Source organism: Magallana gigas, chromosome 1 (assembly GCF_963853765.1).
Source record: "Magallana gigas chromosome 1, xbMagGiga1.1, whole genome shotgun sequence".
NCBI lineage: Eukaryota > Metazoa > Mollusca > Bivalvia > Ostreida > Ostreidae > Magallana > Magallana gigas.
Window position 1 is genome coordinate 75,350,534 of NC_088853.1, and position 144,179 is coordinate 75,494,712.

The 144,179-nt window shown below is 34.3% G+C and overlaps 3 protein-coding genes and 3 long non-coding RNA genes across 17 annotated transcripts in view; 4 read left to right on the forward strand and 2 right to left on the reverse strand.

Annotated features, from left to right (window-relative positions):
- The window catches only part of LOC105329907 (holotricin-3), a 1,927-nt gene extending 453 nt beyond the window's left edge, over positions 1–1,474 (reverse strand). The window contains exons 1-2 of the mRNA XM_066075788.1: positions 1,452–1,474; positions 461–892 (exon numbers count right to left, since the gene is read on the reverse strand). Coding sequence (XP_065931860.1) covers positions 472–876 — 405 coding nt within the window. The 5' untranslated portion in view covers positions 877–892; positions 1,452–1,474 and the 3' untranslated portion in view covers positions 461–471. The remainder of the gene's footprint in view (positions 1–460; positions 893–1,451) is intronic.
- A 10,352-nt stretch (positions 1,475–11,826) lies between these two features.
- LOC105330929 (unconventional myosin-Va) lies at positions 11,827–81,360 on the forward strand. Of its 10 annotated transcripts, XM_066075733.1 has the most exons (47): positions 11,827–12,153; positions 20,115–20,156; positions 22,355–22,465; positions 24,661–24,772; positions 25,587–25,788; positions 26,237–26,393; positions 26,752–26,882; positions 27,456–27,550; positions 28,301–28,408; positions 28,856–28,962; positions 29,524–29,655; positions 30,032–30,165; positions 31,016–31,097; positions 32,346–32,486; positions 33,666–33,875; positions 34,246–34,383; positions 35,115–35,144; positions 37,064–37,161; positions 37,532–37,618; positions 39,083–39,194; positions 39,719–39,751; positions 42,845–43,056; positions 44,174–44,288; positions 44,594–44,785; positions 44,949–45,038; positions 46,336–46,560; positions 47,032–47,125; positions 47,495–47,760; positions 48,523–48,606; positions 49,456–49,617; positions 53,763–53,939; positions 54,839–54,965; positions 56,442–56,477; positions 58,757–58,946; positions 69,814–69,934; positions 70,818–70,835; positions 73,490–73,567; positions 74,360–74,453; positions 74,952–75,104; positions 75,730–75,881; positions 76,429–76,518; positions 76,790–76,940; positions 77,180–77,313; positions 77,923–77,994; positions 78,115–78,200; positions 78,834–79,005; positions 79,273–81,360. In XM_066075733.1, the coding sequence occupies exons 1-47, from the start codon at positions 12,127–12,129 to the stop codon at positions 79,516–79,518; spliced, it is 5,826 nt and encodes a 1,941-aa protein (XP_065931805.1). In that variant the 5' UTR covers positions 11,827–12,126; the 3' UTR covers positions 79,519–81,360. The 10 variants fall into 10 exon arrangements, with proteins under 10 accessions (XP_065931805.1, XP_065931806.1, XP_065931823.1 ...); XM_066075734.1 differs by lacking the exon at positions 70,818–70,835; XM_066075751.1 differs by lacking the exon at positions 56,442–56,477.
- Positions 15,433–18,404, reverse strand: LOC136272867 (uncharacterized). The gene is made up of 2 exons (XR_010710910.1): positions 17,158–18,404; positions 15,433–15,642 (listed from the first exon to the last, which is right to left on the reverse strand). It is a non-coding gene; the product is annotated as an uncharacterized lncRNA (long non-coding RNA).
- Positions 81,361–86,893: 5,533 nt separating the features above from the next.
- On the forward strand, positions 86,894–103,621 carry LOC105330930 (atos homolog protein A). Of its 3 annotated transcripts, none has more exons than XM_066075799.1 (13): positions 86,894–87,238; positions 89,504–89,697; positions 91,050–91,246; positions 93,264–93,320; positions 93,556–93,633; positions 94,522–96,919; positions 97,229–97,354; positions 98,486–98,559; positions 98,821–98,944; positions 99,728–99,886; positions 101,335–101,403; positions 101,996–102,162; positions 102,761–103,621. In XM_066075799.1, exons 1-13 carry the CDS (start codon positions 87,223–87,225, stop codon positions 102,915–102,917), a joined length of 3,816 nt encoding a protein of 1,271 aa, XP_065931871.1. In that variant the 5' UTR covers positions 86,894–87,222; the 3' UTR covers positions 102,918–103,621. The 3 variants fall into 3 exon arrangements, with proteins under 3 accessions (XP_065931871.1, XP_065931880.1, XP_065931866.1); XM_066075808.1 differs by lacking the exon at positions 93,264–93,320 and adding an exon at positions 93,388–93,444; XM_066075794.1 differs by lacking the exon at positions 93,264–93,320 and having other exon boundaries at positions 93,499–93,633.
- A 10,378-nt stretch (positions 103,622–113,999) lies between these two features.
- Positions 114,000–123,702, forward strand: LOC105348501 (uncharacterized). Its single transcript, XR_010712436.1, has 6 exons — positions 114,000–114,125; positions 116,712–116,823; positions 118,485–118,596; positions 120,196–120,307; positions 121,897–122,008; positions 123,590–123,702. It is a non-coding gene; the product is annotated as an uncharacterized lncRNA (long non-coding RNA).
- A 4,506-nt stretch (positions 123,703–128,208) lies between these two features.
- Positions 128,209–132,474, forward strand: LOC136274143 (uncharacterized). The gene is made up of 2 exons (XR_010712439.1): positions 128,209–128,383; positions 131,755–132,474. It is a non-coding gene; the product is annotated as an uncharacterized lncRNA (long non-coding RNA).
- The last annotated feature ends 11,705 nt before the right edge of the window (positions 132,475–144,179 follow it).

A 144,179-nucleotide genomic window follows, 5' to 3' on the forward strand; every position in this document is an offset into this window, starting at 1 on the left:
TTACAGGAACTACAAAGATCACGTTTTGCACGTGTGCACATACTAAACAAGTCCATAAACTACATGTATGCACGCACTTCAAATGTTATGTATCGCTTCAGGTTTCAAAACACATCCCAAAATAGAAAGTCTACGGGGATTTCGCATTGCATCAGCCATATATAAGCCCGGATGATAATAATGAAAAATTTGCGCGAGGTGTCACGAGTACTTCCGAATGGAGAAAATATGTAAACATTTCCCATTATAAATCTGCGTAAGAAAATTGTTTTCGTTCCTGTGAACTTTTATGAGTGAAAAAGGATAATTTGTCATTGAAGATATCTTGGATATTTTCCATTCGACTGATCTTTCACAGGTATGTGAATTTTTTTTTTATAACAAATCATTAAAAGCTGATGGAACCAAGCAATAACTTTGGACAGACCATAAGTGTTTATAACGTGGACTGTTCGCTCACCTTAAAACGTCTTAGTAATAGTTCTTCTTGTATCTGTATCCACCGCCGCCCATTGAAGGGTAACCTCCATAACCTCCTCCCCCGTACATTCCGCCCCCGTACATTCCACCCCCGTACATTCCGCCGCCCCCGTACATTCCGCCGCCCCCATACATTCCGCCGCCGTACATTGAGGGGTACCCCCCGTACATTCCACCCCCGGACATTCCACCCCCGTACATTCCGCCCCCGTACATCCCTCCGCCGTAAGGCATGGGGTATCCTCCGCCTATTGCACCGTATCTGTATCCACCAATGGCACCCATAGGTCCTCGCATGTACCCAGCCTGGATTCCTCCGCCCATGTAACCTGGGTATGTGCAGGATACGCAAGCAAGCACCAAAGTGACGGCGAGTAGAGAAAGTAGGGTCCTCATTGCGTTTTCTTTTTGTCTGAAATGATATAACATGTTAATGGTTATTATTTATCCTGTCATTTTGAAGCGTTTGCAATTAATGAACATCTAACGATGCGCAATTGCATAAAAGGTGTTTTCCCGACCTTCTGAAATGAATACAATCATTCGGAATTTTCACGAAAGAAAAGAAATCCATACATTTACAAATGTCAGTAGTATCTTAATCCTTAGAAGATTTTGATAATATCTAAATATTGTTAAAATTTTTGTAACACCCTTTCAATAAATTAAAAAAAAAACGTGGCTTTTGTGTCCGGCTCTTCTTTTACACAGCATGATAGATTTCCGTTTATAGTTTTGAACTCATTGATGATAATTTAAAATGACATGTAATTTGAATCAAATTATATGCAAGTATGGTATGACGGCTTCAGTACAAATATAATCTCATATTTAACAATTAAAATACTTGGTGAGAAATAACTTGCCTGAAATGGGGGGGGGGGGGGGTACTACCGCACTTGTTTAGTTGATTGTGCCAGCTAGGACCAGCATTGTAATATCCATAATACAGTTTGAATGAGTACACATACATTTTAGTGACTGCTAGATTATGTCGTTTTGGTACATTTCAATTTTTTCCAATGTTTTCTAAAAACAAAATCAAACACTATGGGGTATACATGCATGCTCGAGAGAGAGAGAGAGAGAGAGAGAGAGAGAGAGAGAGAGAGAGAGAGAGAGAGAGAGAGAGAGATTTACAAATAGTTTTTACTAAAATTAAACGCTGCTTTTACAAAGTTTGAGAAACGCATGTTTTTTTAAGATCGAAGAATTGTTGGCTTATGTTTTGGGGGAAAAAAGTCAGAACATTTTGATTATCGTACTAATTGATTGTTTTAATTAATTGACTGTTTAATTAATGAGACTTACCAGATCTCCGCAGTCCAATCTTGCTGTGACGAAGACCGGACGCCGCTTACTTTATATATACTCTCCATGTTGCATGGGGGAATTTTTCCTAATTAATGCTGTGTTCTAATTAATCACCCGCGGCAATTAACACGAGAGTGTCCGTCGAATTGACCGGTAGAGCATGTAGTCCGCGAGGACCAGACTACACGAGGCCAGACTCAGGTAATTGTCTGTTTCCGGCTTCGTCCATCTCTCCATTGCTATCTCTAAATTATGTTTAGCACAAACTCCTTTCGTCTTTAAGGAATGAGTCTTTTCTGGTTTTCGAGCTGTCAAACGTAAAATTGATGAATTGTTCATTAAATCAAGATGAAAGGAAATTAAAATAGTATATTTTTCTTTCTTTTTTACTATAATGGAACTTGGCATAGAAATAGTAATCAATGTTAAGAATCTAACAAGGACTATATTTTTGGCGTAATATTGGCGTAGGAAAGTATCCCATGTTTCGCTATCCAGAATTGCTGTAGATTAATGAGTCTGTTTTAGCATTTTTAAAACAATAACATTAATGCTGGATTTTTTTAAATTAATGTGAACTAATGATATGATACTGATACTAGCGTTTCAGAATTGGTTTTAACATAAGATTTGCCTACCAAAGTACATTTTTATAAGCTTTTTAAAGCGCCCATTCTAAACATTGATTTGTGTGGAATAAAATCACCAAAATCAGTTTTTCTCTCGTATTAAATTATCAAATGGTCAATATATTAGATTTTCTGTCAATTTATATCTTTGTATACAGTCTTTATAATACGTAAAAATAAGAAATATTTTAATATTTGAAGCATAAAAAATTATCTTAATATCTTCAAAATGTAAGAAAAATAGAGGAAATGCGGGCTGAGCAATATCAATTTTAGTTTCAATATTTATTCCCATTGAGTAGTATAAGCTGATAGACATTCTATCATTTCATCGAAGAATAGAAACCTCATATCTTAAACAGATGTCAACATAACTGAAAAGAACTACTAGTACATTTATTTTTATCATCCCATAAGATGAGCAAAAAGATAGTGACCTTGACCTGACTTTTATTCGGAAACAAGATGGTCGAATTTCTGGTAGAAACATTTGGTAATATCATCTGTTTAACTGTTTCAACCTTTTATTAATTTCTTATTATAAGAAGTGTGTTTAATTACACGTGACTTTATGCTTGAGGTTTGTCTATTTATCTTTAAATGCATGAATGCCATTTTTATAGCATACTTGATTTGACTTTCCTCTCTCTCTCTCTCTCTCTCTCTCTCTCTCTCTCTCTCTCTCTCTCATTTAAGCCGAGATAAGGTCTTGAATTCAAACTATCTTCCCTAAACTTTAAATATGCTACATTCATTCATCGCTTCACGTATAAACAGCGATCATGTGTGGATCACATTATATTGGTCTGGCCTTTTCTGTCTTTACGGAGATGAATTATCCGGAAAGTCTGTAAATAAAGCCAGGAACTCTCGGCTACATGTGTTGTTAACATGTAAAAAATAACCCTCGTGGTGGAATCTCCTAGACAACACGCCTTGAATAAATTGCTCATCAGAGTGCGGAAGTCTTTTAGAAATGGAGGTAGATTTGGTCTATATTTGTATGGCGATATGGAGTCACCTTGGGCATTTCTGTTTCTTGGAAGTTTAAAGTATCTCTATACAATGCAGGAATAACTTATAAAACTGCAAAGTAGTCATTATTAGCAAGTTATGTGAAAAAATGAAAATACAGGAAATGTCATACATTTAAAGCTGCTTAGTCCGATTTTATATCAAATTTTTTGCACGCTTTTAAACGATTGTTATGCTTAGTATATGTATAATAATAGACATTGCAGTAGTTTTTTCTTGTCAATTAAGCCAAATTTCAATGAAGTAAAATACGTACAAAATTTGCTAACAAACAAACGACATAAAAGGGTACCGCGTTATTTCGCCCCATGTTAAATTTCGCCCCCTGACGACGAGACGGGTATCATGGTTGTATTACGACTTTGACATCGTATTAAATAAAGGTCGAAATAATCAGACAAATTACAAATAAACAATTGTTCGTTTTGTTCGCTAATATTTTTGAAGTTTGCTTTCTTTACAATCGATGCATAACATGCGGTTTGAATACTAGTAACCCCAATCATTCGGGGAAAGAAACCAAACGGTTTCCTTTTCTAAAAATTCCCGTGATGCACTTTGGTTTGTTTTTTCGTTTGCCCAAAAAAGAAATTATTTTTATTTACTTTGAATATTTCTAACTTTGAAAGGAGACTGATTCTGCTGGTGTAAATAGGAGAAAGTCCATAACTTTTTAAGATAAATGGTTTGTATGGAAAAAATTGTCATACTGTAATAACAAAAAAATCGGACCAAGCAGCTTTAAGGAATGAATTTAATTTCTACCTATGTTATACGATATAACATAACTTGGGGCAGTTTACGCTTTATAAACCGCGAAGCGGTTCATAAAAAAGCGTAAACTGCTCCAATTTATGTTATACTCGGCCCATTAATTAGTCAAAGTATGTTAATTTGTTCAAAATTTAAACGTAACGTCAAGCGCGTCTTATTGTGACGTAGGCAAGTTATGTTATACGATATATATGAATTTGTTTAGCCAATCAAATGAGGCGTTACAATCAGAATTAAATTATTAATGAATAGAGGAAGGAAATTATTCTGCTGAAATGAATGTTCAATATTTGATCACATCTAATTTCGTATAATCGACGAAACAGGACAGAAATAGTTTTTTTATCGGGAAAGAAAGGAACTTTCAGGGACTGTAAATGTTCTTTTACAACTTTTATAAAATATAGACCAAATGGCTACATTTTCAACCCCCTTAGTTAAAGGCAATCCAAATCAGGCGTGAAGACATTTTACCGCAGGCAAATAATATGGCCTGTGTAACGGATAGATAACCCGTGGTTCCGACGATGAAGTCTTCTGATCAGTATATTCATTTAATTAAGTGATGAAGCTCTAAGAAAAATTATTTAAAGCTAAAACATTATTTCGAGGTTCATTTCAGTGAAATTTTACAATAAACAGCTATATTTATATCCAAAATGACGTACTAAATTGTATTGCGCAAGGTCACAATACCCGCATAACACAACGTTGCATTATTGCTTAAAACAATCCGGGTCACATACGGGATTGTCTTAAAAGCTTCATAATATAAATAAATTGTATGAGATAAAAAGAACATTTATAATTGTGTATTGTATGTTGCAATATAAAGGATATCTATATATAGTGTGTGATATTGTTCGTATCGTAGAGTTCGATATCAATAGTGCTTGGATTCATACAATTTTTAGAATTGTTTCGATTACTAATACATACTAGTATTTGAAATCTATCTTTAAATATTACACAACATGATTCATATGGGGTTTCTCGAAATTCTTGTCGGAAAAGTCTAAAAATTAATATTTTTTAAAAATGTGTAATTCAAATACAAACTAGAAACTAATTGCCATGCAAGATAAATTGATTTTAAAATAAATGATAATCGATAAAATCAACTCCCATCAGTACTTCAGTACTTTGATTATACTTAGTGTGGATAGGGAGTGAGCGCCTCAATGCACCGGATGTTGACGTCAGAGAGGTATTACAAGCCAGCAGAAAAAAGGTACGGATTGGCTAATTGCTGAAATAATGTACATTTTAAAGTAAAGTTATGAATTTTTAAATTCAATGATAAAATGAAGAAAAATGCAGATACTATAAAGAGATGAGAGGGGATAATATAGGACAGGGGTGTCATTATAGAGACTTGGATTCATTTGCTGCGAATCGCTGTGAGTTGCAGTGGGACCCTGTACATTTTCTAGTAATTTTTTGTTAGTACTAGGGATGAACTTCAAATGTGACCAAGGATATGTCTGTTAGTAAAATAGCAACCCAGCCAGAGGTGTTTAGGGTAACATTGAGTTCTATGAATTGGTACTTTTAACAGTTATCATGATGGCAATTTTTAGACTATATATATTTATCTTCTCAAGAAGGAGAGCTTTATGTAAAGTGATGGTAAATTATTGTAGATTCCTTATTTTACGGGAGTACTTTATTCCGCGATTCAACGGTTTTCCATCAAATCGCGAGAACATAAAATCGCGAATGTTGAAATTTATCATAGTTCCATGTAGTTTACATGTGTTTGAAAATTAAAAGCGATATTTTAAAATTCACGAGACGGGCTTCTCGCGATTTTACGCGGATATTAATTCCTCGCATTAAATTGGGAATTTACAGTATTCAAATTCAAATCTAAATATCTGGATTTTTTCTTTAATAGTCCATGGATCTAAATATGTAATGCAGATCTGAAGGGCTGTTTGTTTACATTCCACACGAGTTATCTTTCTTGTGCTCGTGAAAAAAAGATCTATTGAATTCCCATTTTGATATATACATAGCTATTTTTAGACATCGAGTCATAACATTGTGGTGTAATTATTTGTTAGATAATGTTTATCTGTAGGAGATATCTGTATAGTAGATTTCTGTAGGAGATATCTGTAGGAGACTAAGCGATATTTTTAAGAGATATCTGTACGAAATATCTGTAGGAGATGTCTGCAGGAGACTATGCGACATCTGTAGGAGATATCTGTATCTTGGAGATATCTGTAGGAGACATCTGAAGGAGATATCGATCTGTATGAGACTAAGCAATATTTAGAGGAGAATATGCGAAATATAGGACTCATGGGAATATTTCTTGTTTGTTGTTCATTGTCTTGCATTACTTTAGAACATAAATATAATTGTACATGCAGCATACTTTAAAACGTCGTTAAAACTATAACAGCAACGGTCCTTGCTAATTAAAGACGATACATTATGTTGTAGATACGTGCAAAACGCAAAGTATAACGGTTACTAGTATTTCAAAAATCATCACGCTATTTTTACGTTTGTTCATAAATATATATAGCACAATACCGTAAATATATCTGTTAGGTTTGTTTTTGTGCTTTTAATTTAATTTAAATCCACTCAGTATGCGGTGTGGTCTGAATAATGATTTCCTATCTTTAAAAAAAGATTTTTTAACTATGCTGTAAATAAGTTAATGTCGATGTGTTGTTAAAAAAAGGGGGGGGGGGTGGCAGACCCTTAAAATTAATAGCAAAGTATTTCTATAAAACTTTACCAAATCATATAGCCAGTTTGAAGCATTACGCTAATATCGGGGGGGGGGGGGGGGCAGAAATAGTTAAACAAAGAACTCTATATGATATTAGTCAAATTTGGCCCCTATAATTTGCCATTTTTTAAGTGTTTCAGGAAAATGAATTTGTTGTTATTAAAAAAGTTGACATAAAACATGTTTTTTCACCTATTTGTTTTTTTTATTTATATGCAGTGACAAGCAGTATATGACGTCAGAATTGACGCTATTTTTCCAATTTAATCAAAATCTGTAAAAAAAAAAAAAAAAAAAAAAAAAAATACATTTTTCTTTCCTTTTTTAGAATGGGAAATATAGAGCGACTCTTTGAACAAGAACAAACTTATTTTCACTTGTAAGTACAGGAATGATACAACTTTGGTGAAAATACTTTGTTTGTTCAAGCAATCGCTCAATGTTTTATTAAAGAAAAACTGCTTCAAAACAAGTCATTTTTTGCTAAAAATGCGAAAATGGCGGGAAAATGTAAATTTATGATGTCATATTTAAAAATTGTGGGCACTTAAATCAATCAAAACGAAAAAAATTCGAATGTATACTGTGGTTTCATTGATACTCGAGGGTATCAATTTTCGTGGAAAAAGTGAAAATCACAGTTTAAAGGATACGTAAATTCGTGGCCAATGACCGCATCAATTCAAAATGTTAATAGAAAATGCATTTCAACGAACACTTAATTTCGTGGATCAACTGAATAACAAAATCCACGAAAATTGGTATTCAACGAATACTGATGAGACCACAGTATCTGTACAAATAAACACAAAGAATTACAGCTAGTAAAGTGACTATGTTCATTTAAAGGGGGGGGGGCATTTTAGGCTCAAACCATATACATGTATAGTCTTATTTATTTGTGTGCATAAGTATAATAAGAGTTTATTTTAAAATAATGTAAAAAATTTAAAAAAAAAAAACTTATAAAAATTATACACGATGAAAATGACGCGTTATAAATTTTTTTACCCTTTTCAGACGATGTTATAACGTTACGTCATATATTTGTGACGTTATTTCTCTGTTTTGTCAAAAATGTCATAAGCACCCTTTTTTCATGGACGCAATCATATGTCACCTGTGTATATGCAGTGTGTTTTTGTTCGTTTTGTTTGTTTGTTTGTTTGTTTGTTTGTTTGTTTGTTTTAAGGGGTGGGGGTTGGGGGGTTGGGGGTGCTTGAATGATTTCATTCATGAAACTATAAATGATATATACTTTAACTGTTGTTTTTATTTTTACAAAAGTTATATAAATGTACATGTATTACTAAAAGTTTTAAAAAGCTTCTAAAAGACTTATAAAATCTTTCACTATGATTTGATTAGTATCCCGAATTACTCCTCTCCGCAACCACCTGTGACAGGGATATATCGGTCATGTTATGGGAAACGCCATTTTGGGGAGTCCTTTATAGTATGAACATGATCCAACTTCATATTTGGATTAAAATTGACAATGTTTACGGATTGTTTTTAAACTGATGTTAAAGTAGTAGCTTTATTAAATGAGTTAAATATAGCCAATTACGAACATTTTGGCTATTTTAGACTGTGTTTTTCCACTGCTCACCATTTGGAAATAAAAAAAACACTGCTTGATTAGGGAAAAAGGGGCCAAATATTGTCCCTGAAAAGGTACTGCTTAATCCCGGCATGAGATTACGAGAATTTTATATTTGAACTATATATGATATGAGTTAAATTTGGCCCCCATAATTCGCCATTTTTTAAAGTGTTTCGGGAACAATAAAATGTTATGTTAATTTTTAGAAGAAGAGTTGATTAAAGCTATACACGCTATAATTTACGTCAATTTTGAATGACAGTGAAAACGCATGTGTTTGTCTATTTATAAAAGTTATCCTTAATCTGTAAATTACAAGGGTGAATTCCATCTCGTTACAAAGATATAGATTTTTAATTGTTTATTTTCCTGCCAGGAAAATATACCTTTTCATGAATATTGATAAAGGAAGAGCAAACCGACCTCATTGCGCATGTCCGCGGAGAACTAGGTAGTCGTTATTGTTTGCCTAATTAAATATCCAACTTGATTTTTAATATGCTGAACAGTTGTTAATTTGAAATACATACATGTATATTGAGTAAAATACGTTTGTCATTCACGATACCCTTACTTCTGCATTAACACTTATAGTATCTATAAATAGCACATAGGGGAAAAACACAGGTCTACGTCATTTTTTAAAGGCAGTATTTATATCTACTCACAGGCTTGTAATTTTTTCTTTTATTTGTACCCGTATATCGGACAAATTTATGCTTTACTGAAAATATCCTTTCCTTTGTGAAACTATCACAATTATGAAGATGTTGACCCTTCACAAGTTTTGGTATGATAGGCTAAATTTAGCTGTCGATATCACGTGATAGATTGATATTCACGAGGAGGCATTACTTTCCTGGCAGGAAAATAAATATTTTTTATTGTTTAATATTTGATATATTTGTTACGTGATCGAATTAAGCATTATAATTAACAGCATAAAGGTAACTTTTATCAGTAATTAAACACATACATTTTCCACTTTATTCAAAATTGACGCAAATTATAGCGTGTATAGCTTTAAGAATATATTTTTTACCTATTTATTAGATTGTTTGCACTCCATTGCAGTATATGACGTCAGAAGTGACGCTATTTCTATAACTCAGTAAAAATCAGTCAAAAATTGACATTTTTCTTATCTTTTAACGAATGTGATATATAGAGCGCATGCTTGAACAAGGACAATTTTTTTGTCAGTTATCAGTCTTAGCTAGTTTTTCTGAAAGAAAAACTGCTTAAAAACAAGCTGTTTTATGCTAAGCATGCAAAACTGGCGGGAAAAGGTAGTTTTTATGATATCATATTTATAAATTGTGGGCACTTGAATAATAATAAACATGATGTTAAAACATCACATATATATCTGTACAAAGAAAACAAAGAATTACAGTAAAATGATGATGTTCATTTTAGGGGGCCATTTTAGGCCCATATCATATATATTCCTTAAATGTAAATAATTTTAACTGTAAACAACTTTTGAGATTCCGCAAATTTATTCGAATATATATATATGTGCGTGTCGTTTCTACAAATACTTGATATAAATCAGAATTACTCAACTGCAATTACACATGTCGTAATATAGCATTTCATTCATAAGCACGTAATTTTAGGTAAGTACAAAATTATCAGTTAATCAAAATATATCCATATTAAACAATGATTAAATAGATGCAAACATTAAGATATAACTCTTTCTCTATACTTAAAGGGGCATGGTCACGATTTTGGTGAAATATTATTTTCCGGTTTTTATTATTTACAATTCTTTAAGAATGCATTTCTAATGATCAAGTGAAAATTGGGTGCCCGTCGTTGAGTTTTAAGCGAGATACAGGGCTCACAATTCTCCATCATGTAAACAAGGCTTGTGCCCTGTATTTGTTAACATAGGTTCAATTAATATACCAGTAAAAAATTCTTTTCAAGATGATTTGTCAAAATTCTTATTCATTTTAAGCATAAATAAACAGTTCCTACCGATTAACGCATTCATTTTAGATCTAAAACTGGAATTTTCACTTCAACATTAAAAATTCAAAATGTAAACAAAAGCTTTGTTTACATAGCGAGGAATTGTAAGCTCTGTAACGCGCTTATAACCCAACAAATGACACTCAAATTTGGGTTGCCTTTTAAAAATGCCTCACTAAAGCATTATTAACATTAAAACCAGAAAAAAATAATTTTTGACCAAAATCGTGACCATGCCCCTTTAATTCATGCAAGTATTATGTACCATACAACTGAAGTTATCAAATTGATATGGACATAGTTTATACAGTATTTTTCAAATAAAATAGGTGAGTACAAATGATGATATATACATACCCTAAGTAAGGGTGGGACAGAGCGTACAGTTACTCCTTATAAGTAGCAATACAATGTAGGTAGGTTACATGCATATACCTGTTAATAAATAATATCATATTGTACTTACACAATAAATATTTTAAAAATCCAAAATAAAATCGATATCCACGTGCATTTTCTCATACAGTGTATACTATCTAAATAATCAGCTATATAAAGTGTACGTAAGGTTTCTATTATATAACCCTTTTTATGTTATTCTAGAGATCTGACAAACTAGCTGACCAAACAGGTTTATATGTTCTTTGATACAATTTGAAATAACTATTTCTTCTAAATTCGTTCATTAATATTTCATATATAAAGGTATATATCTAATTAATCTAACAATTAATCATGTTATATATACATGTACATATAGACATAAAATTAAATTTTTATTCTAACTTACATTCAGATGATGTGTCCCGGTGGAGGGCAATTTTCAAATGGTTGTATTAAATAAAACAAAAATCTAAATTTGTTTCGCGTGAAAATATCGAAATAATATTCATTTGAAAGCATCGATTGACTAATGGAATATTGTTTTTAAAAAATACTATAAAGAGAGCGACACATACATACATAGTCTAGTGGGTAGGTCACCCGATTCACACCCGACAGGTCCGCGGTTCGACACACCGTCACGGCACTGACTTTTATTTAAATATTTAATTGATACAAACATATTTTTAAAACACATATATAACATAATCACGATTAGATAATTTTGTTTCAATTTCAGGCCACATGCGATTGTGTCTGCAATAAAACTTACTCCAGAGTGTAATTTAATTGTTATGCTACGGGTGAGGATAAAATTTATTTCAGAAACAACAGACACCGGTCTTTAATTTGATCGGGCTCGGAGTTGAGGTCATGCGTCACACGACAACACGACGAAAATACCTGAGATCATTCCGATAGGTGACAGTCCGTCAGCGGAATGTTTGAAGTGCACCTGGAAAACCGTTAAGCGTGTAAGTGACAAGATCAGAGATAAAACTCGGAGTTCTAGGGTGGGCGGACAGAGAATACTATCGGAGAGAAAACTTGAGGTCAGAGAAAAGAATTCAACGATGCAGAGGTCCGTCTTGTAGCCATGAGACTCGATCCCGGCATAAATTGTTGACAACACGAGTGGATGAAAAAAGTGAGGGGCGCCATTTAGCAGGATGACGTCTGCGGAACTTTATGTTCAGGTAAAGTTGACTCTTTGTAACAATCCCTGGACACATCATATGATAGGGACCCCCTTATACCATGGTCAGAAATCGCTGGACTCCGAGGCCTCCGAGGGAAGTTTTTTTTGGTCGTTTTTACGGTAATTGATTCTGTGTTGTGTCACCTGTGTCATGCATAACACACCTGAGGCAGGTGTTAACGGTTTAACGAGAGGCGGATCCGGAATTCTATGGCAGGCCAGGTGGACTCTAGCAGAGTAATTTAGAAACTCTGGGGCACTCTTTACATGTTGTGCCCTGTATTTGGCCATATTTGATGTTGGTGCATTCGTGTATATACAAACACATTGTTTGTATTACTTCTTTGTGGACTTCTGTTGTAAACACTTAGAAGTTTGTGTGTAAGAATTTTCTGCTACATGTCTGACTGAGTGCCCTGTGTCCTGTGTTAATATGTAAACGGTGTGACCGTTGGACCGAGCGCAGATATAACACAGTGCAGTTTGATTTTTGTATAATAAAATCTATTTAAATCGCACCAAGTAGGATCCGCCAGCATGGTTGCCTACTCAAATCATTCGTCAAAGTTAAACTAAACGTCGCGTGCTCAGTCTACATTATGACGTCATGTTTCAGACGTAAAACGTACACGTTTTGTCTTCGGAAATAGCCGAAGAGAGTTACGTTATTCCGAACTTTTTAAAATTTCTTCTTTCATTGTTTATCAATTTATTTCATGTAAATGTCCCGATAAAAAAATTAAATACTCTATTCAGTATCTAAAAGATCAGTTCCTTGATGTTAGTGTTTTTATTTTCCATCTGATAATTTGATAAGACAAACATAGAACTAGTCGTGTTTCTTGGTTGAAGCTCTATTGAAACTTATCTGGTGTCCTCTTTTATTTCTTTTCATTCAAATTGCCTTCTTTTGAAACACTTGAACATTTTAATCGAGTTTAGGGGCAATAAACATCGATAAGTACCAGTCAATCAATGTTCGAACTAACTTTTTGAAAACAAAATGGCTGCCAATATGGCGGCGCCCACGGCTGGAAGAATTTTTTTTTGGCCTTAGTACCCCTGATTCAACTTTCATTTTTCACTGATTTTCTTATATATACGTGTTACCATTAATCCTCGCTTCGCGAGGTGGGCTTCGCCCGCCTCTCGCTGCGCTCGGTATAAGTACTGTAGTGGTATAAGAATCGTACGCACTTAATTTTGGCTCTGTATGTATTAGCATTCATTGAGTGAATTTGAGTCCAAATGAGCGAGTCCTAAGTGCCCCTCTCCCACCAGGCCCGATCCCCCATTACCCTCAAAGCCTCATACCTCGGGCATAACTCGAGTAACGAGTTACTTGGAGTAACGAGTTACTTGTCTTTTCTTTATCAACATTCTCACCAAGGTTACAAATTACTGGCATCAGTAATTTCATTTTATAAATAAACAAATGTAACCCCTACCCCAATTTGAAAGCTTGTCTTTTCCACAAATTGATTGTACAAGCATTGTTGGACATCGCAAAGTAGACCTGAAGAAAAATTTACTGTTCTCTCTTTACAAGAAGTATTACAATTTTTACACTGATATCACACTTCCTATACACATTTGAACAAATGTCATTCATATGATTCTTAGCAAGATCAGCAATACCCCCCCCCCCCCTACCCCCCCTACCCCCCATCCCCCAAATAAATAAATGTCACTGGTCCGATTGGATCTGATGAATTGATTTGCACTCAGTAAAGCCTACAGCTTTCACATGTAGTTCAGTGTGTTTGATTTATAAGCATTATGAATTAAACTGATCTGTAAGCTCCATGAAATTTAAGACTGCTTGTTATATGAAATCGTGCTATAATGATATGTTAAGGAAGGAAATTACTTTCACTATGGGATAAATTTATCCAGGGACAGTTTTAGGCAACCAAAAGATGCGAGAAAGAAATAAGAAATCTCCTCTAAAACATTTCCTTGTTTTATGGTATAAATATATTCATTGCTTTTTAATACCTTTTCACAAAAAAAACCCCTGAATGAATCTCATTTGTGAAACTAGACCTTGTTTACTTATAAAAGGCTATATCAGCAGAGCTATGGATCATTGTTTAGCTTAATAAACATGTAACTGGATAGATAAGTGGTATTTATTTGAATTATTTCACTTCCAGACAAAGCAAACAACAGAATCATAATCTTTTCTACGTTTATAAAAAACTGTGGAAGGGAGACAATGAGATTTTTATTTCACTTCCTGTAGATTACATATTTTGTATCACCCATCAATACTGTAAATTCTTTATTACTTAATTCTGCAATCCCACTGTTTTTTGTATCAACTCCCGAGAATATAAAATTGCAACGCAGAACTTTTATCATTATTTCTTATTGTTCTCAACTCCAAGAAAAATAACGGCAAGATTTTTAAATCCACAAAGGATGCTTGTCGCGATTTTACACCGATATTAATTCCTTGCGTTAAATTAGGAATCTACAGTAAATTTTGGATGGTTGGGGAGGGGGAAGGGGGAAGGGGGCGTGTTACTGAAAATGAAAACATCAGGAGGAGGGGGGGGGGTTTAATTGATGATTTCTTCTTGACCTTTTGTCAGATTATACTTAATTTACATGTCCAGTAGCAATGAGAAGAGGGGGGGGGGGGGGGGGTTGGTAGGTTGGGGTGGTGGGGGGTAAATAAAGACGAGCCATAATAATATTCTCCTCTAGAAGGTTGTATTTCTATTCTCTCTAAAAGTTTCTGTGTATGAGCTGTCAGCTGTCAAAGATTTTTAAAATACCCCCCCCCCCCCCAAAAAAAAAAAAGGAAGAAAAAATAATTTTAAGCAAGCTGTAAAAGTCTTGATTTCTTTGTTTTTATATGGACTGTTTTTTTATATACATTTTTAAAAAAATCTTCTAAATGGAATCTACATGATTATCATGTATCTCTAAAACATTTCAAGTCTCTGTTTTTTTTTTATATTATACTATTAAGATCAATGCAGCATTTGTATAACTACTAAGATATAGCGGACATTTTAATTTTGTGGAGTTTTAATGTACTGGGGTTTATAGAATTTGATAAATCTGAGGTTATAAGGATGTCACACCAGGACCTCGCTGTGTGTACAGGGAATCAGCTGATAGATGAAGTATTGCGCAATCACAGTGTCAAAAGTCTCGGGGTTATGTCACCAGGATTTTAACTTCAGTTAAATGTCTAGTGGACGGTCACACTTTGTTGGAGATAGATTCAGAGATGTTCACACCTGATTGGAGTCAGTGTTGTCGGTTTCTTTTTTTTTTACAATGTTAGATTTAAAACACAGAGTACGACTTGTTGTTGATCAGATTTAAAACACAGAGTAAGACTTGTTGTTGTTCAGACTCTAGGAGAACATTCTGTTTTCTTGGTCTGTGCATGTTTTTTTTGTTGAAAACATTTCTGAGTTGAACAGGACAGCAATTTCCTTTTTACAGCGAATTTTTTATCTTCTTCTCGCTGTTACAAATAAACTATAAAATATTTCCTGTGTATGAAAGTTAACAAACATTTGAGGATAAGTCGAATAGATAATTTACATTTGTCATGCTGTTAATGAATCAATATATAAAAACTAGACATTTTGAATCAAATAATTGATTATGAAATAGAACAATCTTAGCAAGAGCTTGGACTTTGGGTACTTGGGTCAAACAGAAATGTGACATAGTTTCATTGTAGGCCACTCAGCCATGGCTCTTTGAAATCAACAATTTGTCTGGCTTTTGAGCTAAGACTACCCAATCAGTGTTCATTACGCTTGAAATCAGCATCAATTTAAACTTGTTTGGACGCAAGAAATAGATAATTACGTCGTAATGAAAGTCCAAGGCCTTGTTAAAATGGTTCTCTCTGAAAATTTTCCTATTGAAACCCCTACACAAGATTATAAGCATGATTCAAATTAAAGAAAGTCGGATTCTCACTTTATACATGAATATTTACTCAGGCCTGTTGGTAACTGTTTGAAGAATTTTACCTTCTATCACCTGTCATGTAGAAACAAAGGTGAATGCTTTCTATTAATTACTCTCAGTCTTTTGATTTTTATACATGAGACAATGCAACATAAACCTATCATTGTGCAACAATCTAAAAAAACATATTACCCCTAATAAGTGCCCCAGCCAATATGAGAGCCACCTCCAGCTTTTTATAGTTGTTCGAAAAATAAGGGCCCCCTTTAGTTATTGTATAATAAAGTTTTAGTCTTTCATTAAAGATTGCTGTCTCAAGTTCCATCTCAAGTCCTGGTATATCTAACCATCGGATTATCATTATTTTCCGTAACGCAATTACAAAAGATAGTGAAAATGAAATAATGAAAGTTGCAGTGAAAATGAAATAATGACAGTTGCAGTGAAAATGAAATAATGAAAGTTGCAGAGAAAATGAAATAATGAAAGTTGCAGTGAAAATGAAATAATGAAAGTTGTAGTGAAAATGAAATAATGAAAGTTGCAATTGGGTATTTTGTTTGAAGCGTTATTGTCAAAAGATAAACAGATATACTATGAATGACATAATAAATAATGAATATTACCTGAAGGTGAAATTTATATACCAGTTGTGTATTTATCCAATTTTTAATTTATTTTCCCTTGGAAAAAAATCAATAAATATGACTTAAACATTTCATGAAGTAAAACATATCACTGGAAAGATTTTAATACAAATACCAGAATTTTTTTAATGGCCAGTGCATTTATTAGGGGTAATATGGTAAGCCCATAATAAATACAACCTTACATAAAAGTACATAAAGCTACCATGGTGCAACTTAAGCCTACTATCAAAGTGAAACAATATTCATAGTCTTTTCAGAGCAACAATATGCCTAGGGGTAATAAGGTGCCCATAAATAGAATCAATCTTAGTACTTAAATCTATATAAGCCTAGCAAAGTGAAACAATTGTCTTTATAGAGCAACATACACCTAGTACTATACAACAGTCATTGTTAAATCAGCTTACCTAGTTGTAGGATAATTTGACAATCTCGCCAACAGCTCACCACGACACACATCATGTCACTACGACACACATCATGTCACCACGACACACATCATGTCACTACGACACACATCATGTCACCACGACACACATCATGTCACTACGACACACATCATGTCACCACGACACACATCATGTCACTACGACACACATCATGTCACCACGACACACATCATGTCACCACGAGACACAGCAACTCTGGTCAACCCGCAACAACTTAAAACACCTCAACTCATTACATCTCACAGTGGCTCACAACAGCTCATCACAAGATAAAACAAAAAAATATATCTCACAGAGGCTTTCAACAGCTCACCACGACACACATCATGTCACTACAAGACACAGGAACTCTGGTCAACCCGCAACAACTTGAATCACATCAACTCTTTACATCTCACAGTGGCTCAAAACAGCTCATCACAAAATAAAACAAAAAATTATATCTCACAGAGGCTTTCAACAGCTCATCACGACACACATCATGTCACTACAAGGCACAACAACTCAAAAGAGTAATGAATCTTACACCAACTCACAAACAAATCATGACAACTCATAACATCTCACAATATCTCAGAATCAAAATCTCACTTGATCTCACAACTTCTAAAAGAATCTCCCAACATTTCGAAACAATTCACAACAACCCACAATATCTCAAAATAATTCACAACTCAAATCATCTAACTATGACACATAACATCTCAAAACAGTTTAAGATACCCTTACAACAACTTACAGCATATAAAATCATCTCACTATGACACATGACATCTCAAAACAATTTACAGTATCTCACAACAACTAACAGCATATAAAATCATCTCACAGCTTCCAACAAATTATCACAACATTTCAAAACAACTCACAACATCTCAAATGGTATGCAACATCTCACAAACATCTCAAAATACTCAAAACATTTCACAGCCTCTCGCATCATTACAACACTACAGCACTCCTGACCTGTTTGTTGATCCTTCCAATCCCCCTACATTGGTACTGACTGTGTACTGAATGTATGGCCCGCTGTGACATCAGTCAGTCAGCTGGGGATGGGAGACTGTGTAGCTGACATTTGAGTCATTACTTAATTTGTCCATTTACCAGTGTTGATTTAACACAGTGTGTTGTGATGCTGTGTGGGGTTAGGCCAATACAACTGTTGTATATGTTGTTGATGACTGTAACTCCTTAGAGATGACTAACTCCTTAGAGATGACTAACTCCTTAGAGATGACTGTAACTCCTGAGAGGTGAATGTTACTCCTTAGAGATGACTGTAACTCCTTAGAGGTGACTGTTACTCCTTAGAGATGACTGTAACTCCTTAGCGATGACTGTAATTCCTTAGCGATGACTGTAACTCCTTAGAGATGACCGTAACTCCTTAGAGATGACCGTAACTCCTTAGAGATGACTGTAACTCCATAGAGATGACTGTAACTCCATAGAGATGACTGTAACTCCATAGAGATGACTGTAACTCCTTAGAGATGACTGTAACTCCTTAGAGATGACTGTAACTCCTTAGAGATGACTTCAACTCCTCAAAGATGACTGTAACTCCATAGAGATGACTGTAACTCCTTATCGATGACTGTTTCTCATCACTGGTAAATAGGCAAATTAAGTAATGACTCAAATGTCAGCTACACAGTCTAAACTTTATGGGATTCCGAAGTAAATGTTTGGGCAAGTTTAACCCCCCTCCTTTAATTCTCTAATTCTAATATGTTGAATGTAAAAGGCAAGATAAAGATTGTGGCATAACCTGGAGTCGAATCCAGTACCCCTGTTTGTCTTGTTAGGTGATTTACCGCTTGGTCAGGTGGTATACCTCTTGGTCAATTTGTACCAGAGGCCAAAAAGTGAGCCCTGACTGAACTACACTGTAACTGGTTGTATCTCCAGTATCTCAGTAATAATTTAGTTTCTTTAGAAAAACAACCCACTCTCATCATCTTGAAAACAACAATTTTAAGAAGAGTTGAATGGGTCACTGAGGTTCCATAGAGTATACTGCTGTTATTTACAGAGAGAGTTATTTAGTACTTAGTTATGGGACACCATTTTAAAACTAGGTTGATGAAGAACAAAAATTGAACCTACTCTGGCCTTTTTCTCTGTATGAATCAATTGTAACACATTACCAGAGGATAATTACATCAAACCATTTATTTGTGTAATCATCAAATCTGTACAACTTGAACCAGCATTCTGTCATTATGAATAAATGTTTTGATGGTTAGCCTCAATACTACTGTAGGTCCCCAGTCAAATAGGGGAGGGATCTAGAGCCTTACTATGAAAAATCTAAGGATTAATCCAATGAGATGATAATCCAATCAAAGGATAATCCAGGGAGATAATCCACTTGGATGTTTATCCGTTCTGAAGTTAAAAAGTGTAGTTTTTTTTTTTGAATGGAAAAGTAACTGCTTGCTGTGACTAACATATTTACAGGCGATTTCATTGTCCGACTTTTCTATATGTATTAATAGATACAATTTGTGTGTATAAGTTTTTCTGTGAATGGAAAAGTTACGATGCACAGTGTCTGACATTTACAGGCAATTTCATTTTGAGACTTTTTTGTAGGTATTATTGGTAGATACGATTTGTGTGTATAAGTTTTTCTGTGAATGGAAAAGTTACGATTCGCGGTGTCTGACATTTACAGGCGATTTTATTTTGAGACTGTTCTGTAGGTATTAGATATGATTTGCTGGTATTAATCAGTTTTTCTGTGAATGGAAAAGTTACGATGCACAGTGTCTGACATTTACAGGCGATTTCATTTTGAAACTTTTCTGTAGGTATTAGATATGATTTGCTGGTATTAATCAGTTTTTCTGTGAATGGAAAAGTTACGATTCGCGGTGTCTGACATTTACAGGCGATTTCATTTTCAGACTTTTCTAAAGGATTCGGAGATCAGCCAAGTTTACGTCAAGGTCTGTATGTGTAATGGTGTGGGTGTTTGGTGATGGTTATTGCCTAATTAACAGCTAATTAATGTCTAATTAGCATCAGTTCTACTGATTAACCCAATGCAGTGGACTCATCAGCATCACCAAATATATGTAGAAACCAAGTTTCTTAGATTTCAGATTCTGTTTAATATGCTGTGTGTAGTGATGGAGACTTAGTTAATGCTTAATTAACAGCTAATTAATAACTAATTAACATCTATTTTGAACTCTTCTTAACACAATACTGTGGAATCATGAATGAGGCGACCATGTTTTTAAGATTAAGAATTTCTTCATGTATTTTTGCGGACTTTCATTTGTGACAGCAATTGTATGAATGTTAAAGTCATTATTCTCAAGTTTTTGAGAATGCATTTATTTTGAGTGAATTGACAAGGGTATCCTAGATATCTACCACCACAGGCCACCGCAATTCCCATGATTCCACAGTGTGTTGTAGTTTAGAGCTGTGAACTCGCAGCATAATATAACTAGTGTTTAAACAATGTTACTTAGCTTGGCTTCTTAGATTTTCTTAAGGTGGTTTGGGACACCTCCATGTTGTGATGTATTGTTTATCGAAATAAACAATGAAATGAAGTATAATTATATAAGCATTTTCTTTCCCAGGGTTTTACAATTTCTACCTCTGCAAATATTTTTAAAGGTATTTTTTGGCTAAATATTGTTTGTAAAATTTGAAATTTTTTAAAAGTCTGTTAATTATAATGTACTTTAATCCACATTAATATCAGCAGATGTCCCATACCACCATAAAAAGTTATTATTAGTCTTTAATGGTTTGGTGCTTGATGTGTTATCTATAATTCAAAACAAAGAACTAGGTACAGTTTCAGTCATATTTTGCCCTGTTTTAGAGTGATTTTTTAAAATATCACAAAAAATGAAAATGCAACATTTATTTACACAGAAATACCCATAAACTAAGAATCTATAAATAGTTACCTGATTATATTTTTACAAGGGTAATTGGGACGTCAAAAGCAGTGCATTTTCCAGTAATTTTCATAAAACTGAGCAGAAGATACCAATTGTTGAGTGGTTATTTTTTTTTAGGAAACTATGTCCGCAGCTGTCCATGTTTGAAGTCATAGTTATTTTTTAAAACAAGATAAAAGTGTATAACTTGGTACCTTATATACACATGTATTCAAAATGATATATTTGCATTTTCATGAGATTTAAACAGGTTTTGAATATTAGGGCAAATATTGGAATAAACTGTCCCTTCTTCTTTCACTAGTTACCAACTTTTACAGTGTTTTTGGAAATTGTCATCATAATTTTTAATGCATATATATAGATTGAGGCACTTTATTACATGTATTGAGACACTTTCGTACATGTATTGCGACACTTTCGTACATGTATTGAGGCACTTTATCATTTAATATTTATTCGTTTGATGAGATATTGGCGCTTCTGATTGGTCAAAAAATTTCTTTGATACCTGCATCAATAAAATTTTGCCGGATCTACTTTTCTTAACTGTTCTGATCTAACACTATTTATAGAACGGGAATTTCCAAGATAAACACTGTCAACAAAATGTAAAATTGTGTCTGCTTTATTGTCAGCAAACAAAATACAACTTTATAAACATAAAACACTTGAAAGTTTAACCTTAACAAATAAACAAAACACAGTATTTGATTCACGAAATAGAAAATTAAGCGTCTTCTCACGATTTCGTCTGTTTGAGATCAATCAACATTACTGCGATGCTGGCTGTTCCTTTTCCAGAATAATTATAACGAACATATAGGCCTATACACTTTCAAGGTAACACTGCTGTTCAAATTTTGTAACGATGATTTTTAAATTTACTTTCGTACATGATCGGTCATCAGAATAATCATCGTAAAGCAAAGTTGTGAGTATTGCATCGCGCATCAACTCCTTCGGCGCATTCCAAACCGCAGATATATTATTTAAGTACATCACTGACTATCTAGTTATCACAACGTTTACTACGCGCGTTGATGAAGTTTTCCGGTCAATTTTTTCTTTGATACGTCGATCAATAGAAAAATTATTATCTTCATTTCTTAAATTACATGTATTGAGGCACTTTATTACATGTATTGAGGCACTTTATTACATGTATTGAGGTTGTTAATTTACTCACTTAATTAAAGTTATTTATATTTTTTTGGCAGGGTGCCAGAATATGGGTACCTGATGAAGAGAAAGTATGGGTCGGAGCAGAGCTACTGGAGAACTACACAGGGCAGAAAACTATCAGGATACAGATAGAGGATAGTGCAGAGGTGAGAATGAGAGAGAGAGAGAGAGAGAGAGAGAGAGAGAGAGAGAGAGAGAGAGAGAGAGAGAGAGAGAGAGAGAGAGAGAGAGAGAGAGAGAGGGTTCAGAGCAGAGCTACTGGAGAACTACACAGGGCAGAAAACCATCCGGATACAGATAGAGGATAGTGCAGAGGTGAGAATGAGAGAGAGAGAGAGAGAGAGAGAGAGAGAGAGAGAGAGAGAGAGAGAGAGAGAGAGAGAGAGAGAGAGAGTGAGTGCTACTGGAGAACTACACAGGGCAGAAAACTATCCAGATACAGATAGAGGATTGTTCAGAGAGAGAGAGAGAGACAGAGAGAGGGTCGGAGCAGAGCTACTGGAGAACTACACAGGGCAGAAAACCATTCGGATACAGATAGAGGATAGTTCAGAGAGAGAGAGAGAAAGAGAGAGAGAGAGAGAGAGAGAGAGCGCTACTGGAGAACTACACAGGGCAGAAAACTATCCGAATACAGATAAAGGATAGTTCAGAGGTGAGAGAGAGAGAGAGAGAGAGAGAGAGAGAGAGAGAGAGAGAGAGAGAGAGAGAGAGAGACCACACACAGACAAAGGAAACAGTGTAGATAGAGCAAGGGATAATGGAATAAAGACAATAATAAGCAAAGAGATATAAGAAAAAAGATATAGGGACATCAAGGATAGAGAGACAATTGTTTCCCCCAGAATTCTTCTGCTGCTGTGTCCATGTTGTCAGTTCTGTGATGTTATCATACACACACATTACAGAGGGATACACGGTGCCTGTATCAGCTGTAGATTTATCTGACCCCTGACATTGACAGGTAAACTGTTACCTGTAAGTACACCTATAGCTACCTGTACACCTGATATACCTGTCACACAGAACAAAGCATGACCGGCTGTTTGTCATGATTTGCAAACATCTTATTAGACCGTCTTGACAAGGGGAGATATGAATGGTTTAAACCACCGAATAATGAATGTCTTATTTTTGTATGAAAGGTATTGGATTTTGTGCATACTTGTTAAAATGTTATTGGAGTTCATATTTTCATTATCTAATTATTGGTTAACAAGAGGTTCTCTCTCTCTCTCTCTCTCTCTCTCTCTGTACTGCTGTCAGATGTGGTTATGGAGTGGTCATTAGTGTGTGACATTAACGACTCGTTAACAATCATTGTTAATTACCTCCTTGTTGTAAGGGCTTCCTGAGCAGTGGTCAGCGACCACAATAAGATAATGATAGAAAGATATTTTGTTTGACAGATGTACATAGAATAATAATTGCAGGATAAAAAACCCCCAGCAAATTTCCTTACCTGTTCATGATAGAGAGATTTCCTTATCTGTTCACACAATATTCATAAACTAAGATAAAAATGAATTTTCTACATTTATTGAAAAGTAGGATGAGAAAAAAATGAACAATGGTACCGACTGTAAATATCATAGAATGCTATAACAATCGATTGATTTTCGATTATAATCGATGATTGGAACATCACTATCATCAGCCAACCCTTCTTAACAAGTGCCTTGTATACAATCACTGCATTACATAAATAGAGTTTTAAAATAAAAAAAAGTCTCAGAAGGCCACATAAAATTAATATTTAGATTCTCATCCTGATTTGCAAAAAATATAGGGTGGTTGGGCAGATTTTATTTATTATTTTTAATTTTAAAGCCACTATTTTCACTGTTCATATTCTAGAAATAAAAACAGCTGTATTCTTTTAAACTGTTAATGCTAATATGAGTAAACAAACCCACTAGTAGTATTTTAATTTCATTTTACTTGGACTTAACAGTTAATGCATGAAGACATTTGTATCGTAATGATAACAAACATGACTGGAATAAAACGGTAATCCACATTTTTGCAGGCAGCCATTAAAATGTTTTGATTTTTTTGTAAACCGAGCCCGATTTCTTTTTTTCCAAAAAAAAAATTTCCACACAATTTTTTTTTTCAAAATAAGATAAAATGCACTGGGATGGGCCATTTTCAGAGGGGCGGGTGGGAATGAAAAGTAAAAATTAATATGTGTCCTAATGTTATCCAAAAAAGGAAATGAGAATAAAAATTGATTTCAAAATTGGAGGCTAAATACTTTTCTGTACCAAAAGCATATATTGAGCTAAGGTGGATAAATACCTAGTAAATCTATTAATGTGTTACTTTTCAATTTTAACAGGAGAGAGATTATGCAATCAAAGATAAAAAACGTCTTCCACACTTAAGGAATCCTGAGATTTTGATTGGAGAAAATGATTTGACATCGCTAAGCTACCTAAATGAACCAGAAGGTATGTAACAAAAAGATTTATAAACTGTTTTTAATTGACTATTGGATATTTTTTTGCCTTGATTAAATTGGCTTTAACAGAACATTGTTTAATAAATGTACCCAGTATATGTTCTGATAATTTTGGTTTCTCAAAAGCTTTGAAGTGAACCAGTATTTCAAATTTTGTGTAAAAAAATTTATGGTATTGCTAAAAACCCCTGAATAGCGGTAGAAACTGATTTAATTGAAACAAGCTGGGTTGGAATTTTGGTGTGTGATGCCATGATGAATCGTGGCAGCCTTAAAGAGGCATGAAGACACTTTAGTGCTACATCTACAATGATGAGTGTTACTGCTGTACGATCTACCACGATTTTCAATACTTTGATTCTCTTTTATTTTCCAGTGCTTTGAATCCTATCAGTACTTCGACTTTTGATATCTTTTAGTGCTGTACGATCTACCAGGATTTTCAATACTTTGATTCTCTTTTATTTTCCATTGCTTTAAATCCTATCAGTACTTTGATTTTTGATATCTTTTAGTGCTGTACGATCTACCAGGATTTTCAATACTTTGATTCTCTTTTATTTTCCATTGCTTTAAATCCTATCAGTACTTTGATTTTTGATATCTTTTAGTGCTGTACGATCTACCAGGATTTTCAATACTTTGATTCTCTTTTATTTTCCATTGCTTTAAATCCTATCAGTACTTTGATTTTTGATATCTTTTAGTGCTGTACGATCTACCAGGATTTTCAATACTTTGATTCTCTTTTATTTTCCATTGCTTTAAATCCTATCAGTACTTTGATTTTTGATATCTTTTAGTGCTGTATAACCTACAAGTCCGGTTTCTGGAGAGGAACTGTATCTACACGTACTGTGGGATCGTTCTGGTGGCCATTAATCCGTACCAACAGCTGCCCATCTACGGCAATGAACTCATACAGATGTACAGCGGACAGGACATGGGGACCATGGACCCACATATCTTCGCCGTGGCAGAGGAGGCGTTCAAACTCATGTCCAGGTGTGTATTCCATACCGCTAGGCATACAAACTCCTCTCTAATGGTGTAATCATACAAGCTCCGGTATAAAAGTGCGGCACAAGATGCGACACTATTTTCAATCGACTTGCATAGGTAAGTCGATTGGAGTCAAATGTTGAGGTGGTCACACAATACAATTTTACAATTAATTTTCAATTTATAAAACCTATTCAATATTTTTGTTGTAAGGGAAACGTCATTGTGGTGTTACAATTCCTGCCAAAGAGTTGATTAAAAAACAGACAAACTTCAGATTTTTAATCAACTTCAGACTTTGCTTTGGACTTTTGACTTAAGTGGTCACACGGTACAATTTTAGTTGAAAGCGAATCGGATGAGAAAATCTGAGTAAGCACAGAAATCTACACTAGAACTCGGGGACAGTTTTACAAATGGCTTAAACATTTATTCTGGTTCTCTTCTTCAGGTTTGACAAGAACCAGTCCATCATTGTGTCTGGTGAGTCAGGGGCGGGGAAGACTGTCTCAGCCAAGTACGCCATGAGATATTTTGCAATGGTGGGCGGATCTCAGGCTGAGACTCAGGTGGAGCAGAAAGTTCTGGCATCCAACCCGATTATGGAGGTGAGTGCGAGCCTTTATCTCAACTCTGTTTCAACTCAACCCCATCATTTAGGTGAGTGCGAGCCCATTATCTCAACTCTATCTCAACTTAAACCCCATTGAGGTGAGTACAAGCCATTTATCCCAATTCTATCTCAAGTCAACCCCATCATGGAGGTGAGTAGCACCCATTCTGTCTATTTTAACATGATGACAATATCAATGTTGGCTGTATGTAATGATGAACTTTAACCTTAAAGTTTGTAGTCATTGGTAATGTAATGATGAACTTTGACTTTTGTAGGCCATTGGTAATGTAATGATGAACTTTTACCTTTGTAGTCATAGGTAATGTAATGATGAACTTTGACCTTTGTAGGCCATTGGTAATGCCAAAACTACCAGAAATGACAACAGCAGTCGCTTTGGGAAGTACATTGAAATTTCCTTCAGTAAAAACAACGCGATTATCGGGGCTCATATGAGGACCTACCTGCTGGAAAAATCCAGGTAAAAATTCATCAATCTTTAGCAAAAGCAGGAAAGAAACAGAAATTCAGTAAAAGAAATTCAGGTAAAAGTTCAAAATGTGAACAGAGTTACAGACCTTTACTTGATGAAAATAATCCAGATAAATGTTTGGGATCTTCAGCACATGGAAGGGAAGATGTAGCTATAGTGAAGAAAAATAATTCCAGTATTCATATTAAGAAATTATAAAAGATTCTAGGCAAAGGAATAAGACTTAAATCACACAAGATCAATCATGAACACAGGGGTGATGTGTAAGAGACTAGAGTTCTTAAAATTCATAAACAGTTATCCCTTGTTCAAGGGAGGTGTCATTGAAAAACATGACAAGGAATTTCACAAATTTCTGTACTTGCGATACTTTGATTTTACAGAGTAGTATTCACAGTGGACATGTTCAGTACTTTGATTTTACAGGGTGTTCACAATGATCATGTTCAGTACATTTAGTTCTTTGATTGTACAGGGTGGTGTTCACTGTAAACATGTTCAGTACTTTGATTTTACAGAGTAGTCTTCACAGTAAAAATGTTCAGTACTTTGATTTTACAGGGTGGTGTTCCAAGCTGCAGAGGAGAGGAACTACCACATTTTCTATCAGTTGTGTGCCTCCAGGGACCGCCCTGAGTTCAAGAAGTTCTGTCTCAGTAAGTAAAATGCAGTAAAACTACCTCCTGTCATTGAAGAGTTTCTGTAGAGTTCCTGAAACGTTCTACTTTCCCATTTTTCCATGCATTCAACATGCGCTCACAGTGCGGACTTCATGCGTTTACATGCGCTCTCCACTATGCTCCATTCAGACTCACCATTCACAAAGCGTTCACTGTGCGCTCATGGTGTGTTCACAAAGCATTCGCCTTCCACTCACCATTCATTTAGTGTTCACTTGTCGTTCAGTCACATAATATAATATTTAGGCTGATAACAATACATACATGAAGTTTATGTGTTATTTTTTCCTGATTACTGACAAAACATAATGTAAGGATAACTTTTGAGGCACTCGGAATAAATAGTTCATCTTGCATTCACATATTGTTCATTATGTGTTCACTGTTCACTTCCGTTTGCACTTCGTTTGCGCTCTGTACTCACTCACAGTTCACCGGTCGTAAGCGCTCACCAAATTCCATTTAGCGTGCGCTCACTGTTCGCTCAGAGTGTGCTCTGAGTGCACTCATCGTTCAAGTGGGAACGTAAAAAGTTTTAAGTACAAGACACTAAATCAAACTCCTTTAAGAGCTCTTTCTTCAATAAGTAAAGAACTCTTTATCTCACTGCTTAAATTGATGAGTTTTTGTTTTGATGAGGACATGAAACTTAGTCCAATCTTAAAACGACCATTCCGCCCTGCTAACAGCAGTCAGTACTCTCAGTACTTTGATGTTTACTTCCAGTGTCACCAGACGATTTCTACTACACGAGTCACGGCATGGCACCAGAGATTGACGGTGTGGACGATGCGGAGGACATGTTGTCAGCAAGAGATGCACTCACCATGCTAGGTAAGGGTACCAGTCCAGAAAAAGTTCAGGGTACCAGTCCAGAAAAAGGACCAGGGTACCAGTCCAGAAAAAGGACAGGGTACCAGTCTAGAAAAAGGACAGGGTACCAGTCCAGAAATGGACCAGCATCCAGACTGCCTCTGCGACAATTGAAGTCTACTCTCATTTTGTGGTTTATATTTATTGTATTTACTGTAAATATATTATATATTATATTTAGCATGGATGATAATAGATGGAAACTGATATTTCAATAAGTTTTCTTAACATTTCTCAATTGGCCTAGTATATATATAAATGTATAGATGACATTTAGTAATTTACTTGATTTAGGGAAAATCAGAATGTTAAATATGATAGATAGAATACATTATACATAGCCAAATGTTACATGGTTACAGTATGCTGTATACTTATCAATCATTATTTTTTCTCTATGTAATTCAGGCATCACAGAAAAAGACCAGATGATGATCTTCCAGATTCAGTCGGCTGTCCTCCATTTTGGGAACGTGAAAATCCGGGAGGCGGATGGCGAATCGTCCGAAATTAAGGTCAGTCAATCTTAATATTGTCCGAAATTAAGTTCAATAAATGTTAATATTGTCCGAAATTAAGGTCAATAAATGTTAATATTGTCCGAAATTAAGGTCAGTCAATCTTAATATTGTCCGAAATTAAGGTCAATAAATGTTAATATTGACTGAGTTAAGGTGAGTCAATCTTAGTATTGTCCAAAAACAGGGCAGTAAATATAAAAAGTAAGCGAAATCAAGGTCATTCAATGTTAATGGAAATTCTTGAAAATTTTCTTACACTCTACCAATCATGAGCAGACATTTTGTACTTTCATCATCATAATTTGTTGATAATCCAAATACTTTCGGATTAAGTTCTTGCATCTATCTGTAATAGCAAAACTTTGAACAAAATTTGATGTGTGACAAAGTTTTCATAAGTAAGACCATTCACAAAGATATATCAATACCTTTAAACAGTACTGTATTTTGCCAATTCCAAAATTTGTATCAGTGAATGTTTATAGTTACTTAAGATATGTGATATAATACATTCTCTCTATTGAATTATGTATTTATTTTGTTTTTTGTCTACAGAAGGATGATAAACACTTAAGCATTATGTGTAAGCTGCTGGGAATAGAAGAATCTCAAATGAGGATGTGGTTATGTCACAAAAAGATTGTCACTGTAGGAGAAGTGCTTACAAAACCTCTCACCTTAACTCAGGTAAATCTCATTCTATCTCAGTGTATCTGAGGTAAATCAGCATATATCACAGGAAAATCTCACTGTATCTCAGGCAAAAAATCTCGATCTCAGGTAAATATCATTGTTACTCAGGTAAATCTCAGTCAATCTGAGGTAAACCTCAATGTATCTCAGGTAAATCTCAATATATCTGAGGTAAATTTCAGTGCATTTCAGATAAATCTTATTGTTTCTGAGGTAAATTTTTGTGGGTATATAGCCTAACATATCTAGTTAAATGAAGCTTTATTTTTATTTAAAATTAAATTTCAGTATTGAAGTTTGTATCAAAGCTTTGTTTGCTATCGGCAGAATTTTCTTGTTATCAAATAATGATTTTTTTTTCCTTGTTTAGGCTTCGTTTGCTCAGGACGCTTTAGCCAAACACATCTACGCACAGACCTTTAACTGGATTGTGGAGAAAATCAACCGAGCTCTACACAGCAATACCAAGTCCACAAAGTTTATAGGTGTCCTGGATATCTACGGGTGAGTGCTAAAGTTACCCCTGTACGAGTCCACCAAGTTTATCCGTGTCCTGGATATCTACGAGTGAGTGCTAAAGTTACCCCTGTACGAGTCCACCAAGTTTATCCGTGTCCTGGATATCTACGAGTGAGTGCTAAAGTTACCCCTATACAAGTCCACCAAGTTTATCCGTGTCCTGGATATCTACGGGTGAGTGCTAAAGTTACCCCTGTACAAGTCCACCAAGTTTATCCTATCCTGGATATCTACAAGTGAGTGCTAAAGTTACCCCTGTACAAGTCCACCAAGTTTATCGGTGTTTTGGATATCTACGGGTGAATGCTAAAGTTACCTTAAGTTTATACAAGATATCTACGGGTGAGTTCTTCCATAACCTTACAAGATATCTATGGGGAAGTGCTAATGTTACCTTTGTACACGTCAGGATATCTTCAGGTGAGTGTTGAAGTAACCTTTGTACAGGATATCTACGGGCGATTGCTAAAGTTAGATCCATACAGAAGTGCATACAATCATTGGAAACCTCCATTTTATTAGTGTGGGTCAACTCAGTCAAAATCTCACCCAGTGTGGGTCAACTCAGTCAAAACCTCACCCAGTGTGGGTCAACACAGTCAAAATCTCGATCAGTCCTGGATTGAAGCCGCAGAACTCTGCAATGTTTGCGATTCAGACTTATCCTTGTTCAAACATACAACTAGTTTTAATGAACTTCAGTTTCACCAGTACTGTATAATATGTCAGTCTTAAATATCATAGTGTGCACTTACTGTAGTTTTATCAATGTTTTATATAATGGTGTATACTAACTATACATTTGTGAATGTAATTTTTATATGTTTTTTTCCAGGTTTGAAACTTTTGAAGTGAACAGCTTTGAACAGTTCTGTATTAACTATGCAAACGAGAAGCTGCAGCAGATTTTCAATATGGTAAGTATATATAAGTCTATTGATGTAGATAAAACACAAACAATATGGTAGGTATATATAAGTCTGTTAATGTAGATAAAGCACAAACAATATGGTAAGTATATATAAGTCTATTGATGTAGATAAAACACAAACAATATGGTAAGTATATATAAGTCTATTGATGTAGATAAAACACAAACAATATGGTAAGTATATATAAGTCTATTGATGTAGATAAAGCACAAACAATATGGCAAGGTTTGCTCAATATAAGTCTATTGATGTAGATAAAACACAAACAATATGGTAAGTATATATAAGTCTATTGATGTAGATAAAACACAAACAATATGGTAGGTATATATAAGTCTATTGATGTAGATAAAACACAAACAATATGGCAAGGTTTGCTCAATATAAGTCTATTGATGTAGATAAAACACAAACAATATGATAAGATTTGCTCAATATAAGTCTATTGATGTAGAGAAAACACAAACAATATGGCAAGGTTTGCTCAATATAAGTCTGTTAATGTAGATAAAACACAAACAATATGGTAGGTATATATAAGTCTGTTAATGTAAATAAAGCACAAACAAGTGTGTATTAAGGTGGTACACACAGGAAGAAATGGGTTTCACATCTTTTAAGGAGGCTGGATGGTCCACAAATTATAGATCTACCTTAATTTTAGAATAATTTGTTGTTTATTTCTTCAAAGCAAATACGACATATACAGATATTCAATGCAAATTTATCTTTTGATATAGGAAAACATCTTATTGCTACTCATCTCAATCAGTTTCAAGCTTGTTTTATTTTATGTAATGTTCCAGTGTAATGTGTGAACTATTTAAGGAATAAGGAATCATTCTTTGAGTATTAAATGAGGTGATAATTGTGGTCGGGGCGTGATCAAATCCAATAAAGCCTAAAGGCTTTTATGATAGATTTGATCATGCCCCAACCGAAATTATCACCTCATAATATTCAAAGAATGATTCCTTATTACTTATCTTTATATAACTTTAAGCCATAGTATGATTAAATATTTAAATATAAATATTAAGCAAACCCCGCTTGTGCCTCAATTATACGTCATTTGAAGTTATGGGTTACATAGTAGAAATTTGATACTTAGTGTTATCACAGGCAACGACACTTCAAAATGTAAATATTAATACTTCCAATGAGTGTTTGTATTTTATGTCACTATTATAATTTGTGTTCTATTTAAACACCATTTTTATCGTCTATTTTTAGCACGTATTTAAGTTGGAGCAAGAAGAGTACGTCCGTGAGGCCATTGAGTGGTCATTTATTGATTTCTATGACAACCAACCGTGTATCGACTTGATCGAGAGTAAGCTTGGAATTCTGGATCTGCTAGACGAAGAATGCAAGGTAATTAAATAACTGTTGCAATTAATTATAATTAATAACAGCTGGTTAATTATTGTGGAATCATTAAAGTTCATGGTGGCTCAGTAGCCCTCCCCCACGAATTTACATCTTGGTGAAAACAAATTTTGAAAGAGTTAGTTATTTTACTGAAACTGAAAACTGATACATCCATGAAATTACATCCCCACAAATTAGCAGAAAACCCACAATCCACAAATTTGAAAAATTGGCCCCCATGAATATACATTACATCCCCTCAGTAGCTACCAGCAAATATCATTATGGTTAATATTGAATGATACAGTATTAATACAGTATTGATACAGTGATATAATGATGATACATTAATGATATAATGATGATACTGTGGTTTCATTAATATTCAATGGTATCAATTTTCGTGGTTAAAGTGAAAAACAAAGTTTCAAGGATACTTAAATTCGTGGCCAATGATTCTTTCAATACAAATTATTAGTAGAAATTGCATTTCAATGAACACTTTATTTCATGGATACTCTTAACAACGAAATCCACGAAAATTGGTATTCAACGAATATTGATGAAACCACAGTACATGGACGATACAGTGATGATATAATGATGATACATTGATGGTACATTGATGATATTATTGATGATACATTGATGATACAATGTTGATACATTGATAATACATGTACAATGGTTTGATGTTACAATGGTAGGAGTACAAGTAGATTAATTACAGCTCATTAATTCACCTACAGCAAGAATTAACTTTTTTAATCATTTTTTTTTATATGGTCTTCTTGGTACGTCCAGGGACTTAATCTAAAAATCAGACTTTAAACATTGTTTTGATTGGTCCACTATTTGACTATTATGACTGAAGTTGAAACTTGTCATGTATCTTTCTTAACTGTATGACATAAAAGGGAAACAAACTGATTGATTGAAGCAGTCTGCCTGGATTAGTCTCAGACTTTAGTTTTGTTAAGAAATCAACTCAATGTCTACCCAAGTTATATGAATATAACCTGGGTTGGTGAATTTACGCTTTAAAATCCGCAAAGCATTGTGACGTGTCTTGTGATGTGCCAACCAAGTTATACAAATTTAACCAAAAAAATTTATCCAATCAAATGCTGCGTTACAACCAGAATAAGATAAGTCTAAGAAACTTGTTTTAATCTGTGACAGATGCCGAAGGGCTCGGACGAGAACTGGTGCCAGAAGCTGTACGACAAACACCTGGGTAAGGCCAAGCACTTTGAGAAGCCGCGAATGTCAAGGTCGGCCTTCATCATCAACCACTTCGCTGACCGCGTGGAGTACCAGGCGGACGGCTTCCTGGAGAAGAACCGCGACACCGTGCTGGAGGACCACATCAACATCCTCCGGGCCAGTGAGGTGAGTTGTCTGAATGTTTATAGATATCAGATATCAGAAAATAATAGCAGTGCTGAAGGACCATATCAACATATATTGAGTCAGCAAGGATAGGATAGAAGCCCCCACAGAAAATGTGATGTCACAGAAAATGTGATGTCATTGAAAATAGGATTTGACAGAAAATGTGATGTCACAGAAAATGTGATGTCACGGAAAATGGGATATCACAAAAAATACTTCTGAATGGTAACACTCATTTATGTTGTTTTACAAATATCCAGATGTCAGAGGTGGGCTTAAATAATGATTAATTATCCATACTACTGAAAAATGATTCATTAATTTAAAAGTTGCTATAGTAACAGTAAACTGGTTCCTGTGTTTGTAGTTTGAACTGGTGGCAGAACTGTTCGAGGAGAAGGTTGATCCTAACGAGAAGAAATCTCGAGCCGGATCGGCCACGACTCATCCAATGAGACAGGCTCCGAAAGGAGGGCGCTCAAACAAGAAGACGGTCGGATCACAGGTTAGTACACTCACACAAGACATTAAAATACGGGAGGTTATAAACCGATGCCCGTGTACAGTATAAACAGCAGTTTAGTTCTGGGAGCATGGAGTATGAATTTTTATATGGAGTACATACAGACTTGTATGATAATACCAAGCATAGAGATCACCAATATTTTTCTGACTTTTCACTGCTTAAAGACCCTCTCACATTGCACACACAAAATTCTCTTTTCTTGATTATTCCGTGCAATAAGAGTGATCTGTTCTTTGATGAATAAACTGGAATCTACATAGAATTACTGTACATTATTATAATTATTTCTAGCATTCAAAACATTGTATCAAGTTGTTGAAATTTTGTTGTTTTTAGTTTACATTTTTTTCAAATATTATTTCTTAATTCTTTTGACAACTAACTTACATTTTGTCATATTGTTTGAACCAATTAAAAGTCAAGTGGATATACTGGCACATTTGCTGCAATTCTTAATGCATTTCAAAACTAAAGCAGAAAGTTTCTGAATAAACTAAAAACTTAAAAACATAAAGCTTTTTTCCTTTTTTCCCCTTTTTTTTAATCCATTCAATGCTTTGTCTTCATTAGTTAAACAATTGTTGAGTGATAAAAAGCTAGCATTTTTTAGCTAGTAAATTGAATTGAGCCAATAAATCAACTGCTATTGATTAAGCCATTTTTTAATTGCTGTTAATTAAGCCATTCTATTAATTGCTGTTAATTTTTAGCAAGTACAAAAGGCTACAGTTGGAGATCAGGTATTGTAGTAGTGTGGACACCAAAACTAAACTGGTTCTCGGGCTAACTTTGTGTTAAATGGGTCACAGTCAATGTCTTAAGATATCTTTTAAATTTAGGTCAAGGTTACAAATCATGGCTGATTTTTTAATCACAGTTTGTTCTGAAAGCTATGTATTAGTTACTAAGAATAAACATTTACATGACTGCCCAGTGGTAATGGTTGTGGTTGCTGGTTTAATTACAGGTAATGTTCAGCCCACTCCCACGTATATAATGGTCAAGTACACATATTACTAATAAAGCCTCCGCCATGTTTTGTTGCCGGACCCAAACAGAGATGTTTCAAGACAGTGACTTGTGTCTACATTCATCATGCAACATCCCCTTGTTTGGTTTTATTGTTAAAAGGTTCTGACTCCTCAAACAATTTGTACGGTACCAACAAATGTTAAAGAAAAGGAAGGTTAAACGTACACAGGTCCTGTGTTACAGTTGGATTTTACTTTAAAAGAACTGTATGGAACAATTTCAGGATAATTACTGATTAGAATACTGTTACTGTAAATGTATGTAAGTCTTTGGTGTTCATTCTGCAATTATTCTACTATCTAAATGTTAATACATGTATTAAAGATATGGGTTTTGTAACAATTTTCTTCTTCTAAAACTCTCTCTTGGCAATTAAATATTAAGAAAATTTAAAGGTGTTGAATTAACCATTTGGCAAACACTTCCATATTTTCAAAGACAGATCAAGTTTTAAACATGGGGGTGATTGTTGCTGGATGACTGCTGTTATTTATGTAGTGTTGATACTAACTGATGCCTAAGTTTACTCAGCAAATGTTTTAGCTGACCTTCATCCTATCTTTTTGACCTTGACATTCTATTGAAGGTCGTTTTATATCAACTGTGTGACCCATTGCTATTTGATGATAAAGGTCAGACAAGTTCTCTTTGATCGAAGTTTTTATTTTCATCTTTGCTTTATGTAAAATTTAGGTTCTGATGATTGGCTTCTTTTGTCAATGACCAGAGTTGAACGAATGAATATCAAAATAAACACTGTGAATAAATTACTTTTGATTAATTCTAGTGACAAGGAATATGAACTTTGAACAATCAAGTCATTTTTTTCTGAAAAACTAACTTATGATTATTTTGGATTGTCAATCTTATCATTTTCTGTTTCTTTACTAACTTGCTTTTGCTACTGAAATACATTAACCAATCATGTTTGTTGTACTAACTGTTGCTAGGTTACAGGAATTTATTAACCAATCATATTTATTATATGGGTAGTGGCTAGGTTTCAATACTCTTATAATAACCACATATATATGGCAAAGTTACAAAGATATAAATCATTAATTTACATTTTATTTAGTTCAGATCAAAATCTTTGTAATAAATTAGAAGTGGTGATAATAATTGGCACAAAATGTAGCCAAAAGAGCTTTCAACAGATGTATGGTAAAATTCTGATTTTAAACTAATGAATGCCATAGAAGTATTGGTTTATTGTTCAACATTCACACTATAATTGTCCTCCCTAGTTTTTAGTTTCTTTTTTGAAAAAAGGGCAATTTTCTTTTATTTCTAATCTTAGCATATTGACATGGGTTGAAGGTTGTATATGTTAACACACAAAAAATATTCTACAGAAAAATGACTGGACCATTTGATATCAACTCTCTCTCTCTCTTTCTGTCTGTCTCTCTCCCCTGTGTGTGTCTGTGTGCTTCTATGTCTCTTTTTCTCTCTCTTTCTGTCTGTCTCTCTCTTTCTGTCTGTCTGTCTGTCTGTCTCTCTCTCTCTCTCTCTCTCTCTCTCTCTCTCTCTCTCTCTCTCTCTCTCTCTCTCTCTCTCTCTCTCAATTAGATGGTACACTTGTTACACATGTTAATGTTTTACTGACTAAACATGTTGATTTCAGTTCCGTGAGTCCCTAAAAAAGCTGATGGAGACCCTCAATGCAACTACACCTCACTACATCCGCTGTATCAAACCCAACGACATAAAGGAGGCATTTATGTAAGTAATGTTATAACATCTCACTACATCTGTTGTAACAGACAGGTGTTTATGTTAGTAATATTATAACACCTGTAAAACCTTACAGTAGGCCTTCTTACTATTAACATGAACACAAATGTACTTGACAACAAACGCCATTGTTGTGTTATCGTGAATGATGTGAAATTCAAATTGGGTGTGTGTTATATACAGCAATGTTTAGATATACTGATGTTTACAGATTGGTGTGTGTTATATTCAGCAATGTTTAGATACACTGATGTTTACAGATTGGTGTGTGTTATATACAGCAATGTTTAGATACACTGATGTTTACAGATTGGTGTGTGTTATATACAGCAATGTTTAGATACACTGATGTTTACAGATTTGATCCAAAGCGAGCTGTTGAACAACTTCGGGCCTGTGGTGTCCTGGAGACAATACGAATCAGCGCCGCAGGATATCCCTCTAGGTAACGTACAGATATTTCTCAAGGTAACGTACAGATATCCCTTGATGTAATGTACAGATATCCCTCTAGGTAACATACATATATCCCTCTTGGTAATGTGCAGACATCCCTTATGGTACTGTACAGATATCCTTCTAGGTAGTACTGTGCAGATATCCTTCTAAGTATTGTACAGATATTCCTCTAGGTAATGTACAGGTATCCCTCTACAAAATATACAGATATCTCTCTTAGTAATGTACAGATATCTCACTAGGTAATGTGCAGATATCCCTCTAGGTAATGTACAGATATCACTCTAGGTAATGTACATATATCCCTCTAGGTAATGTGCAGATACCTCTGTAGGAAATGTACAGGTGTCCCTCTACATAATATACAGATATCCCTCTAGGTAATGTACAAATATCTCTCTATGTAATGTACAGATATCCCTCTAGGTAATGTGCAGATATCCCTCTAGGTAATGTGCAGATACCTCATGTACAGATATCCCTCTAGGTAATGTACAAATATCTCTCTATGTAATGTACAGATATTCCACTAGGTAATGTACAGATATGCCTCTAGGTAATGTACAGATATCCCACTAGGTAATGTACAGATATATCTCTAGGTAATGTACAGATATCCCTCTAGGTAATGTACAGATATCCCTCTAGGTAATGTACAGATATCCCTCTAGGTAATGTACAGATATCCCTCTAGGTAATGTACAGATATCCCTCTTGGTAATGTACAGATATCTCTCTAGGTAACATACAGATATCCCTCTTAGTAATGTACAGTATCCCTCTAGGTAATGTACAGATATCCCTCTTGGTAATGAACAGATATATCTCTAGGTAATGTACAGATATCCCTCTAGGTAATGTACAGATATCCCTCTAGGTAATGTACAGATATCCCTCTAGGTAATGTACAGATATCCCTCTTGGTAATGAACAGATATCTCTCTAGGTAACATACAGATATCCCTCTTAGTAATGTACAGTATCCCTCTAGGTAATGTACAGATATCCCTCTTGGTAATGAACAAATATATCTCTAGGTAATGTACAGATATCCCTCTAGGTAGTTCAGATATCCCTCTAGGTACCTGCAAAACAAAAATGTCAAGCAAACCATTGGACATAATTTTGCTATTTTGATGATATATTTTATTTCCCAGCTCTGCTATATAAAGGGTGCAAAGGGCACTTAATCTACATAGTGTAACATTTTAGTCCTTGTATATTCATATGATATGTTTCATTAAATTTAAGTTTATTCTTTTTAGCTGTAATGGGAATTAAAAACAGTGTATCTGATATTTTGGATCACTCTGTAATTTTAAAACTGAATGAAGATCGCTTCCTGTAATGACTTGATATCTGAACGAATACGTAATGACTTGATATCTGAACGAATACGTAATGACTTGATATCTGAACGAATACGTAATGACTCGGTATGTGTTTGTAGGTGGACCTATCCCGAGTTCTTCCAGAGATATCGGGTTCTAGCTCGGTCCAAAGATATCGACAGAAGTGACCACAAAAAGACATGTGAAAATGTTCTCACTAAAGTCATACAGGTAAGGAATCTCAGTTCATATTATTGGTGGATCCAATGTTTTCTTGGATTGATATATATGGGCGTAGAGGGGGATCTAAGAATTCTTGATGGATCAATAAACTTTAGTGTGACTTTATAAATGAAGAAAATAATGCTGATTAGGTTAATAAGAAATTTATTGCTCATTATTTATGGCCATCTACGTGTTTAATTCTGGATCTTCATTAATTTGATAGAATTAATTTGATAGAATTTCCTTGATAGTTACATATTTAGTGATAATTATTAAGAGACAAAATGACAGTTTATTATTTATTTAAACAAGGTCAAAAAATGAACTTTGAAATCTTTTGAGTGGATTTTAAGAGAGTATTTGACATATTTCAAAACTTATTTTATTTGTTTGTTTAGTTAATTTTTATATGACATATAACATAGTGAAGGCTATGATTTCCTAAGACCTGTGGATTTGATAGATTTAGTTATTGATTGGAGTACATTAAATGAGAGTATGTTTACCTTGATTTGTGTTATCATGTTCAGGGCTCAGTGAAGAAAACTCCTCGGGGGCTGGAGGTATTGACAAGTTGTCATGACAACAGGTCCAAACAGTCATGGCTTTCAGGCTTCTCATTGCAAGATCACATGACCTTTACTTTTTTTAATTTTCAAAAAATAAGATCTCATTTGCAGGGTTCAACACTAACTTTTTAATGCATTAGTCCAGCCGGACTAGTGCCTGTTTATTTTAACTAGTCCACAGGATCTTTACTTTAATTTTTAAATTTTCAAAAAATAAGATCTCATTTGTTAGTTGTTTTATCTAATTATAAAAAATATAAAATACAAGATTGAATTTTCATTGTAAAGAAAGAAGTCTTTCTGTTGAATTGGGTTAGTTAATTAGAAATGAAAAATAAAGTATAAAGTTGACTGCGTTTCCACTTCTTTAGATTTTTAGATGGAATAACAGACAAAGATTAATGTGAAATCTTTCTCATTATTTCTTTTAAGGGGGTGGGGGTGTTGTTAAATTTTCAAAAAAAATAAGATTAATGGGCATGCTATTTTGTGGAATAATTTTAATGTGAATAAAGAATATTTTTAAAAAAAAGGATCGAGCTCCATGATTGGGTGAAGAATAAAATTAGATTCATAGATAAGGGATATCTGCAAAAATGTGGCCACCATGAATATTTTTAATGAATCCCTATTTGTAATCCAGGCTAATCTGGATTATCCTAATCCGAGCTTATTTTGTTGGACAGAGAGCCCGGACCCTGACTGTTTGGATCTAACCTTGTTTAAATGTATCCCTAGTCTTGTTACAATACAATAACATGGTTCTTATTTATATTAACTTTGTATGAATATTCATTAGCCAGTATTATGCATATTCATTAGTGTGAATTATATGAATATTTATTATTAATCTTATCGAATATTTATAATTTATCTTATTAGATATTTATTATTTAGCTCATTGAATATTGGTTTGGGCTGTGAATTTTAATCAGTTGATTACAGTTTATATTTATGATTCAATTTATTTATGATACTTCAATTATTATAAACTAAAGCAAGGTAGAAAAATGTATTAAATTTTCAATAGAAAGAAAGAAAAAATAAATGAATAAATAATGCTCTTTCCCCCTGCAGAAGAAAAACTGAATTAAATTGGATAGTTTTGTTTGAATTAGCATCTGATTAAAATTATGAACTTTACCTCCATTAATGAAGTCCAGACATCATATTTGTTAATTAATATCAATTTATAGCTGATATACAGTTGACAGTTAATTTACTAAATAACTGACAGCTCAATTTATTCAATTTGACAGTTGATTTCCCAGACTATATGACAGTTGAAAGCTTAGTTTATTCAATTTGACAGTTGAATTCCCAGATTAAATGACAGTTGAATAACAGTTAAATGACTGTTGTATAGCTGTGAGTTAATGTCATCCTATAACACACATTAGATCTATGTCTCTTTTCTGGATGAAATTCTCTATAATTAAAAGCATTTCATAATATTACACCATTACAATGAGGGTTAAGATCAAAAGTTCTATGTCTGACATAAAATACTTAGCAAATTAACTCATTATTTACTCAGCTGTAGTAAAACATTTACTTTGTTTATTCTTAGAAGTTGGATACAAAACGGGCACCATTGTACATGCTTTTTTTTTGGGGGGGGGGGGGGGGGGGTGGATGGGGGAGGTTACATAACTTGTACTGTAGGAATCCATCTTACTTTTAAAACCCTATTCCCAACTTTAAAAATTTGTTTTAATTATCTTTTTATGTTACGGACATTAATTAATCTTTTGATCTCATCCCTGATATCTCCTATACTCAAACAATATATCTCTCTTTCTCTGTGTTCTACAATTTTACACTAACATTTATATTCCCTTGTTACTATTAATAGAATGAATTTTTTCCGTTGCTATGAATACAGTGAAGGGGTTCTCCTTTGTTATTCTATAGACACTTGATCCTTGATTTATAACTTAACATTACTTTTCTCTTTGTTTATGATTTTATAGCTGATATTAATTCAATGATTATTTTTTTTAATTATAGCTTAATTTGATTAAGGAGGCTCGGTGGTCAACGAATGATTTATCGTATCTAACTAAAATGTGAAAGGATACTTTTTTTTTTTTACATATAAACTTAAAATATTAATTGAAGAAAAAATTCATAAATTTTGACTTTTAACTTTGAATATTTTCTTATATTTTTATATAGAGCTCTTCTTCCTTAGGAGATCAATACAGTCTAAAAATGGCCACGACCATTGAGCCCTCCTTAGATTGAATGATAATGTATGTTTCAGGGTTTTTTTCTCACAGTGGAGAAAACATGTTTAAGGAATGCAACACCTGATTTTTGACATGTGTTTTTGATGCATTGTGGTTTTTCTATAGAATCTGAATGTTTATGAAATGATGTTAATCTCAGATAATATATGAGTCTATCTCAGAATCTGAGTCTGTCTCAGTCTCTGAGTCTATCTGAGTCTCTGAGTCTATCTCAGAATCTGAGTTAACATTATGTTCTCTGAGGCGAGCCTTTTGAGTCTCTGCATGGTTCTGTTTTGTTTTGAGAGCATGGGAATGTTGGACAACCAAATGTACATGTCTGTATCGCTGACTGCTCTGTTTGACTGAAGGTCAAAACGTGTACGAAGTACTATTCACATTTATTTGATAAATTACTATTATTCAGTAATTTAATCTAAAATAAACTGGTTTTTAATATTATATTATCTGTAATTATTAACAATTTAACATCTAAAGCATTCACATAGGAAACATACTGCTTAACAATTCTTTGCCAAATTTTGGATGGTAGGGAAATAAGGTTTAGGGGGGTGGGGGGGGGGGGGGGGGGAGGATGATCAAAGATGGCCGCGTGCTTGGGTCTTTGATTTTAGAGACAAATGTGAAATTGTTGCAATTTTTTTTAATTCTTATGCATTCAGAAATAATTGGTGTTTAGTAATTAATAACAAAAAAAGCCTGTACCAAATTGTGAATCTCAAGAAATTGGTAAATTGTCAAACAATGCATCATAAAATGTTTTGTTTTTCCTTTACTTTCCTTTTGAAAATTTAATTTTTTTATTTTACTTTCATTTTCTACTTTCACTTCTCAGGATCCAGACAAGTATAGGTTTGGTAAAACAAAGATTTTTTTCCGCGCCGGACAAGTGGCGTATCTGGAGAAGTTACGCTCCGATAAACTGAAGGCCTGCGGAATCATGATCCAGAAACATGTCAAGGGCTGGCTGGCACGGCGACGATATCAACGAATCACCAAGTCTGTTACATTGCTTCAGAAATATGGGCGTGGCCTGCTGGCTAGAAGGTAGGCCAATCAAAACTCTCCTTTTATTCCTGTCAATTTTTCAGAAATTGCTTTGAAAATCATGTATTTTAAGGTATATTGACACTCCGATAAGGGAAGTAACTGTTAATAGAAATATAAGAATGCTTTAAGTTTGTACTACTGTGGTTTCATTAATATTCATTGGTATCAATTTTCGTGAATAAAGTGAAAATCATGGTTTCAAGATACTTAAATTCGTGGCCAATGATTCTTTCAATACAAATTATTAGTAGAAATTGCATTTCAATGAACACTTTATTTCATGGATAAACTTAACAACGAAATCCACGAAAATTGGTATTCAACGAATATTGATGAAACCACAGTACATGAATTCTTTTTTATGAGAGTATTTAATTCTGCTATTCTTCTTTTTTGTATCAAATTGTGAATATAAAATTGCTAATGCCTAACTTTTGTTGTATTAAGTTTACAACAGTCAGAAAAATGATAGCAAGATTTTAATATCTATGAGAAGTGCTTCTCCCAACTTAAAGTGGTTAATAGTTTCTCCTGCTTAATTAATGTACAGTATATCCTTAAGATGAATTGTTGTATAGTCATTAAAGTTATTTCTGACAAAAAGATTCCGTAACTGTGTGCATTTCAATCATATTTCCTTTTGGGGAGGTGTAAAACTAAGCTTATTTTTATTTAGGACAATAATCCCAAAGCAAGATAATGTTAACAATGATTATAAACAAATCAATTTAAATGTTTAATGCATGTCAACATCTTTCTTACAAAGTTACTGTAAGAGCTTTATAGCCAAGGTAAAAATTAAAAACTGCATGATTTCATTATTTAGAGGGCAATTTTTGACCGCTCACGATTCATGGCTGGTTTAATAGAAATCAGCAGCAGTGTCAACTCCTATGATCTTAAAAACTTGCCTACAATGTCTTCGCCGTTTCTTGTCCTCTTTTTAAGATGATAAGACAGGAAAATGAAAACAGCAATACCATGTGCTTGCCATCCTTGTTTTGAGCATGTAACGTACTATTTCTCTAGTGTTGACAGAAGTGTAAGCTGTACAAGGTATAGCTTTCCAAAAATGTAAGGCTCTGTATTCCCAGAATTCTGATTCCATTTACAGACATGCCAAGTTTCTGCGTGAGACTTTTGCTGCAACTCGTATACAGAAACAATGGAAGGGCTACAGAGCCCGGAGGGAGTACGTCAAAGTCCGAAAAGCAACCATTGTTATACAGGTAAATAGTCAGTAGTCATATAGGTAAATAGTCTGTAGTCAGACAGGAAAATAGTCAACAGGGCCAGGAGGGAGTATGTCTAAGTCAGAAGGGCAACCATTGTCATACAGGTAATATTTTACCTGTATGATGTGGAATTGTCTGTCTTGGAGTCGGCAATAAGAGTGTTTAGCTGTACCTGTCGGATACTGTCTGGCATGTTAAGGCGTTCCCTCTTCTTACAGTCTGCCTTCGGAATGTATACTTTGGACGTGTTTTATTTTTATGATATTCAATCTGAATGATTTGTTCTCTCCGTCTTACAGTCGGCCATCAGAGGATACTTTGGACGGATGCTGTTTAAGCAGGAGCTCCACGAGCACCGCGCAATTACTATACAGAAGATGGTGCGCTCTTACCTGGCCAGGCGGCGCTACAAGAGGGTGATGCGGGGCATTGTGTTACTGCAGAGTCACTACCGGCGACGGAGGGCCAAGAAACAACTCAAAGTTCTCAAGGTCTGCCATACGTTTGTCTGTATCTACATTGCTGGGCTGTCATATATATTAGATATTTTCTGTATCCTGATAAAGCTTGCAAGCTTATTAATCCTCGATTAAACTGATTGGAATTTTTTCATTCCTTGTCAGACATTCAGTACTTTCATTCCTTTGATTTCAGATTGAAGCCAAATCAGTGGAGCATATCAAAAATGTCAACAAAGGCCTGGAGAACAAGATCATCCAGCTACAGCAGAGACTCGATGCCAAGGTCAGGGTCGTCTAGTCTTAAGATCTCCTTGTAATAGATCTGCTCAAAGAGGTGGATCCAATTATTCAATTAATTGGGTTTTTCCAATCGATCTTCATGTTAGGGTAGATCCAATAAATCTGCTATTAAATGGGTGGATCCAAAGCATCAGGTATAGGGGTGTTTCCAATCGATCTATTTGTAGGGGTGGATCCAATAGATCTGATCTTAAAGGGGTGGATCCAAAGCATCAGGTATAGGGGTGTTTCCAATCGATCTCCTTGAAGGAGTGGATCCAATAAATCTGATCCAATCAATCTCCTTGTAGGAGTGGATCTTATAGATCTCATTTAGGGGTACAGGGGTACATATATTCCTATTCTTATTCTTTATATGGGTTCCTTTTATTCTGTCTTTCATTAGTCTCATTATCTAAACAGAAATTGCATAGATAATAGGGAACTAAAGTCAGATTGACAACAACAGCCAATCAAAAAACAGGAACAAAATACCAATCTGTAAAACCTTTTCTTCTTGGTTTTAGAGATGAATTCAGTAGCTACTAATTTATACCAGATTATAATCTATGTTAAGTCATTTTATGCTTTATACCAAGCGAAGCAGTTTATTAAAAAGTGTAAACTGTCCTTACCCAGTTGATATGAGTATCGGTATATACATGTATTGGGTATCTTTTGATGTTAGTTTTACTGTGACAGACAACAATTTTTATGTGATATAAAATAAAATTTTCAGCCAATTTAATGGCATGTTACAGCATAAATTAAACTATCCCTCTTCTCAATTTTTGATATATCGACACTGTTCAATTTTTATGGTGTGCACAGAAATATAAACCTATTTTTTCCTCAATAAAGTTACAAAAAAGTTTTCACCAGTTGATATTAGCTGTTTTAATTAAGGAATGAATTCAATATTTATTTGTTTTATACGACATAAAATGGTTTGGGGCAGTTTACGCTTTATAAAACGCAAAGCGGTTCTTAAAAAAGCGTAAACTGTTTCAAACCATTTTATGTTGTATAAAACTAAAAAATATAGAATTCATTGCTTATAATTCAATTTTTTTACTCTTCATTGTAGATAAAAACAGTCATTTGACCTTTAAAATGTAGAATTGTACAAAATTCAAACGTAACGTCAGGTGTATTGATACGTTTTTGACGTTAGTCTTACTATGACGTAGGCAACATTCTTTATAAGATATAAAATAATTTTTTAGCCAATCAGAAAGTGCATTACAACCAGAATTAAATTATTTTATTTTAACAATGTTTAATATTCTTCGTGTACTCAGAACAAGGAGGGCATGAGTATAAAGGAACAAGAGGTGTACATCAAACAGCTGAAAGGAGAGCTGGAAAAACTGAGGTCCTCAAATGAGGAGGGCAAACGGTCCTCAAACAAGGTCAGCGAACTAATGCAGCAAATCAAGGACCTCCAAGAGGAGCTTAGCAGAGAGAGGGAGGAGAAACAGGTCCTCATCACAAAGAGCGAGGAGATGGTGAAGGAACATACTCAGGTGAAAGAGAGAAAGAGAGAGAGAGAGAGAGAGAGAGAGAGAGAGAGAGAGAGAGGTCCTCATCACCAAGAGTGAGGAGATGGTGAAGGAACATACTCACGTGAGAGAGAGAAAGAGAGAGAGAAAGAGAGAGAAAAAAATGCAGATCCTCATCATTGAGAGCAAGGAGATAGGGAAGCAGCATACTCAGGTGAGTGAGATGTATATATATATATATATATAGAGAGAGAGAGAGAGAGAGAGAGAGAGAGAGAGAGAGAGAGAGAGAGAGAGAGAGAGAGAATGAAAGAGAAAGTCTGAAAATGAAAAAAAAAGAAAGGGAGATGGAAAGACATGAAGAAGAAAATGAGATGTGAAAGAACATTCTATAGCAAGTCACAGAGATTGACACAGAAAAATTTAAACACTGAAGATTTTGAAAAGGGGAGAACACACCCTATCTATAATAACCCAATTTTTTATATTATATAGATGTTGAGTAAGCTGGCTGAAGAAAAATGTCAATTAAAGGAGCAGTTAGAAGAAGCAAACTTAAAGCTGCAACAGCAAGAGACAAAGACCGATGGTGAGATAGGTGTATCTTTGATTCATAAATAAAACTGAGCAAATCAGTGTGGGTCGATGTTTTAGTTTTACCTGTAGATGATACAGGTAATACATGTTGATCAAACATTTTCACCTGTAGATTTGACAGGTTATACAGGTAGATCAGAAGTTTTACCTGTAGGTATACTTTTATGGTTATACAGGTCGATCAAAGAATGATATGGAAATATTTTTTACTGTTTCAACTTTCATTTAACATCAACAGATTTGAAAAAAAAAAAAAGATTTTGTGTGGGAAAAAAAATGTCTATTCTTCTTTCTGCTCTGGTTATTTTTTCTGCTTTCTGTTTTTTACTTTCATATATTATCTTTTTTTTTATATCATCAGATGAGATGAAGAAGAAGTTGGAGGAAACGAACGCGCTGCTCGCAGCCGAGTTTGACTCAGAGCGAAGTCATCATCAGCGCTTGGTCAAGGAGCACGCTCGCCTTCAGCAGCGTCTTGAGAATCTCCAGTCTGAGATGGCCGTGATGAACTCTCCCGGGGGTCACAAGAGAACGCCCTCGGACATAAGTGCAATCAGTCTCGAGTCTTACACGAGCTCAGTTTCTCCCGACGAAGTCAAGTACGACGATGAGGGACCCGAGGAAAAGGTCGGTACTTATATCCTGTAATGATAAACAGAAGGTCCTTACAAGTGAATGAAATAATCAAAGTACTGATAGTACTGAAAAGCACTAACACAGCTTCTGTTTGTGTATAAAAGATATATGTATATAACATTTTAGCTTATGTATACGCAATATATTTCCTCATCACTGCGTGGCAGCCTCTGCAATGATGTTTGTAAGACCCGTACATTACATTCACAATAGCCCGTACATTGGATTCACAATAGCCTGTGCATTTATGTGCACAAACTCCTGAAACTGGTTCCCTAACCAGTTTAAATGATGTAAACTGCTCATAGGGGGCGGTTATTCGTTGCACCGGAAGTAGAAGTCTAACGACAAAAAAGCGCTGAGCTATGCTTAGCGCTTTAAAAATGAAAACCCTTGAGCTCTGTAAATTATTGTGAAATCTTTATAATTCATGGTGGCTCAATTTTTGTGGTATTCACGGGTAGCCTCCCCCACAAATTTACATCCTGGATAAAAACAATTGTAGAAAGAGTTACCTTTCTTACTCAAAATGGAAACCAATGCATCCACAAAATTACATGTCAATGAATAAACAAAAAACTATAAAAATTGGCCCCCTTAAGTTTAAATGATTCCACAGTGACTGGAAAACTTACAACAGAACATTCTAAGTGAATAAAATGAAGAAAACTTATATGAAGAACCCTAGGAATAATACGACAGTCAGATTTAATTTTAAAGTATTTTTAATTTTAGTATTTGTTGTTTTATCAGGACCAGGGATACGGGACAAAGAAGAAAAAGAAAGCTCCCGCGCCCCCCGCTCCCACGGCAAACGCCATGGAGAAAGAAATGAAGGTCAGGAAAGTGAAAAGTCTAAAAAGTTTATCAAAAATTTAACCCTTAGTCTCTCAAGGCATAAATTACATAGAACATAAAGTGATAGTTTGCTTTAGTTTGTGTAACTATGTTTAAGGGCTGGCATCCCCAATGTTTACTGTTGCACTGATATAGTAAAACATATTAAATGTAAATGTTATATGTGATGAAAAATTGAAAATATATAGTTTTAAGTTGTTTTGAAATGTTTTTATCTGCAAAAATGAGAATTTCAACTTTATTGAAATGGTGTCACTTATGGTCGTCAGTATACATTGGGTTAGGCCATTCTGCACACAAATAAAAAAAAAGAATCGGGGATTAAAATTTGAAAGTAATGAGCGTGATTGTAAATTTTGTAATGACAAGTTGACTAACTAGCCTTGAACCTGCAAGCCACCTTAAATCTTTGACATTTGTTTATTCTTACTTGCTCATATGTTCCTATTGAAATAAACACCTACAAGTATTATTAAATATTTTTATATGAAAGCATATAAGGAAGCTAATTTTAGTATATACAGGTAATTATATGATCTGGGTTTTTTTTTAAAGAAAAAAATGTTAGCACTCATTTTCTGTTAATTCAGAAACTTTTTTCTTCATGAGCATTTTGCTAATCTGAAAAATGAAAATAACTCTTAAGCTTCTGTATAATTTGTGAAGGATTTTTGAAATGATGAGGAAAGTTTCAAAAGTTTGTGTACATCAAGAAGTAAGTGAAATCTATTACCTGAAAGTTAGCAGAAAAATACTAAGGTGGAGGATCTAAGATGTGTCAGTGAAATTTTGCAATGTTGAAGTGGCGGATCGTTATTCTGTCTGTAGAATGTTGACATAGGACTGGTGCTAAAACTACAGAACAAGGTGAAGGAGCTAGAAGGACAGCGCACGGAACTCGAGGAGAAGCTGGAACGGTACGAGGAGGAGACACCGCAGGGCACCACGGACAACGCGGTGATATCAAACTCCGCATTCAATGCTCTGAAGGTAAGGGTAGCAATTCGGTGGAGGAAATCCAGCATTTTGTTACAGGTGTATGTGTAAAAAGTGTGTGTGTTTGGGGGGGATCCAGCATTTTGTTACAGTTGTATGAGTAAAAAGTGAGTGGTGGATCCAAAAAGAATAGTAGTCTTGTTGAATATGGATCCAAGATTTATTATAGGTTTATATTCATGAGTGAAGGATGTCTCCAGAAGAGAGGCAATCCTGGGGAGGGGATTCAACATTTTGTACCAGGTGTATGTATTATAGTGAGGGGTGGATCCAGCATTTTGTTACAGGTGTATATGAAAAGTGAGGGGTGGATCCCACATATTATCTCTTTTCCACCTGCCTTTGAACATAAATCTTGCTGGTAAAGAGATTTACATACTGGATGAAATACCATCACTGAGTAATGGAAAAGTAGCTATCGGTTGTATCATCTGAGATAAATGGCCGCTCCCCCCTCCCCCTCCCCTCCTCCTCTCCACCCTTGAGAGCTGTTCCTCCCCCTGTGTTCCTTTGTTGGTGTAGCATGTGTGTCACTATTACCCCTATCTGTGTGTCTACAGGCATGTACTGCAAGACATCCAAGTGTACAACCAGTTTGTCAAAATCAGTTTACGAGAACCAGTTTATCTCAACCAGTTTACAAGAACCAGTTTATCTGAATCAATTCATCTGAATCAATCTAAGTTGTTTTTGGTTTGATCTAAAAACAGTGTTTCATTTTTTGTTTTTGTTTAGTAGACAAATTTCATTTCAATTTTTTTCTAATTATTTTGTGTTTTTTAATCTGTAAAATGCTGTGTATAGATTGAACGCCTTCCAAACTACTTTATATTGATTGGTTGAAATGATGTAGTTGTGCTTTACTGTGATTGGTTGATATCGTGTAGTTGTGCTTTATTGTGATAGGTTGGGAGGTAACTAGCTCGAGGGAAATCATTTAATTAGATAACAGAAAAAATATGTAGATGCTGCTCAAATTTGAGCAAAAAAAATTATGATTTATTGCTTTGCTTTTCAAAGTTGAAATTAATGTTAGATAGAATTAACAAAACATATATGTTTGATAGGTGAGACTTATGAAAGATGGTCAAAATTAAGGGAGTGACCTCTTTATTAAAGAAAGATAACTCTGTTTTGTAGCCCCTGGTCTATTATTGTGTTACCATCAGTGCGTACTTGTACTTGATAATACTCCAAATAATATATTGCTTTCAAAAAACAACAACAAAGCTAACAAACTGAATAAAAGGAACAATAACCAACATATAAGGGAGATAACTTTTGTATCCAAGAAAGACAACTCTGTTCTGATCTTTATTGACCCTGTTGTATATTTTTCCTTCTTTGTACAGTGGGGAGCTGATGTTAAGGCAGTACACAGGCTGAGTTATTTCTGTTCTCTACATAGACTTGTACTACTCTGTGTTCAGTATATCAATGAATGGAGTCTATAGCCATGTTAAATATTACACTGCATTGTGGTTCATTACTCTATAACAAACATTGTGATACCAGCTGATACTTTTATTGGTATATCAGAAGGCTGTATAAGAATGCTGGGTGGTTAACATATCACAAACACATCAGATTCAAAAATTATTGTGAAGAATAGATTCAAAAATTATTGTGAAGAATTGATCAAAAATTATTGTAAAGAATTGATCAAAAATTATTGTGAAGAATACTGTCAGCCAACTTTTATTTAAAAATTAACAGCAAGTAAAAAAGTTTACTAGGATATGAACTTGGTTGGTCACGTAATAAAATCCTGTGAAGCCCAAAGGACTTCTCAGAAGATTTGATCACGTACCAACCAAGTTCATATCCCAGTAAACTTTTTAACATTGCTGTTAGTTACTTATATATTCATGTTTGAGAAAGGCAAATAGTTCAGAATCACCAATACAATGGAGTGTTTATGATAACAGTAATGCATCAAGCGTTATGCAAGTGCAGTAATCATTGTGATGTCATCAAAAAGTTCATACAGAATTGAACGTTTTTGTTATTCTATAGGTTCATACAAGGAAGCATAATTATTTACAAATTTAAATATTCACAAACTACTAGAGGTATACTGGTTGGTCACAACTAATTTTCTCAATTTCATCTGTGTTTATTAAACCTATAGTACAAGGACTCGTTCGCGACGAGAATTATTTGCGATGACAAGGCGCTCGAGAGCGTTGCAAAGATTTCTCCCATACAAATAAAGTTGGTTTACAGTGAAGTATGTACCCAAATGTTAATCTGACTGGAGAATATTTCTGTGTTTTTGTACAGAGCTCTTCAATGAAAGGAGGTTGAAATAGCCTAAAATTGCTCATGACCATCCAGCTGTCTTAACAGACCAAAGTTTTATTTTTTCATTCTCTTGACAAACACAAGATTAAAAAGATATATTAGATTTACTTTTTATTGCCGATTTATATTTCTAAATGGGAGTGATTGTTTTGTTTTATCAGTACAATTTTTTTTAAACTTTTAAAAGGTGAATAAAATTTACCAACAGTTTTTAAAAACTTTTTATTTTGATATATTAAGCATTTCTCTCTCAATCTTTCTTTCTCTCTTTCGTGTTTTTAAGAGTTTTAATCTTAATTAAAACCAAACATTGTATTAATCTGCATGCTGATGTTCAGCATTGGTTACAGAGTTGTTGGAATTATGACAGAGAGCTGTGAAATAGTGGGGCAGAGTTAATCAAGAGAATGGATAGCTAAATGATAAATATGGTGGCGGTCTGTAGAGCTTAACAGAGACCAATGATACACAGGGAATGATGGGTAATTAATGGAGAATGATGGGAATTAACAGGGAATGATGGGAGACTAAATGGTTATGATGAACATTTAACAGTTAATTTTTAAGGAAAGAGGTAGGGAATCTTGGGTATTGAGCAGGGAATCTTGGGTATTACAGTGTTTCTAGCTTTTACAGTATTACTAACTTTTATGATGCAACTTCCTGTGAAGATACTGGAGCTTTTCAGGGTGACATAAAAAACAATTTTGCCCTTGATGTTTTGTGCATAGAATCAAAATTATTAGGATAAACGTTACGTTAGGTGTTTTTCACAGTTGTGTATTTCATCAAATTAGTTATCGAGTATGTTAAACACAAAAGCAAGACTGGTTGATGAAGTTTCAAGAGCAATTTTGAAAAAAAATACAACTAATTGCTAGCAGAAGGAAAAGGATTACATTAATGTTTAAAGGTCAATTTGGAGCATTATGTCGTTGTGCTAGCGGAGTGATTTCCCTTTGATAGAGTTGCCTCCCTTTAAACAGGTGATATAGAAAGTGAGTAGACACCGTTCACGTGTTTCGTTGTATGTTGTTTAATTCTGTGTTGTATGTTGTATAATTCTGTGTTGTATTATGCTTTCATTGTTTCACTTTTATTTTTCTGAGGGGTATCTAGAAACTACATTAATTTTATTTATCTTTCATTGCATTGAGTTGGCCAACTATTTTGATAATTTTTTCCTTCATTAGTTTTTCAACAAAAAGTTTAAAGCAATATGAGCTGTATTTTTTAGAATTTTATTTTGTTGCAAAAACCTGCTAGTATGATAAATCTGCATATAACTTAAACTTTTATGATAAATAAGATTTGAAAAAAATCATTACTTTTTGTCAAAGGAATTATTTCTCTTCTAAGGAATATAAAGCAAATCAATTTTTGTACAGGACGACAATAATTCAATTTTGCTCCAAATAAGGCTTCTTAACGACCTTTTCCACAAAAATATGGCTAACAGAAATTTAAAAACCATGATATTTTTGTCATTTTAGTAGAAAAGAACATTTTAGTAAAAAATAAATTTAATATGAAAAATGCAGCTCATATTGCTTTAAATTTTTACAAAATTCCATAACAGTAGACCATACAAATACCATTCATTTCCACCCTTTTTGGGGAAGTGAGCTGATTTATTTATTGTTGATCTATCAACATGGATGTAAACAATCAAGAACTAAAAAAAGTAAGATCCACCAAAATTTTGATAAGCATTTGACTGCATGAGAACCTAGATCCTCCTCTCACATTATTATTTGACCTTCACATTTGATTTTACCTCCTCTCAGTTATTTTAAGCACCTTGTCTCCTTCTTTTTCCCACCTGCCCTCCCCAGCAACAACTCGTAAATGCCGATGATGTCCAGCTTGTGATCAAACTCCAGAAACGAGTTGCCGAACTCGAGATGACCAAGTCCAAACTTGCCGACGAACTCGATGAGAGAGAAGATGAGGATGAGGATAAGTCGGGATTTAAAATCACGACTCCTGAGTTTGCATACAATAACTTAAAGGTAATGCTCAGGGTTCACTGAATACTCGAGTTTGTGTACAATAACTCAAAGGTAATACAAAGGCTCTATGTATACTGGAGATTGAGTACAATTACTTAGAGGTAATTTTAAGGGAATATTTTACACTCGAGTTTGCAAATGATGACTTGTAAAGGTGATTCATAAGATTTGTAGTACACCTGAGTTTGCATACAAGAATTCAATAACAAGACAATCAGAATGGGCCACGGGTGGGACTACTTAGGAGACAGAATTGACCATGGGGTGGGATTCTTTAGGGTACAGAATTGACCATTGGGTGGGATTCTTTAGGGTACAGAATGGGCCATGGGGTGGGATTCTATAGGGTACAGAATGGGCCATGGGGTGGGATTCTATAGGGTACAGAATGGGCCATGGGGTGGGATTCTATAGGGTACAGAATGGGCCATGGGGTGGGATTCTATAGGGTACAGAATGGGCCATGGGGTGGGATTCTATAGGGTACAGAATGGGCCATGGGGTGGGATTCTATAGGAGACAGAATTGACCATGGGGTGGGATTCTTTAGGGTACAGAATGGGCCATGGGGTGGGATTCTATAGGGTACAGAATGGGCCATGGGGTGGGATTCTTTAGGAGACAGAATTGACCATGGGGTGGGATTCTTTAGGGTACAGAATGGGCCATGGGGTGGGATTCTTTAGGGTACAGAATGGGCCATGGGGTAATTATAGTCACTGAGGTTGTCATATTTAGAACAAGGAGAGAGATGTAGGAGGATTGGTGTGTGGGATCTGTTGGAAAGGGGGAGTAGGTAATGGATTCACGAAGTTTGGAATAACAATTGCTCATTGGCGTAATCTTTATTTTAGATGCAGGGTCTATCAATATCAGTACTTTGATTTTTTGTTCATTAGATGCAGGAACTACAAAATGAAAACGACAAGCTGAAGAGAGAAGTCAACAAGTTGATGAAGTCAATCTCCGAAAACGTCAGCTTCGAGAGAGGCGGCACTAATTCCCCGGCCGGCAAAGAGTTCATGGGTAAGACGATTTCTAGGGTTACAGGGGTCAAGGCCAGGTGAAGGTCATTGGTTATAAGTGTAGCGATTGGTGTTGTGCTTCTCTTATACTAACTTAAGCCACGTACTTTTATAAACTTGTTTGTTTGCTTTGTTTGCCGTTTTCCGACTTGAAGTTTTAATTGTTAATTTTAATGGATTTATTCGTGCTCTCCTACATCAGTGTTATAGTTTTGGTCTGTGGGTTTTGGGCATTTTTTTTAATTCAAAGTCTCTTAAATATCAAACATCCATTTTAATGCAGTGGAAAGCAGATTTACTAACAACTGGATTCTTCATTTCAAACAGGGTTAGGGTTAGGGGCAGATTTGCAGAGAGCATTATGGTTGTCCATCCATAACTATCATATTTCATATCTTATAAATTGCAAGTTTGATCACTAAAATCTTAGTGTGATTTTAAGAAGTTTATTGAATAATAAAGTTTCACCTTTAAGATCTTTAAAAAAAAATAATTTTAATAAATTTATCATAGGTTGAAGTTTACATTGAAGTCTATGAGAAAAATGCATTTTTAAATATATTTCTTTAGTACAAGTAATTTTCTCATTCACATTCACATTCCTCTTAGTAAAAAGTTGCAAAAGCTTTCTCCGTATTTAAATATGCTAAAATGATTCATAATTTAACATACATATTTTGAGAAAATGATTTTTTCAATTTTCTTAAAGGGCAGGCAACTCTTTTAAAAAGTTTTAAGTGCACAATGTTCATTTAATTGACTACATACATACACCAAAGTTTGGTCTATGTCAGCCTCCTAATAGATTTATAGCATGTATTTGATATAGTATAGATCAATCAAACTTGTTAAATTCACCTTAGTTATGGATGGACTATGAAATTCTTCTGGTGTATTTTTTCTTCAGTCATTTGGAATAAAGCACACAAACATTTTTCTTAAAGATGGCTTAAGTGTGTTACTTCTTAGAATTAACTGTGCATTAATGTGCTTTTTTCTCTCAGATAATTTCTTCTTTTGCTTTGCAAAACTCATTGTATTCAATTTTACACCACACAATAGCTGTAAAAAATGTTTAGTTTTAGTATTAACCATTTTACTACGAAAAAAGTTGAAATAACAAATGAATGTAAAGAATTATAAGATTTGTGTCAAAAACTTAAAAAATTAAAAAAATTCATTAAGAATTTCTTCCTTTTGGGAAAGTAGAATATTTTGAATTTTTTATGCATAAAATCTTTGAAAGAAAAGTCTCATAGAAATTCTTTGTAGTGTTAAATAGTTTTCTGTTTTCTTTTTCTATATATTCCTTCTGTCTGCATGCTTCTCTTCACTGTGATTGGCTGAAATGTTGTCATGTGACTTCTGCTTGCGGTGTGATTCGTCCTTTGAAAAAAAAAATCACATGAATAACTTTGATTGGCTGCTACTAACATCTGCTGTGTTTTCTCTGTTTTGATTGGCTGATTTTGAAAAGATACAAAAGTAGAGGACCAAATGAAAGCTTTCAGAGGTATAAGTATCAGGAAATATTGACATTTATTGTGTTATTTACTTATCTATTGCCTGAGGATATGTTAACAGATATGTGAATCACAAGATATCATATTAGTCCACTGGCTTTATGTGCAGTTATAAGCTCCTATAATGAGCCTTCTTCTAAAAGTATTCCTCAATAAAATTCCAGAAATAGTTAAATGAGACAGACACTAGAAACATGTTAATTTCCGTAGCATACTATAGGTATAAATAGTTAAATGAGACAGACACTAGAAACATGTTAATTTCCATAGCATACTGTAGGTATAAATTGTTAAATGAGACAGACACTAGAAACATGTTAATTTCCGTAGCATACTATAGGTATAAATAGTTAAATGAGACAGACACTAGAAACATGTTAATTTCCATAGCATACTATAGGTATAAATTGTTAAATGAGACAGACACTAGAAATATGTTAATTTCCATAGCATACTATAGGTATAAATTGTTAAATGAGACAGACACTAGAAACATGTTAATTTCCATAGCATACTATAGGTATAAATTGTTAAATGAGACAGACACTAGAAATATGTTAATTTCCGTAGCATACTATAGGTATAAATTGTTAAATGAGACAGACACTAGAAACATGTTAATTTCCATAGCATACTATAGGTATAAATTGTTAAATGAGACAGACACTAGGAACATGTTAATTTCCATAGCATACTATAGGTATAAATAGTTAAATGAGACAGACACTAGAAACATGTTAATTTCCATAGCATACTATAGGTATAAATTGTTAAATGAGACAGACACTAGAAACATGTTAATTTCCATAGCATACTATAGGTATAAATTGTTAAATGAGACAGACACTAGAAACATGTTAATTTCCGTAGCATACTATAGGTATAAATTGTTAAATGAGACAGACACTAGGAACATGTTAATTTCCATAGCATACTATAGGTATAAATTGTTAAATGAGACAGACACTAGAAACATGTTAATTTCCATAGCATACTATAGGACTGGTATAAATGAGACAGACACTAGAAGCATGTTAATTTCCATAGCATACTATAGGTATAAATGAGACAGACACTAGAAACATGTTAATTTTCGTAGCATACTATAGGTATAAATGAGACAGACACTAGAAGCATGTTAATTTCCGTAGCATACTATAAATGAGACAGACACTAGAAGCATGTTAATTTCCATAGCATACTATAAATGAGACAGACACTAGAAACATGTTAATTTCCATAGCATACTATAGGTATAAATGAGACAGACACTAGAAACATGTTAATTTCCATAGCATACTATAGGTATAAATGAGACAGACACTAGAAACATGTTAATTTCCATAGCATACTATAGGTATAAATGAGACAGACACTAGAAACATGTTAATTTTCGTAGCATACTATAGGTATAAATTGTTAAATGAGACAGACACTAGAAGCATGTTAATTTCCATAGCATACTATAGGTATAAACACTGCTGTCTATGATTTTCAGGGGAGAAAATAGAAGCATAACTTTACTGTCATTATCTATACATGTGATTTAATTAACAGAATGTAATATGTAATGCCATTTTTGATGTAATATGTAGTTTACCTAACATTATATGTAACTATGTATATGTACTATTATCTACTGAAAAAGCAATTTTAATGGTGCCTGTATTAAACTTCTTGGTTGGAACTGAGAAGGGGCATGTATAATGTATTAACCTTTGTTTAGCCAATTGATAAGTATAGTTAACATAAAGAAGTATATATGGGGTGTAATAAAACCTTATAAACTGATACAAACCCTATGTAATCAAAATTACCGTACATGTGTACAATTAGTATTTAGATATATACACCTAAAGAAAATAACATAATTTATCAGAAGCAAAAAGAATTTAATGTTCAGAAGATGTCATTAATGTTCACAAGATGTCATTAATGTTCAGAAGATGTCATTAATGTTCACAAGATGTCATTAATGTTCACAAGATGTCATTGATGTTAACAAGATGTCATTAATGTTCACAAGATGTCATTAATGTTCACAAGATGTCATTAAATATGAAAAGATTGTTATGTAACATAGGTAACAATTATAATGTAAATAAATGTAATACACATGAATAATATGTAATAATTATATAAAATTGCATTAACATTCTATTATGACAAAAAGTTGCAAATAAGGAATGCAATGAATTTAAGCTTTTTTCAATGTGATGCCTATGAAAGAAACAAAATTGTAGTGACAATTTAACTTTTGTTTCTCTAGAACAATTTACAGCGATGTCGGATGAATTAGAGCGTCGCCGCGAGGAATGCCTACAGCTGAGAGCAATGCTGGCAGAGAAGAGCATCACGACGCACGCCATAGCGAAGGAGTCGTACGGCGGAATGGATGACATAGTGAACGAAGACAACGAACTCGCACTGGCCTACAGGACTCAGAAAGAACTCAACAGGTAAATAATGAAAAACTCACTAGGTATCTCAGAAAGAACTCAACAGGTAAATAATGAAGAACTCAACAGGTAAATAATGAAGAACTCACCAGGTATCTCAGAAAGAACTCAACAGGTAATGTAGTCATAGTCAAGACAATGACTTATACAGAGAGAGAGAGGGAGATAAAGAGAGAGAGAATAGAGAAAGAAAGGATGAACAAGAAAAGTTAAAGTGAGAGTAAGAAAGAGACCACAGAAAAAAAGAAAAGATGAAGACCATAGCATAGAAATGAGAGAGAGAGTGAAGGAGGGAGAGAGAGAGAGAATGAGATAAAGATAGAGAGAGAGATAAGGACACTAGAATCACTAAAGGATTCCAGGTGAATCCTTGAACCAGAACAATTCAGTGAAGAAGAGAGATCCAAATGGAATTCAAATACTGGGACTGACTTTTCATAGACACAGTGGCCGGGACCCCTGGTTTCCTTTGACTTGTGCCAGATATATTCAAGATATCAGTGTTCAACATACTGAAGTTGTACTGAAATGGCTGCTTTGGATCAAAGAATACTGGGATATCCTGTGATGGTTGTGTGTCTGATCCAATAACATATATATGAAGCAGATTGATCTCACCGTGACCTAATCTTGACCTCACCTTGACCTCACCTTGACCCCACACTGATGTTGTGGAGGAGGAGGTTCCTGACCAGCAGTGTTTAAGGTCAGTACCCGCTATATAGTAGTGTTTTACTTACATTTTTATTACTTATCATATATATATATTACCTCCACATTGTAAACCCCCCCCCCCCCATTTTGTGTATATACAATGTACATGTAATTAGATCTGTGGGGGTGTGCACTATCATATACACATTATTGATACAGAGATTGTCATAATATTATCACCACCCTATAGCTATAAGATGCAACAATAATGAGAGTTAACCCCCAACCAACCCCTCTGTATAAATAGATCTATGTGTGATCACACAGTATGGACAGATATCATGTACCCACCTCTAATACAGAAATCTTCATTAATTTTCACCTGTAAAAGTAATAATTAGAGGTTTTGAGACCACCCCTGTCTGTAGATAAACCTTAGTTGGTGGAGAGACTTTATAAAACTGGGTACACAGGTAACAATCTCACCTGTATCAAATCATCCGGTGTAACACTGGACAAACATTCAGCTCCTTTGTGTACCTGTGCTGTGTACCTTTAATGTTACATACCTGTATTATCTAGCTCTGTTAATTACCTGTGTATAAGCGCCATAGCTTTAGGTATTTGCTGTAGGTAAAAACTTCAAAGGTTTTTTGCAATCTTGCAGTCATTTTCCACATGATGTTGATATAACTGTTAGTGGTTGATATCTGTGGCTTGTTGTTCAAGAGACTGTTCTTAGCTTTATGATCATGTGGTCATCAATCATCAAGCCAAGTCATTAACACCCCCACCCCCTCTCCATCACCCCCTCCCCCGCTCCCTCCCCCGCTCCCTCTCCCCCACCCCTTCTCCCCCATAAAAAAGGTAATATTTTAAAATTCTGTAAGTGTGACTGATTAATAAAGAAATAGGACAAAAATGGTCATGATAATTAATACCTTCTCAAATTGGTGTACAAACCATTATAACAAAACAGACTGTGTGAGAGATAAAGATGAGAATTGTACATTATTGACTCAGAGTTAAATGGGAAACACCCAGTGCCTGTTAAGTCCACTAAAGCTTATATATAAGGCTAAACATTAGACAGAGTGGCTGACTGTTAGGCCACGGGCATTTAAAGCAATTAGTGAATTAATGAACAGTGAATTACAACTAATTATAATGACATTAACAAATAGCGATAATGAGGTTTAATTGCTATAGTGTAATGTATCTACAGGTGGAATTTCACACCTGATGACAGGTGTTATTGAGCAAAGTTACCTTGTTTTGTGTAAACAATAAAACACAAGATCCTTCCACAATGTTTACATAATGTTTACATGAGCCAGCGTTTCCTATTGTTTAACTGATCTGTGTAGACTATTCTGCTAGTACATTCTATTATCGATGTTAACAAAACATCGCTCACAGCTTTTAAGCAGGTTCGTGTGCCAAACGATGTGGATGTATACCTGTAAACTGTGCACACCTGTAATTAGTACCACTCAGTGACCTATATTGGATTATAACACCCATCAGGATACCTGGATTTTTACCTGTGTTCAGATTTTTATTTGGATGCCTCCATTTTTTTGGTGGTACCTTAATTGACACAAATATTTTACCACTCGGTGACCTATATTGGATTGTTGTCTGGATTTTTATTGTGATGCCACCAATTTATTTGTGATACCTTCAGAGACTTATATTTTGCCTGCCATAAAACAGTGAGTTGTCCCCCTTCTTGTCGTCGTCATTGACCTGAAGTGTAGTTTAGTCAGCTGATGGTCAACATGTTATCAATGTTATTAAAATTTATTGAGATTTTTGGGCATAAAATATCATTTATTAGTAAAGAAAATCCTGGAATGTAGTTTAGGCGGATAATGGTCCAGCCGTGCATTGGTACCCATGTGAACTACCTCAGAGTTTTATGAGATTTTTGGCCATAAAATATCAATAATGTAAGAAAAATCCTTATATTTTAATATGCAAAAAAAAAAGGTTTTCTAATATTTTTTTTAGCAAACTCTTCTATGAGGGAGATTGGTTTAGTTTTAAAATGGCCCCTGACCATCCAGCCACCTTAATTGTCTACCTGTGATGTTCACCTGTAATGTTCACCTGACTCCCCTTGGAGCTGTAGGATTTCGTTTCTGTGTGTTGACATGATGTTAACTCTTTTTAAGACTTCCTGAGTCACTCTCCTCTCATTCGTTCATTAACGATGAATTAAATCTGCTTAATTAAGACAAAGTAGATTTGTTTATTGCTATAAGACCCTCCGTGTGTCGCCTGGTATACAAATGTAGAGGGCCTTGTTTTGTCTGGGTCAGTCTTTTCAATCAATATTTTCAAGGAATCCAACTTGTTTATTGGAAACACAGTCATTTGTTACATGAGCGCTATGAATAAACAATTTATTCAATTCAGAGTCAAGTTATTACCAACAGATGTTGTATCGGTTTATCAAGGAGAGGCTATATATATAGATTATGCCTGTTTTCCATTCCATATTGAATAAAAATATGGTTAATATATTAAATGTATGACAGTTGTTTTGTACAGTACAAATATTATGATATTAAAACTTTGCCCAGGATATATAAAATAAAATTAAATATATTGTAATGCATATATGTGTATTATATTATAAATTTCAATAACATTTAATTTTGAAATTTTGAAATTTATAGATGACCCCATGCTCAGATTATGAAGTAATGGAAATGCTATTTTGATATGTATGCATATTATGTAGTAATAATTTATTATTAATAGTACATACAAATGCATACAATAAATAAATGTACTTTATAATAATTTGAGAGCTGTAAGTCCATTAAGTTCCACACATTGCTTTGTTTCTATTATAATTGTTCTCTCTGACCAAATACAAGATAAAAGAGAGGGTGGGAAGGGGGGGGGGGGTGGTCAGGTGATTGGAGTGAATTGAACAGGTTATGGATTGGATTATTACGATCTGTATATTAATGTTAACAGTGAAATCGACAGAGAGTTAGGGGGGGGGGGGGGGGGCTACGTATTCTCCATAATTATAATTGGATTATTACGATCTGTATATTATTGTAAACAGCTAATCTCGGGCAGAAGCTGACAGAGAATTAAGCCATTGGGGAAGCTATTCTCCACTATACAACAACAAAAATGAACAGATTTCAAAGACTCCATTGTCAATGTATGAAAAAAAGTATTTAAATGTGTCAAAAGTTTTGCAGTAGTGATTTAAAGATCTACAGTGATAAACTATGAGGCCAGAAAACTATCTCCATTTAAAGCTCAATTTGCGGGTGATATTATATAATCGGACATAGAGAGTTTCATTCCCTGATGTACAGATATCTCTAGATGTGTATTAGGGCAGACAAAAGCCCCCAAGTCACCGAGGATGTGACAAAAGAAAGCCAGTTTTGAATCGGTCCCCATGGAATTCAATCAGGCATATTACCTGTGCACAGGTACAAAAGAATTGAGGAGAAAACGAGGAATTTTAAGTTTAAGAAATGAACATCGAGTGACTCTGTAAAACTGGACTTGGGGGTTAATGTGGTAAAGACCGGAAACAGGGTTTGTAAATTGTGACTGTGTCAGTGTGAAGTACACAGTGCAGTGTCTCAATTTGCAATTGAGATGTAAATAATACAGTGTCTGTGATCTCTAACATAGTACATTCAGTGACTATGTGAATATGTGGAACTATGAACAGTGTGTACAATAAATGTAATGTACAATACAGGGTTTAAGAGGAAGTGACATGGAGACATGGGATATACAGAGGTATAGATATATATTATATTCTGTACAATGGGGACTGCTCGAGATCTGGTGTGAGATTGTGTCTGGTCGGTACTATATGGCCGCCCCGGGACTGTTAGGTACTGTGTATACCCGGTCGGTACTATATATGTATGGTTTAGGGAAATGTAGGGGTTAAGGGTCAAGAGAAATACAGGCAATGTCATCATTACTAGAAACTGTCCATAGGTATGTGGTGGACAGTTGGGTGGGTGGGGGGTGGGGGGGGGGGGTGATGCCAAGGGGTTATGGAGGGGGGGAAGGGGGAGAGGCAAAGATAAGAGAAAACTCACGTGAGAAAGTTTGCGCCTGTTTTCTGCTTGTATACTGATGTTAAGTCAATGTGACATCATCGTAAGTCACATTGGAATTAAGGAGGAAGGAAGCTTTAGGCGTTTAAATGACTTTTAAAAATATTGGAAAATAATATGATCTTAGAACTTTGCTTATACATCATGCAGCTAATTTTGCTTCTTTTGGAAGAAGGATATCTATTTATGGTAACTTTACTAAATGTATATGGATTTGATAAAGTTCTGTGAAATTGTAGGTAGAGGGATCCTACTCGCCCACCCCACCCCCACCCTTACCCCACCTCACTCCCCCAGCCCACTCCCCCACCCCCCAGCCCACCCACAATTTTCCACCTGACCTTCTAGATGTAAGCATGATTTTATAATATTATTTCAGTAGATAATTACCAAACTTTACTTTTACAATTGTTTTATTCATCCAATGCAAGTTTGATGTCCATTGCTTAAATTCTTATAATCTTTGATGACATGACAATTGAGGTGTCATGGGAAATTACTACGCTGTCCACTGCATTCCTTAAATTTTGGCAGTTACTGTTGTAGAATTGTCAATGTCAAGATGTGTCTGTCTCTCCAATCTGCCAATCAATGATATTTGTCTGTTCATCCATCTGTCTATCATTTCCATCTCTATTTATCTACCTGTGATCTATATTTGTCTGTCCATCCATTGTTCTATTTATGGGGGACAAAATGATCATTATCATAACTATAAATAATGACATTTTTAATCGATTATTGAAATCTACCGTATTTTTCGGGGCATATGTCGATGTGGGGCATAGGCCGAATTGCTCATTTTTAGACAAAATTCAAGAAAAATCCTTAGACTAGCCTAATTGGGGGATAAGCCGATTTGCAATCAATGATTACTATAGTGAAAGTATGACCGCTGATTAAAAAAGTCACCGTATTAAGTATATACTTTCAGAATATCGATGTAGAAAGTCAAAAGAGTAATTAAAGTTATTAAATTTGCTTAACATATATATTTTAAGCAATTTTTAAAAATTAATCTGTGTTTTGTGGCTGTTTGGTCTCTTCCGTATTCGTCGGTGTATCGTTGTGTATCATAATTTTACATAGTGTAAATTTAATTGCAACACCAACCTCCGTGGTTCTGTCTGGTAGAACTAAGTATAATATTTTACCAAACCTTTTATATTTTATTAATAACTTATTGCTAAATCTCATTTAATCAAGTTATACTTTGAAAGCTACTTGTAAATACGGGGTATGGCGTCCATTAGCTCAACACGTGGTTTCATATTCAAATAGAGTTATCACCCGTAATCGCTATGAATGAGAAAACGAAATACCAAACATAAAATATTTAATTTGTGTTCTTTCCATTAATTAATTAAATAGTGACTTGTCGTTATGCAGAGAAGTTGTCATGTTAAAAACACGGTTAATGCAATGAAGTGTAACGGTGTACACTAGGCTACGTGCCCCTAGGCTGTGTTTTAGTCACGGGTTTCACACCTTTGTATATACACACGACACCAGAATACCGTTATTTCATCCAACAGAAAATTAATTGTAAAAACACATAGCATTTGATTTATTCTACACCCAAGACCAGTGATTCCTACGAACGCAGACATGAAGAATTCACCAAAATTCTGTCATATTACATTCTACCCGGTTTCGTTTTCTTTTTTACTACGCAATAATAGTTTCCAGGGTTCATACACGAACGTGGAAAAAAATTCTTTTGATTGGGATTGTAAAGAAATACCTTGTACAGTACTGTACATTTTATTACTCACGATGTCATTACAAAAATTATCAACGGGACAACTATCGAACAATAGTTCAAACGGATGAAAAAAAACCAACCCTCATAATAAATTGCTACAACAGTACAACGGATAAAAACAGTGGATTTTATATTTTACTGTTAAATTTTTTTAACTTTGAGTCTAAGAATAGCCAATCCCGGGGGATAGGCCGGGGCTCGCTCATCGGAGGAAAAAAATACCGGCCTATGCCCCGAAAAATACGGTAAATTGATTCACTGGTATATATTATATTTACATTCAGTGTACATTTCATCTTATGTTTGCATTGGAAATCTGCAACGCTCAGTTTCCTATGAATACACTTTGCTAATTTATGCGCCATGAGCACAAATATGAACGTCACCACATGTTTTCAGTATATTTATTTTTGTAAGATTAAATGAAACATACTACCTAAGGTAAACTAATTTGATAATTATGTACTTTTGAAAATATTCGTTGAATTATATCTACTATTCAATAAAAAAGATTTTTCTTTACAAAATTTCTGGCACTTTACTTTTAGTCGCAGAAGCAAATTAAATAAGATGTTAATATGGCTGTTCCATGTATGTTTCATGTCCCTGACTGAGAGTGTATATAATGGTTTTGTAGCAACGATACTGCATATATTTCATACAAATAGACGTCAATATGAATATATTAGATATAAGCATTGATTTCATCTTCATGACTTCAGGGTATGTTTAATGATGTGTTAAATGCTAAACTTACATTGAAAACTAAAAAAACGAGGTTGTTCATCGGAGGATTTAAGTTGAAATAAGATAGAACTCACAAAATAAAGTCATTCAATCAAAAATCAATTAAATCTTGGAACTTTCATTTAAAGCATTTTTTTTTTTTTGAGATATATCTTGACTTCACCTGCAGTTAAAAACATATTCACTATAGCTGTAAATTCATAAATTCATTATGTCAGAATTTGTAACTGATCTACTGTGCCTACAATAAAAAAAAACCATATACAGGTACTGAAATACCAGTTGCATGAGAAAAATAATATATTTTTGAAATCCAATTCCAGATATGATTCAATTAATATAAACGAAACATTTCTACAACAATATTATTGATTTTTCTACAACAATATTATTGATTTTTCTACAACAATATTATTGATTTTTGATATTGATGTTTGTGTTCATACCAGATTTAGTAAATCAGTTGCATTTCTTATTTATAAAACTGACTTTGTGTCGTTGTATTTTACAGATTATTTGCGCTGGATCAATCTTTGGTGATTCATGAATATGGAGAGGAGTTACTCCCCTTGCTGTTCAGAGAGTACCATTATTGAAGCATATCCAGAATTTTCTCTCTTTCCAAAACATTTAGAACTTATGTCTAAAATTGATGAAGAAATGGGAGCCAAAGGGACCAAAGAGAGAAGCAGTGGTGCATTGCCAGAGGGAGAGACCCGGGGTCAGTCTGTGGTAGGTGGTGGTGCATTACCAGAGGGAGAACCCTGGGGTCAGTCTGTGGTAGGCGGTGGTGAAGCAGTGGAGTCCAATAGAGAAGGTGGGGAACAGGCAGGCGGAGATGTGGATATTTTTGTCCTGGATATCGGGGGAGAAAAAGGAAGCAGTTCCACAGAGAGAGAAAGGACTGAAGGAGGGGAATATTTAGTTCAGTTTCAGTCGGACAATGATCAGAGATTTCAGTCGGAGAGCGATCAGAGAGTTCAGTCTGACAATGATCAGAGAGTTCAGTCGGACAATGATCAGAGAGTTCAGTCGGACAATGATCAGAGAGTTCAGTTGGACAATGATCAGAGATTTCAGTCGGACAGCGATCAGAGATTTCAGTCGGACAGCGATCAGAGATTTCAGTCGGACAATGATCAGAGATTTCAGTCGGACAGCGATCAGAGATTTCAGTCGGACAGCGATCAGAGATTTCAGTCAGACAATGATCAGAGATTTCCGTCGGACAGCGATCAAAGCTTCCATTTTGCGAACAAATTAAAAGCTGACAATAAAAGAGATAGACTCAAAATCAGTGTCCAGAGGGAAATGGTTGAGCAAGAATCTCGGGGGACAGATGTCCATAGATGTATGAGTCAGGAGGAATGTAGCGAGTCTCTCGCCTGCAGTGATGTTGGTTGTTTGGAAAAAGACTCCAGTGATTTAAGGGAATGCCAAATGTCTGCCGTAAATAGTAGAAATGTGTCTTATTCAAGCTCAAAACCAGATTGTTCAGGTTCAAAATCATTCGGTTCATGTTCAAAACCAAACGATGTGTTCAAAAATAATAATAATCACACAGACAGTCTTTGTTCTTGTAAAATTTGTACAGAAAAAGTAGATAGAGATGTAATTTCAAATATAGACACTGGATCAGAACCAAATGTTATAGTAGATGCGGGAGGTTCAGACCACAAATGTTCAGCATGTGAACAACAAAACTCTACAGAAAAGGAGAAAAACGGTGAACCAATGAAGTGTTCACATGATGAACCTTTAACTAGTTCAGACATTTGTTCACAGTGTGGGAACAGAGCAACAGTTTTGATGTTTGACGAAGTTTTCTGTGAGAAATGTCACAAAGAATTAGAACTGAACATGTCTGAGGCCTGTTCACTGGACTCGAGTTGTTCAAACCCACAGACTGGTTCATGTTCAAATGAAACAGATTCTGGTATGATACAAGGCTCTGGAATGGGTCACCTAACAGTGAATAACTCTGATGTAACACACAGTAATGGCTCCGTCGACTATACCCAACATCATGGTTCTTGTGATTACCAAGGTTTGAAAAATAGTGATGAACTTTGCATTGGTCATGGATCAGAATCCCATGGATTTAGTTACAACGACAAAGAGACCCCTACAGCTATGGGATCTATTCCAAATGATATCGACCACCAAATGGAATTCATGGATGTTGACCCTTTTGTGGATGAGAATGTTCCCGGATGTGAAGATTTTGTGGATGTGTTTGCGGATGAAACGGAGAAGTTGGATAAAACTGTGGAGGCCAACACAATTATCCAAGCATCGGACGATGTGCAGTGGGAGGGAAACTTTATGTGTACCTGTGAGGAGTGTCTGAAGGGTCTGCGGATTGAGCGGATTGTCACCGCGGATAAATCCACCATGTGTCCAGATGATCCACCTTATGTGTTGATGTGTGAGATTTGTGAGGAGTAAGTGAAGACTCTTTACCAGGTGGATGAATCCACAAGGCTTTTCTATAGATAACTAAAGGAGAGAGAGAGAGAGAGAGAGAGAGAGAGAGAGAGAGATGTATGTACCTAGTACAGGACAGAAAGAAATTATGAGAAAGAATTAAAGTAGGTCGTTAGGATGATGAGAAAGTAGGTGTGATTAAATGTAAGAATAAGTGAATGGTTGAAAGGAGAAAGAATTAAAAGAGGTCGTTAGGATGATGAGAAAGTAGGTGTGATTAAATGTAAGAATAAGTGAATGGTTGAAAGGAGAAAGAATTAAAAGAGGTCGTTAGGATGATGAGAAAGTAGGTGTGATTAAATGTAAGAATAAGTGAATGGTTGAAAGGAGAAAGAATTAAAATAGGTCGTTAGGATGATGAGAAAGTAGGTGTGATTAAATGTAAGAATAAGTGAATGGTTGAAAGGAGAAAGAATTAAAAGAGGTCGTTAGGATGATGAGAAAGTAGGTGTGATTAAATGTAAGAATAAGTGAATGGTTGAAAGGAGAAAGAATTAAAAGAGGTCGTTAGGATGATGAGAAAGTAGGTGTGATTAAATGTAAGAATAAGTGAATGGTTGAAAGGTAAGAAAGAACAAAAGCAATAAATATCTAGAAAAAACACCTAAAGAATGATGTATCAGGTAGCCAGAAGATTACACAGTAAGTACATCAGGCAGAACAAAACTGATATACTGTAAATTCCTTACATTTCGTGAGTACTTAATTCGACGATCCCGCTGGTTTGTATCAATTCGTGAGAATATAAAATCGTGAATGTGGATTTTTTCTCCTATTTTTCTTATATTTTTCAACTCTCAGAAAATAATGACGAGATTTTGAAATCCGCAAAAGATGCTTCTTGCGATTTAACGCTGATATTAATTCCTTGCGTTTAATTAGGAATCTACAGTACATGTCGACCAACACACAAATTGGTCAAAGAACGATGCTTTCTTTTAGAACAGTATTGACAGGCATGGTTTGTTTTAAGGGCAATATTAGAAGACTAATAATTAGATTTCAAATGTAAAATTGTTGTTTTAATGGACGATGTTGGCAGGTACTTTTGGTTTGCTATTAGGGTAATTTTCACAGACTTCTGAATTGTTTTCTGTAGATTACTTGAAAACCAGCTCCAAAAGACGGAGAAGGATACCAAAAAGAAAGAGGACAAACTGAAGAGGGAGATCCGAGACCTGAAACATGAGAACGAGGCCGCACAGAAAGTTATCAACCAGGTAAGATGATACACGATACATTGGTTGGTAAGATGATATGCGATACATGGTACATTGAATGGTAAGATGATATGCGATACATGGTACATTGAATGGTAAGATGATATGCAATACATGATACATTGAATGGTAAGATGATATGCGATACATGGTACATTGAATGGTAAGATGATATGCGATACATGGTACATTGATTGGTAAGATGATATGCAATACATGGTACATTGAATGGTAAGATGATATGCAATACATGGTACACTGAATGGTAAGATGATATGCAATACATGGTACACTGAATGGTAAGATGATATGCGATACATGGTACATTGAATGGTAAGATGATATGCGATACATGGTACATTGAATGGTTAGATGATACACAATACACAGTAAAGTGATTGGTAAGATTAAACATGATACACAATACACTGAATTTTTATCAGAACTATGCACAGAGATAGAAGGTCTTTGTTTTATGTTATTCGGCAGTGAAGGCAGCAATCAACCATGTTAGATGATGATACATGATGATACATGATACACACTTTACTGAATAGCCCAAACTTCACTCCAACCACTTAAGATATAAATGATTGTATATTATATGGTAGTGTTGTCTCTTAATTCATCTGTTAAAATATGAACAAATAAGATATTATTAACCCACAGGATGGAGACACATAACTCTGATAATATTACCACTGGGTTTGGCTGATGGGAATCCTATGTTTCTCTTTGCAGAATAATTTTAAGTTAATTAGAGCTCTCCAAGGGAGTCCTATATGTTTCTGTTTGTAGAATAGTTTTAAGTTATTTTGATTTATTAGACTCTCTCTGTCACCGGTTTGTTTGGTTCACTTTCTTCTTTTTTTTCATTTGACAGTACAACAGCATCACCAGAGTATGTACCGCAGTAGTGTTACTATTTATAGCACAGAGTTTCTCTTTATAGCGCAGTGTTACTATTTATAGCACAGAGTTACTATTTATAGCTCAGTGTTACTATTTATAACACTAGTTACTATTTATAGCTCAGTGTGACTATATATAGCACTGTTTTTTACTGACTGCATTGTGTTTTGTATGCCTACTGACTTTGAGGGAAGGGTAGCTATTAATGAGTCTCTAATCATATAAACAGTCCTCTTGGAATTGAAGAAAAGTTTTTTTTAAATTGAAAGTTTCAATTATTATCTTTGAATTAAAGAAAAGTCTATTTTTTTATTGAAAGTTTCAAATATTATCTCAGACAGAGAGAAAACATTCATTTAAACATTCTTAAGAGCAAGATTTAGTAACAGACACTGAATGTTCATAAATAGCTTTATTTGATATTTTTGATATAATTTTAAGTGACAAAAAAAACCCAGCTGACTTTCTTTCAATGGAATTCTGAACATTTGAAAGTCTGTAAATGTGAATGGTTCAAATGATTAAGTTTGCCACATTTTTATCTCCTTTTGTTTTCATGTCATAAGCTGATAGGTTAAAAGCAAACCAGAAGCAAATTAATCAAAGTGTTAAAAAGTATTAACTTAAAAAAAGATCCATTCTGTCAGTATGGTATAAAATGGGTATACATGCTCAAACCAGGGCTGTCATGTTGTTTAAAGACTATGATCTTAAACTTCAAACTCTAAAATATCAGGGTTAAGGTCAGGTTATATCTTGACCTTTACCGTGCAAATATCTCAACATTGACCCATTGAAATGTGCCCTTTGATTTGTTATATATGTTTTTGTTCAGCATGTATCATATACAAATGCATATATTTTTGCTGCATACTTACATAATCATTACTTACAATATGCCATTAAATGTATATAATCAAGACTACATAATGTTATTAGCTGAAGGAAATTCACAGTAATTGCAGGCTCACTGTGTAGAATTGGAAGGGGTCTCCGCTAGTTGCATATGTCGTTAACATGAGAGAGAGAGACAGACAGACAGACAGACAGACATATTGAAAGAAATGAGAAACAGAAAAGGGATGTATAAAGTCATGGATAAAGAGAGAAAAAAAGATAAAATCAGAGGCAGAAAAGGAGGATGCAGGAGAGACAAACACAGAAAAGTGGATAAAAAAGAGAGAGAGACAAATAATGACAAGTGAATCAATGAAATACAAGTTTAAGGCAAAGAAATATACCACACAAAAGTGGTAATACAAAAAAATTCATATACAGAAAGTTTGATAAAGGGAAGGGGTAACAGATAACAAAAGGACAAGGATTGAGAGAGGGGATTGGGGGATTGGAGACTAACACATTTTGGATAGAGAAAAAGAGAGAGAGAGAGAGAGAGAGAGAGAGAGAGAGAGAGAGAGAGAGAGAGAGAGAGAGAGAGAGAGAGAGAGAGAGAGAGAGAGAGAGAGAGAGAGAGAGAGAGGGTTATGGAAGATTACGACGGATTAACTAACATGGAGAGTGTCACCAGAGAGTTTAACCTCTGCTTGTCTTCTAGTTACCTTGTTAAGCTTGTCAGAGACCCGGATCTTCAATATTCAGTTTATTTAATCTGTTAATCGGAGACTCCCCTGACGTTTACACCTTCACAATTAGTTATATGGTCCTCTTTTAGATGACAGCTTCACATTGCTATTGTTGAGAGAAAAGATAGCAAATTTTATTTCTTATTATGGTCTGACACCACACTGTACTGTGGTTTCATCAATATTCGTTGAATACCAATTTTCGTGGATTTCATTGTTAAGTTTGATCCACGAAATTAAATGTTCATTGAAGTTCAATTTCAACTAACATTTTGTATTGATGGGATCATTGGCCATGAAATTACGTATCCTTGAAACTGTGGTTTTCCGAAAATCCACGAAAATTGATACCCATGAAAATTAATGAATCCACAGTATAATGTATTAACAAAAATGGATGTAAGAGTCGGAGAAGTCTCCACTTACTTTACTAGTGTTTATCATATTAACCACTCTGCACTATCTGGTTTGGAGATGACCCCTTATATTCTGTTTGATATTTAGTTTGGACATGATCCCTACATCCTGATTGATTTTGGTTTAAATGATTATGCTCCCTTTTTTCTTTTTGATTTTTTGTTTGGGGATGTTCCCGACTTCCAGTTTTGAATTTGATTATTATAGTATAAGTTGATTGGTTTTTTATGCATATTACGAAAAAAAAAGTCTTTAAGTTGTTAAAAATTTGATGTTCATAGATTGGAATTGAACAATAACTGTTAAAGTAAGCTGCCTTTGAATTATACGAATTGTGCGAAAAGTCAAAATTCCCAGCTTTTGAATTTATACGGTTATAGCCATGTGCATTGATTTATTATTTATATGCATGATTACTACACTGAAAATAACAGTCAGCAAAATTTACTGGATTATAGTTTGAAGACAAAAATGAAATTGTTCATAAATTACTACATAAAACAAATATTTTACAATTTCGATGAAATTTACATTCCACATGAGCACTGATTACCAGTGTATTTATTTTTACATAAGATAATGTAAGACTTAGTAGTTCTCCCCTCAGTTTGATAATAATGATGCCTCCCTTTACCACTTGTAGAATCTACAGCTTGGACCTGAGGCGAAGATCGAGGCCACGATGCAGCACGAGATCACTCGATTGACGTCCGAGAACCTGGTGAGTACAGTAGATAAAGGTCACGATGCAACACGAGATAACTCGCGACGTCCGAGAAACTGGTGAGTACAATAGATAAAGGTCACGATGCAGCACGAGATCACTCGCCTAGGTCGAGAATCTGGTGAGTACAATAGATAAAGGTCACGATGCAACACGAGATAACTCGCCTGACGTCCGAGAAACTGGTGAGTACAATAGATAAAGGTCACGATGCAGCACGAGATCACTCGCCTAGGTCGAGAATCTGGTGAGTACAATAGATAAAGGTCATGATATAACTCGCCTGATGTCCGAGAATCTGGTGAGTACAATATATAACGGTCACTGACAATGCAACACGAGATAACTCGCCTGACGTCTGAGAATCTGGTGAGTACAATAGATAAAGGTCCCAATTCAACACGAGATAACTCGATTGACGTCCGAGAATCTGGTGAGTACTGTACAGTAGAACTCGAAGTGCTTGAGCACAGGGTTCTCAATGTTGATATTGATGCAAAAGGGCTATGATAATTTTTTATTATAAAATTAAACCTTCATTCCCAAAACTAAATATTGACTGCAGCTTTTATTAATTTTTGTAATGTAATTCATTATATACCAATCATTTAATTGTGATTAGTGAAGTTAATTTAGAAAGCCTACAGACAATTGAAATATGTTACATCAGTCCTGCTAAATACATGTACATCATTCTTTATAACAAGGGTCTGTCACAGAATCACTTTACAAGCTCAGTGGTCAAAATATCCTAAAATAAGTTTTTCTTAAATGATTTAATTTTTTTAGGACTTGAGGGAAAAGGCCGATAAACAATCGGACCAAATCCGCAAGCTGAAGAAAATGTTGAAGGTGTATGCCAAGAAACTGAAGGATGGAGACGGTGAGTCATGCTGCAACTCTTGACCTTTAGTTTTGAGGTCATTGCTGACAATCAATGACTTAGTTATGACCTTTGACCTAGAGTCCTTTTTGACCTTGAATTGTTATTGTCAGCTAGAGATGGATGGAAGAGTCATATTGACTCAAGATGCTTTGAAGATACAGTTGTTTGTAGATAAAGTTCCTTGCTGGTCTATTTTTATTTCAGTTAAAATTGGCCTTTGAAATAGGTTTTCTGTGCAAGTCAATATCAAATAAATAATGCCCCTTTCTACTGGCCAAAAGTTTTTTTAAAACTTTTACTCAGCAATGGAAATGAATAAATTATTTTTCAATTTATAGAAAATTCATGACATTTTATCCTAGTATGTCCATGTATTGCTAACACTGACCAAAAATACAACATTTTATTTAAAATTTATCTTAACAAAAGGAAAAAAGTCAAATTTATGAAATTAAGACTGGATTTCTGACTGACTGTTTGTTACCATGGTTACAGTAGCTGAGATTGAGGCTGAGTTAGAGAGAGACGACAAACAGAAGAAGTCGGACGATGGGGTCGCCACCGTGAAACACCTCGACCGGACGTACATGGGAATGTTAGAATACAAGAAGGAGGATGAGGCTCAACTCATAAAGTGTCTGATCTTGGGTGAGTGGACTCATCATGTATTTGATCATGGGTGAGTGGAAAACTCATCAAGTGTTTGATCATGGGTGAGTGGAAAATTCATCAAGTGTTTGATCATGGGTGAGTGGAAAATTCATCAAGTGTTTGATCATGGGTGAGTGGAAAATTCATCAAGTGTTTGATCATGGGTGAGTGGAAAACTCATCAAGTTTCTGATCATGGGTGAGTGGAAAATAAAAAAAATAAAAAATTAAATCAAAAATATTCTTTTCAATGCCAGAATGCAGAGAGATGGAGAGAGAGAGAGAGAAAGAAAGAAATAGTTTTCATGTTACAATAACAAATGATATATTAAACACTACATATAAATGACAGTGAGTTTGTGAGTACCAAATGAATATTGTCAACAAGGATTTGAATTCATATAACATTTAAAACAAAATAAGTTATAAGTGTCAATAAAGGATCTCCCATGATAGCAGTGGTATATGATATTTATACAACTCATCCCCTCTTCAAGAATCATGAATAGAAAACACACTTCTTATTGGATAAAATTCATACACCATAACAAATCATGAAAGAATTCTTACTAATGTATTGTCACATATATGATCAATGTTCTCCTCAACATTTTTATTTGTAGACCTAAAGCCAAAATTAGCACAGGGTTTGTTGCCGGGACTTCCATCATATCTCCTCTTCATGTGTGTACGACACACGGACTACATCAACGACGATGAAAAAGTCCGAACACTGCTGACCAATACAATCAATGGCATCAAAAAGTGTGTCAAGGTAATCAAAAAGTAGGTCAAGGTAATCAGAAAGAAGATCAAGTTAATCAGAAAGTAGGTCAAGGTTATCAGAAAGGGGGTCAATATTATTAGAAAGTTGGTCAAGGTAATAAAAAAGTAAATCAAGGTTATCAGAAAGTGGCTCAAGTTAATCAGGAAGTGGGTCAAGGTTATCAGAAAGTAGGTGAAGGTTATGTTATAATCACAGATTAATGTCAAGGTAATTAGATGGTGTTACATTGCATAGCTGAATTGTTACTGTAAATTCTCTTTAAAAACATGGTATCTTCACTGGCCTTTAATTTTTTGAGATCCACAAGTCCACAATATCTTCATTTTTGATAACCTTTGTAAACTTTGTTATCAAAAACATAATTATATGATTAGTGATTTTTTTTTAAAAGAAGATGTGCTAAAAGAAATTCATTATTTATCATGTAATAATGTGAAACAGAGTAGATTATGTGAGTTTGGATAGTTATATTTTATAGTGCACTTAAAAACATCATCATTGTCATTGAAATGTTTTGTTCAATCTCTCTTAACAGAAGCACAGTAAAGAATTGGATCGAGTCATTATGTGGCTGGCCAACACCTGCCGTCTCCTTCATACTCTGAAACAGTACAGTGGTGAAAAGGTGAGACTTACTGCCATAGAATGAATGAATGAAGGAGAGAGAGAGAGAGAGAGAGAGAGAGAGAGAGAGTTAAGCAGAAAGAGTACGAGAGAGAAATATGATAGTGTCAAACAGAAAGTCAAATAGGGAGAGAGAGAGAGAGAGAGAGAGAGAGAGAGAGAGAGAGAGAAAGAGAGTTAAGCAGTAAAAGTATGAGAAAGAAATATGATCATGTTAAACAGTCAAAGAGAGAGAGAGAGAGGTTGAGTACAATATCACCAATGTTTTGTAGGCGTTCCAATCTGAGAACACGCCGCGACAGAACGAGCACTGTCTGAGGAACTTTGACCTGTCTGAGTACAGACAGGTGTTCAGTGACCTGGCCGTGTGGATCTACCAGACCATGATCAAATACATGGAGGAAGTCATACAGCCCATGGTTGGTAAGTCTGTCTGTCTGGCTGTGTCTGTCTGTCTGTCTGTCTTTATGTGTCTGTCTATTTGTCTGTGTCCATCTGTCTGTATATCTGTCTCTGTGTCCGAGGAACTAATTCACATTTCTATTGTAGTTTCACCTTTCTTTAAAACCTGAAGGATTATCTCATAGAAATTCTATAACTGTTTCTGATTATCTTATAGAAATTCTATAACTGTTTCTGATCATTTGACCTCTGTATTGTAGTGTCGGCTCTACTGGAACATGAGGCGATTGCTGGTCTGACGGCGAGTAAACCGGCGGGGATGAGGGGGAGGAGCAGTAGCTCGGCTCATGAGGAGGAGGGACGTGAGTTCTCACTGGACTCGCTCGTCAAAGCCGTGAGTTTGTTGAGTTTTTTGAGTCAACTGGAAATGTTTCCTTATGATTTTTGACTCGTTAAAGCTGCAGGTTTGTTAAAATTTGCTGAGTCTACTTAATAATTTCTCTAATTATTCATAAAAGATACACGTTTATTGAGTTCATTAATTTTGTCCCCTCTTTTGCACTACACATAAAATCTTATTGGGATTTACCAAGTTCATTTTATCCTCTGAAATTTTTTTGTTTATTTCTGGACGTGCAAGTGAAAACTAAAATATTTTTGAATTCATTGACTATGTCACTGTAAATGTTTTCATATCTTTATGAAATTAATGTTGAAACCTGCAAGCCATAGTATATTAATTATTCATTAATGGTAACATGAATTTATAATTTTAATTAAAATTTTCAATGACATTATTGAAAATGAGTACATTTATATAGAGTGCATTCACAGACTCGTTTAGGTATACATTGGCATGAATTCAGTAATGCTTCATGTACAATACTGTGTTGTCTTTACATCTGTATATTGGAGTGAATATAGTGTATACTAAAGTGAATTCAATAACTTCCAGAAGTTTTACGTACAGTTCACATTACTGCATTTGTTGTCTTTTCTTCAGCTGAACAAGTACGTCCAGATTCTATCCCAGCACGCCGTGGACCCGGAACTGGTGAAGCAGGTCTTTAGACAGGTAACCATGGTTACACACATCAAACTCTGAAATCTATTTGACATTACTTACACGAAACTGAGACTGAACTCTTCTGTGTGTGGAGGTACATTTAGTTATATTCGTCGTCATGTTTTTCAGTTATACTACTATATTGGGTCCAATGCCCTGAACAATCTTCTTCTGAGAAAAGATATGTGTAACTGGTCCAAAGGCATGCAGATCAGGTGAGTGCAGGTGTAAAATACAGGTATTCTACAGGTGTGTAGACGAGGTAAATCAACAAGATTTGTATAGGTTAACACTACAGGTGAAGCAACAGCGCCTGTTGTAGATTCCTTATACTTCACAAGCATTTATAGCTGTTTCACATTAAATTTAATAAAGATTGTAAGTCCTTAACTTTCTAGTGACTTCATTTAGTCAACAACAGTCAGAAAAAAGGGAGAATTTTTCTTGGTTTGATAAGAATAGTATAATTGGTTAGGGTGGTGCATTTAGATCTTTTGTAGTTCAAACACAGTAGGTTGTATCATACATTTTCTCATCTACGTAATCATTATACTACTGTGCACTTGATTTCATAAATATTTTTGGGTATCAATTTTCATGGATTCAAAGAAAATCACAGTTTCAAGGAAATGTAAATTCGTGGCCAATGATCCTTTCAAGACAAAATGTTAGTAGAAACTGCACTTCTGAATCAATGAACATTAAATAATGTGGATCAACTTGACAACAAAATCCATGAATATTGATGAAACCACAGTATTGTTTTGTGATCACCTTTCAGCCTATCAAAAAGCGTGTTACAAACAATTGAAATATTTATTCATAACAAAGTCTTCCTAATTGACCAGGTACAACTTGAGTCACCTGGAGCAGTGGTTGAGAGACAACAAGCTGAACGAGTCTGGGGCTCAGTCCACGCTCGAGCCAATCACCCAGGCGTCGCAGCTCCTACAGGCTCGCAAGTCAGATGCCGACGTAGACAGCATCTGTGAGATGTGTTCAAAACTCACAACCCCACAGGTATAGTACAAAACTTACAACCCCACTAGTCAAAACTCACAACCCCACTAGTCAAAACTCACAACCCCACAGGTATAGTACAAACTCACAACCCCACAGGTATAGTACAAACTCACAACCCCACAGGTATAGTTTAAACTTTATGATTCCACAGTAACAGTCCCCGGTATTTTCACTTTTCATTTTCTGTTTTATAAAGTGTCAGTAACAGCTCAATTCAGACCTTTATGTAGACTGTTCTGATGACTTTGTCTTTTGTTGTTACAGATTGTGAAGATCCTGAACCTTTACACCCCCGTGGACGAGTTCGAGGAGCGAGTTCCAATCAGCTTTATCCGTAAAATTCAGGAGCGATTAAAATCAGTGAAGCGTGAGGAGGGGGAGGACAATACACTTCTGATGGACACCAAGTTCACCTTCCCTGTGACCTTCCCCTTTAACCCGTCCAGTGTAACGCTGGACTCGATAGATATACCCGAGTCTCTACACCTCGACTTTCTGACTCGAGTCTAATGTTAACATATATTAGGTTTATATTATAAGAATTACTGGACTCGATAGATTTAACCGAGTCTCTACACTAAGACTTCCTGACTCGGGTCTAATGTTAACATATATTAGGTTTATATTATAAGAATTACTGGACTTGATAGATTTAACCAAGCCTCTACACCTCGACTTTCTGACTCGGGTCTAATGTTAACATATATTAGGTTTATATTATAAGAATTACTGGACTTGATAGATTTACCCGAGTCTCTACAGTTAGACTTATGACTCTGGTCTCATGAACGCTGTGTTAGGTTTATATTATTGTCTACACTATAGTTCTAATGTCTCTACACCTTGACTTCCTGACTCGGGTCTAATGTTAACATATGGTAGGTTTATATAATTGTAAGTACTGGACTCGATAGGTATACCCGAGTCTCTACACCTTGAGTTCCTGACTCGAGTCTAATGTTAACATGTGTTAAGTTTATACCATTGCCTACTGTATCATAACCAAGTCCATACGCTTGATTTCCTGACAAGGATGTAAATACCAACCTGACAAGAATGTAAATACCACCCTGACAAAGATGTAAATTTCCACCCTTGTTATGGTATATTTCAATATCTACTGTAAAGTTTCAAAACCTGATCATTGTCTGGGAGTCTCTGCATCTGGAGAATGTAATGTCTCTGTATTATAATTCCTGGACAGTATCAACATTCCCGATCCTTTACATCGTGACGTAGGTGTAATGTCCGCCGTACTAATGTTTATAAGATCGTCTCCTGTATAGTTGTGTGTGGTAGGGATTAATACCATTGTCTCCTGTATAGCTCTGTGTGGTAGGGATTAGAATTTGTGCTTGTATGATCATCACACGATTCCGGACTAGGGGTATGTTTATATGTAGTCAGTTTTAATACTGTTATTTAATTCTGTTCCTCTAATATTGCTTCATTGCTTAGCCCACTGAACCGACTTAATAGTTATGTACATGATTCACACTTTTTTTGTAAGAGTTATTTACATTGTTATATTTAACAGTTATTTACATTGTTTAAAATAACAGTTATTTACATTGTTATATTTAACAGTTATTTACATTGTTATAAATAACAGTTATTTGCATTGTTATTTGTAACAGTTATTTACAGTGTTATGAATAACATTTATAGTTGATTTTAGTAAGGTTTACGACCTTGATCTATTTGACATCCCACCTAAATGTATCATCTAATGAATTAGGTTCTAGGGCATACACAGGTCTGTGCAATGACTTTGATGTGTTTGACATTCCACTATTTATCACGTGACTGGGACTGCTGTTTCAGACATTCCATGCTAAAAATTTATCATTTAGTTTTTTGAATTGATTACGTTTAAGAATCAAGAATCAGGAAAAAAATTGAAGCCTGTTAGGGTTATAAAGTCACAAGGGTCAATAGTTCATGACCTTTGTGTCTTATATCATACAACAGGAGCATGATGCACTTAGAAATGTGTTTGTCTGTTACAGACATTTTTATTACTTCTCGTAGACACCAAATGACCTACAAACCAATAGCTAGCTTATCTGTTAAGTATCGTCAAGTTGTGTAGTGGAGGCATGTTGACACACTATATATGGTAATGTTGACATTTATACATTGTTTATTACTGTTTCTGCACAAAGCATTACTTTAGAATAACACATGCTCTTATTCCGTGTGACGTCATTCACTTCAAGGCATTTATAAGTTATTTATAAGCTATGTATAAGTTATTGTTTTTTTATCAGGCACTGGTTTAGGAGGAGGACTGTGTTTTGTGTATAATGGACTGTGATAGCATGTAATGTGAAATACATAGAACTGAATTTATCTCGTGTTGGTTTTTTTTTATAACTTGTATCATCAACTTTAAATGTTCTTTTTCAATTGAACCTATGTGAACTCTTGCTACGATTATTGATGTAGCTGTAAATAAAATGCACTGACAAACTTAACCTATCGATTATTGCTCGATTATTAATTTAGTTGTAAATAAACTGCTATGACAAACTAAGCCTATCGATTATTGCAACGATTATTGATGTAGCTGTAAATAAACTGCTTTGACAAACTTAACCTATCGATTATCGCTACGATTATTGATGTAGCTGTAAATAAACTGCTATGACAAAACTAAACCTATCGATTATTGCAACGATTATTGATGTAGCTGTAAATAAACTGCTCTGACAAACTTAACCTATGGATTATTGCTACGATTATTGATGTAGCTGTAAAGAAACTGCTCTGACAAACTTAACCTATCGATTATCGCAACCATTATTGATGTAGCTGTAAATAAACTGCTATGACAAACTAAACCTATGGATTATTGCTACGATTTTTGATGTAGCTGTAATAAAAACTGCTGTGACAAACTTAACCTATCGATTATTGCTACGATTATTGGTGTAGCTGTAAATAAACTGCTAAGACAAACTTAAACTATGGATTATGATTATTGATGTAGCTGTAAATAAACTGCGATGACAAACTAAATCTATGAATTATTGCTACGATTACTGATGTAGCTGTAAATAAACTGCTATGACAAACTTAAACTATGGATTATGATTACTGATGTAGCTGTAAATAAACTGCTATGACAAACTTAAACTATGGATTATGATTACTGATGTAGCTGTAAATAAACTGCTCTGACAAACTAAACCTATGGATTATTGCTAAGATTATTGATGTAGCTGTAAGTAAACTGCTATGACAAACTAAGCCTATGGATTATTACTACGATTATTGATGTAGCTGTAAATAAACTGCTTTGACAAACTAAACCTATCGATTATTGCTACGATTATTGATGTAGCTGTAAATAATTTTCAATACTATGAACGAAATCGAGGGAAAAAAACAACCTCACGGGGGTACAATTAAAACGCATACATGTGTGTGTGGGAGAAGCTTCTGAGGTACATTGTAATTTATCGATCCTTATGTATCTTCAGTTGGTACGTAAAAACCGATTGATATAATTTTTAAAAAATAATGAAACAAAAGTTATAGTTTTAATTAAGAATAGTGTTATTAACAGCTATCTAACCTACCCTACCACTTAACTATTTAGGTAAAAGAGTTTACCGTATATAAAAAGATAGAAAAGGTGTTACAGGCGGTGATTATAAAAGACTGTAGAAACTTGATTAGGTAATGCAGTTTATATAAAAGCAAAAAATAGAGATCAACGGTAAGGCCATCCTTAAAAAGATTTGTTTGGAATTGCCGCCTGGAGTTTTTTATACCCAGAAGGGAGGGAGGCAGAGAGGGGGGGGGGGGGGGTTGTAAAAGGATCTATTGCGAATAACAATTAAATTGACCTAAAGGGGAGATGGATTTCCCGAGAAAAAAAATCACTTTTTAAAATCAATGTTTTTTTTTCTTTTAAATCTTGTTATTTTCTATCGTACATGTTTCTAAATTTTTCGAATTTGCATTTTGAACCAATCATATTGCCCTTGCAATTTTATTTTTGTCCCCCGCCGCAACGCGGTGCGGGGACATAGAAATGCCGGGCGTCCGTCCGTGCGTCCGTGCGTCTGTGCGTCCGTGCGTCCGTGTGTCCGTCCGTCCGTGTGTCCGTGCGTCCGTGTGTCCGTCCGTCACACTTTTTTGTAAGCGCTCTCATGCCTACAAATTTTGACCGATTTTCATTAAATTTATACCAAATGTTTATACCACTAATACTTTGATCAAGTTCGAAAATCAGCATTGGTCGATACTTTTTGTTGGACTTATGGGACTTTGACCACAATAACGACTCCGTTTTATAAAGAAATTGACCTTGTAAGCGCTCTCATACCTACAAATTTTGACTGATTTTCATTAAATTTATACCAAATGTTTATGCTACTATTGCCTTGGTCAAGTTCGAAAATCATCATTGGTCGATACTTTTTGTTGGAGTTATGGGACTTTGACCACAATAACGTCTCCGTTTTATAAAAAAATTGACCTTGTAAGCGCTCTCATACCTACAAATTTTGAAGGATTTTCATTAAATTTATACCAAATGTTTATACTACTATTACCTTGGTCAAGTTCGAAAATCAGCATTGGTCGATACTTTTTGTTGGAGTTATGGAACTTTGTGACGGATTTATCACACTTTTTTGTAAGCGCTCTCATGCCTACAAATTTTGACGGATTTTCATTAAATTTATACCAAATGTTTATACCACTATTATCTTGGTCAAGTTCGAAAATTAGCATTGGTCGATACTTTTTGTTGGAGTTATGGGACTTTGTGACCTTGTAAGCGCTCTCATGCCTACAAATTTTGACGGATTTTTATTAAATTTATACCAAATGTTTATACCGCTAATACTTTGGTCAAGTTCTTTTAGATTGTAGTATTTTGGATATATTTGCGACAGGAAAAATAGAAAAAAAAAATGGGTGGTGGGGGTAAAAAAATGTTCCTCCCAACCTCCCCACACATTTAATTCTGGAACAGCCCTGAATGTTTGAAAATATTCCAATATACAGTATGCTAGTATACTGCTTGACCGGCGGGGGACCCTGGAATTCTATTCTTGTTAATCTTCAAAGTTGGCTAAAAGAGCATTCTCTCAGTTAAATAGTATATTTCTGCATGGTTTTTGGCCTAGAAATCCTTCAGGACCGACCTGCCTCTAAAACATTTTAGATATTTTGATAAGTTTTGTTCAAAGGAATAAATTCAGGTAGAATTTTGGGGTGCACTCCGGCCCTGGGGTTTAAATTTGCAAAAAAAAAAAACGACGAACATTTTGAAAACTGATTTTTATCATAGGGGTCTATATTTACAACACTATGAGTTGCTTCTGGATTGTTCAGTAAGTTAAACCGCCGCGGCTATATGACACATGTAGGATGTTTTTGTGCCGTAGTTCGATTCCATGTGTGGGCATACTTTTCTGTTTTTGAAGTTTAGGTTTGTATGAACACCTTTCTATTTTTATTTTTATACAGGATTGTGTATTTCGTATTTTACTACGATGTTCTTCCTTTAATGCACGTTTGGTCTTCCAATTGAAGACATTAAATTATGACAAAGTATGTATGGAACTGAAAGCACTCATCAACTGTGACTATACCTTAGTGTTAGCACGCTTTGTCAATTCAGTTGTAATAGACAATGATCCTTTTATATGCAAATTCGGTTTCTAACAAAAATAATTTCATTAGGTGCCCAACTATTCAACAATTAAGAGACAAGTTTTTTATCTTATATAAAAAAAAACATCATAGACTTCACAGAACATTACAATATCGTTTACACGTGAAGAAAAAACCATCAAGCCATGAGTGATTTTTATTACGTAAAATTACGTATACTTCCAATGATTTTCCAGAGCAGAGATATTTTTAAAGATTGCACGGACAGACGGGTGGATAAACGGCCCGCGTGATTTGTTGAATTTAAAAAAAAAGAGATTAATATTTCTATTCCCTTTATTATTTACAAATTCAGAAAATAACTTTGCATCTATACATTTATCAAACGATTAGTTAAATGCTCTGTATTCCATATGAAACAAATTAAAATATTGTCTATATAAAATCTAATAATAGAGAGGTTAAGCATTTGAACGTGTACGTCTACGGGTACGTGTGGAGCTACACGTATTTTTACACGTACACGTACCAAATTTAATTTACGTTTAATAAACTGCACGTGTAAGCGAACGTGTAAAATAATTAGATTTAACATTTTCAACATGTTCAGTTTACTTTTATTGTTTATGAAATAATTCTTTAAATTTCATGAAACCAAAAACACAGTCGTCCTTAATGTATCGTGTGCTTTACATAAAACAAGTCTGATATAAAGAAAGTCTGTATTTCCATTTAAAAATGCTACAAGTATTCATCTCCGTGTACTTTTGATTCTACACGTTTTGTATAACTTGTAGAATTACGCGGTATGCAGAATTTTTGACGTAATACACAAACATTAGGGGATTCCCCTAGTCACACGTACTTTTACACGTTCAAATGCTTATAAACCTCTCTAATAAGACAAATACGTGTACGTATGCACGTATGTATGAAGGTTTATGCAATATCGGCGTGTACAAACATTGATTTAAAGTTTAATCCATTTTTTGTTAACAACAATCAGACTCGAGCTTTGTTTACATAACAATCAATTTTTACCTCTGTATCTCCCTTGTAACTTGACTTTAACATTCAATATTGTGGTCAATCATTTAAAATGCACCAGTAAACTATATTTTACATAAAAATAAAAATATTTTTTTAAATCTCAAATCGTGTCCAAGTCCCATTAATACTTTGGGATAATTTAAAAAAATCCACAATCCGTGTTTGTGTGATTTATACAGTATTTTTATATAATCGTACTGGTTTTTTTTTTTGGTGTTTATTATTTTTTTTGACATTGAATGTTTTGTGTTTGTTATGCAGAAGTGTCTTGCAGTATTTAATTAAGGTGGTATTGGACACCTCCATGTTGTGACTTTAACTTTGACTGTGTACTTTATTGAAATAAACAATGAAATTAAGTGTAATTTTATAAATAGTTTATTTTTCAGAATTGTCCCCTAACAACGTAGCGCAGCGGATTAGAGTATGTTAGTCATGAGTTCGAATTCTTACCTTTACAAAAATTGTTTAAACGTATTTTTTGGTCAAATATTGTAAAATCTGAAAACTCAAAAACGGTGACAGTATTTAAATCATAATGTACTTTAATCCACATTGGTTTCGACAGATGTACCATACAAACTTTTAAAATTGTTGTTGATATTCGGACATAAACTTATTTTTAATGGATGTCGTACATTTTTTTCAGTCTAGTTTGTCATGCAATGATTTTCATTTTTGATGGACAATTTGATTAGCATGGACTTTCAACAACTCTACATAGGCGATTCGGATGGTTATGCGGTCCGAATTGTCTGAGGGTCGACATCTTTGGATACCTCAAATTTGATAACTGGGGGAGTTAAAGAATACCGAAATCACGGCCATGTTTACCGATATATTGATTTATTTCTAGATGACCCCTTATATTTCATAAGTCAGTGACTCGTTCTAGAGTGTGTTGAACTGATTATTTCATCGAAAATGTAATTTCACGTTCTAAAACTTAAGATCCGCCTCTAATAAATAAGAGAGTAACGTCCCTTCGAAATCTCAAACAATAACAAAAGCAAATCTTTTCATAAGAGCACCTGTTGAAATAAAAAAAATGTATTTCATCGTCCTTGATTTTTTAGCAATACGATGGCATACTCTTTTGTTTTTAATTAATTTTTGTGCAGTGAAAAATATGAGAGAGAAAATTTCGTCTGTCCGAAGGAGTTCAAAGGTCAGCCTGATCAGCTGTCAAATTTTCTGTACGGTTAAAGAGAAACTCTGTCGTTAAAACGTGAATGTAAAGACACCGAATGAAATATTTACTTCCCTAGAATTTAAGTAAAATTCGGATCCTTTTCTTTATTCAACTTAAAAACACCGAAAAATACCATCGACGATCGGTATCACGTGACCTTGGAAGTTTTCGTAAACAGAACGGAGAAGGCGAAACAGATGGACGACCGAAAAATCGCGTGAAAATTCCATATTTGGGGGCAATAATCGGCATTCCTTGGCGAGAGGAATGTAGTGTGACTGTCTGTCTATCTGTGTGAGCGCAAGATGCGGTAAAAAGTCGGGAGATTGGAGAGAAATATGAAGCCCGGAACAGGTATGTATTCCAGATCTCTGAACTCGTCTACGTGGTGAACACGGACAGATAAACGGGTATCGGTCAGTGTGATTGATGAGGGGTGGTGGGGGGAATAGAGGGGAGTGTTTAGTAAGCCTGATTTACGGAGAGACCGTGTATAGGTCGATATCTCCTTGTTCCATTGTCAAGTCGACTCGTTGTCCAGTGTGAGTCATAGGAAACAGCTGATTGGTTGATAGGGCACAGCATACAAAACCCAACCCCCAGGGTCAGAAACCCCCACCCACAGCATACAACACCCCAACCCCCAAAGTCAAAAATCCTCAACCACAGGGACATATACACCATCGGGATTACATACCCCCACCCATACGTAAATATACCCCCCCCCCCTCCCTCGGGATTAAACTGTTGACATATTTTTCCTATACACACTTGATCCTGAGACGAATATTTCATGTATACAGCCCAACCTTTACTCACACACATTTGAGGGAGTTGCTACCCCACTTAGGTAGAATTTAATTACTTTACTGACATTTCTATGTATATAACTCACAGACCCCAGACATGAGACCGATAAGTTCTCTTGCTTAATACAGAGACAACCTCTATCTAGTAAACATACATTTCCCCCTCCCCCCGGTTAAACCATTTTATCAGGCACACTCGAACACGCTATCCTTCAATATCTATTGAAAGTTGTTTCCATAGTAATAGGCCACTCAGTAATTATCACCAATAGTAATTAACGAGTGTTTGTCGGGAGATCATAAGTCCCTGGTTCAAATCCCTGATGTACACATGCCTCAGTGGTAACAAGTGTTTGTCGGAAGATCATAAGTCCCTGGTTCAAATCCCTGATGTACACATGCCTCAGTGGTAACAAGTGTTTGCCGAGTGATGTAAGTCCCTGGTTCAAATCCCGCTTTCGGCTCATGATATATGAGTCTGTGTTTGTGTCATCGTCTCAATTTAAGCCATGGTCCACAGTTCTTATGGTGGCTACTTGTCTACTAGAACACACACAGGGGTACACACAGCATTCCTGGAGTAATGATAGTCACATGTGTATCACGTCTAGACCCATTCCAATTCTAAACACACTGATCAACTTGACAACATCAGCATTAACATCCTGGAGTAATGATAGTCACATGTGTATCACGTCTAGACCCATTCCAATTCTAAACACACTGATCAACTTGACAACATCAGCATTAACGTTACGTTTCATGTAAACCATGATCGGACAGTTAGAGACTGTATCATATCATGTCTGAGGTCAACCTCCTACTAAGCTTAAAGTGGTACAGGATATCCCCTTCATAGCGAAATAAACAATAAAATCAAGCATTATAAATTTTATATTTTTTCTTACCATATATTGTTAACTAACAGCTTAGCACAATTGGTTAGAGCCTTTACTAAATTCAAATCCTAGAGGGACTTTTATGATTTTTCACCTTTTCATAAAACTTTAAAACATATTTTGGGACAAATATAATTGTAGAATTTGAAAATTCTAAAATGTAAATTTATTATTGTTCTGTACTTTTATCCAAAATTAATATTGACAAGTGTCACATGCCACCTTAACCAGCAGTTGTTAAGAATATTCAACCAATCTAGCCAGACCGGAAACAGTGGAACAGCTGAGTGATATAAATGGCTGGATGCTACTGATGTTATAATGCTTGTATCTGTAGTGAAGGGTATAACAAAATAGTTGTTGACCGGGATTTGGGCAACATGTGATTTGACCCTCAGACAGAAATGTAGCCCTTAGCCGTCTGCCTTGTCCAACATTTCTGTCTTTGGTTCCAACAAATCTCTCCCTGTAGAGTCATCGCATGTTCATTGATTATAATTTGTTCTCTCCTTGTATACCGCGTATCCTTTTTTTTTTCGCTTGTCACAAAATTTGCGAAAATTGGGAAAATATGTAGCATTTTTAATTTGCGTCAGTCATTTTTTGCGATTTCAAAAGTTTCTTATAGAAAATAATACAGGATATAATTTTTGCATATTCAATATTTTGCAGTTTGAAAAAGGTCGCAAAAAAAGCGAAAATCAGGCCTGGGGGCCATAAAAGTTAGACGAGCTCACTTTCGATCTCAGTCTCACTTTTCCACTATATCTTCCTTTGATAAAAGTGAGACTTAGATCAAAAGTGAGCTCGTCTAACTTTTATGGCCCCCAGGCCTGATCTTCGCGAAAAATTACCGGATATATGGTATGTTGACACTAATGTTTGTTGATTGTTGTTTTCTCTTTGCATAGAATCATCAGAGATGGAGGATTACGTCTGGGACCCAGTTGCTATGTTTGTTGATGTAGGAATTTTGATTGTTGAGAACCGGACTCCCGACCTGTCACTTAAAGGTCGAATCGAGGGACCCCACTGTCCCCATCCACACGGAGGTCAGGGGGTCAAGGTCAAAGATCTCCACCGCTGTGACCTTCATCGTGAGCAGGTAACTTAACAAAGGTCATCCTCTAGAGGTCACTGGGGTCACTCTGTGATTACTGATGATCAGTCTTTGAACATTGGAACTTTACTGTAAATTCCTTATTAAAAGCGAGGAATTAATATCCGCGTAAAAAAACGAGAAACCTATCTTGCGAATTTTAAAATCTCGCTTTTAATTTTTGGACATATGTAAACTACATGAAAGTATGATAAAATATCCGCATTTGCGATTTATTATTCTGACTCGTGATTTGGTGAAAAACCCTTGAATCGCGGAATTAAATACTCGTGTTTAATAAGGAATCTACAGTAATATTTTTATGTCAAATAACTACTCATGAGCAGACTTAGAATTTATCAAATCTGGTATTTGATAATTGTAAAGGAAATAGGAGATTTCATGCCCCCTTTTCCATTAAACACCCCACAAGGATTCCTCATTGTTAAGTTGAATTCTGTTCAGATCTGCCCACCTAGCCCCTATATATATTAATGTATGCATTAGTTCCATCAAAGTTATAAATACTTAGCCAGTAGGACTCTTGGGTTTACCAAAAAGGCAGTTTAAAATTACTGTTTATGTTGAGCATTATTTTTTTGGATTTCAGTTTAGATTGGTTTACATAATTTAGCCATTTGTGTTATATTTCTATGCATGATGCCTTATCCGATCAATTAAGTGTAACATAATTGATAACAATAAATTGTATTAAGAATGACAATAACTAGGGATGGGACGATCCACTGATGCACCGGTGCATCGCGGTATTTATTTTGACGATATTTGGATCGATACATTTACCATTAATACAACGATACTTTACTGAACTTTTTTTATTTTTCAAAAATATCCGAGCTTCATATATCGGCTATTTTTAGTCCGCGCGCCTAATATGAAAGTACAAAGATGGCGGAAAACCTCGTAAAGTTGTCAAAACTGTTAGGAAGCTAAATATGGAGTGTGGAAAACTTTTGGAGTACTTGTTTATGCAAAACTAGTGTACACGAGACTAAAGTAATTTGTAAATTGTGCAACGCTCATTATGAATATAACAAAATAACTTTGGACATGCGGTAATACAGGCAGGTTGAATAAATTTTAAACTTTTATTCATGTTTTTATTTAATTGCAATGTATCGTGATATGTATCGTATCGCATCTCATGTATCGTGATATGTACCGAATCGGCTCAGTACAGTATCGTCCCAGCCCTAACAATAACATACATATGGCATCAACCGCTGAGTGAAAACTCAGCCTGTCTCATGTTACAGATATCCGTGTGTTGTTTATTTGTTGTGTAATATTATTTATGATGATGTATGTTGTAATTTGGTCTGTTTTTTACCCCTCAGTGTCGTAGAGCCGATCAGATACAGACCCTGATTACCGGACTGTCTCGTAACCACATACCCCTCAACCTGGACGTCCTGCTGCTGCCGGGCTGTGATCATGGTCAGCGAGAGGCTTGTACTGTGGAGGGAAGCTCCGTCGGAAGTAACGACGACCTGATTCTGTTAGAGCGATGGGAAGTCTCACTGCAGCAGAAGAGGTCAGTGTTGTCCATTATCTAAACGTACCCCCAGTGTTGTTCATTATTTAAGAAATAAAGTAAGAGTTATCGTGAATGTTGCAGAATAACCTCCAAGGTCGAGAAATGCTGTTTTGAAATATAAAAGCGAGGCGTTAGCCGAGGCTTTTATATTTCAAACAAAATTTCGAGACCGAGGAGGTTATCCTGCAACATTCACGAAAACAAGACTTTGTTTTCGTGAATGTTGCAGGATAACCTCCTCAGTCTCGAAATTTTTTTTATACTCTTCACTTATTTATAAAGTATCTTTGAGTTATATTCCTAATATTTTAAGGGCAATTTAATACGATTATTACTACTACACGTTATATATTTTATGTAAAAACATGTTGTGAAAATGTGCTAGGGAGGTCCTAGGAAAATCCATATTGATCTCTTAAAAATAAACATTTGAGGCAATATACATCGTTTTGACTGGAACTAACACGTGAAATTTACATGGTTTTAAAACTTTTTACGGTTTGGAGTTGTACTTTCATGATCAGGGCGAGACAAATAGGTATTTCTGATCTGATAATTTACTGATGACGTTCGTGGTATATTGGAGAATAATGTCCGCGGCATCTCTTTGATCTTGGCAATAACTGTAGTATAACTATTCATACCCGTGCTCTGAAGGAGAGTGGGGTATACTGATAAACTCGTGTATAGCAAATTTCAAGGGCCAGAGAAATACTTTGTAGGTTATTAGGACACAATGTGTAGATATGCATATTACAGGGAAATTCTGATTCCATTATTTTCCTGGGAATTACGGCCCTTTTGAACTTAGAATATTGGCCACATATTGTACTTAATAATGAACAGTTAGTTAGTGCAACTCCTCTTAAACCACTGAATGGAACTTAGTGAAAGTTACTAGGCATTTAGGAGATAAAAGATAGATGTGCATATAACCAGGAAATTCTGATTCCTTTTTTTCTCTCAGAATTTCAGCCCTTTTCAACTTTGAATTTTTTTTTTCAAAATAGAATAAAGCACATCTGAGCAGGCCTCTCTCAGAGGGCTGGGAGGGGATGAAATTCTGAAAATTTAATTTTATGTGGCTTTATGTGAAGCATTGTCAAGTAATGGGGAAGCATGGGGTGTGTAAGCTCGCTCACTTTTTTCTTTCATTATAGATGTGTGTACTAGTACTAGTGCTGCTTTCTGTACTTTGTTTATAATTTGTGGGGTCGGTAAAGCTCTGCCTCGCCTTCTATGGACTTTACAGACCCCACAAAATTATTATTCATTGACCAGTTTACTTATGTAAATTTGTATATAAACTGATACAATCTATAGTCTGTCCCAAGTTATTGCTTCCATCACTTTTTGATGATTTTTTAATAAAAATACACATACCTGTGAAAGAAATACATTTGAAATCTATGAAAGGGAATATATCCAAGATATCTTCATTGAACAATTATCATTTTTCACTCATAAAAATTAACAGGAACGAAAACAAATTCTTACGGAGATATATAATGGAAAATGTTTACATCTTTTCTCCATGAAGTACTCGGGATACCTCGCGCAATTCTTTAACGTTATCATCCGTGCTTATTAATGGCTGATGCAATGCAAAATCTCCGTAGACTTTCTATTTTCGGATGTGTATTGAAACCTGAAGCGATCGAGGGGGCGTTTCAAAACAGATAATCTGGACATTTTTCATATAAGTGGATGAATGTAGTTTGAACACAAAGGTACATGTATTTATGATTATCAAAATATCAAGCAAAAAGTGGTGGAAGCAAAAACTGGGGACAGAGTATAGTGGTTGTGATGGACACCAGGTTACTTATCAAGATTGCCTGACTCAATCTGAACTAACTGTCTGTACTAACTGTTTGTACTACATTACAGGAGTGACCGATAAGATCCACTGAGGGTGACGGGGCGGTATCTTCTTCAGGCCCTGAGGTCTTACCTCCATTTCTCTAACTGTCTGTACTAACTGTCTGTACTAACTGTCTGTACTATGTTACAGGAGTGACCGACAGGATCCACTGAAGGTGACGGGGCGGTTCCTCCTCCAGGCCCTGAGGTCTTACCTCCATTTCTCTAACTGTCTGTACTAACTGTCTGTACTAACTGTCTGTACTATGTTACAGGAGTGACCGACAGGATCCACTGAGGGTGACGGGGTGGTTCCTCCTCCAGGCCCTGAGGTCTTACCTCCATTTCTCTAACTGTTTGTACTAACTGTGTGTACTATGTTACAGGAGTGACCGACAAGATCCACTGAGGGTGACGGGGCGGTTCCTCCTCCAGGCCCTGAGGTCTTACCTCCATTTCTCACAGCTCAGCTCCTGGCTCATCTCACTACAGGGTTGTCTGCCCCTGCAGGTTGTCTACAGGTGTGTATTGACATAAACAGTTGTTTAGACATACAACACAAAACCTGTATACAGTTACTATTTTATTGGCTGTTGTTTTTTTTTTGGTAAATTTTTTTGGTAAACATCCCTTTTAATCAGATTTTACTCCCCTGTAGAACTAATGATGTTTATTTGTTGATGGCTGTTTATTTTGTCAGGTTTTACTCCCCTGTATAGTTAATGATGTTTATTTATGGCTGTTTACTTTGTCAGGTTGTACTCCCCTGTATTGTTAGTGATGTTTATTCATGGCTGTTTATTTTGTCAAGTTGTACTCCCCTGTATAGTCAATGATGTTTATTCATGGCTGTTTATTTTGTCAGGTTGTACTCCCTGTATAGTTAGTGATGTTTATTCATGGCTGTTTATTTTGTCAAGTTGTACTCCCCTGTATAGCCAATGATGTTTATTCATGGCTGTTTATTTTGTCAGGTTGTACTCCCTGTATAGTTAATGATGTTTATTCATGGCTGTTTACTTTGTCAGGTTGTACTCCCTGTATAGTTAGTGATGTTTATTCATGGCTGTTTACTTTGTCAGGTTTTACTCCCCTGTATAGTTAGTGATGTTTATTCATGGCTGTTTATTTTGTCAGGTTGTACTCCCTGTATAGTTAATGATGTTTATTCATGGCTGTTTACTTTGTCAGGTTGTACTCCCTGTATAGTTAGTGATGTTTATTCATGGCTGTTTATTTTTTCAGGTTGTACTCCCTGTATAGTTAGTGATGTTTATTCATGACTGTTTATTTTGTCAGGTTGTACTCCCCTATATAGTTAGTGATGTTTATTCATGGCTGTTTATTTTGTCAGGTTGTACTCCCCTGTATAATTAGTGATGTTTATTCATGGCTGTTTATTTTGTCAGGTTGTACTCCCCTGGAGAATCGGAGGTCAATGGATTTACCTCCCCTGCGGAGAGACACAGTTTCCCGGTGGCTGACCTAGGGGCGGAGTTACTCCGGGTGTCTGTGGCCTCCCTGCCCAGACTCACCCAGATCCCTACACTGCTGTGTCAGGATAAAAAGAATGGGGGTCGCAGGAAAAAACACAGTCCTGATCTTCTTGATAGGTCAAAGGTCAAGCAGAGTCCTGATCTCTGTGATAGGTCGGAGGTCAAGGATGGAGCTCCAATTTACAAGTCTGGTGCTGAGGCCTTTGTCCCAGAGGGAATGTGGAGCAAGAAGACAGAAGAACTAAGGAGAACCTCCCCAGAGCTATTTCAGGATCAGAGAACCAGTTCAACTGAGGATCATCAGAGGACCAGCTTAAAAAGGCAGGACCAAGAGCTAGGAGCTATTCCAAAAAAGAAAAACTTGGCTTACAAGACTCAGGAGGCACACGCTGCCGCTAAGCCTCCGATAGTGAAGAGGTTAGAGGGGAGTGAGCCGTTGGAGAGATTGGCTGGTTCCCCTGCCTCAGAATTAAAGAAGTCGTTCAAAGCTCGACCCTTGCCCCTTGCGTCTGACAAAGGGGACAATGAGATGGACTCTGATTTTCTAGTCCGCCGTCTGCCTAGTCCTAAAGTTCTGTTTACAACGGCCGGGAAATCCACACAAAAAATATACAAGAAGCGCCACCTGGATTTGAGTTCCCCGGAGTGTGCGGATGAACAGGTACTTGCCAGTAAAATCTCCGGCCTGGTCAGACCCCTTAAAGCCGAGGACTTGGAGAGTTACCTTACCAGCATTTCCTCGCACCAATCGGGGAAGCCTATAGGAACCAGTTTAAGCAACATTCCCACAATGCATTGTGATTTTTATTTTGGAGATAAGATGTTTCCTTCACACAATGAACATGCACTGAAAACTCTTTTACAGGAGAGCTCTGTTTCACCGTGGCTAAAGCAGTCAGAGAAGGATGGAGAGTCGGACACTCCTACAACAAAACAGAGCCGATCTCAAAGATCTGTAGTGTGTAACCTGCAGGAAAAACTAGCTCAGGAATCTCAGCATTCTTCCACAGAGAAAGCACCAACCTGTATTACGTACCAACATTCTCCGGAATTCCCTGAGAGTGGAGAAGAGTGGGGATTTATGAAGGAATGGAAAACTGAAGTTTACCCAGCAAATAAGAAAATATATCATGGAGAATCAAGTTCTAAAACACAGAGACCATCGAAGAAGGTTGAAACACATGATAACCTCAGAAAGGGGGAGAACACAGCCACATTCATTCCCACAGACTGTGTTGTAACATGTGATAAAGATAATAGAAACAAAGATAAGAGAATTCCAGATAAAATTACAGATGTCTCAAGCCACTCTCTCTCCCTCTTTGATGACTTTGTAGATGAAATCAATGACATTCAGTCTGGCTCTAGTGCTTCGTTAACCAATATACCTTGTGTCAACAGTAGGTTATATTCTCCACAAAATGGAGGCCCCATTGACTCCTTGTCTTCACAACCTTCACCTGTGAATTCTACAGACAAGTCTAAACAGGGGCACTGTCCCAATCAAAATAAAATTCGTGAATTTCAGAACGAGGCTCATCAGGTTCAATATGAGGCTAATCTTGGTCATAAATATTCAGACTTTAGACCAAGTTTCAAAAAGAGTTTTTCTGAGCCAGAGATGCTGGGAAACCAGTTGAGTCTGAGTCAGCTGAATGATTTAAAGCTTTCACCTGATGAGAATCTGGCAGATTTAGATTCTGTGTTATCGAGATCATTCCACGATATCTTGTGTTTGGACAAGTCCTCCAGTGACTCGACTCCTACCAACAGCTTGTTGAATTCCAACGGGTTCCAGCAGTACGGTGAACAGGACGATGCTTCAGTTGATGAGGTCAAAACACTCAGAAATAAACACTTGATGAACCAAGATCTACTGGTCTCGGATAGCTATGTAAATTCTAAGTCCGGCATGGTCATGGAAAGTACTCAGAATTGTGTTCAGAATAACGGCGTTACTACTGTCAGTTCCACTCCTGCAAAAACTGTGTCTCCCTGTGAGGAGACAAGAGAGTCTGAAGAAAATGTGATTCTAAATAGTGGGAACCTTGATGATACCTCAAACAGCTGTTATAAAGAAAGAAATGGAGTTATAAGTGATAGTATAAAAAATGGATTCCTGATGGGAGCATCAGAAAAACCGATGAAAAATGGAGTCATGGGATGTGAACTGAGAACAGACAAGGAGAATGTATCATGTAAAGATGAGAAGAGATGTAATAAGAACACTGTGGAGGAAGAAAGTTTGCAGGTGAAGAAATCTCTGTGTACACAGCTCCTGAAGAAGGAACTTCATCGAACCAACAAGGGGGTGAGCTAGCCATTCCTTATTACTCACACAAATGGGCTAAGCTCGCTATTTTTTATTACTTAGTACACAAATGGGGTAAGGACTTCAGATATCTTAGTTATTCTATAATGTTTAAAAAAAGGGGAGAGTGGCTGAGATATTGTAGCAAGGCTTGTTGCCATAACACAAAATTCCATAACAGTAATTTAATATAACTGTTCTATCACTGCATAACTCATGCAAGGGTTGTTTGTCATGGTTTGTATTTTGTAAATTTGTTAATTTCATGGTTTTATAAGTTTGTAACTTTGTATCTTTCATGGTTTGTAGGGTCGCAATGAAATCCAGACAAAGTATCCGTCCCGGGAGCAAGTTCACCATTTCCAGAGGAATCTGAAGGAGTCCTCTAACATGATGTTCAACTCCAGTACGGGTCTTCCCTCCCGATCTAGTCCTGTAAGTAACTTGTTCAACTCCAGTACAGGTCTCCCCTCCCGATCTAGTCCTGTAAGTATCTTGTTCAACTCCAGTACATATCGCCCCTCCTGATCTAGTCCAGTAAGTAACTTGTTCAACTCCAGTACAGGTCTCCCCTCCCGATCTAGTCCTGTAAGTAACTTGTTCAACTCCAGTTCGGGTCTCCCCTCCCGATCTAGTCCTGTAAGTAACTTGTTCAACTCCAGTACAGGTCTCCCCTCCCGATCTAGTCCTGTAAGTATCTTGTTCAACTCCAGTACATATCGCCCCTCCTGATCTAGTCCAGTAAGTAACTTGTTCAACTCCAGTACAGGTCTCCCCTCCCGATCTAGTCCTGTAAGTATCTTGTTCAACTCCAGTACATATCGCCCCTCCTGATCTAGTCCTGTAAGTAACTTGTTCAACTCCAGTTCGGGTCTCCCCTCCCAATCTAGTCCTGTAAGTAACTTGTTCAACTCCAGTACAGGTCTCCCCTCCCGATCTAGTCCAGTAAGTAACTTGTTCAACTCCAGTACAGGTCTCCCCTCCCGATCTAGTCCTGTAAGTATCTTGTTCAACTCCAGTACATATCGCCCCTCCTGATCTAGTCCAGTAAGTATCTTGTTCAACTCCAGTACATATCGCCCCTCCTGATTTAGTCCTGTAAGTATCTTGTTCAACTCCAGTACATATCGCCCCTCCTGATCTAGTCCTGTAAGTTACTTGTTCAACTCCAGTTCGGGTCTCCCCTCCCGATCTAGTCCTGTAAGTAACTTGTTCAACTCCAGTACAGGTCTCCCCTCCTGATCTAGTCCAGTAAGTAACTTGTTCAACTCCAGTACAGGTCTCCCCTCCCGATCTAGTCCTGTAGGTACTTTGATCTGAAATAATTGTGATGGGAAGGATATTGGAGGACATTCCCAGAGAGAGAGAGAGAGAAGAGAGAGAGACTTGTGTGTTGTTACATCATTTTGTTCATATTGTTCATTCCTCTTCAGTTTAGGAAAATGGACATAGAATGGATTATTACAGTATCAGTGTTTAAAATATAATCAGTGTTAATGATGCAACCAGTGTTAATGATGTAATCAGGTTTAATGATAATATTAATGATTTTGTTTTATGTATTAGGCTCCACTGAAGAGGAGAGCTGTGGGAAGATTTGACTATGACAATACCCTGGTTAACTCTACAGCCATCAAAAAGTAGGGCTCTTTGTCTACTTCATGATACATAATGTTCTCATATACTGTAGGCTATATTGGTAAACATGAATGAAACTTTGCTGATTTTCTATGAAGCAATCATTGGATTAGTTTATGCAGATCATAACATTGCAGTTTTTTTGTGTTTTGTATTTGGCAATTCCATAACGTTATGTGGAAAAGAATATATAATTTAATCTTGTCAACTTTGTTAATTTTTATAAGCAAAAAAAGAAGTTAAATCTTTGCAATTATTTACAGTGCTTTGTCTTGCTCCAAACTGACCTTCGAGTCGGAAAGTTCAAGGTCAGTTGTGGTTACGCCTGACCGGACATTGAGTACATCTGCACCTGCTTCTACCAACTGCCTGCTGGGAAACTTTGAGGTCAGACTTTATTTACTTAGTTGACATTGATAGAATAATTACACAATGCTCGTCAAAATCATTGCCTCTCTTTTTAACATTGTCTTCTATGAGTAGAACCTTTCACATCCAAATTTAGTATAGTGTACATTTTGAAAGTCCAAATCGCTCTTGCATTACATCATAAACAGTAAAGACTTTGAGTCTTAATCTGAAAACTGATGTTTGTCAATTTGTTTTGCTATGGAAAAATTTATAAATACATTTCCTTGCTTTTGGCATGTTTAAGGTAGAAAACCTACTGTAATTGGTCAAAAAAGAAAAGCAAATTAATAGCTGATTGGCTCCTATGCCAAGTCTGAGGAACAAACCCTACTATGGGCATGGTGCCTGAGGCTAAGGCCTGCTGTGATTGGTCAATATAGACATAGTGCCTGAGGCCTGCTGTGATTGGTCAATATAAGCATAGTGACTGAGGCTAAGGCACCTATGATTGGTTAATATAGGCATGGTGCCTGAGGCCAAGGCCTGCTGTGATTGGTCAATATAAGCATAGTGACTGAGGCTAAGGCACCCATGATTGGTCAATATAGGCATGGTGCCTGAGGCCAAGGCCTGCTGTGATTGGTCAAACTGTGTCTTTGTGCAAATCTTCATTGTGTTCGTTGACCAGATGAGTGTTTGATGTTACATTGTTATTTTAAGAGCCTGTGTTGAACAGCCATATGAAGGTGATATGCATTGTCTTGATAATGTAAACACTGTTGTTGTTGGTGAATAATACATCATTAATGTTGTTTGTAGGAGTCGGTGTTGAATGGGAGGATCGAGCCAATTGGTGTGGTGGATGGATTTACCTGTGACATCGGGGCCGGGGGATCCTTCTGTCCCAAACACGTGTCACTTCCTGTCACTGCCTACTTCTTCCAGCTGTCTGATGACAACGCCCCCTCACCCTACCTGGTAACTTAAAGTGATAAATCACATAGTATAACCGTACCTGGTAACTTATAGTGATAAATCACATATTATTATCCTACCTGGTAACTTATAGTGATAAATCACATATTATTACTCTACCTGGTAACTTATTGAGATAAATCACATATGATTACCATACCTGGTAACTCATAGTGATAAATCACATATCATTACCGTACCTGGTAACCATACTTGCCAACCTCCAACATGTGAAAATCTGGTCATGACCAGATTTGGAAAGTAAAAAATCTGGTCATAGTGCGTAACGACATATTTACCATGGCATGCATGTCATAGGTATATACAATAGAAATATGTGTTAAAACTTATGTGTAATACTTTATTGCAAAGAAGCATTTTAACTAACAGTTGCTGATTTTGAATTTTGTAAAGTGATCTGACACAGAAAATGGAAGGTTGTGTTCAGCTAAAAAAAAATGCAAAAAGAGTTTCTGCTACATTAACCTTGCTTTTGAACTCTGTAAATTATGGCATGAAAGTTGTAAGTGACTTGGAAGACTTTTGTGTATTAAAAAGCATTCTATACATGACTTAGGGTTTTTGAATGTTTAGTCAGATCATTTTGGGCACAAAATCCAATATTCAAATGTGCGTTACATAGAACACAAAAGCCTCGTTTTGTACTCGATTACTTTGTTTTACCTATGGGAATTTATTTTCCCAGATATGTTGATAGGTACAAAAATAACGCTTTCTTTTTGTTGGTTTTGATTCCGCTGGCACCGATGAAGACCTTTTCTTATTGGAAGCCATCACACTCAATGATTTAAACCTTCGCTTAGTCAAAACAACTCACGATAATAATTACACTTAATGTGTCTGTTATAGCCATCGGCATTGTTTACGCGTTACATAATCCAAGCTCAGCTTGGGTTCATAGCTGGAAGTCAAACGCGCAACGTAATTTAGGAACCAAATCCGGAAATCGGGAGATTTTCGGGTTGTTCGACAAAAATAGGGTGAAAAGCATGACCCGCCGGGTCATAAAAAATAATCGGGTGAAGGGTTGAAAAATCGGGTGTGACCCGACGAAATCAGGTCAGTTGGCAAGTATGCTGGTAACTTATAGTGATAAATCACATATTATTATCCTACCTGGTAACTTAGAGTGATAAATCACATATCATTACCGTACCTGGTAACTTATAGTGATAAATTACATATTATTACCCTACCTGGTAACTTATAGTGATATATCACATATTATTATCACACCTAGTTAACCTTAATTAATAAGTCACAAATTATTGCTTTTGTACATTGTGTAAAAAAAAGTGTCAACTTATTTTACCATAGTTTTTTTATTTGCATGACATGAAGGAATTTTTCATCACTAAAAATCAAATACAAAAAATATGTGTATTTTAGAATTATTGTTTGCATAAAATGTTTTTGATTTTGATTTATAGGGCCATATAAACCTGGAAAGCATAGGGAAGAAAGGCTACCACATCCCAAAGTGTGGCACCGTACAGGTGGTAAGTGAATGGCTTTGTGTTTTTTTATTGACAATGAATACGAGAGGAAGTAAGGCGTTTAATAGTATATGAGATAGCAGATTGTAAGATGTATATTCGCAGCTCCATACATTTACAGTTTGTATTAAAATAAAAGATATGTAGATTTGTGTTTGAACAAGCTTGCCTTGAAACACTAGAGATAAAGAAACGTGTTTGTTTTAAAAGTATCACTTTTTATCAGATTTGAAAGAAATGCTTGAAATAATTAATCATGTGTATTTGTTTTCAATGCAGTTTCTTTTATTTAATAAATTTGTTAATTATTACAAGATTTATTAAAGGTGAATAAAAGAATAACAGTTTCATAATAAGCTTGTTTTCTTTGTTTCTGTTTCATTATATCGGTTTTCTGTAGTATCCCTACAATATACTGAAACATTTGGAACAGAATTATATTATTTCAGAATGCATTTAATTAATTGATATTTAATAATGAAGATATTCTTATTATAATTTTGCAGGTTCTTTATGAATTTATATAAAATCAAGTTGTACATAAACATGATCACATATGATTCATTGATCACTAATACTTTTGTTTTTTATGCAGACTTTATTTAATCCAAACAAGACGGTCATCAAAATGTTTGTTGTCATGTATGATCTCAGTGATATGCCGCCACATTGTCAAACATTCCTCCGACAGAGAACAGTGTATATGCCAGTAGAAGAAAACAGTTCTCAGCCATCCTATCTCAGATATCTCATTCATCTCAGGTCAGGCTCTCTGTATACATAAATATCTAGCACTTTATTGTACTGAGATTTTATTCTCGAGTTAGGCTTTCTTTATAAATCAATTATTTCAGATATCTCATTCATCTCAGGTCAGGCTCTCTGTATATCTCAGATATCTCATTCATCTCAGGTCAGGCTCTCTGTATAAATCATACATCTTAGATATTCATCTCGGGTCAGGCTTTCTGTATAAATTAATTCTTTGTTTAATAAATTTTGCCATTTAAGACTATGTAAAAATAATTGTGAACAAATGTTATTTTGTCACTGAAAATCAGTTATCGCATACCTTTATTCCGTTGGCATTTGATTTAGTGAATCGATTCCAGAAGAAAATGCAAAACTTAAAGTAGATGTTCTTATAACATTAAGTTTTAGTGAATCGATTCCAGAAGAATATGCAAAACTTAAAGTAGATGTTCTTATAACATTAAGTATTTAAAAAGTAAACTCTGATTTGCCATGCTTCTTTTCCAAATCAAGAACAGTGTATAAGATTTCCCTTCTACCTCTCCTTTCCATGTGTTTCTAACTACGTTTATTCTATATCTCTAACTACATTGATTCTATATTTCAGGTTTGCTAGTTCCAAATCTGGCAAGATCTTCCTTCACACGGACATTAGGGTCCTGTTTGCCAGGGACAAGTTTGAATTTGACCCCAGTGTCGCTAAATATGAACTCCGGTCCTTCACTGAGGTGCCCTCTAACCCCAAGTTCTCCCCCCGCAGGTGACGAGGGCCAATATTAGGTCAAAGGTCGTGTGTGTGAGAATGGGGTTTGATAAACAATGATTGGGTTGGGTGTACTTGTTTCGGGTGAAAGTGATTCACACATGTTGTAACGTGTGACTTTACATGTGATAAATTATAGTTAAGTTATTGTGGGAAGATTTTAGGATGAAGTGTGGATGCCAGTGCTTTTGTATTGAACTATGTGATGTCCCGGATAAGGATTTGATTTACGTTGTATGAGATGATCATATAGCTTTTTATTCAATTGTTAAATTAGTTTGTCTGTTTTCTGTTTATGAATTAAAGTAAAAAATGTATATCATCTTTTAACACTGTTTCTGATCTTATCTCTGAGATTAAAGCAATTACTTCTTAGAAAGTTAAGATTTTGATTGAAAGCAGAAAACATCTTGACATCCAGGATAGGTGACTTGTTTGTAACGTTTTACGAGAATATATGACATTATTTATTTACAAGAGAAATGATACTTGCTCATTTATCTGATATTTGTTTCTCTCTCCATCTGTTTCTTTCCCTCTCTATTTTGTTTCACATCTTTAAAATTTATGCTACTTTTATTGAATTGTTTTGATTTATTTTTAGTATGGTCTGTTTTGTTTAGAGTTATGAAAGATTACATGGTTTTTTAAAACAGTTATGAATGATGCCTGCTTTGTGCTGAAAATAAACATACTAAAAACAAAGTTGTCTTTTTTAAATTGTGTACAATCGTGCAGGTTTTTGTTATTTTTGAATTTAACTTGTAATAAAAATGAGCGTGAAGTATCGGCATTGAAATCAAAACAAAAAATAATCTTTTCTAGATCTTTTACCGAAATTTCGCTTTCTTAAAAAGATTATATATAGTGAAATTATATTTAACTGAGATCAAAAGTGAGATATCGTTAAGGTGGTATGGGACATCTGTTGATATTAAGCTGGATTAAAGAAGTACATTAAAAATAGAAAACCTACACCGGTTTATATTTTCAAATATATATCCAATAAATAGCTTTTGAAAATATTTGGAAAAGTAAAAAAAATTTAAAACCCACAGAGGGATTCTAACTCATGACTAACAGATTCGTAGCATACCCTCTAACCCACTGGGCTACGCTGTTAGATGACGATATTGGGAAAGAAATTTAAAGTACTGATATCAATACGCTTCAGTTTATTGTGATAAACAATACGTCACAACATGGAGGTGTCCTATACCACCTTAAGTTGTATGACCCCTAGGCTTAATATTTAGCTTACGTTATACATAGTTACATACAATTCGGTTTAAACTATCCTAGGCAATTACATAGGGCCCATGGAAGGATCCAAAGTTCAGAGTAACAGATGGGGAAATTGTTTAAAATGTTTCCTCATAAGGACGACAATGTGATTGTTATGTAAATACGCTGTATCCTCAGATAGCTTATATTCTAAATCAACGAAGACTTCTATGTCAGTACGATAGAGGGCCTCAGTTCAAAAATATTAATGTATCCATAAAAATGAATGAATGTGAGTTTACTCTCAAGAAATTCAATGCACAGTCCTCGAAATTACAACACAAGCATTCTTACATTTATTTAAAAGCAATTACTCCCTTTTTAATAGGCTCTAAACTTAGTATGCCAAGCGTTTCATATTTCGTATTTTATGTGCAAATCGAGATAATGTTTTTAAAGTTATATAACAATTTAGACAATTCAAACTATAACAAGGAGTCCAAAATTGATTGATTGGAACATAATTATTTACTTTGTACTACTAAAAATAGAGAACTAAATGAAAACCGAAAAAGTTACAGCAAAAGATCTTTCTTTTCAATTTGACAATTTTAACATTTTAAAAGTCAAATTTCATTGAATATCACAGGATCAGAGGTATCACATTAATGATTATTCAAATAACTTATCAAAATTTACATTGATGCTTATGGTACCAATCCATGAAAAGCTGGAAGTATTTGCCTGGTCTGCACGGAAGCTGCTGTTGCTGTAATTTGGGATTCAAAATCGCTGAATATATCACCTACGTTAATTCTCTGTAATTCAGCAATTCTGGAACGGTTGTCTTGTAAAAATGGTACTAGAGAATATTCGTTAGTGTCCTGAGGGTTGGGGGGGGGGTAATACCAGCTGTGAAGTAGATGGAAAAGCTGGTATATTTTTCAACAAATCATTTGTAAGGTTTTGGCCCATTGCTTGTCCCCTCGCTATCTCCTCGTCCATGTCCGTCTTTTGATGCACTGTGAACGACTGTACTGACTTGTACCCTGTCACTGTCATGATCTGGGGTGAACTGAACATGCATTAGGTAAGAATTGTGGTACATGTCGAATGGTTAGTGTAAGTGAGTGACAGGCCAATAGTTTCAATGAAGTAGGACATAATTCATTTTTTCCACCGAGTCTTGAAATGCAGTACTAAGAAATGTCCTCATCTGTGAATTCCTCATCGAGTCTTTGCCGTTAACTTTCACATAAGGGATTCGGTTTGTGTAAGTATTTTTCAAAAGATTCCACTGGACAAAATAGGGATCGAGGAAATTCGGGCATCACACCAGATGTTGGCCCTGTCGTTAACACCGTGGGTTTTTTCCCCAATTCATCACTATTACGAAGCAAAGAATTTTAGCAGCACTTTTTTGTATTTTATGTCGTAGGTTTTTGATATTTGCCAAACTCGTCTTCCATGATATTCTTGGAAATGTTACACTTTTGCCTTTTTTTGTAACCACTGATAGATGAAATGCCGGACAAGCTATGTAAATGTTTATTTGCTTACCATATAACACTCTCTGTAGAGACAAACTACCCATGTATCCTTGTATTATCCTGATTATATCCTAACTGACACTCATCTAAGTCTTGGATATTAGTATTTAAATAAGTCTTATTCCGACGATTTGTCTCCCAACATTGATCTTTTCTATTAAACATGCTTGTGACGTCATTGATGATAACAGTATGTTATACAGAGAAATCGATGATATATTTAGGTAGAAGAGTTTCTAGTGACATTTTACGCCTTCAGTTTTTATAATCTGGACCAGAGATAAAGTAAAAATTGACAGGTTTCTTAAGGTGGGTCGCGGGTTTACCCCATAAAAAATCTCACGAGAAAACATACCCTGAAAATTTGTTAAATCGTTATTTAGGATACACAGTTCATTATATGAAATTTTTATCAAATTTGCCTACGCTATTTGTATGCAATACCGCTCTAGATTTAAGTATCGTATGTAGTGCTGTTTTGACGCTTTTCTAATGAAATATATAGGGAAATGAGCATATTTCTCTTTCTATTCGAGATGGATTTTTTTTGAAAAATTGCAAATAGCTTCTAAACAATTTAGACGAATTTATCAAAGGCTTGTATGTGTAAAGAAAACGTGATTTACAAATTATTTATGTAAAAAAAAATTATATGTGTTCTCGCTAGATTTTTTGCTATTTTATTTTATGTTTCTGATTATTCTACCAAAAATTGTCGCATTTCCGTATTTGACGTCATGATTACGACGTCAAAAAATGTTAAACCTGTTCCACCTACTAAGTGATGCATTCATTTAGGACTGCTAAAGCTAAAAATTTTACAGATTTAAGGTCCAAAGCACGATGCAGATTCTTTTCACATAAATATTGTCCACAAAATTACAGAAAAGAGAAAATATTTTACATCCATCCATATATAGCCACGTTCTTACACTTAACTTCGTAACAGTTAAAGTGACAATTTTCCTAGTGATTAGACATCTACCATAATAAACTTGCTGAAGCATATATCTTTCTTTAAAAAAATGGACTTTTGAAAGAGCTCGAGATTAAACATATTTTTATCATGAAACCAAAACTATTCATGGGGGAGGGGGGGGGGGGGGGGGCTCTCGTGTACCTCTATATACATGAAGATATTTGTTCAGTTGACTAAAAAAAAATTAATCAAAAAAGCTAGATTTTACAGTCTTATTCTAAATCAGATGATGCAGAGCTTAATATTTTAAATATCTAAAATCACGGAGGGAAAGGGGGCATCAAGTGCATTTCCATATTAATTTGCTTGGTCGGAATATAAGTTAAATCTCGAACCTAGAAAACGGTTGTTATTTGTAAGCTCCGGGCAATTATTTTGCTTATCAATATCTTCACAACTAAAAAAATGAATTCCTCGACTGTGCTCTTCCCTATTTTTCGGGCAAAATAGTTACATGTTATAATAATATATTATTGATATATTATATCATTATATATTGATTTAATAACTAATCAATTGTTAAAAAATTATTGCCGAAGCCGAGGACCAATATATTTTACACCTCTCTCTCTCTCTCTCTCTCTCTCTCTCTCTCTCTCTCTCTCTCTCTCTCTCTCTCTCCTATGTTACAAGTTTGAGACTATACCGCTGGTTTTATTTACAGTTTGAACTTTAACATAGACTGAAAAAGAACGCTCCAATTCTTGCTGATTATCTGCATAATTATAATGCGTTGCATTCAATGTGCACTTCCTTTTTTGATTCGTGGAAAATAAATATGAATGACTACTTCTGTCTAGTATTAACGGCATATATATAAATGATAACTTCATTTTCACCCCGAGCATTTGGTTTTAGAGTGTAATGCGGGAAACTTGAGATGTATCCGTTATGACGTCATAAACGAATGTGCACAAAACGGCCAAACAAGTTGTCTAAATTGGGTACAGAATTTGATGACGAAAGCAAACCCGCGACCCACCTAAGTAAAACATAACATCATGCTGCTTATTGTGACGTCATATTAATCAGAGGAATTTTTACTCAATCGGTCGCTGAGAGTTGCCTTATCAAACCCGTTTTTTTTTATTAAAATAAAAGAAAATCAAATTTGTTGAGTATTAAACGTATTGGCAAACTATTTGTAATTTGTTATAAGATGTGTTTATAATAGCTACAAGGAAACTGTAAGCAAATGATGGCAAAAGAAATTATAACTCTACTATTGCATGTATGTATCCACTTGCATATATGTATGACTTTTTGATAGCTAGTGTTTCCCTGTCTTCTTCACCACCTTTCACCCCCCCCTTTTTTTAACTAATAGTACTCAAACTTCCATAGTTAAAGAGCTGATAAAAGAAAATATTTTACATTGTTTGTGCATATATATGTCTTTTTGTCGGTGTATCCACTTGTCTGTATATATGCATGTTTATCTACGGTATGTGACTGTGTTTATATCTTAAATGAAGTGAATATGTGATGTGTATGCACTGTAAACTGTAACCAATTATATGAAAAGATATGAATTTGCACATGAAAGTTTGAATAATAAAAAAAGAAAAGAAAACTGGATTGAAACCTTATCCTATAGTATTATATGATATAATATAATGAATTATAATCAATTAATATGCTCTGAGATATCACTGCAATGGTATGCGTTTCAAATATTATGCTTTGAAATTTACATGATATGATATGTGATGAAGTATGTTGTATGTTGATATATGCTTTAATTTTTTGGACTCTCTAAAATATAAAAATAAGTTCAATTAAAAACAGCAATAGTATCTTTTCAGTCAGAGGTCTTGCTAGAGTTCTTGTCTACTCTTAATTTCTTCTCTGTTAATATTTTGTATGCCTAAGAAATGGGGTACAGAGGATCTTATGAGCGCTGTCAGAACAGACTTAACTGTACTGCAGAGTGATGATTTGAACATTCGAAAAATGGCTGCAAGTCAAGTAGTTGATTGGACATGTCAGACTTTAGTTTCAGAAGGTTCTAAAAAGTCATTCTAGTGCCTCAGTTTTGAGTGTTTCGGATTTTATTTTTTTTTAAATCAAGATCTTTAGAGTTTTCATTCGATATGCCTGTTGCAACCACTAGTGAAGTAAAACCACCGTCGAAATAAATGATTTCAATAGTGGTTAGGGATGTATTTTATTTTAAAGGGCACTTTGCAACCACTATTGAAAAACAACCACTATTGAAATAACTATTTCAATGGTCGTAGTAAGTTAATACATAATATTTACATTCAGTGAGTCTATTTATTTCTACTCTATATATTTTGATGAAATTTCCTGCATGAAGTTTTACTGTTATATCAATTGTTCTTAGATAAAAAAAAATATTAGAGACCCCGATTTCCTGTGTTATCTTGAATGTTATAAAGTTATTTAGAAGACCCTATTGGAATTTGTTGAAAATGCGCTAAATCTCACTTTTTGCGCATATTGTTTGTATCTCTGCCCATGATTTCTTTTGGCTCAGATAATGGCCCCCTTGGGACAGGTGAATTCAGCCAGCCACACTTGTCTTTAATATTCTTATTAGCTCCTAAGAATTTATCATTGACAAAAAAAAATGTTGCATTGTCAGTTGATAGAATACTTATAAAAAATAAGTTTAGTTAAGACATAAAGACAAAAAACCATCTGGATGTAATATATAAATATATTTTAGAGTGTTTTAATAATAAAATCTGTAAGGATTACCTCCCTTACTTTTCAACATCAGTGTACTATATATAGAATAAGGAAAATGAAAACTGTCATAAAATCATTAAATCTTGTCTGACCTTAAAAAAATTGCAGGTGCACATTTTCAGATGGTGATCAACATATGTACAAAATTTCAAACAGTTCCATACAGTAGTAAATTTCTATAAGGGAGACAAAGTTGCGTCTATAGACAGACGGACAGACAAACAGACAGACGGACAGACGGACAGGGTGAAATCATTATACCCCCCTAAACTTCGTTTGCGGGGGTATAATTAAACAAGTTACACGTTTAGTCAACTTAATCAAGAAGACAATGGGTCAAAACTTACCTCTGCTATAGTACTAAGTTATATTTTAAACAGAAATGTTGCCATTTCACTTCCCTGGCTAATAAACTATATTAACTAATCTAGGAGACAATTAATCAAAACTTATCTGTGCTATAATATTAGTTATAGCTTTATCCTAAGGTGTAATAACACATCATCACAAAATGGCTGACCTCTGATCAAAACGACATTTCGTTTTATTAGATAGAACTTCATCAACGGCAACTTCCTCCAGTGGACAAAGTGGATAAAGTATATGGCTTGTGAACCGTACATCCCGAATTCGAATCCCACAGGGGCTTTTGTTGTTACTTACTGATTTGAATTTTTAGATATTATTTTTTTTTTATCCCCAAACTGCAAATTGTTTGCTTATTTGACATATTTAGTTTAATTATCATTATATCTTTCTTAATCAAATAATTTACAGTTAACTTGAGTGACCTATTTCAGGTGTGCTATTCCACCTTTGACAGGAATGTTGTCAGTCCACTTCTCTGGCTAATTTACTAAGAGATATTGCACAGTTCCCTGTATTATCTAAGTCCTTCTGTTTATATTACAATGTATTCTATCCTCATATTACATGTATATAGGGCACGACAAAGAGGAATGTTACAACAAAAACTGGATGAAAATATATAATGATATGGAAAAACTGTTTGAATCATGGAAACGCAGAAAATTAACATTATTTGGAAAGTCTTGCATAATTAACAAACTAGCTATATCAAAACTTATATACGTAGCGTCTATTTTATGCCTCCCAGGGAAGGAATTCTTAAAGAAAATTCAACGTCTCATATTTAATTTCGTATGGAATAAATCAGAAAGAATAAAACGCAATACTCTTATCGGCGATGTAAGAAGTGGTGGTCTGGGTATCATTGATGTAGAAAGTAAACTCAAAGCTTTAAAAGCGGCCTGGTTACCAAGAATAATAAAATCAAAAGGAGTTCTGTACAATATACTGAACGGTTTTATTAAGAAATATAATATAGATGTGATGTATGCTTTGCAATTTTCGAGTAACGTAGACAATCTAAAATTTCCACTGTTTTATAAAGAAATACTTTGTTCTCTAAATGAATGTAAAATTTCCCGATTAGATGTAATGTCAAATGTCGATATAGTACGACAGCCGATATGGAACAATTGTAATATGCGATACAAAGGAAATGTATTATTTTTTGGAAATTGGGTTAAAAGTGGCATCCTATTTGTGAAAGATATACTGGATAATAATGGAAAAATTCGAACTTTAGAAAGTTTAACCAATGTTTTGAAAGATAGATCTAATTGGTTATGTGAATATAAGACTATTATTTCTGTGTTAAAATCAGTGGTGAGAAAATATGATTTTGCAAATACAAAATTTGTGGATAAGAAAATTGGTTTAGATTTTTATTTTCAAACTGGCTATGATAACTTGTATGGAAAAAAATGTAATTTTTTTTACAAAAATTTTATAAAGAAGAAGTTTACAAAACTTTGCTACCAGATAAAACTATCGAAGGAGTTTGAAATTCACGATACTCAACAATGGGAAAAAATATATGTCTGTAAAATTTTAGAAGTTGCAGATAAACAATTATCTGACTTCAATTACCGACTGCTTAATAATATATTGTGTAATAATGCATATTTATGTAAATGGAAGGTAGATGTGAAACCAGAGTGCAGGATGTGTAACAAGATGGAAACAAGTTATCATTTGATTTATGAATGTAAAAATGTGCTATTGATATGGAGGTTATTAAGTAAATTTCTTTCTTTTGATGTTAAATGGAAACATATTATTATAGGTTTTTACTTAGAAAACAATAGAAAAACTGCAACATTAAATTTTTTAATATCCTTAATAGCATTAAGAATATATAAGTATAAAATGTATTGTAGATTAGAAAAAATAGATGAAAACGAAGAAGGTCTTAAGACGCATATCAAATCATCTCTGTTAAATTACGCATCTGTTTTATGTTTGAAGTACAAATCTAGAGCAAGTTATATCACTGATTTTGCTCGTATGTTGTAAAATATTACTATATGTAAACTTATATTATATAAAATTATACTTTTATAGATAAAATATCTACTGAGAGGAAACCAGTCCTCCAGTAGCGCTGTCTATAGGGTATGTGAATGAACTGTAACGAAGAAGTGGTGATCCCTATAGACAGCATATATCTACGTTTTCTGTTAGAATTCTTCAAATTTATTTAGTAGCACTCGGATTTACATATATGAGTTTTGTGATAAACACTATTATTATTATTATTATTATTATTATTATAATTATTATTACCACTATTTTCTTTTTTTGAAGCAATACTGGTACTGTACCAGTTATCGGCTAAGACCAGTTATCGGCTAAACTGAGGTTTTGGGTTTATAGCACGGGAAAATCCAAACGATCATTGTTTACCGCTGGTTTTACATCTTTGCACTTTCAGCAGTGGGGGAAATGACGTAATAAGTTAAAAATAGAATATTACCTCTTTGTGATAGGTTATTATATCCCTTCTTTGATTGGACATATTATATCAATACATTTAACATGTATAAACAAAAGGAATTCATTAATTTCCGAGAGATTCGTAGCGCAGTTGAACGCCTGATTGCACAATTATGTATTCAATACGTGTACGATTTGGTGAATTACCGTATGATAATAAAAGAATAATTAATTGAGTTTTGTTTATAATGTATCACAACCCCGACTACTTTAGTCTGACTCCACAAGGAACATAATTTAAATTTCATTTAGCAGAGTATAAAATCAACATGTACAGGGATTTTACTATGTTATTACCACGAAACCGATAACTGGTACAGTAGGTCGTAAAAACTCGGCAAATTCGGGACCAGATAAAAATCACAAAACAAGATGTTTGCGGTTCTAAAAAATGATATAAACTAACAGATTGATAAATAAGGAGTTCATTATTTAAAATATGGCAAATTTTATCCAAAAATGTCAAGAAATAAGAAAATACGAAAAGAAAACATTAAATTTTAGCCGATAACTGGTACAGTGCCAGTATACATGTACCGTTAAATGTAACTTAAAAAAGAATATGTCTATTATTTCATAAAGATGTATGCATATGACCTAATTTAAATATTTTATATCATTACCAGCACATGTTATGTGGCTACTTTTGTCAATGCTAATACTATCATTATTATCGCATCTATTATATTTTGATTGATAAAATGTTGTTTATATGGTGTATTTATTGACAAGAAAAAATAAAATTTACAAAAAAAAACAACAAAAAACTTTGATAATTAAATATTTACATTCAATTTTTACATTAGAGTTGTACCACACAGTAATATTGAAAGCATTCTTGGTATTTAATGAACTTTTAATAATTTGCTTAGTATAGCAGAGCCAAGAATTAAAAACATCTTGCCGAAAAATTATTTCTTTGAACAACCATGCATTATAGAAAATCATCACCAAAATCTATCATTTTTTTTTTGCAAATTCAGAACCATTTATTGATTAAAAAAAAGTCCATCCATCGTTTGTAGCCTTGAGTTTAATTTCTTAATCCATGAACATTTAAGAGATGCCATGAAGATAGAAATCTAAACCATTTTTAAACCACCTTTTAGGTAATCGAGACTAACAATTTCTCTCTTAACTTTATCACACTTTCGAAATAAATTCAACAGGCTGTTACTACGAGATAAAATTACATCTTGTTTTGGATTTTGAACTATTCTGACAGGAAGCCATATTGTAAAACAGAGGGCTTATAATCTTTGTTGAGAATTTCTATCCTATTTATATTATTATTGCCAAATCCTCTAGAGCTTTGTATTTAAAGGACCATGTAACAAAATCGAAGGCTTTCTCAAAGTCAATAAGAACTAAGAGACCTGGTATGTTTTCATTTTCTTTCATGTGATCTTGTATAATCATAGATGTTGCTAGCATAATTAAGGTTCCAATTTATACTGCATTTTGTGAATTATCTAAGCAATATCTGGGAATTGAACTACACTTTTAATACAACAGCAACACAACACCCCCCCCCCCATCCCGCGCACACACATCTAAAGCCCAGCGCTCTTAAACATTACATTAAAAAAAACTATTTTACTTATACAAGTTAAGAAAAAAAGATCATAATCCTATTTTTCATTTCTAACACTTAATAAGAGTGTATAAAATCATTTCCGCATACGTAATGTACTGGTGGTGCCAGTCACGTGGTACCACAAGCTTCCGGGTAACATATTAGTGTGTACACAGAATTATTGTGATTAGAACTATACTCACTGTACCAGTCAAGTGGTTACCGACAGTTCCGGCTACAGAACATTCCATAACCTGATTGTTGTCTACAAGTAGCAAGTGTGTCTTCAACAAGTTAAATGTGGTAAGTGAAAAGTATTTTGTTCAATGAATCTGAAAGATAGTAAAACATTTGATTTTAATATGGATCTGGAAGTTAAATTATCTATCTTGATTTTTTATCAACAATATTGCGCTTGAATGTAGATTTTTATTCAAAGTGAATCATGATCTTAGTCAAATATTGCAACTCAGAGTTCTTCGACTAAATAATTTGTACAAATTCGATAGATTTCACGAGTTTATCAACAATAGATACATGCAGGACGACCCATCTTTTTTTTTATATATTGTCCTTGTTCAAAAATGGCGAAAAAATCCAAGAAACAAAATATATATACAACTCGTTTATTTTCTTTATATTTGGATAAAAAAAGATGCAATTTTTTTGTAGTTATTTGTTTAAACATATAAAACTGTACTCTTAAGAGAAGTCTTTACCACAGCTATTTATTTTATTTTGCTTTGTAACATAGTCAATGTTTTACCTATTTGTTTCTGTTTTTGTTATAGAGTAATTCAAATATACAGCTACTTTTTACTTTGCATCGTCAAAGAGTTGTTGAATGATATGATTTGTTTTTTGGTTTGTGAATAAGTAATTCTATGCAAAGCTTTCTTTTCTTTTTCTTTTTACCATTTCAAAAAACAAGGTAATAAGAGAGAGAGAAAGAGAAAGAGAGAGAGAGAGAGAGACACACACACACAATGTACTACTGTTATTGAGTCTTTAGTTGCCATAACTAAAACCCTTTAAACTTAAGTCATTGTCCAGGAAATATATCCTTCACACCGGAGATCCAATCTCAAATTAGATATGTTTCCTTGTCGTGAACAGCTTTTTAAAAAAGATCACTCACATAGAATTAAATGAATGAATATAAAACATGTGCCACATGAACAGGGACGAATTTAATTTTTCTCAATAGTATGTCGAGTTTATTTTTTTCATTCTTGGAATTAATGGCGCATAAGAAAATTGCTGTTATAAAAACTTTGTCAACTAACATAAATTTGTATTGTTTACTGTGTTAGAAACCCTCAATTCCAAGAATCAAAATATTTTCCAATGCAAATAAACTCTGATTTGTACTCACAATAACAAAGATTTTTTTTGATAAATTCAAAAGATTGAGAACTGTTAATGGCTAGTTTCTTGATTTTAAAGTGCCGTTTGGATGAAGTTTGCAATAATATTAAATTAAAACCTGCATCATATATGGGGATTGGATAACGTTTGGGAGTGATACATGTATATCCTAAATATGTTAACATGATATTGCATTTGTCTTATCAATCGCTTCTTGTAATTTGCTAGGTTAAAAGTTAAGAATAATTTCATTTTCAATTTTACTACAATATTCTTTTTTTAAATTAAAAACGAAATAATTATTTTACAATATGTATAACCAAATAGCTAAGCAAATACAAAGTCACTGTATTGTTTTCAATCATTTCAATATAACAAGAGTCCGCTTTATATATAATTATCACTACTGATAGTTAGTACATGCGTTTGAGTGCCAAATCAAAACAAAATAGGTAATGAAAACGCCCATTTTAAAAAAATGCTAATCATATTTCGATTGTACTCTAATACTACTTTTATTAAATATGGGGAAACTGTTGATATCCTTATCAAGCCATACATGCATTTAAATTGTCTTATAACTCTGTACCAAACAAACGTAAGTAAGGAATTACGGTATCGTAATATGCACCTCTAAGTAAAACGTCAAAAAAATAAGACGTCGTTTAAAATGTCGCAGTGACGTTAAGTTTTCTGTTTGATAATGCCGAAACCAGAAGGATAAACATCATTATTTTGTGTATGACAAAACGGGAGTTTGAAGAATAATTTGAATTCCAAAGAGGTATGGGGTTAGTGATTTTAAAAGTTAGGATTGATTTATCATTGTATATTTACATCTAACGAGTATGATTCGAACTTATTTCTTTTGTTAATTCATAACTCTATAAAAATAACAGAACTGAAATCATCACGCCCCGAGCAGGATGAAGCTCTGCTATTCAGTCAAGTGAATTATAACTGAATGGTCAGGAAATGTGACTGAAAGACACAAATATGCCATTCTGTCACTATTCAGTTACCTTTTAGTCACCTTTCAAATGACTGAATGGCAGAGATTCAGCCCGTTCCGTTTATCGGTTGGTCGAAATCTACAACAACGTAAGAAAAATCAGGAGCTGCGCAACAGAATCTTGATGATGTCAGACGTTAACTCATTTACCCAACTTTGTACAGGCACCCGGTAAAAATGACTATTCAACGAAATTATTCATCATTTGTTCTATAAAAGTCTACAATCACATAAACGAACTTGTATAATCACAGTTGTTGTTGCCATAATTAGGGTTCCAATGTATACTGTATTTTGTGAATTATCTAAGCATTAACTGGGAATTGAACTACAGTTCACATAACATCATCACCCCCTCCCCCCGCACACACACACACTAAAAGCATACCAGTCTTTAAAATTACATACGAAAAAACATAATACTTATTATTAAAAATGAGAGGACTCATATTCTTCATTTCTAGCGCTTCATAACTAAATTATTGTGTTTAAAATTATTTCCGCATTAGAAATATACTCACTGTACCAGTCACGTGGTCACACAAAGTTCCGGCTACAGAATATTCCACAACCTGATCGTTGTCTACAAGTAGGAAGTGTGTCTTCAACAACTTAAATGTGGTAAGTGAAAAGTATTTTTTTTAATGAATAAAAAAGATAAGTAGACATTTGACTTTAATATCTATACGGAAGTTAAATTATCCATCTTGATATTTTATCAACAATACTGAGATTGAATGTGCACTTTTATTAAAAATGATTTATGATCTCAGTCGAATATGTTCAGAGTTCCTTGACCTAAATAATTTGTACAAATGCAATAGATTCCATGGATTTATAAACAATAGATATATGCATGACCACCCAATTATTCATTTTTTTTAAAATACCAATAATGCCCATTTATTTGTTAAAGAATGGCGACCAAAAAAAAAAGAAAAAAAAAGAAGATTATATATTCAACTCGTTAATTTTTAAAGTTTTTGGATAAAAAAGATGCAATAATTTGTATATTTGTGTTTTAATGTTAAAATGGTCCTCTTAAAAGAAGTCAATACTGCAGGTATTTATTTCATTTGCTTTGTAAAATAGACAATGTTTTACCTATTTGTTTCTGTTTTTGTTATAGAGTAATTCAATTAAACAGGTTTTTTTTTATCGTCAAAGAGTTAATAAATTATACAGGTTTTTATAATATAATTTGTCAATAAGTAATTCTGTACAAAAGCTGTTTGTTTCTTTTCTTTTTACAACTTTATATACAAGGGAATAAGTTTGATTGATTGACACAGAGAGAGAGAGAGAGAGAGAGAGAGAGAGAGAGAGAGAGAGAGAGAGAGAGAGAGAGAGAGAGAGAGAGAGAGAGAGAGAGAGAGAGAGAGAGAGAGAGAGAGAGAGAATGTACTACTGAAGAGCTTTTTGAGGCTTTAGAAGTCAATAATTAAAGCCCTTCAAGTTTTAGTTATTGGCCAGGAAATATATCCCCACATCGGAGATCCAATCTTAAATTAGATATGTTTCCTTGTCGTGTACAGCTTATTGAAAATAACCTCTCACAAAGAATTAGATGAATTAATATCGAAATATGTTTCACATGCACAGGGATGAACTCAAAAGTATGTCCAGTTTTTTTTAACGATCGGTCCTTTTATGTCAAATTCGGTAAAAAATACTCTGCGTCTTAAATGAACTTCTGCCATTCAGTCAACTGAATTATAACTGAATTGTCAGGAAAGGTGACTGAATGACACAAATATGCCATTCAGTCACTTTTCAGTAACCTTTAAGTCACCTTTCAAATGACTGAATGGCAGATATTCATCCCGTTCCGTTTATCGGTTGGTCGAAATCTACAACAACGTAAGAAAGATCAGGGACTGCACGAAATAATCATGATGATATCAGACCTTAACTCATTTACCCAAGTTTATACAGACACACGGTAAAAATGACTTATCACCGAAATTATTCATCATGTTTTCTATAAATGTCTACAATCAGATAAACGAACTTGTATAATCACAGTTGTTTTTACCATAATTAATGTTCCAATGTATACTGCATTTTGTGAATTATCTAAACATTAACTAGGAATTGAACAACAGTTTATTATAACATCAACACCCCCCTCCCCCCGCACACACACACACTAAAAGCATGCCAGTCTTTAAAATTACATACGAAAAAACATTATACTAAGTATTTAAAATGAGAGGACTCATATTCTTCATTTCTAGCGCTTCATAACTAAATTATTGTGTTTAAAATTATTTCCGCATTAGAAATATACTCACTGTACCAGTCACATGGTCACACAAAGTTTCGGCTACAGAATATTCCACAACCTGATCGTTGTCTACAAGTAGGAAGTGTGTCTTCAACAACTTAAATGTGGTAAGTGAAAAGTATTTTTTTTAATGAATAAAAAAGATAAGTAGACATTTGACTTTAATATCTATACGGAAGTTAAATTATCCATCTTGATATTTTATCAACAATATTGAGATTGAATGTGCACTTTTATTTAAAATGATTTATGATCTCAGTCGAATATGCTCAGAGTTCTTTGACCTAAATAATTTGTACAAATGCGATAGATTCCATGGATTTATAAACAATAGATATATGCATGACCACCCAATTATTCATTTTTTTTAAAAAATACCAATAATGCCCATTTATTTGTTCAAGAATGGCGACCAAAAAAAAAAAAAGAAGAAAATGATTAGATATTCAACTCGTTCATTTTTTAAAGTTTTTGGATAAAAAAGATGCAATAATTTGTATATGTGTGTTTTAATGTTGAAATGGTCCTCTTAAAAGAAGTCAATACTACAGGTATTTATTTCATTTGCTTTGTAAAATAGACAATGTTTTACCTATTTGTTTCTGTTTTTGTTATAGAGTAATTCACTTAAACAGGTTTTTTATCGTCAAAGAGTTAATAAATTATACAGGTTTTTATAATATAATTTGTCAATAAGTAATTCTGTACAAAAGCTGTTTGTTTCTTTTCTTTTTACCACTTTATATACAAGGGAATAAGTTTGATTGATTGAGAGAGAGAGAGAGAGAGAGAGAGAGAGAGAGAGAGAGAGAGAGAGAGACAATGTACTACTGAAGAGCTTTTTGAGGCTTTAGAAGTCAATAATTAAAGCCCTTCAAGTTTTAGTTATTGGCCAGGAAATATATCCCCCACATCGGAGATCCAATCTTAAATTAGATATGTTTCCTTGTCGTGTACAGCTTATTGAAAATAACCTCTCACAAAGAATTAGATGAATTAATATCGAAATATGTTTCACATGCACAGGGATGAACTCAAAAGTATGTCCAGTTTTTTTTAACGATCGGTCCTTTTATGTCAAATTCGGTAAAAAATACTCTGCGTCTTAAATGAACTTCTGCCATTCAGTCAACTGAATTATAACTGAATTGTCAGGAAAGGTGACTGAATGACACAAATATGCCATTCAGTCACTTTTCAGTAACCTTTAAGTCACCTTTCAAATGACTGAATGGCAGATATTCATCCCGTTCCGTTTATCGGTTGGTCGAAATCTACAACAACGTAAGAAAGATCAGGGACTGCACGAAATAATCATGATGATATCAGACCTTAACTCATTTACCCAAGTTTATACAGACACACGGTAAAAATGACTTATCACCGAAATTATTCATCATGTTTTCTATAAATGTCTACAATCAGATAAACGAACTTGTATAATCACAGTTGTTTTTACCATAATTAATGTTCCAATGTATACTGCATTTTGTGAATTATCTAAACATTAACTAGGAATTGAACAACAGTTTATTATAACATCAACACCCCCCTCCCCCCGCACACACACACACTAAAAGCATACCAGTCTTTAAAATTACATACGAAAAAACATTATACTAATTATTTAAAATGAGAGGACTCATATTCTTCATTTCTAGCGCTTCATAACTAAATTATTGTGTTTAAAATTATTTCCGCATTAGAAATATACTCACTGTACCAGTCACGTGGTCACACAAAGTTCCGGCTACAGAATATTCCACAACCTGATCGTTGTCTACAAGTAGGAAGTGTGTCTTCAACAACTTAAATGTGGTAAGTGAAAAGTATTTTTTTTAATGAATAAAAAAGATAAGTAGACATTTGACTTTAATATCTATACGGAAGTTAAATTATCCATCTTGATATTTTATCAACAATATTGAGATTGAATGTGCACTTTTATTTAAAATGATTTATGATCTCAGTCAAATATGCTCAGAGCTCCTTGACCTAAATAATTTGTACAAATGCGATAGATTCCATGGATTTATAAACAATAGATATATGCATGACCACCCAATTATTCATTTTTTTTAAAAATACCAATAATGCCCATTTATTTGTTCAAGAATGGCGACCAAAAAAAAAAAAGAAGAAAATGATTAGATATTCAACTCGTTCATTTTTTAAAGTTTTTGGATAAAAAAGATGCAATAATTTGTATATGTGTGTTTTAATGTTGAAATGGTCCTCTTAAAAGAAGTCAATACTACAGGTATTTATTTCATTTGCTTTGTAAAATAGACAATGTTTTACCTATTTGTTTCTGTTTTTGTTTTAGAGTAATTCAATTAAACAGGTTTTTTTTATCGTCAAAGAGTTAATAAATTATACAGGTTTTTATAATATAATTTGTCAATAAGTAATTCTGTACAAAAGCTGTTTGTTTCTTTTCTTTTTACCACTTTATATACAAGGGAATAAGTTTGATTGATTGAGAGAGAGAGAGAGAGAGAGAGAGAGAGAGAGAGAGAGAGAATGTACTACTGAAGAGCTTTTTGAGGCTTTAGAAGTCAATAATTAAAGCCCTTCAAGTTTTAGTTATTGGCTAGGAAATATATCCCCCACATCGGAGATCCAATCTTAAATTAGATATGTTTCCTTGTCGTGTACAGCTTATTGAAAATAACCTCTCACAAAGAATTAGATGAATTAATATCGAAATATGTTTCACATGTACAGGGATGAACTCAAAAGTATGTCCAGTTTTTTTTAACGATCGGTCCTTTTATGTCAAATTCGGTAAAAAATACTCTGCGTCTTAAATGAACTTCTGCCATTCAGTCAACTGAATTATAACTGAATTGTCAGGAAAGGTGACTGAATGACACAAATATGCCATTCAGTCACTTTTCAGTAACCTTTAAGTCACCTTTCAAATGACTGAATGGCAGATATTCATCCCGTTCCGTTTATCGGTTGGTCGAAATCTACAACAACGTAAGAAAAATCAGGGACTGCACGAAATAATCATGATGATATCAGACCTTATCTCATTTACCCAAGTTTATACAGACACACGGTAAAAATGACTTATCACCGAAATTATTCATCACGTTTTCTATAAATGTCTACAATCAGATAAACGAACTTGTATAATCACAGTTGTTTTTACCATAATGAATAATCCAATGTATACTGCATTTTGTGAATTATCTAAACATTAACTAGGAATTGAACAACAGTTTATTATAACATCAACACCCCCCTCCCCCCGCACACACACACACTAAAAGCATACCAGTCTTTAAAATTACATACGAAAAAACATTATACTTATTATTGAAAATGAGAGGACTCATATTCTTCATTTCTAGCGCTTCATAACTAAATTATTGTGTTTAAAATTATTTCCGCATTAGAAATATACTCACTGTACCAGTCACGTGGTCACACAAAGTTCCGGCTACAGAATATTCCACAACCTGATCGTTGTCTACAAGTAGGAAGTGTGTCTTCAACAACTTAAATGTGGTAAGTGAAAAGTATTTTTTTAATGAATAAAAAAGATAAGTAGACATTTGACTTTAATATCTATACGGAAGTTAAATTATCCATCTTGATATTTTATCAACAATATTGAGATTGAATGTGCACTTTTATTAAAAATGATTTATGATCTCAGTCGAATATGTTCAGAGTTCCTTGACCTAAATAATTTGTACAAATGTGATAGATTTCATGGATTTATAAACAATAGATATATGCATGACCACCCAATTATTCTTTTTTTTAAAATACCAATAATGCCCATTTATTTGTTCAAGAATGGCGACTGAAAAAAAAAAGAAAAAAAAAGATTATATATTTAACTCGTTCATTTTTAAAGTTTTTTGATAAAAAAGATGCAATAATTTGTATATTTGTGTTTTAATAATAAAATGGTCCTCTTAAAAGAAGTCAATACTACAGGTATTTATTTCATTTGCTTTGTAAAATAGACAATGTTTTACCTATTTGTTTCTGTTTTTGTTATAGAGTAATTCAATTAAACAGGTTTTTTTTCGTCAAAGAGTTTAAATTATACAGGTTTTTATAATATAATTTGTCAATAAGTAATTCTGTACAAAAGCTGTTTGTTTCTTTTCTTTTTACCACTTTATATACAAGGGAATAAGTTTGATTGATTGATTGATTGAGAGAGAGAGAGAGAGAGAGAGAGAGAGAGAGAATGTACTACTGAAGAGCTTTTTGAGGCTTTAGAAGTCAATAATTAAAGCCCTTCAATTTTTAGTTATTGGCCAGGAAATATATCCCCCACATCGGAGATCCAATCTTAAATTAGATATGTTTCCTTGTCGTGTACAGCTTATTGAAAATAACCTCTCACAAAGAATTAGATGAATTAATATCGAAATATGTTTCACATGTTCAGGGATGAACTCAAAAGTATGTCCAGTTTTTTTTAACGATCGGTCCTTTTATGTCAAATTCGGTAAAAAATACTCTGCGTCTTAAATGAAGCTCTGCCATTCAGTCAACTGAATTATAACTGAATTGTCAGGAAAGGTGACTGAATGATACAAATATGCCATTCAGTCACTTTTCAGTAACCTTTAAGTCACCTTTCAAATGACTGAATGGCAGATATTCATCCCGTTCCGTTTATCGGTTGGTCGAAATCTACAACAACGTAAGAAAGATCAGGGACTGCACGAAATAATCATGATGATATCAGACCTTAACTCATTTACCCAAGTTTATACAGACACACGGTAAAAATGACTTATCACCGAAATTATTCATCATGTTTTCTATAAATGTCTACAATCAGATAAACGAACTTGTATAATCACAGTTGTTTTTACCATAATTAATGTTCCAATGTATACTGCATTTTGTGAATTATCTAAACATTAACTAGGAATTGAACAACAGTTTATTATAACATCAACACCCCCCTCCCCCCGCACACACACACACTAAAAGCATACCAGTCTTTAAAATTACATACGAAAAAACATTATACTAATTATTTAAAATGAGAGGACTCATATTCTTCATTTCTAGCGCTTCATAACTAAATTATTGTGTTTAAAATTATTTCCGCATTAGAAATATACTCACTGTACCAGTCACGTGGTCACACAAAGTTCCGGCTACAGAATATTCCACAACCTGATCGTTGTCTACAAGTTGGAAGTGTGTTTTCAACAACTTAAATGTGGTAAGTGAAAAGTATTTTTTTTAATGAATAAAAAAGATAAGTAGACATTTGACTTTAATATCTATACGGAAGTTAAATTATCCATCTTGATATTTTATCAACAATATTGAGATTGAATGTGCACTTTTATTAAAAATAATTTATGATCTTAGTCGAATATGCTCAGAGCTCCTTGACCTAAATAATTTGTACAAATGCGATAGATTCCATGGATTTATAAACAATAGATATATGCATGACCACCCAATTATTCATTTTTTTAAAAAATACCAATAATGCCCATTTATTTGTTAAAGAATGGCGACCAAAAAAAAAAAGGAAGAAAAAGATTAGATATTCAACTCGTTCATTTTTAAAGTTTTTGGATAAAAAAGATGCAATAATTTGTATATGTGTGTTTTAATGTTGAAATGGTCCTCTTAAAAGAAGTCAATACTGAAGGTATTTATTTCATTTGCTTTGTAAAATAGACAATGTTTTACCTATTTAAGGTCTTCCGTTTCCAACGGAAGACTTTTCTATTATTGTGCGGGTTAAGATTATTAGGGTCTTCCGTTTTCAACGGAAGACCCTCTTGTTATTCTATTGTTTCTTTTTCATTAGGGTCTTCCGTTTCCAACGGAAGACCCTCTTGTTATTCTATTGTTTCTTTTTAGGGTCTTCCGTTTCCAACGGAAGACCCTCTTGTTATTCTATTGTTTCTTTTTAGGGTCTTCCGTTTCCAACGGAAGACCCTCTTGTTATTCTATTGTTTCCTTTTATTATTAGGGTCTTCCGTTTTCAACGGAAGACCCTCTTGTTATTCTATTGTTTTTTTTAGGGTCTTCCGTTTTCAACGGAAGACCCTCTTGTTATTCTTCGGTTTCTTTCTATTATTATTATTATTAGGGTCTTCCGTTTTCAACGGAAGACCCTCTTGTTATTCTTCGGTTTCTTTTTATTATTAGGGTCTTCCGTTTTCAACGGAAGACCCTCTTGTTATTCTTCGGTTTCTTTCTATTATTATTATTATTCTTTTTATTTTTTTTTCTGACTCCTTTTCGGCTTTATAACTCAAAAAGTTTACAACCGATTTTAATGAAATTTTCAGTGGTTGTGTGCAACTATAATACCTCAAAGTTTGTGAAGTTTCTTTGAAAACGTCACTTCCGTTTTTACGTTACGTCATTTTTAAAATTTTCAAAAAGTCATTTTGTCCGCGGCGTTTCTCAAAAACGCTTCAAGATAGAGGCTTGAAATTTTCAATGGTTATGATTTAATCGATTTACCTCTGTAATAAGGCTGGAAATGAAAATCTGTCACTTCCGGTCGAAACCGGAAGGGTATCAAATTTTTCGAAAAAATGAATTTTCTGATCAAATCAAAAATGAATATGTGTTTTATAGAGCTTATTAAGCCGAATCTAACACTGAAAGCCGTTTTAAAATCGGACGATGCATTACAGAGATATACGAGTTCAAAAAATGATTTTTCCGGAAATTTTGATTCCGCGTTTTTGGTTAAGAAATTAGTATCAAGTTCTTGGTTAAATTAACTTGTACCTAAAAATTAATTGTTAAGTCGTACTGTAACACATTCGGATTTTTTTTGTTAAGTCGTTCTTGAAATCGGAAAGGTTTTTGTTAAGTCGTACGTAAAATTATTCGGTTTTTGTTAAGTTGTACCAGGAATAATTCGATTTTTTCATCTTTTTATTTAAGGTACTCTTTATTGGTTTAAGAGCTCTGCTTCTTACAGGAACTTCCAGCTTTACTTCCGACATTAACGGAAGACCCACTCGTTGCTTTGCAACGAGCTTTGCTCTAGTTATTATACTTTTTCTTTTTTTTTCTGACTCCTTCTCGGCTTTATAACTCAAAAAGTTTCCAACCGATTTTAATGAAACTTTCAGAGATAATGTGAAACTAATATCCCTCAAAGATGTTAAAGTTTTCTTGACAACGTCACTTTCGTTTTGACGTGACGTCATTTTTAAAAATTTTAAAAAGGCATTTTGTCCGCGGCGTTTCTCAAAAACGCTTTAAGATAGAGGCTTGAAATTTTCAATGGTTATGATTTGGTCGATTTACCTCTGTAATAAGGCTCGAAATGAAAATCGGCCACTTCCGGTCGAAACCGGAAGTGAAACAAATTTTTCGAAAAAATGAATTTTCAGATCAAATCAAAAATGAATATGTGTTTTGTAGAGCTTATTAAGCTGAATCTAACATTGAAAGCCGTTTTAAAATCGGACGATGCATTACAGAGATATCGGGGCTTAAAAATTGATTTTTCCGGAAATTTTGATTCCGCGTCCTTGGTTTAAAAAATAGCGTAATGATCAAAGTTAAATTAACTCGTACCAAAAATAATTGATAAGTCGTACTTAAACACATTCGGATTTTTTTTGTTAAGTCGTTCTTGAAATCGGAAAGGTTTTTGTTTAGTCGTACTTAAAATCATTCGTATTTTGTTAAGTCGTACCAGGAATAATTCGATTTTTTCATCTTTTTATTTTAGTTACTATTGTTATTGGTTTAAGAGCTCTGCTTCTTACAGGAACTTCAAGCTTTACTTCCGACATTAACGGAAGACCCACTCGTTGCTTTGCAACGAGCTTTGCTCTAGTTCTTTTTATTTTTTTTTCTGACTCCTTTTCGGCTTTATAACTCAAAAAGTTTACAACCGATTTTAATGAAACTTTCAGAGATTATGTCCAATTATAATACCTATAAGTTTATGAAGTTTCTTTGAAAATGTCACTTCCATTTTAACGTAACGTCATTTTTAAAATTTTCAAAAAGTCATTTTGTCCGCGGCGTTTCTCAAAAACGCTTTAAGATAGAGGCTTGAAATTTTCAATGCTTATGATTTGGTCGATTTACCTCTGTAATAAGGCTCGAAATGAAAATCTGTTACTTCCGGTCGAAACCGGAAGTGAAACAAATTTTTCGAAAAAATGAATTTTCTGATCAAATCAAAAATGAATATGTGTTTTGTAGAGCTCATTAGGCTGAATCTAACACTGCAAGCCGTTTTAAAATCGGACGATGCATTACATAGATATCGGGGTTTAAAAATTGATTTTTCCGGAAATTTTGATTCCGCGTCCTTGGTTTAAAAAATAGCGTAATGTTAAAAGTAAAATTAACTCGTACCAATACTAATTGTTAAGTCGTACTTGAACACACTCGGATTTTTTTTTGTTAAGTCGTTCTTGAAATCGGAAAGGTTTTTGTTAAGTCGTATTTAAAATCATTCGTATTTTGTTAAGTCGTACCAGGAATATTCGATTTTTTTCATCTTTTTATTTTAGTTACTCTTGTTATTGGTTTAAGAGCTCTGCTTCTTACAGGAACTTCCAGCTTTACTTCCAACATTAACGGAAGACCCACTCGTTGCTTTGCAACGAGCTTTGCTCTAGTTATTATTATTAGGGTCTTCCGTTTTCCAACGGAAGACCCTTTTGTTTTTCTTCGGTTTCTTTTTATTATTATTATACTTTTTCTTTTTTTTCTGACTCCTGTTTTGCTTCATAACTCAAACAGTTTTCAACCGATTTCAATGAAACTTACAGAGATTTTAGCAAATTATTGTCCCTCAAAGATGTTAAAGTTTTAAAGATAACGTCACTTCCGTTTTGACGTTACGTCATTTTTAAAATTTTAAAAAAGTCATTTCGTCCGGGACTTTTCTCAAAAACGCTTTAAGATAGAGGCTTGAAATTTTCAATGCTTATGATTTGGTCGATTTACCTCTGTAATAAAGCTATATGATAAAAATCTGTCATTTCTGGTCGAAACTGGAAGCGAATCAATTTTTTCAAAAAATTGAATTTTTTGATAAAACAAAAAACGTATACGTATTTTGTAGAGCTTTTTTAGCTGAATCTAATGCTGAAAACCGTTTAAAATTCGGAGGATGCATTACAGAGATATCGGGGTTTAAAAACTGATTTTCCCGGAAATTTTGATGCCGCGTTCTTGGTTTCAAAAATAGTGCAAAATTCACACTGAAAGTAACTTCTACTGTAACAATTCGTACTGATCATAATACTTAATAAAAAACATAAAATTATATGCATTTTGTATAGTTTGCAAAGCTAAATACAAAACTTAAATTCGTTTTAAAATCGGATACTGCATTGCAGAGATATCGGGGTTTAAATATTGATTTTTCCGGAAATGTTGATTCCTCGTTATTGGTTTAAAAAATAGTGCAAACTTCCCACTGAAAGTAACTCCCGCTAAAAAGATTTCGTACAGGTCATAAAACCGAACTCGTTTTTTATATAGTTAATCAGAGTGTTTATCGAAACGATTTCCTTACTTCGATCGATAATTACGTTGTTAGTTTTTATTAGTCTTATTAGTTTTAATCGAAATAATTATCGTACGGTTCCCCATGTCAAGTCGCCAGGTTTTGACCGCGAACAACAGCTGATAGCGGTGTGTCAGAAGAATGGCCTGCAAGACGGCGATAGTGGAAATTTCAGCTCAACTAACGTATGACAGATTTAAAGGTATGTTTCAATACAGGATATGTCGTATTGACTTTTTCTTTTCAAAGTGTTTGTGCACTTTTCAATCTAATCCGACATTCCTCTGACTCTAACCTCCGCTTTTGACGTGCGTAACAATATAAAAGCGGGCATTTGAGTCTGAGAAATCTCGGGATATTATCTGTCCAATGTATTTTCACGTGTATGTTTTGCACACTACTCTTTTGAATTTCTATTTATTATTATGTATGTCTTATTTTGTATTGAACAACACACCACACACTGTAAAACAGTGCATTAATAAGGGGTGGGGGTCCAAAGGCACACAAGAGTAGAATGTTGTAATTAGAGTGCATGTTTGCATGATGATAACTTTACCCTAAATATTTGAATATAGCAGATCTTTACCATATCACCTCCACTTAATTAATGAATTAAAGAACTCAGACAGGCTTGTGCTTAATTAAAATAAAATAAATATATTTGACATGGTAAATATTCAGTCTAATTAAAATTAGAACTTTTGTCTGGCTTGCCGTTATATATGATTATCGCCTGTGAAAGAGCATGTAAAACAGAGTGCAAGATGAAACGAACTTTAAGTTCAGATTTTAGGTTAATATTCCCTGATATCTATAAAACATTCTTCTCAAGATTTGATTATTTCACAGAACATTGTAAATTCTTTGAGATTAGTTTATCTTTTATATATATTGAATTTTATTGATTCATTTTAGGTAAACTTTACATGCAGAACACATCTACATTGTAAACAATTTTTACAGTAAGACAAATGTATGCAATAATTTTTACTACATGCGCCTCAGATCTCTCTCTCTCTCTCTCTCATGCTTTTAATCTTGGCAAAGCTTCACAGAGCAACATCATTTTGTGCATATCTCTATCTAGGAAAAGAAATCAACAATGCTTTAAATTTCAAAATGAGCATGTATTATCGTGCAATCCCTCATTTTTTCATTGTGCAACTAAAATCCAAAGCTTTGTAAAATTGTTTATGAAATTTTATACATACTAAACATAATATTGTTTTTAAAACCTGTCATTAATAAGAAAAGAGAAAAAAAATCCTCGCTAAATTTATTTGCAAAAAAAAACCCCAGTAGAATTCATTAAAAAAAAATGGTATAGCAGAAAATTATACTTTGAGGCTGTTCGGATGAAATACTGTAAGTCTTTTTAATTCCACCGTGTTAAAATTTCATGATTTTTACTAAAGTTTCAAATGCGATGGTTTTAATTTCACGCTGCTTAAAAATTCAATTACAGTAATCAAAATAGAAGCATTTAATTTCATAATATTTGGTTAAAGTGTTCAAACTAATGCTTCTTAGGAAAATCAAAAAATAGGGGGAGGGTATATATGTAAGGGTATTTCTAAGTGATGTGATGCTTTTGTCATGATAATATCATGTATATGTATGTAGTTTTGAATAAGGTTTCTTATTTAGGGAGGTTGAACAACAGTTGACCTCTATAAGATAAGGTAAAGATGCTTTATTTATGGAGAGCCCTGTGAATCTGTGTTAAATAGAAGAAAGTGGAAATGCTGGGTTCACTTAAATGGCCATATTTTTCTTAATCCTTAATGGAATTGGCAAAATGAGGTATACTTTTTCTCAGAATAGCATAAGCTTTGTAAGTTTAAGACAAGACGACTTTTCAGAGAATGTTAGTGTAAGTTTCAAGACTACATGGTATTTTCAGATTTTTCATTTAACTGTAATTTTGAGTAGATTTTGTACCAAAAGTAGTCTTTTTTGGGAAAATGGATGATTTTGTTGGTTATATATGTCATTACATGATTTATTAGCTATAATATACAAGGGAAGTAAATCCCTTTTAAATGTGTAGAATGACCGCCACTAGAGTAAATTGGCTTAGAAAGTAGGTATTTCCTATCCTGATGACAATTAATAGGCTTAAGTTAATTACTGAGATAAGAATTAATACTGCACAGTAAAAGAGTTTTGATCAATTGAATTATTTAAATTATAAATTAGCAGCAATTTTGCTGTCTGATTTCATGAAATAACATCAAGCAACCTGACTTATATAACTAAATTTTTTTAAAACAGCATATTTTACTTTCAAATAAAATTCACATGTAGACAAATGCAGTTATCAAAGTATACAATATGTCAAAAAACTCAAGTTTTTGCTCCTTCCTATCCAAAAGTGATATTTTAGATATATTTACGGAATTCAAAAAGCTACCCCCTCTTTCCAATTGTCTTCATTACCATTACATGTTGGATATGTAAATGTACATTTGACCTTGAAATAACATCTGCTATAATAATTACTCTCGAAATGATCAAGAAACAACAAATGTTTACCCATTTATTGTATATATGCATCAAAAATGTAGGAAAACATGTAAAATTTGATAATTTATCATGGAATTCTCATCCATCCCCAGGTACCCGGTTGTGTTTGAATTTCATTTTAATTAAGAGCAGACATCACACTTGTAGGTTTTACTATTTTAGCAAAGTTAAAAGGAGACTAGAAACCAGAATAAATAAGATATTCACTAAAAATGATTATCAGCTTACTGTTTCATGAAAACAAGAAATCACATGTATGGCGGCATGTCTTTTTGTTATTGTGAAAAAAAATGTTACATTTCATCCATTTATCAAGAAAAGATCAATTTTCAATATCAGTGATGGTTGTTTTTAAATATGTGTCAGAAATGACTCAAGGGAATTGCCACAAGTTTCATAATATTTGGTTAAAGTGTTCAAACTAATGCTTCTTAGGAAAATCAAAAAATAGGGGGAGGGTATACATGTAAGGGTATTTCTAAGTGATGTGATGCTTTTGTCATGATAATATCATGTATATGTATGTAGTTTTGAATAAGGTTTCTTATTTAGGGAGGTTGAACAACAGTTGACCTCTATAAGATAAGGTAAAGATGCTTTATTTATGGAGAGCCCTGTGAATCTGTGTTAAATAGAAGAAAGTGGAAATGCTGGGTTCACTTAAATGGCCATATTTTTCTTAATCCTTAATGGAATTGGCAAAATGAGGTATACTTTTTCTCAGAATAGCATAAGCTTTGTAAGTTTAAGACAAGATGACTTTTCAGAGAATGTTAGTGTAAGTTAAAGGTAGCAAGGGACAGTTTCGGATAAAGTACCCGTCAATATTTGTGTAAAATTGAGAGTTGCTGTACTTGAAGGCTTATGAGTGTTGCTAAAATTCATGAAATGATTTTTAATGATTATCATTAGTTAGAGGGATGTCTCTTGTTGAAATTGATATTCAATATGTAGGCCCCATATGTTAGGTACATGAGATTCAGAAGTAAAATGTGAAATTTTAGTTACAGGGTTCCGAAGACACACGTCCCCAGGCTACAATGAAATGTACCAAAAAAACTGTCCTGTGCCATCTTATGTCACGTATCGGGATATGTCATACTAATTACACTGCATGGTCAGTGTATTTTTTTTTCAGAAATACTATGCATATATTAATGTAAACACAGCTATTATAAGTACCGGTACATGTATTAACACAGCTTATTGATTTTTTTAATTTCAGCTATTGGTGGCCACATGGTTTTTACCTGTTGATTCTTTTCAGCTCTTGAGGTTAACCTGTCACCTCTACCTACATGCATATTCCTTAATGTGTTCTACAGACTATTTACCAGTAATTCAAATTAAAACGGATAATTCATGAACAGTTACTGTAATGGAACTTTAAGAAAGCATCATGCCTTGTTGTGGTTTGTGTTTGATAAGAAATTATAACAAACAAAATTATGGCTGTTTAAAGTAATTTACAATTGTTAGCTGTGAAAAATTGTTTTTTCAATAAAAGTATGCACCTATGTTTCCTTTATTTTGTTTTTAGCTCACCTGAGCCAAAGGCTCAAGTGAGCTTTTCTGATCACAATTTGTTGTTGTCGTTGTTGTAAACTTTTCATATTTTCATCTTCTTCTCAAGAACCACTGGGCAGATTTCAACCAAATTTGGCACTAAGCACCACCACTAGGTGAAGGGGATTCAAGTTTGTTTGAATGAAGGGCCACACCCTCTTTAAAGGGGAGGTAATTGAGAATTATTGAAAATTTGTTGGTATTTTTCAAAAATCTTCTTCTCAAAAACTATTCGGTCTGAAAAACTTAAACTTGTGTGGAGGCATCCTCGGGTAGTGTAGATTCAAGTTTATTCAAATCATGGTCCCCGGGGGTAGGGAGGGGCCACAAGAGGGGGATCAAGTTTTACATAGGAATATATAGAGAAAATCTTTGAAAATCTTCTTCTTAAAAACTATTAGGACAGAAAAGCTCAAATTGAAGTGGAAGCATCCTCAGGTAGTGTAGATTCAAGTTTGTTCAAATCATAGTCCCAGGTGGTATGGTGGGGTCACAACGGGGGAATGGATTTTTACATAGGAATATATAGAGAAAATCTTTAAAAATCGTTTTCTCAGAAACTAATCAGCCAGGAAAGCTGAAACTTACATGTATGTGGAAGCATCATCAGGTAGTGTAGATACAAAGTTGTGAAAATCATGACCCCGGGGATAGGTTTGGGCCACAATGAGTGGGGGGGGGGGTCAAAGTTTAACATAGGAATATATAGAGTAAATATTTAAAAATCTTCTTCTCAGAAACTAATCAGCCAGATGATTCTTTATAATTGTTAAGACTTTGGCCCCAGGACAGTTCTTTGGCCTCACAAGAAGGTTCAGAGTTTGATGTAGGTTTATATCCCATATATAAACTATTGTTAAGGATACTGCAATACTCATGCATGCGATATGACTATAAAATCAATATAAAATCATCCTTTTAGAAAAGGAACTAATGATTATAAACATAAGAATATTTAGGGGGGGGGGGGTGGATTTTATTTATACAGGATCTACATGTATTATTGTACATTGACCAGGTAGTTTGCATTGTGACCCCATTAAGCTGATTTTATCATACCTATTGTTCCTCAGGTGAGCGATGTGGCCCATTTGCCTCTTGTTTTAGTTTTTCATTGTTTTTCAATATTAAAAATTAAAAATATTATGTAATCTACGGTAATTTTCATGATGAGTACAAACTAAAATCCGTTTTTAAATCGGACGATGCATAACAGATATCGGGGTTTAAAAATAGATTTTTCAGAAATTTTGATTCTGCGTTTTTGGTTTCAAAAATAGCGTAAAGTTCAAACTCGTACAAAAAATAAATCGAATTTGGTTAAGTACTTTGACACCTTTGGAATTATTTTTTTGTTAAGTCGTTCTTAGAATCGTTAAGGTTTTTGTTAATTCGTACATAGTATCATTCGTATTTATTTTTATCTTTTACTTTAAGTTGCTCTTGTTATTGATTTAAACACTCTGCTTCTTGTAGGAACATCAAGCTTTACTCTTGACATTAACGGAAGACCGACTCGTTGCTTTGCAACGAGCTTTGCTCTAGTTCTTTTTATTTTTTTTTCTGACTCCTTTTCGGCTTTATAACTCAAAAAGTTTACAACCGATTTTAATGAAATTTTCAGAGGTTGTGTGCAACTATAATACCTCAAAGTTTGTGAAGTTTCTTTGAAAACGTCACTTCCGTTTTAACGTTACGTCATTTTTAAAATTTTCAAAAAGTCATTTTGTCCGCGGCGTTTCTAAAAAACGCTTCAAGATAGAGGCTTGAAATTTTCAATGGTTATGATTTAATCGATTTACCTCTGTAATAAGGCTGGAAATGAAAATCTGTCACTTCCGGTCGAAACCGGAAGGGTATCAAATTTTTCGAAAAAATGAATTTTCTGATCAAATCAAAAATGAATATGTGTTTTATAGAGCTTATTAAGCTGAATCTAACACTGAAAACCGTTTGAAAATCGGACGATGCATTACAGAGATATACGAGTTCAAAAAATGATTTTTCCGGAAATTTTGATTCCGCGTTTTTGGTTAAGAAATTAGTATCAAGTTCTTGGTTAAATTAACTTGTACCTAAAAATTAATTGTTAAGTCGTACTGTAACACATTCGGATTTTTTTTGTTTAGTCGTTCTTGAAATCGGAAAGGTTTTTGTTAAGTCGTACGTAAAATTATTCGGTTTTTGTTAAGTCGTACCAGGAATAATTCGATTTTTTCATCTTTTTATTTAAGGTACTCTTGTTATTGGTTTAAGAGTTCTGCTTCTTACAGGAACTTCCAGCTTTACTTCCGACATTAACGGAAGACCCACTCGTTGCTTTGCAACGAGCTTTGCTCTAGTTTATTATTATTATTCTTCTTGTTTTTCCTTCTGACTTCTTATTTGCTTTATATCTCAAAAACTATTCAACCGATTTGCAAGAAATTCTCAGAGATTATGTTAAATTTTTGTCCCTTGGAGCTTTTAAAGTTTCAGTCATTAAATCACTTCCGTTTTCTAGTTACGTCATTTTAAAAATTTTCAAAAAGTGATTTTGTCCAGGACTTTTCTCGTAAAAGGTTGTTTATAAAGACTTTTTCTGTGATTGTAAATCTTCGAAATTACTTATGGCAATCGACCAGAAAAATGTATTTTGTCACTTCCGGTCGAAACCGGAAGTGAAACAAATTTTTCGAAAAAATGATTTTTTTGATCAAATCAAAAATGAATATGTGTTTTGTAGAGCTTATTAAGCTGAACCTAACACTGAAAACCGTTTAAAAATCGGACAATGCATTACAGAGAAATTTGGCTTGAAAAATTGATTTTTCCGGAAATTTTGATTCCGCTTTTTTGGTTAAGAAAGTAGTAACAAATTCTTTGTTAAATTAACTTGTACCTAAAAATTAATTGTTAAGTCGTACTGTAACACTTTCGGATTTTTTTTGTTAAGTTGTTCTTGAAATCGGAAAGGTTTTTGTTAAGTCGTACTTAATATCATTCGGATTTTGCTAAGTCGTACCAGGAATAATTCGATTTTTCATATTTTTATTTTAGTTTCTCTTGTTATTGGTTTAAGAGCTCTGCTTCTTACAAGAACTTCCAGCTTTACTTCCGACATGAACGGAAGACCCACTCGTTGCTTTGCAACGAGCTTTGCTCTAGTTATTATTATTATTCTTTTTCTTTATTTTTCTGACTTTTTTAAAGCTTAATATCTCAAAAAGTTTTCAACGGATTTGCATGAAACTTTCAGGGATTATGAAGCATCACTGTCCCTCAAAGATGTTAAATTTTCAACTACAACGTCACTTCCGTTTTTACGTTACGTCAATTTTTAAATTTTAAAAAAGTGATTTTGTCCAGGGCGTTTTTTAAAAACGCTTCAAGATAGAGACTTGGAATTTTCTGTGTTGAAGCACTGATCGTTTTAATTTGGACATAAGGCTGGACTTTAGTTTCCGTCACTTCCGGTCCAAACCGGAAGTGTTCTTAAATTTTCGAATTTTTGAATTTTTCGTTTGAATTTCAAATGTTTACTAGGTTTGTAGAGTTGGTCATGCTGAATACGAAACTGAAATCCGTTTGAAAATCGAACGACGCATTAAAGAGATATCGGGGTTTAAAAATTGATTTTTTCCGGAAATTTTGATTCCGCGTCCTTGGTTTAAAAAATAGTGCAATGTTCAAAGTAACATTAACTCGTACCAAAAATAATTGTTAAGTCGTACTTGAACACATTTGGATTTTTTTTTATTAAGTCGTTCTTGAAATCGGAAAGGTTTTTGTTAAGTCGTACTTAAAATCATTCGGATCTGTTAAGTCGTACCAGGAATAATTCGATTTTTTCATCTTTTTATTTTAGTTACTATTGTTATTGGTTTAAGAGCTCTGCTTCTTGCAGGAACTTCCAGCTTTACTTCCGACATTAACGGAAGACCCACTCGTTGCTTTGCAACGAGCTTTGCTCTAGTTATTATTAGGGTCTTCCGTTTTCAACGGAAGACCCTCTTGTTATTCTATTGTTTCTTTTTATTAGGGTTTTCCGTTTTTCAACGGAAAACCCTTCTGTTATTCTACTGTTTCTTATTATTATTATTTTTTTTTATCCGCAAATTTTGTGTAGGCCATTTCTCGTACATTTGTTGTCTGATTGTTATGAAACTTTCAGGGTATGTAGACAATGTTAATATCCTGAGACGTTTTTTTCAAATTTTTAAAATTTACTTCCGGTTATGAGTTATTGCCCTTTAATTGAAAATTGGGGGGTCTTTTGTCCAGAGTTGATCTCGGGAACTACAAAAGATAGTTGCATGAAATTTAGCAGAATTGTTGGTAACATTTTATAGTTTTGCTGGCATGAAAAGTTTGGCAAAATGTTTTTTAGTTTTTAAGCTATTTGCCGGTAAAGTATAAGGTTTTGGGGGGTCTGAAATTTTGTTTTTCTTTGTATAATAACCTTTAAACTAAAAATATTTTGTTAATACATATAGAGCAAAAGTTGTTTAGAATAACGAGAGCTTTCATTTAAAATTAAGAAAAAAGGGCTGGCCCCTATAATTAGGGGTCAGCAGCTCATACACGTATTTTTCTGATAGCAAAAATCATTATCATTTAATGAAAAAAAATGAATTCAGTTATTGTTAATATATTAAATAATGTCATTTGGTATCAAATTAAACAAGTTCTGTGCTATATTTTTTTTCAAATTTCATAAAACAAATATGTGAGAATCGTACATGAACGAGTTAATATGTCTACATAGACACACAAGCGAACAAATGCCACTTTAAGGCCCAGGCATTTACTGCATTACGTTGTGTTGCGTCTTAGATAAATTGTTGTGATTCAATTTCATTTTTTTCATCTATATCATTTATGAATTCAATGAACACACATTATTTATACGTTCTATGTGCAACTATTTGTCGGGGCGCCCCTGTATGTAACCCCCGCGCGCGCGCCGAATGTAAACAGTAACGAACGGCATTGTAGAAAAGAGAGAGCCGTAATGCAGAAGAGAAGTTGTGTATTCTTTCGGTGTATACATGCATTTTCAATTTACTGTGAAACATATGAACATGCACAGGGAACAATACTACATAATTGTATAAGGAGGAATATATTCTCGTGTGAATCGTTTACGAGGAAATTATGACAGCCACACTTCTGTCGACCATGTCGACGGATGTTTATGTTTCCATTGATCAGCCGTTGATAAGCTACGAGTAATAAAGGAGAAAAGATGGACATTAAAGTGTGTGATTTATGAGGATGTTACTGAAGAAGATGAGGCTTTTACTCCTTTTAAAGTTTCTTGTTAACTGGTTAAAATTTAGTATATAGTATAGATGTACATGTAAGTACGTGCACACTGTTAGATGTTTTTGTTATGATGTGGGTGTTTGTTTACTAACGTGTAATTTTTACATGTTTCATGGATGTTTAGACTCGCTCGAGGTTCATGGAAGACTGGAAAGGGTAACTGAATTTATCTATTTAAAAAAATAACAGATTGTGAATTTTCAACTCAAAATTCAAAGCAGGGTCTAATTAGAAACATATCATATATTCTTGTGCAGAAGACTCCAAATGTAGTCATGAATACCCTGTAGACATAACTTCAAGTAAATAAAAGTGTATACTTCAGACTTCAGAGTTAAAACATGACTTTAATATCTTTATGATGCCGATCATTGTATCATTAGAGAGGTTTAGCAGACCAACGGGTACCCGGTACATGTACTTCTACATGTAGGTTACAAGTTAGAACTATGCGTACCATTCTACCAGTTCACATAATTTTTCTTGTTTAGCAGTTATGATGTGTTTTGTACTTAAATTGTCTTTGTTAATGTTTTAAATGTAATTTTTTATTCTCTTTTTTTAATCTGACTACTGGCAGTACTGGCGTGCGAGCAGTTCTCGCCGAGGACTATTTCTCGCTGGTGCACTGTTACATCATATTTTCGTATGTAATTTTATGTGTTGATAAAATGACGTAACAATGCACTGGTGAGAAATGGTACTCGGCGAGAACTGATCGCACGCCAATATTGATTATAATTACAGACAAAAACTGAAGGTTGCGAGTGTTATTTTTTATTGAACAACATTGTTTAAAATAATTCTTTATATATGTGACGATCAGACCGGTTTGAATACCAGTGCCAGATAGCTCAGTTGGTAGAGCACCTGACTAGAGATTCAGGGGGCCCAGGTTCAAATCCCGGTTTGGTCCTTCATTATTTCTACCATCCTGTTACAATATTGGTGTTAATTGTGACCAACCCCTGGAACTAACAGGTTAACTCGATCCTGCCAGGGGTGATCTTCGAGGGTGAAGATCATTTAAGGGGGGAGGAATGTGACGGTCAGACTGGTTTGAATACCGGTGCCAGATACATGTAGCTCAGTTGGTAGAGCACTTGACTAGAGATTCAGAGGGCCAGGTTCGAATCCCAGTTTCTTCTATCGTTATTTCTCCCATCTTTTACATATACATGTATATCAGATATATGACAGATGATTAAGGGTCATCACATGTTTTGCAAGATGCAATAAGTGTTAAAAACCTTTACTTTACAACACAATACATTTAAGTGAATATTTATGTTTCTTGTTATTATTTGGTGTGGTTTTCTTGACAGTGTCGCATAAACAATTTACCCGCTCCTAAAACACAAACTTTCTTTTTGTGGATTCAGCTTACTGCTGATTGGCTGCTGTTGCACCAGACAAATAAGATATGCACACACAAAACACAATGAACTTATCAGAGAATGAGTTGAGTTTATTTCAACTGTTCGAATTTGGGTATTTTTTTTAAAAATGTATACTTGTGACAAAACATATATGTGGTACATACAGCTGTAGCTTTATGAAGAAAATTTTGGTTAGACCATATATACCTATCATGCAAGTAAATGATATTTACAAAAAACTTGCAATTTATGGTGCACAAAATATACGCTAGTTTTATAAAGATTGACATACATGTAATGTACCACATTCTGTGAAAAATAATCTATTAAAAATTCTTCATTAAGTTTACTCATACATGTTTTATGCTTATTACACATAGTATTGTTTTTAAAACATGTAATTTATAAGAAAATAAACAAAAACCCTCGCTAAATTTATTTGCTAAAAAAAACAAAACACAGTAGAATTGATAAAAAAATGGTATACCAGAAGCTAATACCAGTACATGTACTTTGACGCTGTTCGGTGGGTAATATTCATTTGTAATTTACGAATTGAAATATTGACTGTTGCACTACAAGTACGGTACCGTAATAAACTCTCTCTCTCAAACTCTCTCTCTTTCAATTTGATAAGTGTTTATACCTATGAAAATTTTTTAATATTATATTATGACTTGATATGCAATTTTTTGATCTTGTACTGCCTAAATGTTATATCATGTATTGGGATATGTCATACTTATTACACTGCATGGTCAGTGTATTTTTTACAGAAATACTATGCATATGTTAATGTAAACACAGCTATTACTAGTACATGTATGTAAACACAGCTAATTATTATTTTTTTTTATTTCAGCTCAAAACAGCCTCTTGTTACCACATGGCTTTTACCGGTACCTGTTGATTCTTGTGGGTCAGCTCCTGAGATTAACCTGTCACCTCTATCCACATGCATATTCCTTGTGTTCTACAGACTATTTACCGGTAATTCAAATTAAATCCAATAATGCATGAACAATAATGGAACTTGAAGAAAGCATCATGCCATGTTGTGGTTTGTGTTTGATAAGAAATTATGAAAACAAAATTAAGGCTGTTTAAAGAAATTTATAATTGCTGTGAAAATTTGTTTTTCAATAAAAGTATGCAATTATGTTTCCTTTATTTATTTATTTAATTGTCTGCATTAAGATTACATGTAGGATATGTAAATGTACATTTGACTTTGAAATAACATCTGCTATGATAATTACTTTTGAAATGAACAAGAAACAACCTATTTCTACCTTTCTAAGGTATATATGCAGAAAAAAAGTAGAAAAGCATGTCAAATTTGAACATTTTTCATTGAAATCAACTCTGTCTTCAGCTACGTGGGTGTGTTTGAATTTAATTCTAATTTAAGGCAGATGTCTAACTTGTAGGTTGTAACTTACTGTTTTAGCATGGTTAGAAGGAGACTAGAAATCAGAATAGATTAGATATTCACCAAATATGATTGTTAGCTTACTTTTTTCATGAAAACAAGAAATCACAAGCAGGACAGCTGTCTATTTGTTAATTAAAATGGTACAAATCATACAATAAACAAATAAAGATCAAATTTTAGAATCATTGATGATTGTTTTCAAATATGTGTGAGAAATTACTCAAGGAAATTGCCACACGTTTCATAAAATTAGGTAAAACATTTTAAACCATGACTTTTTATGAAAATCAAAAGATTGGGGGGGGAGGGGGGGTATAAATGTGAGGGTATTTCTAAGTGATGTGAAGCTTTTATCATGATTATATCATTTAGGCATATGTTGTATTGTATAAGGTTTCTTTTTAAAGGTGGTTGAACAACAGTTGACCTCTAAAAGGTCAGGTAAAGATGTTTTACTATGGAGAACCCTGTAAATCTGTGTTTACTAAAGGAAATTGGAAATGGTGGGTTCACTTAAATGGCCATATTTTTATTAAACCTCAATGGAATTGGCAGTATGTAGTATTCTTTTTCTCAGAATTGCTTTAGCTTTCTTATTCTAAGACAAACCGTCTTTTCATAAAAATGTTAGTGTACTAAGTTAAAGGTACAAGGAACAGTTTCGGATAAAGTATCGTCAATATTTTTGTAAAATTGAGAGTGACTGTACTTGAAGGTTTATCATTGTTGCGTAGCTTCATGAAGTGAATTTTAATGATTATCAATAGTTAGAGGGATGTCTCTTGTTGGAATTGGTAAGCAATATTAAGGCCCCTAATTTTAAGTACATGAGAAGCAGAAATAAATTGTGAAACTTGCGGCTATGACAGATGTGTTGACTTTACAGTGAAATTGAAGGTTACAAACGGGAGGTTATATAACATGAAATGTAGGTGGATGGGATATTATATGCCTATTTAGTATTTACTGGGTATGAGGACAATAGCAAGTTTATTGTCCCCCAAGACAGCAACTATTTAATGAGGCAAAGCCAAGGGAAATAGTTGCTGTGGAGTGGGACAATAAACTTGCTATTGTCCGAATAGTCAGTTAATTGGTATTTCATTATACAGAAGAAAACTTCATTTGTCAGCGATGCAGAATTTCTTGATGATAAACAAATTAGAGTTAAATCAAACTTTGTATTTAATGCGGCGATCTTATTAGGTCAGAGGTGTTCCGAGTTTAAGGTGATATGGGACACTTCCATGTTGTGACGTATTGTTTATCGAAATAAACAATAAAATAAAGTGTAATTATATAAGTACATGTAGTTTCTTTTCAAAAATGGTCACCTAACTCCTTAACGCAGTGGGTTAGAGGGTTTACTAGGAACCTGTAAATCATGAGTTCGAATCCCGCTGGGGTTTTTACAATTTTTACCTTTTCAAATATTTTTAAAAGCTATTTTTTGGTTAAATATTGTAAAATTTGAAAATTCTAAACCGGTGAAAATTTTTCAATTATATAGTACTTTAATCCACATTAATATCGACAGATGTCCCATACCACCTTAAAAAGGAGGGAAATCAAATTCTGCTGATGAATGGTTTTGATGACTATTCACCAAGGGCAGATAGCATGGATACTATTTTTAATTAGATAAAAAGGCATGTTTATGCGGGCGCCTTCTAGTGATCAATTTGTCCGTCTGTCCATCCGAGATTGCTTGACTGAAGCATAGCTTCTCTCCCCTTGGCCCAATCTGGCTCATACCTCATCCACAGGGTTCCTTTGGTTGAAGGATGCGCAGTGACCTTGAACCATGTTTTTAGGTATAAGGTTAAGGTCATAGCAGAATTATATATATAAAATCCTTGTCTGGGGCATATCTTTTTTCCCTTTGGTCCAATCTGGCTAATACTTGCAGAGTGTCTCGATGGTTAAACGATGTGCAGTGACCTTGCATGAAATTTCTAGGTAACGGGTGAAGATCATATCGGATCATGCAAAAATCCTTTTTTGAGAGCATATATACTTTCTACTAACCCCTATTTGGCTCAGACTTCACATAAGCAGAGCTTTTGAGTAAAGGGTGAAAGGGTGTGTAGTGACCTTGAACCTATTTTCAGTGAAAAGAAACTGTGAAGGTCATAGCAGAATTATATTTTTAAAAATCCTTGTCCGGAGTATATCTTCTCTCCCTTTGCTCCATTCAGCCTCATACTTCACCCACATGATGCCTTTGATCAAAATATATGCAATGACCTCGAATGATATTTGTAGATGAAGAGTCAAGGTCATATCAGAACACACAAAAATCCATATTTTAAGAGCATAGATATACTCTCCTTTTAGCCCCTATTTGGCTAATATTTTACCTTTACAGAGTTTATTGGTTAATGGCGTGCAGTGACCTTGAACCAAGTCTGTCAATGTGAAGGTCATAGCAGATCTTTTTAAAATTAGTTTTAGACAGTAGATTATTTTCCAAATATGCTTAATCTTGGTCAGATTGAACAAAAATGCATGTAAGAACTCTGCTTCTTAGACGTACTTCTAGCGTTGCTTTCGACATTAGCGGAAAACCCACTCGTTGCTTTGCAACGAGCTTTGCTCTAGTTATTATTAGGGTCTTCCGTTTTCAACGGAAGACCCTCTTGTTATTCTTCGGTTTCTTTTTATTATTATTATACTTTTTCTTTTTTTTTCTGACTCCTTCTCGGCTTTATAACTCAAAAAGTTTCCAACCGATTTTTATGAAACTTTCAGAGATAATGTGACACTATTATCCCTCAAAGATGTTAAAGTTTTCTTGACAACGTCACTTCCGTTTTGACTTGACGTCATTTTTAGAAATTTTAAAAAGGCATTTTGTCCGCGGCGTTTCTCAAAAACGCTTTAAGATAGAGGCTTGAAATTTTCAATGGTTATGATTTGGTCGATTTACCTCTGTAATAAGGCTCGAAATGAAAATCGGTCACTTCCGGTCGAAACCGGAAGTAAAACAAATTTTTCGAAAAAATGAATTTTCAGATCAAATCAAAAATGAATATGTGTTTTATAGAGCTTATTAAGCTGAATCTAACACTGAAAACCGTTTTAAAATCAGACGATGCATTACAAAGATATCGGGGCTTAAAAATTGATTTTTCCGGAAATTTTGATTCCGCGTCTTTGGTTTAAAAAATAGCGTAATGATCAAAGTTAAATTAACTCGTACCAAAAATAATTGAAAAGTCGTACTTAAAAACATTCGAATTTTTTTTGTTAAGTCGTTCTTGAAATCGGAAAGGTTTTTGTTTAGTCGTACTTAAAATCATTCGTATTTTGTTAAGTCGTACCAGGAATAATTCGATTTTTTCATCTTTTTATTTTAGTTACTATTGTTATTGGTTTAAGAGCTCTGCTTCTTACAGGAACTTCAAGCTCTACTTCCTACATTAACGGAAGACCCACTCGTTGCTTTGCAACGAGCTTTGCTCTAGTTAGGGTCTTCCGTTTCCAACGGAAGACCCTCTTGTTATTCTATTGTTTCTTTTTATTATTATTATTATTATTCTTTTTCTTTTCTTCTGACTCCTTTTTTGCTTCATAACTCAAAAAGTTTTTAACCGATTTTGATGAAATTTTCAGAGATTTTTGCAAGTTGGCATCCCTAAAAAATATTAAAGTTCTAAGAAGAACGTCACCTTCGTTTTGACGTGACGTCATTTTTAACAATTTTAAAAAGTCATTTTGTCCCGGACTTTTCTCAAAAACGCTTTAAGATAGAGGCTTGAAATTTTCAATGGTTATGATTTGGTTGATTTACCTCTGTAATAAGGCTGGAAATGAAAATCTGTCACTTCCGGTCGAAACCGGAAGTGAAACAAATTTTTCGAAAAAATGAATTTTCTGATCAAATCAAAAATGAATATGTGTTTTATAGAGCTTATCAAGCTGAATCTAACACTGAAATCTGTTTTAAAATCGGACGATGCA

Bases quoted from the DNA above. Each gene is read 5' to 3' on its own strand.
- LOC105330930 (XM_066075799.1), top strand. The intron at 96,920-97,228 runs GTGAGCTAGCCA...CATGGTTTGTAG, and splicing joins TTCATCGAACCAACAAGGGG to GGTCGCAATGAAATCCAGAC. The intron at 102,163-102,760 runs GTCAGGCTCTCT...TCTATATTTCAG, and splicing joins AGATATCTCATTCATCTCAG to GTTTGCTAGTTCCAAATCTG.
- LOC105330929 (XM_066075733.1), top strand. From the start codon at position 12,127: ATGACGTCTGCGGAACTTTATGTTCAG. The intron at 39,195-39,718 runs GTAAGGAATCTC...TATCATGTTCAG, and splicing joins TTCTCACTAAAGTCATACAG to GGCTCAGTGAAGAAAACTCC. The intron at 76,941-77,179 runs GTAAGTCTGTCT...TCTGTATTGTAG, and splicing joins AGTCATACAGCCCATGGTTG to TGTCGGCTCTACTGGAACAT.